Here is a 144179-nt window from a genome sequence, read left to right on the forward strand (position 1 = left end):
GTTCATTTTTCAAACCAAGATAAAGTGAGTTCAAGTAAGTACGTGAACTAAGTTCATTAAAGATATGTCGATTTTTGCTCAAGTTATCGTGTTAACGGCCATGCGGAAGGACAGACGAACGACTGTGTATAAAAACTGGGCGTGGCATCAACCGATTTCGCCCGTTTTCACAGAAAACAGTTAACATCATAAAATCTATGCCCCTACCAAATTTCAAAAGGATTGGTTATTTTTTGTTCGACTTATGGCGTTAAAAGTATCCTAGACAAATTAAATGAAAAGGGCGGAGCCACGCCCATTTTGAAATTTTCTTTTATTTTTGTATTTTTTTGCACCATATCGTTACTGGAGTTGAATGTTGACATAATTTACTTATATACTGTGAAGATATTAAATTTTTTGTTAAAATTTTACTTTAAAAAAATTTTTTTTTAAAAAGTGGGCGTGGTCCTTCTCCGATTTTTCTAATTTTTATTAGGCGTACATATAGTAATAGGAGTAACGTCCCTGCCAAATTTCATCGTGATATCTTCAACGACTGACAAATTACAGCTTGCAAAACTTATAAATTACCTTCTTTTAAAAGTGGGCGGTGCCACGCCCATTGTCCAAAATTTTACTAGTTTTCTATTCTGCGTCATAAATTCAACTTATCTACCAAGTTTCGTCGCTTTATCTGTCTTTTGTAATGAATTATCGCACTTTTTCGGTTTTTCGAAATTTTCGATATCGAAAAAGTGGGCGTGGTTATTGTCCGATATCGTTCATTTTAAATAGCGATCTGAGATGAGTGCTCAGGAACCTACATACCAAATTTCATCAAGATACCTCAAAATTTACTCAAGTTATCGTGTTAACGGACGGACGGACATGGCTCAATCAAATTTTTTTTCGATCCTGATTATTTTGATATATGGAAGTCGGTAATAGTCTAGTTGAGGGGTCGACTGCTAATACGCTACCAAAAATATCGAGAGTGGTGTCAAAAGACGCGTCTTGACATCAGTATTAATAATCTGAAGGCGGAAAATAAAAATATTAACGCGTTCAAAAGATATTAACGAAAAACCGAAAAAAGACCCGCGGGTACCTCCGAAACCGCGGGTCGGATCCATAGTATTTTTGCGCAGAACATCTTTCGGCGTTGGCGGCCTTCGGCCGCGCTTATAAAAAATAACCCTGGGCTACGCCATGCAACGTCCGGGTGTGTGGTTTAACCGTGGCTACCGCCACGGTGATGCACAATTTTTTTGGTGGGTACAAACACAACAACAACCACATGGAAATCGCCAACTTCAACTGCAAATATCTCCGGACAGAGATAAAATTTTTCTTTTCCGCCTTCAGATTATTGTTCTCGAGGTTAATACGCGTCTTTTGACACCTCTCTCGATATTTTTGGTAGCGTATTAGCAGTCGACCCCTCAACTAGACTATTACCTGGAAGTCTATATCTATCTCGATTCCTTTATATATGTACAACCAACCGTTATCCAATCAAACTTAATATACTCTGTGAGCTCTGCTCAACTGAGTATAATAAAATATGGGAGAGACAGTAATTTTTTGCCTATTCTGGACATAAACAATTTTTGAGTTGATCGCTCTTTTGATCCAGGTGTGCGACATTACCTTTGAGCCATATTCATATATTTATCCAAACTTCTCTATTTAATACCATCGTTATTAAATTTATTACAGCAAATCATGGCCTCAAAGTTATGCAAGTGCAACACTGTAAATATATGTATATTTGCAAAGACGCAATATATTGTGCTAATATTGTGTGGCTAAAGAGCGGCGACACTCGTAGGTTGTTTACGTATAAAAGATGAACTTTATTGAGCATACTAAGTACATACATATTTGAGGTACAAGTATACAAGATTATTGTAAAAGTGAGAGATATGGAATACAATAAACGTCATGAGTACGCTGCAGTCCAACCAACTAATCAGTCCAAAAAGATCTATATAAGAAAGCCTGAATTCGGATGGAACTGAATATTGTCTATATACTGAGCTGCAAAATTTCGATCAAAACCCCTAATGCCTTCAAAGAAATAAATGATCCCAGAAACCTATTTCAAACCTTTTTCAAAAAAGTATACGATCCGAGAAATGAAACGTGCAACAAAAAGTAGCGGTTTAAAAGTTGAAACCCATTTCAAAAAGTAAGCGGTTCAAGTATTGAAACTAATTCCAACAAATTTGCTGCTTTAAAAATATTAATCCTCCCAATAAAGTTACAAGTTCCAAAAAATAACCGTTTTCAAAAAAGTTCCTGTTCCAAAAAAACGAACGAATCGAAAAAATCACTCCAAAAAAAAAACATTACCAGTTTCAACGAAGTAACAGGTCTTGAAAAAGTAAAAAGTTCCTAAAAATTACCGTTTCTAAAAGGGTAGCCGGATTCGAGAAATGACTGGTTTCAAAATAAGTAACCGGTTCCGAAGAAATTATTGATTCGAAAAAATTAACTGAGCTGCAAAATTTCCATCAAAACCCCTAATGCCTTCAAAGAAATAAATGATCCCAGAAACCTGTTTCAAACCTTTTTCAAAAAAGTATACGATCCGAGAAATGAAACGTGCAACAAAAAGTAGCGGTTTAAAAGTTGAAACCCATTTCAAAAAGTAAACGGTTCAAGAATTGAAACTGATTCCAACAAATTTGCTGCTTTAAAAAAATTAATCCTCCCAATAAGTTACAAGTTCCAAAAAATAACCGTTTTCAAAAAAGTTCCGGTTCCAAAAAAACGAACGAATCGAAAAAATCACTCCAAAAAAAAACACCGGTTCCGAAGAAATTATTGATTCAAAAAAATTAACTGATTATAAGAAATATACCGGTTCCAAAAAATGGGTCCAAAAAGTTACCGGTTTCAAAAATATAACCGATTCCAAAAAATTTACCCATTCTGAAAATCGATTTCCAAGAAAGTAACCGGTTTCAAGAACAAGCAATCCCAAAAAATCCGCTTCCAAAAAGGTTATTCCCGAGAAAAATAAAATAGCCAGTTCCAAAAAAGTTACCGATTCCAAAAAATTTTTCCCATTCTGAAAATCGATTTCTAAGAAATTCTAAATAAGATTCCAAAATTTAAATCCATTTCAAAAAATAAACAGTCCAAAAATTTAAACTTGTTTCAAAAAGTTTGCCGGTTTAAAAAAATAATTCTTCCAACAAAGTTACAAGTACTAAAAAATAAGCGGTTTCAAAAAAGTAACCGGTTCCAAAAAAGTAATCAGTTCGAAAAAACTAATCTAATCCAAAAAAGTAACCGGTTCCAAAAAAATTATCGAATCTGAAAAATCGATTTCGCAGAAAGTAACCATTTCCAAAAGGTAACTCATTCCTAAAAAAATTACCGGTTCCAACGAAATAACCGATCCCAAATTGTAAGCAGTCCAAAAAAAATTACTGTTTCTAAAAAGATAGCTGGATTAGAAAAGCAAATGGGTCCAAAAAATTAACAAATTCCAAAAATGTCACCAATTCCCAAAAGGTAGCCAGTTCCAAAAAGTTATCGATTCCAAAAACGTGCCTATTCTAAAAACCGATTTCCAAGAAAGTAACCGTTTTCAAAGCGAAACGTTCCCAAAAAAATATCCGGTTCCAAAAAAGCTGGCAACCTCGCTAAATTTTTCTAAAATCAGGGTCGCCCCAGGCAATGGTTCCCATCGAGTGTATTTTTGCTGTGTAAAGCATCCCAGCAAAATTCTTCTAATTACCCGAGCAAATACTGCTCGGAGTCGGCATACAAATTTAGGGTCACTCCACAAGTTGGAAAAGAAGCTCGGTTGTTACATTCCTGACGGTGACTGCGTCTTAATAATGTTTTTAACAATATAATAACATCTTTGGGCGATATTCTTGCGAGGAGATTTAACCGACCACCTCTGCCAACTTTCTTCGTGTCACTTCGAAATTGTATCCTTGTTGCGAGATGGGACCTACTTCGAACGGTACCTGCGAGATAGATGAGCCATCGTTAATAAGTTTATCAGAAATACACACACGGCTGTCGAGGGGCGCCCTAGTTAGGAAACGCTTTTACTAAAGTATTTCGATGATGTTTTTCGGACTTGGTTTAAACCCAGAATCATTAGTATGTTAGGCGAGCGCGACTCCATTGCAGTGTGGAACCGGAGCCTATAATAAGCTTATCACTTTGATCCAACCCTGTGGAAACTGCAACTTTCCTTGGAACTATGTATATTAGAAGATATCGATGACAATTTGCGAGTGATCGCATCTATTGGATAGAGCGTAGCGCTGCTACAAGAAAAAAAGAAGATAGGTAGCTTGATCCATTGGTACCATTAAAGTTATTTGTTTGCTTAATTGCATGCGAATATTCGCAACATCTCTATTTACTTCATATGTACCTACTGGTGTATAGCTATCACGGTTGCCACTTTGATCCATTTGAACCAAAAACGGATCTTTCCAACCCCATTTGGTCCGCTGGTCCCTTTTATCCAATTTTGGTCCTTTTTAGGCTGTAATCAAGATTGTTTTCACTTTGGAAAAATGTTCAACACTGCCCACAAAATTTTCCATACCTTCATTAACCCTTATATAATTTATAATTTACCTCAATGGATTTCTTACAAAAAAATTGATATCAACAAAATCTAGCAGAACAATGGCACTTCACCTAGTAGGTAGTTTAGAAAAGTGTTGGATCTTGAAGCAAACCAATTTTCGTTAGGGTGAAACTAGCGGTTAATCAGAAAATCTTGTTTTGGTGGCTAGATATTTCGATCGTTTATCAAAAACTTTTCGTGAAAGATTTTGTCACTGTTTGAGCTTAAAAATAGTTGTTGAAAATGCACGTACATCTTAAAGTAATTGGACGGAATTGTCCACTGATGAAGACATTCTTGTATTGAAAACTAAATGAATTAATGAGACTAATTTGTTTTATATTAAATGCACTTCCCATTATTTTATGTTCAAGTTATGCGATATGCTTTGATAGGTAATGAGAATTTTTATATTTTTCTCACACAGCACAAAACAAATTGATGAGTTTTAGGAATTCCAAGGCTATTATGTTTTTCACATTGCGATGCGGCTATATTTTCTATTTTTTTGTCTGGAAGTTAATAGCATTTCTGCTATACAACCGTCAAATTCAATATCAGTTACAGAATTAAAGGTTTTTATATTTCCGATTGCGCTAAAGAGTATCTTAACCCAAAAAATATTTTAATTGGAATAAGACATATTTTTGGAAAGTGATAACTTAACAAATGCTCAACGTAGATCTGATATCAATGCTTTGTGCCAAAATATTCCCGTTGGAGAGCAGAACCCCAGAAACTTTAATAATAACATTGTTAATAATAACTAATTTCTCGTACCTCGTCAAATGGAAATTCGACCATTACTACACACTTCAAACTTTTAAGACTTTTCAATAGTAAATCTGAGGACTGTGGCTAGATTCAATTAATGTGAGTTTTGAAATGTACATTTTTCTCTAACACAAATTACATGGAAATAATGTACATTTCAAAACCCGCGCTTACTGAATCTAAGCCATAGATGGGAAAGCGTGAGGGTGCATTGGTAAACGGAAGAGTAAAGAATAAATTTAAAAAAAGTGGAGCACCAAGCTATTGGAAACAATTTTTTTTTTTTTAATTTTTGTCTTATTTTATAACAAAACTTGATACAACCGAGCCCTGAAGAAATTTAGTTTAAAAATAAAATTTGTATGTAAATAAAACAGAACTAGTTTGGCTTGCTGCACGGGTTTGCTCTAAGGTTTTTCGTTAAAACAATTATTTATATAAGACTTTCTGTTAGAATGAAAGTATGTGTACTTTACCATAACCTGAAATCAAAGATTTTACAAAGAATTCGATACATTCGTGAAGTGCCGAATTGTTTGTAAGCCAATTAAAACTTCAAAAACTTGGTCCATTTGTTTGGGATTTGGTCCTTTTTTCCGTTGAATTTTGGTCCCAAATGAAAACATGGTGTAACAACCGTGATAGCTATGTAATTGCATGTATCTAACAACTGCTAAATCAAAGATATATGTACTCTTCCCTGAGCAAAATACTTTTAACAACATTACAAAAACGGCAATTACCCACCGACGTGTGCCGTACGTACGGACGTTTGTCGTACGAAACACATTTGACCGAACCCTCAAGCCCGTAGGCATCAATGTGTGCGTCTGTGTATATGCACATAACATATTTGTGTGTATATTGTTTACAGATAAGCAATGTTGCCATTGACCATTTTGCATGCATGCTTATGGAATCATCAACTTTTTCCAATTTAATTTTTGATGTTGTAAAAGGCTGGAATTAATATTAATAAATATAAATAGATTACATATTTGTAATCTGCACTTTTACATAATTATTTCGAATTATTTTCACAATTTATTTAAACTTAAATTAGGTGTTTTTGCATAAAACTGCAACGGTCAAAAATTAGCGCACAAAAGTTTACTAGGCAACTCTGTCTAGTGAGAGATAGATCAGCTAACACTTTCTTACGGAAAAAATCAAAATTGTTTTGATTTCTACGTTCCGGGCTACGTACGTACGGGCGTTGCACGTCGGTGAGTTTTCGTTTACATTGCACACTCATAAGATGGGCCATAGATTAGATTGATACGAATCTTTTGCTTACGCTCCCATATTTTCGCTCTCACGAGGGATTTATCTTCTAGTTGTTGCTGGCAACAATCACAGATAAATCCCTCGCGCGAGCTGAAGCGGGTGCCAGAACAAAAAATGTGTCAGCCAAAACGAAAAACGTGCTAAAAATTTTGGTAAACTTTAGTTTGACCTACAACTGTAGAATAGCGTTCAAAAATTATGGGAAAAAGGATAAAAATACTTGTTTTAGAGTAAGTATTATTAGTTCGAAGGCGGATTGTAAATATTATTTCCCATTCAAAAGTTATCACTAAAAATAGGTTTTGTAAATATGAACTCCCGATGCAACCAGTCCATTTTGATCACAGAACCTGGAACGCCAGACATGTAGGATAAGCCTTATCCATTAAATAATGTTAACTATTATATCATAGGTCCGATTTACTGAAATTTCAAAAGAATATATGGTTTTCACTGCGAGTTAAATGCGTTACAATATTTGACTAATTAATTTAATCGAAATGTAAATTTTATTTAGATTTGTTTATATTTAACTCTAACTAGTCGTATTATTGTAAAATAACTTTAAGGAAATAAATATTTTACGACTATCATTTTATTAAATGATTGAAACTATAATCGCCGAATGTATGTCAAAAATCCTCATTTTCAGATCTATTCATTTTTGTTTAGAGTGGCATCATTGACAAATGTTATAAAAAATGTGCATTTTGACAGCGCTCTCTCGAAACAAAGAGTTGCAAATCCATTCATCTATGAGATAGGCCGTGTCAGCTGACAGGTTTTTGGTACGTACGTTCGTGAGTAGCTGCCGCAAAAGCATATACACAAAAGTAAGGGTATTTTGAGAATGAGAAAATTAGATTCGAATAAGTAAACAAAGGAATGCAAAATCAGTCGCATATCACCTGCATAGTGTACAAGGTACATTATGATCACCTGCGTTAAAGGTTGTATTAACTTTTTTATCATTTGAAGTGCTTTAGTGTGTAAATTTGCCGAAGTTAAATTTTTCGATATATTTAAATTTCATTAGAAGGAAATTTGATTTTAGAACAATGCGATGATGTGCAATTTAACTTGTCCTATCGCATTGAAGCTGCAGCGGCACGGCAAGTAACGTCGAAAAAATTGTTTCGTGATAATTGCTTTAATAATGTAGTAGCAATATAAAATTATATAAAATTACGTACGCTAACGAAGTAACTAAAGGCAAAACTTTATACCTAGCTATTTAAACGGGCATTCTGGAACTAGCCCGGCTGTCACGGCATCGGTTGTTTGCGTGTGGGTTTTGGTGGCCTTTACATCAGGCAGGCTGCTTTAAGGCATGCCTTCATAACTAAGAAGTTGAAGGCATTGTAGGATTGTACTTCGCCTGTCAGCTGTAGGTAAATATGTACGAAAGGAAGCTCATGGGGCTGGTAGCTTCACTGCGGATATATTTTAAGCCCTTTATCTCATTAAGGTACCTCCCACCAAGTACTATCCATTACGCTTGTAGGTGACGGGGAGAAAAAATTACTACATCTATGAAAAATAAGAAAGTGTCTATGATATGATCATAATATCTAAATGCTTTTTGTCTTATGCCAGAGCGTGCAAAAAGATTCTTGGGTCTACAGTGGGGAAAGTTAAGCGTCGTTGAGACTCAACAACGACTTTAAACGTGGTTATCTGTAGCACTTGGTTAAGGCATAAAGAGATTTGCCTGGCCAAAACCGCAATCAAGGCTTCAGCGTAGTAGATGGGAGTATTTTCCGTGGTCTCAAAATTGGCTAGAAACGCCCATCGCACCTGCTTTCTAACGACCTGATAATTTAACCGTTCAGTGGAAGCTTTTTTCATATTCAAAACGTCCAAGGAAAATAAGGATAATACCTCGTGGCGGAACAACGGCAATGTATTTGAGACATCCGCGAAAACTAAGAAAGATAGGCGCACACCCCATAAATTTTCCCTACTGCAGCGGATATAAGGTCTTACTTAGTTTCATCACGACTGGGTGGAAAGTAAAGCCATATATCCTATCCTATATCTGAAAGGGAGAAATAATATATGTAAAATCTTCTCCAAATTGCCTATCCCCACTCTGTGGAACCCTCTGCTTTCCTATGCATGACCTAGCCACCGAAGCCGTTGGCCTAAGTCGATGTACTTTCTTCATATTTGCGTAGAGCTCATAGATCTCATAATTTTTCCTCCTTCCATAAACACCGGAAAACCTTTTTCTTTAAAATTCCAAGGACTACCCCATATTCTTTCGAAACTTGTCGACAAGAAGCTAGATGACTTTAATAACATCAACATACTGCAACAGTTGTTGGATTATCGCTTCCCATGTAGCGGAGCGACTCGAGATTTTTTCCGACCAAGGGCTGTCATTTCGGCGGCCACCGTGGTGTGATGGTAGCGTGCTCCGCCTACCACACCGTATGCCCTGGGTTCAAACCCCGGGCAAAGTAACATCAAAATTTTAGAAATAATATTTTTCAATTAGAAGAAAATTTTTCTAAGCGGAGTCGCCCCTCGGCAGTGTTTGGCAAGCGCTCCGGGTGTATTTCTGCCATGAAAAGCTCTCAGTGAAAACTCATCTGCCTTGCAGATGCCGTTCGGAGTCGGCATAAAACATGTAGGTCCCGTCCGGCCAATTTGTAGGGAAAATCAAGAGGAGCACGACGCAAATTGGAAGAGAAGCTCGGCCTTAGATCTCTTCGGAGGTTATCGCGCCTTACATTTATTTATTTTTTAAGGGCTGTCATTTCAGTGTAACCCCATTTAATTCGTTGAAACTGTTACTAGAACAGTTGTAGGCTCATATAATTTGGATATGCAGCTAGAACTATCTTCTCCAGCATAAAGTTAAATAAATCGTTAGGAGGGAGTCGCCCTATTTGAAGCCTCTTTCATTTTGTGAGACCTCGGAGAGATGCTTCTTAATCCTTGCAGGGAGCTTCAAAGAAACTATGAAATTATGTACATACATACATTCATACTTATAGAGATCTGTCAACTGCATTTCTGCGCTCTCACGTCATAAAGTGTGATACACGAGGTAAAAAAATACTAAAAATTCAATTTGAAAAAAAAAAAAAAACGCCTCTACCAAGTACTCGTGAAGGTCGATGTGTAAACATTTATGTGTCTAGAAAACTAATTTTTTAAATTCACTCTTAAGTTATAGGTTTGTTATAGGCTCGTTTTTATATTACTCGTTACTTAACGGCTTGTTATCGACTCGTTCCAGATGTGCCTTCAATTTTATGTTGACGTTTTATCAGTTCCTGTTTCATAGCAAACCGAAGGTACATCAATGACAAATCCATAACACGCCATGCGATTTTTTTAACTTAACGCTGGACAAGATAATTCTAACTGCAGAACTAAACCGTGATGGCACGGTTTATGGGAGCGTACAATTACTGGCGTATGCTGATGATATTGATACTAATGGCCTGAACACGCTGTGAATTCCGCCTTCTCTAGATTGGACAAAGAGCCAAAAGGGGGTCTTGCGGTAAATAAAGACAAATCGGAATCATGGACGGTGTTGAGAGAATAAATTGATGGTTCTTGCATTGTTCGAGAGTAAAGCTCTGCGGAAGATTTATGGTCCTGTCCGTGATACCGACGGCGAGAAGCGAAGGATGTGTTATAAGAAGCCGCGTGGGCTTTACGCAGCTATCACGATAGTGCTGGGAATAAAAAGCCAAGGAACGATCTAAGTGGAGATCTGCTATTAGCTTAAAAAAATTATTTAACTTTTTAAGGTTTGTTGCTTTGTAAATTTTGCCTTTCCCCGACTTTTCTTTACTTTAGTTGTGTTGATGATTATACTAACCTTTTTTTCCACTGGAATAAAGGTTTCCGAATTGATTTTGACTGACTTTATTGTCGGATGACTCTTGGCGGAAAGAAAAAAGATGTACAATGTTTATTTTATTAAACGAATGATACATATCAAGTGAAAGCAAAAACTACGTTGCCACCACATCTTGAATGTGTTAGGGTTGCCATGCCATGAACAATACGATGATATTATTCAAGAGGTTCTGGGATTCTATTTCTAAACATCCCGGCGGCCACTGAAACATCGTTTCAGAATACAGGTAAAACTGATAGCTTCGTGATAGGGCGTGTCAATTCTCCTCGGGCTGTGCGAAGCCTAACCACGCGTAAAAGACCATCAGATCCCGGGTATGTTTCGACTACCTTACCCATAGGCCATACCGATGGCGGTGTATTAGGTTCCTTAATTAGAACGAGGTCGTTGACGGCAATGTTCGGCGAACGACGATTCCACTTGGGTCTATTTTGTAATGAGGTCAGGTATTCCCTACTCCAACGACGCCAAAAGCCTTGGTACATGTTTTGCACATGTTGCCAGTAGTCGAGCTTATTTTCGGGTATGTCCTGCAAGCTGCCTTCAGGTGCCATTGTAAGCGGTCGCCCTATGAGAAAATGGGAAGGTGATAAATAATCAATATCTGTATCAAGTGCTGCGCCGAGGGGCCTCGAGTTGATAACAGCTTCAATTTGCGTCAGAAGCGTAATTAGCTGTTCGGTTGTAAGGATAGTGCTGCCAATAACGCGACGTAGATGAAGCTTGATGGAGCGAACAGCGGACTCCCAAATTCCGCCCCAGTGAGGTGCATGAGGTGGTATATAGTTCCATCGAATATCTTCTCCTGCCAAAACTTCAGAAACTAGCTCGTTATGCACTTGCGACATCAGGACGTCGTACATTTCATTTAGTGCCCGTGAAGCGCCCAGGAAGTTTCGTCCGTTGTCACTGAAGATTTGAGTGCACTTACCCCTGCGAGATACAAAACGACAGAGGGCTGCTAAGAAGCCGTCAGTTGAAAGATCTGTTACCAGCTCTATGTGGATCGCTGAGGTGGCAAGACAAACGAATATACAGATGTATCCCTTTGATTGGCGAGCGTTTCTACTTCGATATAGTTTCATGATTATGGGTCCCGCATAATCGCAGCCCGAGTGCTGGAACGGAAAGGCCTGCTGTACACGTATTCTAGGCAGATCTGACATCAACTGCTGAGTATTTGTATTCCGTTGGAGGAAACATTTCAGGCACGCGTGGGTTATTCTTCTTATTAAGTTTCTGGCCCCCAATATCCAATATTGCTGTCGTACTATGACAAAGAGCGCTGAAACTCCCGGATGAAGATGCCGAAGGTGCTCGCTCGTCAGTAAAAGCTCAGTTACCCTAGTTCGATTTGGGAGGATGATCGGATGCTTCGCCTCCATTTCGAGGTGAGAGTTAGAGACCTCCGACCCTAAGGAGGCTATTTTCATAAAAGTATGGTGTCAGTTTTGTGATCTTTGTCCGACTACTTATACCCTGATGCTGGCGAAGTGATTCGATTTCATCCTTGAAACAGCGTTGGGCATAGCGAAAAATTTCGTTCCGGGCAGGGTTAATTTCATCGTACGTTAACTTTATGGAAGTGGAACATACCGTGCGTTTGCATATGCGGTTAATAAATCGACGAACATACGCAAGAGTTCGTAACAGTCGGTGCCAAGACGATACTCGTTCAAACAGCAAGCTAAATATATCATCCTCAGCTTCGTTTGTAGATACCATGGTAATGGCGGTAGACTTAACTTCGTTTGCAACCTCTGTGGCTGTATTTAAAAATATATTCTGCTTTTTTCTTAAAGTATTGTTGAGTTCCTTTTCGCTATGTAGCCAGTTTGGTCCCGTCCACCAGAGCTCGAAATTTATGAGTTTCTCAGCTGACATTCCTCGTGAAGCACAATCAGCTGGATTATCCTTAGATGCTACATGGTGCCAAATATCTCGGGCAACAGTGTCGAGAATTTCGCTAGTTCGGTTAGCAAAAAAGGTCTTCAGCGTTACTGGGGGCATGGAAAGCCTTGATAAAGCAATCGTGGAGTCGCACCATGCACATACTTTAACAGTCCCGTAAGGCATTGAGTCAAGAATGTTCTTGAGCAGACGCGTTAGAAGCAGAGCCCCACACAGCTCGATCCGAGGTAAGCAAATGGTCTTCAAAGGGGCTACACGAGTTTTCGCCGCTATCAGAGAGACGTTGGACTGGCCTGCTTCATTTAAGAAGCGGCAATATACCACAGCTGCGTATGCTTTGATCGAAGCATCTGAGAATGCATGGAGTTCCAATACATGTTGACTATTGGGAACGAAACGGGTGATAGTTAAATTGCATACATGGTTAATGTCTTGTTGATATGCTGCCCATAGGTTAGCTAAGTCCGTAGGTAGCGGATCATTCCATCCGAGATTTTGTAGCCAAAGAGCTTGAAACATAATCTTGAAGCGTATAACGATTGGAGACAAGAGACCTAAGGGATCGAACAATCGTGAAGCAGCTGACAGAACATCCCTTTTACTAGGCACTGATGGGATAACCATCTGTACTTGATAAGTCAATTTATCGGTCTTAGGACTCCAATGCAAACCAAGTACCTTGGTGGTTTCGTCTGACAATATCGGCTGCTGCATGGTTTCTTCTGTAGTTATTTGAGATGAATTAGATACCCACTTGCTTAATTCCAAGCCAGCACTACGAAGAAGCCGAATGAGCTCGTCTCGGATTTCAGCTAATTCTATCTCCGAAGATGCGCCTGTGAGAACATCGTCCACATAAAAGTCCTCCTGCATTATACGACTCCCCATAGGAAACTGTTCCTTGTAGTCATATGCTAGTTGCTGCAGAACTCTTACTGCCAAAAAGGGCGCACATGCCGTGCCATAGGTAATGGTGTTTAACCTATAATGCTTCAAAGGCACGTTGGGCTTTTCCCTCCATACTATCCTTTGGTAGTCGCGATGAGACTCTGATACCCATATCTGATGAAAACGAAATCTTAAACAAACTGTAAAAAGGTTACGTTGAATATTTGGGCCGGCATGTAAAACGCTATTAAGAGATACGCCCCTAATATCACCATAGGACGCATCGAAAACGACCCTTAACTTTTTCCCTATAACTGGGTGATGCGGCAGATACAAGACCTGACCATCGCCGACTATGTCATCGCATTCATTTATTTCGCGCATGTGTCCCATCGACTCATAGTCTCTTATGAATTGTATGTATTGACCTCTTAATAGCTTAGCGTCTCTCTACAGCATAGAACCTGGAAACTGCTCCTTGCAAGGTGTTCTGGAAATAAGGTGGTTGCCCCTTAAAGGGTAGGTTGACAATATACTTGCCATCCATATGACGCGATACTGTCTTTTGAAAATGTTGCTCTACAAAGGCATCATCGGAATAAGTGGATGGAGGCTGGCTGGGTTCTTCTATCTCCCAAAATGTACGGAGCGTATGATCTACATCCGTTGCTGTGATGTGCGATACCGTTGACGAAATTAAGTCCGAGGACATAATAGAAGTAACAACCCAGCCGAAGATTGTAGATACAGCGAAGTGATTGCCAACGTTATCGGCTAGTTTGTCGAAAGTGAAAACATCCCACACATGCTGAGCTCCTAACCAAATATCTACCTTTTATGAAATGTGGAAGGTGGGGTCAGCAAGTTGAATACTCTGCAACTCCGGCATTGACTTGGTGTCAATGTTTGTCGCTGGTATCTTCGTAGTTATATTACTTAACACGTGAGCAGTTGCGGCTAAGTTGCTTTCAGATACACGGGACTTTATGAATAAAGAAATACAGCCACTCGTTGTCTCAGCCTTTGAAGGGGCGATTCCGGTTACCACAATGCGAGAGGGGGACCGTGGAATGCCGAGTTTTTGTGCGCAACGTTCCGAAATGTAAGACAATTCTGAGGCCGAATCGATCAAAATTCGACACGGTATGAAATGTCCGTGAGCAGTTCGAACAGTGACTAGTGCGGTGGGCAATAGTGCTTTACGACGTTTTTTGAATGCTGATACTGCGTTACAATGAGAGCTGTCTAACGAATGGGATGGTTGTGAAACATAAGCTGAGGTAGACCAAGGCTTGGTTGGTGTAGTGGTCACCACGGGGGTCACTGAACCGGGCTGTGATTGTGTCGATACTATTAAAGTTACCTCAGTATTTGGTTCATAAGTATCAGTGTGAATCATAGTGTGGTGGCGACGGTTACAGCGTCTACACCGAAACTTTGGTGAACACGTGCTTGATGCATGTCCTACCTTTAGGCAATTAAAACATAGTGTTTTATCCTTGACGAACTGACGTCGGGCTTGAATTTGTAGGCCAGCGAACGCTGGGCACTTCGAAATTGTATTGATGCACTTTGGGTTGGTGCTGCTACCTTCAATAGAAACAAGTGCTCGTGTGGTCGGGCTCCGTGACTTGTTGCTGGATGGTGAGGTTGTCTTTCCAACAGAGGATATCTTCGAATGTGATAACTCAAGCTCCTCGCAGCGAGAGTCCAGAAATTTGAAAAAACTACTAATGGTAGGAACACTCACCTCTTTGCTTTCCTCGATCCACTTGCGTCTTGACTCTGCGTCTAATTTGCCCTCCAACCAATAAATAAGCCAGCAGTCGCGATCACCTCTTCCAATGGCATCTAACCCTCGTATGACCTCGTTCGCACCATCTGAAATTTTGCGCAAAGTTCTGACATCCTCGCAGACGGATGAAGGTAATGAGGCAAAGGCTTCAATAAATGATGCAACAATGTATCATGGTCGATCGAATCGTTCATTTAAACGTGCCCATGCTGTATCGTACGACCTGTCTGTGACTGGTATATGCGTTAGAATTTGCGCCACCTCGTCCTTTAAAAACGACTTCAAGTAGTGAAACTTCTGCGTGTTTGTGAGGTTAGGTTTCTCATGAACGGCACTAACAAATAGGTCTTTGAAAGATGGCCATGTTTTATACTGGCCCAAAAATGGAGGTATTATTATTTTTGGCAAGTCATTTTCCTTAGATGCGGCTGTATGAATGGGAGCCGTTGTAAATTGTTGTAAAAGAGAGGCCTGCTGTTCAACCAGCTTCGCAAGAGATATAGAGTGCTCCTTTGCTTCCGGTGGCTGTAACGTGTTGCGTAATGTACGAAGCCGGCCACGTGCTGCCATAACCTTGTCTTCATATATGATAAAGTCCTCATTCGGGTCTGTGTAATCTGCATCTTTGCTGAACTTATACATCGTCGTAGATATGACGGTGAATTCATCCCATAGCCCCTGTAAGCGTTCCAAACGCGATGATACATCTTCCACTGTGCATTCCGCTGGTGGCTTTTCTGCATATGCCAATGTGCGTGAAATTGAGCCTTTTAAACGTCCGCGAAGATGTACCAAATCTGCCCAATCTCTTTGCATTTTACTCAGTCAATAAATATCCGGCTCGATAGGACCAGTTTTATGTTGATGATTATACTAACCTTTGTTTCCACTGAAATAAAGGTTTCCGAATTGATTTTGACTGACTTTATTGTCGGATTACTCTTGGCGGAAAGAAAAAAGATGTACAATGTTTATTTTATTAAACGAATGATAAATATAAAGTGAAAGCAAAAACTACGTTGCCACCACATCTTGAATGTGTTAGGGTTGCCATGCCATGAACAATACGTTGATATTATTCAAGAGGTTCTGGAATTCTATTTCTAAACAAGTTGCTACTATTTTTTTCGCCACAGCTTATATGATAACTCTACACTGTGCGGCATTGTATCAAACTAAACTTGCATTATTAGAAATAGTGAAATGAGAATTAGTTACAAACTTGCATATAGTGGAAAAATATCTATACGCACAGACAGTTATAAGTTGTTGCCAAGAAAAATGTCACAACGCCTGATAACTTTGAATAAGTTCGATGACTTAATAAAACTACGCGACATTTACAAAGCCAAAGGTCAAACCCAAGTTATTGGCTATAAAACGCTTAATAACTACATTTGTTGGTTTGAAAAGGAGCCCCGACAGAAACATATTCAAATTTATACATTACCAGAAGTTTGGAAAAGTAGTGGACTTTTTTTAATTGTGGTAAGTTTAAAATTACACATTTTTGTTCTTTATAACCTTTAGAAATCTTTTTTCATTCGATATCAAAAAAGTGGGCATGGTTATCGTCCAGTTTCGCTCATTTTCAATACCTATATATTCTGGGTCTACATAAGCCCGTATATATTATGGGGAATACCTCAATATTTGCTCAAGTTATCGTGTTAACGGACGGACAGACGGACAAACGCACGGACGGACAGACTGGAAGTTCATATCTGTCTCGATTCCTTTATACCTGTACAACCAACCGTTATCCACTCAAAGTTATAATACCCTATGTACAATTAGAGCTGGGTCTAATTAACGTCGATAGTCACACGGCAGTTCCGTGGTATGGTTGTAGCGTGCTCCGCCTACCACACCAAAGATCCTGGGTTCAAGCTCCGGGAAAAGCAATATCAAAATTCTAGACGCAAAGTTTTTCAATAAGAAGAAAATTGGTCTAAGCGGAGTCACCCCTCGGCAATGATTTGGGAAGCACTCCGAGTTTGGGTATTTCTTCCATGAAGAACTTATTAGTGAAAACTCATCTGCCTTGCAGATGCCGCTCGAAGTTAGCGTAAAACATGTAGGTCCCGTCCCGCCAATTGGTGGGAAAAATTAAAAAAAACGCGATGCAAATTGGAAGAGAAGCGCGGCCTAAAATCTCTGCGGAGATTATCGCGCCTTGCATTTATTTATTTTTAATCACATAATCATTATAAGTTCCCCATCGATACTCAAGCTTAAACGAAATACAAATTTGTTTCTTGAAATATCGCACTTTGATAAAGATATTATTTGAAAAACTTTTAATTCCGGGAAGCGAACGAGGGGCCGGCTTTGGATTTCGGTACAGATACTTTTGTGACAAGCTCCTTATTTGAGAAATACTTCTTTCCGGGAAGTGGACCAGGAACAGACCACTCCCAAAAATTGTATTAACGGCGCGATTTGCTTGAAATTCGGTACACGGCTACCTTTGATAAAGATATTACTTGAGGAACTTTTTTTCGGGAATTGAACCAGGGACGGTTTTATTTTTTAATAAAATACTGATTGGTGCGATTTTCTTGGATTTGGGTACATAAGTATTTCCGTGACTAGCTCCTTATTTGAAATGGACCTGGGGCCTCAAGTCCCAGCCGGACAATGAGCGAGCTGACGAGTTTTTGTTTGAATGTTGGCCGAAAGTCATAGTCAGCTGGGCAATGGATATCACGGTACACGGTATGCTTCTAATGTGTCTTATGCTAGGAAATTTGATGAGCCGGCGGCCAGTAAATTACTACGCTCAAAATCAACTGTCTTTAAGGCAGCGTACAGAATTGGTGAGCTGAAGTTCCCGTCCTGACGGAAATGCATGCCGCAGTGAGTTTAAGTCATAAGTTTACTTCACTACAAAGGAAATTTCGAGGGTCGATGTTTTACTTATCAGGAAAACTATAGCCTTGATTAGCAGAAAGTTCTCAGTAATCTGCCAAGATGACGAACATCGTTAAGAGAAGATGATAAAAAGGCCTTAATGATTAGACACGACTGTCCCCGTTAGTAATCATGGCCCCCAATCTGAACGTAACAGGGTTATAGTAGCTTATTATATCTAGTTGGGACGGCAACCACTCAACTTTTTCTTTCCTAACTATCATTCCGTAATTTTTTGTAGGTAGCTAATATGTCCCTATAAAATATCAGCTTATCTTCTTATGTAAGGATACTAACGTACCCGGAAGAATTTCTGCTGCTTGAAAACAAGCTCCTCTCATTTCGAAAATGGTTCTTCCGCCCACCTATCACTGCTTCCTATCACCAACTTCCCTCTCTCATCACTATCTTCCTCTTTCTGTCAATCTTCAAATTCTTCCTTTTCTCATTCCGTCTTCACCATCTAACTCTCTAACTGTAACTCCCTCTCTAAATCTCACTTTCAATCTCACTCTCACTCGCACTTCCACTTCCAATTCTATTCCAACTCACATTCCCAACTCCCTCACATTTAAAATATCTCCGCCAAATATTGGATGTATGCTTCAAAAATTTGCGGTGGTATAGCGAGTTAAACTCTTTCTTAAAAGGTGGCGCGGCACTGCCTATATGAAAATTCTATACAGGTTCATATATAGGGTACATATACAAATACTATTAATGTGAGCTAAATAAACTTAAATTTATGTACGATTAAATGTTCAGTATTGTCAAAGGGCTTGGAACAGATAACTTTTCCAAACTTTTTCTAAGCTAAGGAAAATATTTGGCAAGATTAAATGTTCAGCATTGCTCAAGGGCATGGAACTGATATTTTTTCCTAACTTTTTCAAGATCAACAAGATTTTCAATATGGATAGCATTATCATAACACTTAAAAATTCTTTCTAATATAATTTTCCTTCAGGATCGCTATCAACTGATGATCGGCGCTTTGGATACTGCGGAAGCTGTAGAACAGCTCAAGCTCGCATTACCACAACTCGATTGGAGTCGCGGTTATAAAATGCCTGGAGTACCAGCTACACATCTTGAGACAATTTTAAAGATTTTAACGGAAATGGGATTAAACACAAAAACTCTCAGACTCAAAATAGTTAGGTTAGAGAGAAAACAAATTTTTCAACTGAAAGTTGTGTGAGTAAAATTTTAAATTGTTTTCGTCTTAGGGCCGTTTGCATCATCACTGGTTAACTCAGAATTTATCTGCATAATAAATAGCCTGATGAGCTGTACGAGCTTTACGCAGACATCAACATAGTCCAGCGAATTAAAACGCAGCGGCTGCGCTGGCTAGGCCATGTTATGCGAATGAAAAATGATGCTCCGGCCAAGAAAGTGTTGCTATCGGAACCCGCCTATGGAAAAAGAGGTAGAGGGCGGCCCCCACTCCGTTGGAAGGACCAGGTGGAAAACGATTTAAACTCCCTTGGTGTGACCAATTGGCGCCGGTTGGTGGAGCGAAGGAGCGACTGGCGCGCCTTGTTGGACGGCCATAACCGTTTAGACGGTAAAGCGCCCATTAAGTAAGTAAGTAAGTAGGATAAATAGCCTCTTTAAACATTTTAGTTTTCACCAACCGAGGGTAGATCACCCCAGTCAAATCGTTAATTGTGAAAATCTTTTAGAATAAATTGCAAAAATCTGTTCTGATTACCCGAAAACTAGGAAAACAGCTGACTTTTGTTTACACTTTTAGCTGGAGTCATTGGTGCCGTATGTCGTATCGCTGTAGTCATATCCCAAACTTAATCAGCTGTTTATCGTTACGACGGTGGTAAACCAAAAACCAATTGGTTGACTACGATACGGTTACGACCTTAGCGGCACCAACAATCGATTGCATCGATTCCCATAAGATTGGTCGAATCAGCTGTTATAAGGTTACCGATACGGTTACCGATAAAGCACCAATGTCTGCAGCTTTTGCCTTCGACTTAACTGTCAGTCGATATTACAGTTAACATGAATAAAACAAGAGTTTCGATAACTTATAGATAATTGGGTAGTTGAAGATAGTACAAACGGCTCTTAGTCGAAAGCGACCTCAATTTTCACAAACACAAATAACATTTTTCTTTTTAGCCCACTCCCACCAGAACTAGAATTTCGTCCGCTATCATTAAGCGATGCTCCAATTGTGAATGATATTTGGTACTCACGTCAGCACGGTAGTTTAGAATATATAAAGCGACTCATAACATACAATCAAAGTATTGGAATATATATAAAAACGACTGGGGAATTAATAGCCTGGTGTATTAGGTTAGTTCCCAAATTTGATATCTCACAGATATTCACTTAACAATAAACATATCAATTTTAGATGCAATTTGGGTCTGCTTGGTATGCTGCATGTCAAAGACGCTTATCGTGGGTATGGTTTCGCCATTGCAATTATTCATCGTTTCTGGTGTCAATTAGCCGAAGCGGGCGAAGATACGATCACAATGATAGCCGATGGTAATACCACATCTCTTGGATTATTTAATAAGCTTAATTTTAAAGAAATTGGATTCACATACATTATAAGATCAAAACGTGTTGAGAATATGGAAATGTGGTCTGATGAACTTGAATCAAAAGAATGTTAGAGTACGCTCTTATAATATGTATTATTTATATAAAATATTTTAAAAGCTATATTAGAGAATAATATCAATAAGTGAGAATAAAGTTGAAGGACACAACTTACCTTCAAACATTAAGATGGACGTATTCTTCGCGGAAACAGCAATGATAATTTTTCTCAAATGTCGTCAATTAAACTCTTCTTTTTCATTTTTTGATAGATTTGGGAATATTTCGAAATTATTATTCAGAGTTTTCTTCATTTTTTTTAATGCACGTTTTTGCAAATCTAAAAATGTTTTCTAAAAAATTCGAAAAAAATGTTACGATATATTTGGACTATTTACTTAGAGTTTTCTAAATTGTTTAGCTCCCAAAAATATTTTCGAAAAATTACGAAAATCCACAAAAAAATTTACGAATATTCCAAACTTTTTTGAGTCTGCACTTTGGTAGCTTTAAAAAACGTTTTCGAAAAAATTTTACAAAAATTTCGAACCTTTTACCAGAGTTTTCGGAATTTTTTTGAGTATGGACTTTTGTAGCTCTCAAAAATGTTTTTCAAAAAAAATGTACCTAAACTTCGAACTTTTTGCTTGCAGTTATATAAAAATTTCGAATTATTTGCAAAAAGCATTCTGAATTTTTTTTTTAATATTCACTTTTGTAACTCTCAAAAACCATTTTGTAAAAAATTCGAAAATTCAAATAAAAATTTACGAGAAGTCCGAACTTTTTACTTAGAGTTTTCTGAATTTTTTTGAGTATGCACTTTTGTAGGTCTCAAAACAGCTTCGAATATTTTTTAAAAAAATTCGATCCGTCTAATAAGAGGTTATTGAATATGCACTTGGGTAACTCTTGAAAAACTTTTTGAAGAAATCTGAAAATTAAAAAAAAACTGTCTATAATTTCAAACTTTTTACTAAGATTTTTCTGAATTTTGTGGCTATCAAAAAAGCTTTCGAAAAAACTCGAACTAAAATCGTATCTAAGAGTTTTCTGAACTTTTTTGGGTATGTACGATTTCAAAACAAATTTTACAAAAGCTTCGAACTTTTTTCTTAGAATTTTCTGAATGCACTTTTATAGCTCTCAAAAATGTTTTCGAAAAAAAATTTATAAAAATATCGACCCTTTTATCAAGAGTTTTCTGAATTTTTGAGTATGTATTTGTGTATCTCTTAAAAATCTTTGCGAAAAAATGTACATAAATTTCGAACTTTTTATTCAGAGTTTTCTTTCTATAAGGCTAAAAACCAAATACATCGTGGGCAGAATCAGCTGCTAAAACCTTTGACATCAATAAATATATTCACTACTCCGGGCAGTCAGCGAAAATGGCGGTAAAGGCACATAAAGAAGCATTTGGAGTGTGTATAAAATAAAAATAAATACTTGGCGCGATTTACTGCCAATTTGCGTCGTTTTCCTTTTACATTTCCTTTCAAATAGGTGGGACGGGACCTACATGTTTTATGCAGACTCTGAAGGGTTTTTTTCTAAATTTTTCATGTTATTTTTCCCGGGAGTTGAACCCATGACCTTCAGTGTGGTAGGTGGAGCACGCTATCACCACAACACGGCGGCCGCCTTCGAACATGTATTTACAATACAATTATCTAAGATAAGAAGAAGGACATTTCCAAGCCATTCAAAACCAAATCAGGTCTCAGACCAAGCAACTCTCTACCGCGCAAAATTCTGCCCTCTGATGTTGGAGATGATAAATCAAACAGCACGTATAAGACCAGATGATACACTATATTATAGGAGCAAAAAGCTTTTGGTTTATGCTCATACATTTCTAACATATCTGGATTGGAAGAAGAGGCAAAATATGAGGTTCTTACGTTGAACGAGGAAAGAAAGTATCACCGCATACGTACCTTGGCTCTCACCTTTAGGGATATAATTTTAAGACTGTGAAGAACTTCGCCTAACAGGGAACCATCATTTCAAATGGAGAATCTCCCTTGCTAGCAAAAGCTCCTTTGTGCTTAGTAGGTAATTGAAAATTAAAGTTCTCTCTAGACTAACATAAAATAGACCTGTATTTGGAAGCGGCCGCCGTGGTGAGATGGTAGCGTGCTCCGCCTACCACACCGAAGATCCTGTGTTCACGCCCCGGCAAAGCAACATCAAAGTTTTAGAAATATGTTTTTGACAAGCGCTCCGAGTGTATTTCTGCCATGACAAACTCTCAGTGAAAACTCATCTGCCTTGCAGATGCCGTTCGGAGTCGGCATAAAACAAGTAGGTCCCGTCCCGCCAATTTGTAGGGAAAATTTAAAGGAGCACGACGGGAATCGGAAGAGAAGCTCGGCCTAAAATCTCTTCGGAGGTTATCGCGCCTTACATTTATTTTATTTATTTGGAAGCAGGGGCCGGTACTGATAGAACTTTTTTTAGACATAATACTTGAATCGAAGTATAGATACTAGTACTCAGACTCAGTAAAAGGCACCGACGATGCTCTAAAAGCTGCTAACTTCAATCAACAAAATTTCAAAGTAGAACGAAAAAGCTTTACTGCATGACAAGTTCAAATTTATTGAAATTTTATGGAGTTAGCAGTTTTTCAAAATTTTGTTGGAGTTAGTGATTCTGGACAGTAAGCACATTAGACTGGGTCGATTTATTAACCGATATCGCGCCATCGATTTTTCGATAGGATTTGGGCTCAGGAAAAAAAGTTCCACTACGCATACCCAAAAAAAATAATTTTCGAGCCTGCGAAAAAAGAAATGCCGAAAGGGTAAACTTTTCGACCAAAACACTCCCCAAACCCCAAAAAAATATATATATTTTTTTTAAGAATTCATGAGCTTAACACCGGCTTATAATAATTGAATTTCAATTCTTATATTTTCTAAGAGAACTTGAACTGAAATACATACAAATATATAGTAAAACTAGCAGATCCGCAAACGTTCTTCTGCCCAAAATTGGCCTACCTGCATACATTTTAAAAAGCTTTTTCCGTTTAACTCTGCCCTCCCCCTCTTCACTTTTTATAGGTATGTGGGTATTATTAATCCATGTCTCTATTTCGGCTTCGCATCCATATTTATCAGTTTTGCCAGGTTGATGCGACTAAATCGAATATCACAATGAAAATTACCTTAGAGCTCTCAGCAAAAGCTTTCATTTGATATCCATATTACCCACACATTCTTGGGGTATCGAGGCCCAAGTTTTGGCCCATATCTCGAGACCCTAGTCACCCAGCGGTATAATATATTACTCTCAGCAGCTTTCTTTTGATATCCATATTGTATTAACACTGTCTAGGCGTTCACGGGCCCACGTTTTGCCCTATATCTCGAGACCCTAGTCACTCAGGGGTATGAAAATTACCCTCTACTAAAGCCCTCATCAACAGCTTTCATTTGTTATTCATATTCTGTAAACGCATTCTAGGGGTATCCTGGTCCACGTTTGAACAAAATCGACTGACGCATCTCTTCAAACACCGGCGACCAACTAACACACATTTTAGCCTTTCCTTTTATATATAGGGTATTCCATCCCATTTCGACCAATTTTGAACCCGACCCCTTTAGAATTGGCTGAAAGTTTTTCTTCTTTTTCTAGCTTACGAAAGACGTTTTTCAGAATTTTTTCAAATTTTTTCATCCAACTCAAAAAAAGTTATTAATTTTTAAAAAAGCACCGTTTTTGTTTTCAAAATGCTATAACTTTTTCAAAAATTGACCGTTTGGGAACTTTTTTTTTACTTTGTTTTTAATTGTACTTTTCGGAAAAATATTTTTCAGTTTTTCGAGATTTTTTGAATTTCGCCATTTTTTTTTCTCTCAAAAAAACTTGAATCAATTCTGCAATCATCCCCACTAATCCCGGAGTGGGCCAATATTTTTTTTTTTCATTTAATTGAAAAAAAAAACTTTAAAAATTTGTTTGTATTTTTTCCGAAAAGTACATTTAAAAATAATTTTAAAAAAAAAAAAGATCCCAAACGGTCAATTTTTGAAAAAGTTATAGCATTTTGAAAAAAAACACCATTTTTTTTTTTTAATTCATAACTTATTTTGAGTTGGACACCGTTTTTTTTATAATTTTCACACTTCACTATAATATTAAAACGAAATGCAGATATTCATTGCTTTTGAAATTCGTCTTAAAAATTACACATGGAACAATTAAACTCTCCTGAATTAAAAAAAAAATGTCTTAATACTTCTAAATCGTGGGCCCCCTCAGAAACCGCGAGTACGGGGTAACCCCCCCCCCCCCCACCCCGCCCTATCTCGGTGGGCCTGGTCATGTGCTATACTTGATATTATTCGCTATAATATTTTTTCTTGATAAGCAGGTTGTTTAATTAAACACCAAGCAATTACCCGGAAGTATATCCGCACCACCTGAAAATATGAGTCCCGCTGCGTATACGTAACATTTTATTATTACGTATAAACATTTAAAGAAAATTGCAATAAAATATTATTGCGAATATAAACTGAGATATAACCTATGCTATATTTCAAGTTAAATCAAACAACACACGGGTGCAAAACAAATTCAAAATCGGTCCAGTAGTTTAGGAGTCCATCGCGGACAGACATAGTGACACGTGATTTTTATATATAAAGTTTAGCAAACTTCTAAATAAAAATGAAAAAAAATTCAAAAGCTTAATTTTTTTTTTTAATTTTTATTTCAAATTGTATTACTTATAAACTATAAATGTTTGTAAAATTTTTCGGATATTCTTTAAACATAAATATTTATAATTATTAGGTAGTAGCTGGCATTTGCTTTACTTAAGTATTGTACGGCAAGTATATTTGTATGTAAAGTTCAATATGGCACTTTAACTTCTTTTGCTTAGTTCATTTACGTATTTAATCTGGGTTTCCTCAAAATTGAGTAAACTTTAACTTTTCCATACAATCTTCCATGTATGTTCGTATGTATATAGGTACTCATGTATATATTCTCGACTTCAATAAACTTAACTGCTCTTATACTGGCGTGGAGTTATTTTCATATTCATGTTCGTGCGTTGCTGCTGTTGTTGTTACATTTCCTGTTGCTTCCGTTTTCTTTATCTACATATAAAAGTTCGCAAAAGCATTTTTGAAGTGAATCGGATGTGCAAGCAAAAACAAAACAAATTGCAATACCATTTTTATGTTACACTTCAAAAAGTTTATTATTTGTGTGTGTATGTGTGTATGTGTAGGGGCTATGCAATGTTAGTTCGTATTTCATATTCATGCAAGTTTATTTTTATTATTATTGAATTGAAGGGAAATTGCATACATTTGATATTTGTCTAAAGTCCATTGAAATCGAAGATGTAATGTTATGATTGTTTTTTTTTTTTAATAAATACTTGAGATAATAATTATAAACATACAATATTGTAATATAGCATGCCATTATTTGGAATAAATTTATACTCTTGCCATTCTAACAGAGCATTAGTGAGAAAATTTTGAAGAGTTGACCAATCAGACGTTGTTTTGTTCTAGTTTTGGTCAATCTGCATGACCTTTAAATAGTTTTTATCTCTTAGTCACCCTTCTCTCCTCTATAACTTTGCCTCTTCCCTTTATTCCATCCTCCCTCTCCCTATCCCTTTCTCTTACTAGCTCCATTGCCATCTCCCGATCCCTCTATATTTATCTCTATATCCAGCCACCGTGGTGTGATTGTAGCGTCCTCCGCCTACCACACCGCATGCCCTGGGTTCACACCCCGGGCAAAGTAATATCACAATTTTTGAAATAAGATTTTTCAATTAGAAGAAAATTTTTCTAAGCGGGATCGCCCTCGGCAGTGTTTGGCAAGGGCTCCGAGTGTATTTCTGCCATGAAAAGCTCTCAGTGAAAGCTCATCTGCCTTGCAGATGCCGTTCGGGGTGGGCATAAAACATGTAGGTCCCGTCCGGCCAATTTGTAGGGAAAATCAAGAGGAGCAAGACGCAAATTGGAAGAGAAGCTCGGCCTAAAATCTCTTCGGAGTTTATCGCGCCTTGCATTTATTTTTTAGTCATGTATAAGACCAACTGAACCTTAATAAATTCAGCCTACGCCTCACATTTTTAGAAATTTCACGCGCCCAACGCTTTTATTTAATTGTCTGATCAACGCCCTAGATTGATTAGGAGTGTGATGACTAGCACCTAGGACCTACCTAATTATTTTCTAGCTTTTAGTATTATTATTACTTCATGTAAGTATTGTTTTCAATAAAACCGTTTAACTTAAAAATTTTTTTTTAATTATTTTATTTCATTTCCATTTCATCTTATGAGTTGTATCAATATAACTGTCGTTCCTGGCGACTTCAATGATAGGATGTGCAAGAAAGGTTTTATTGGCCGCACATTCGGAAAGTCCAGCTTCGGTTTCCCGGTAGCAGGTTAAAAGTATACATCAAAATAGCTATATGTCTCCCAATCGAAATACACATAATCAGATCGACTACATTGTGATAGACAGAGGGCATATCTCTGGTGTTTTAGACGTGCGCACGATCCGAGTGCCAACATCGGCTGTGATCAATATCGCCCACATCTGCGTGGCTAAAAGCAAGAAATCAAAAACAAAGAAGCGAAACATACTACCAATAAGTTCATAGATCTACTCTCAAATCTGTCCTCTGACAGCACTCGACGGAACGCAGGAGCAGTGGGAACATATCTCCACAGCACTTAGTATAGCCGCTGAGGAAAGAAATTTTGCTATCGGCCATGACGAAAAAAACAACTGGTATGATAATGAAAAAAAGGACGCTGTCTATAGGGCAACCCTAAGATCGAACGCAACAAAAGAAGTGTGTGAACGCTGCTGTGATTTGCCTTTTCAGGCTTAAACCCAATTGAGTAATTTGCACAGCATATTATAAAGTATAAACCAAATCCATGCAGTTAGTGCTTGATTACAAATATAAATACAATCTAAAATATCTAGGCAGTTGTTGCTTTAATGTATGCTTAAGAAATGCGAAGTGATTATTATGTAATTAACATAGCGTCATATATAAAATGACGGTTAGCAAATACTGTAACTGCATTTTTTTAAGTAAATAAACCCAGGTTTTAGTTAAAACGTGTGCACAATTTTTATAAAAACTAAAGTAGTACATTAGTGTATACATAGTATATGTATGTACATATTAGCAAGTGCAAAGTTTAATAATTAAATACTTACAACACTTTACTACTTAATAATTGTTTGATTTGATAAGAGAGATTGATACCAGATCTGATATATGTAATAGTTGTAAAGTACGTATGGGGTATTCCATCCCATTTCGACCAATTTTGAACCCGACCCCATTAAAATTGGCTGAAAGTTATTCTTCTTTTTCTAGCTTACGAAAGACGCTTTCCAGAATTTTTTCAAATTTTTTCATCCAACTCAAAAAAAGTTATGAATTTAAAAAAAAAACCCCGTTTTTGTTTTTTCAAAAATTGACCGTTTGGGATCTTTTTTTTTTAAATTTGTTTTTAAATGTACTTTTCGGAAAAAATACAAATTTTACAAAATTTTTAAGTTTTTTTTTTTTTTAATTTTTCAGTTTTTCGATATTTTTCGAATTTCGCCATCTTTTTTTTTTCTCATAAAAAACGTCAATCAATTCTGCAATCATCCCCAGTAATCCCGGAGTGGGCCGATTTTTCTATATTTTTTTTTTTATTTAATTGAAAAAAAAATTCAAAAATAAAAATTTTTATAAATTTTATTTATATAACAAAAAAATGTAAGAAAATGATTTTTAAGTATTCTTTTCTTTATATATTATGGTAATCTACGATTAAAATGGCTCGCTTTCGCTGTCCAGCAACTGCATTAGGCCGGTATACACATAATAATAAAATAATTACCATAATATATAAATAAAAGAATACTTAAAAATCATGTTCTTACATTTTTTGTTATATAAATAAAATTGATAAAAAAAATTTAATTTTTTTAAATTTTTTTTTCAATTCAATAAAAAAAATTATAAAAAAAAATCGGCCCACTCCGGGATTAGTGGGGATGATTGCAGAATTGATTGAATTTTTTTATGAGAAAAAAAATAAAATGGTGAAATTCGAAAAATCTCGAAAAACTGAAAAATTAAAAAAAAAAAACTTTAAAAATTTGTTTGTATTTTTTCTGAAAAGTACATTTAAAAACAAATTTAAAAAAAAAAAGATCCCAAACGGTCAATTTTTGAAAAAGTTATAGCATTTTGAAAACAAAAACGGTGTTTCTTTTTTAAATTCAACATTTTTTTTGAGTTGGATGAAAAAATTTGAAAAAATTCTGAAAAACGTCTTTCGTAAGCTAGAAAAAGAAGAAAAACTTTCAGCCAATTCTAAAGGGGTCGGGTTCAAAATTGGTCGAAATAGGATGGAATACCCCGTATATACAAGAAAATAACACGAAATTTACAGAACTCAAATATGACATAAAGAAAAGGAACGGTAAATCGTTTCGATATATATGCATGTTTGAGAAAGAACGTGCTAGGATGCTACCCTGGATTAATTAGGCAATTAAATAATAAAATCCTTCCTCTACGAAAAAAAAAAAAATTATGAAAACATTTGGTTTATGTGAGGCGCTTACATACCCGCCAGTTCAACCTCGACGAACAAAAATAATGTTTTATAAACCTCTCATTATATCTGTTCTGATGTAGTGCTCAGAGAGATGTTAACAGTCTGCATTTTTTACATATAAGTCACAAGAAGATGTATGGTTTATCCGGTGCTACCAACCATGTATATCAAGGTTAAAGGTGAGCTTTATGAACTTGGCACATATATTTCGATTCCCGTATTCGGTATAACCCCCGCATAAAAATGGGTGACGCCGCCAAAGCGGACGTTTTGCACCCTAGGTTTTATCACTGCAAAAGTCTGAGCTGTAGGTAGTTAAAATAATTAATCAAAGCTGCGACTATTCCAAAACTACCTACGGCTGAACTAGTTATGAACGCATGCTAAGGGTCTGAAACGTGGATAAGTTGTAATTTTGTAGGACATCACTATATTAAGGGGCAAATTATGTATAACGCAACAAGTCATTTTTTCTCGTATGAACCAAAATGTCTATCATATAAGAGTATTCATTCACTTCAGTGATAACTATAATGCTTTTATGAAACGTTTGGCATTATATAGTGGTGACTATGAAAGTAAGTAACTGCGACGCAAAGTCTCACGGCGTCATACATAATCTGGCCCTGAGCATGATTTGAAATTGTAGTCAGGGGACAGAATAAGAACTAGTACCGTCTTTGAATGTAATAGTTCTGCGCTAGCTCGAAACTACACCTTTTTCAAGTGTACTTCAGAAACTAAGAAATGTGCAGGAACGGTGAAATGTATTTTAGAATAATCATTTGTAATTCAGAAACGATAAATAGGACTTCAGAATGGTCAAATCTGATTCAGAAGTCATACAATAGAGTCCGTAAATTGTTTTTCAGAAATCATTAATTGTACTTTAGAATAGTTAAATGAACTTCAGAGACCGTACACTATTCTCAAAAAACTACTTTCTGTGCTTGAGTTGCACTTCAAGCGTTATACTTTGGTGAGTTGTATGTTTATTCTGAAACACATTTTACGGTTTCGGAAGTGCAATTTCCCGTTTCTGAAGAACAGCTGACTGTTCTGAAATCCAACACTTGTTTATTATGAAATTAATCTTGCGGATTCTGAAATACAACTGACAATTCCGAAGGACATTTTCCAGCTTATAAGCATAATCGACGATTCTAAAGTACAATTTATGTTTTCTGAAGTAGACCTGGAAAAGTTGTAGTGTGATTGGCTGCGAGGATAAGATGGAAAACACCTCAACTAACTTGGGCCATGCAGTTGAAACAAATCTTGATAATCTCAATTGGCGTTAGTTATCACGAAGTACGTGACTTGCTTCGTTTTAACTGCGTCCATTAATGATTTTCCTCAAAACATGTATGTACATACATTAGGGTGTTTCATTTTCAAACCATATTTTTTCGACTTACCAGCAAATCTTATTCGTTGTTTAAACAAATAATTATGTCCTTTAATCAGTAAATCAAACTGAATTAAATAGTCAACTCATGCAAGAGCTTAATTTTCTGTATAGATTACACTCAAAAAAATTTGGTATATGGTTCAGATCGTTTTTTTGGTATTGAAATTGTTTTATTTGAAATTGCTTGTAGGGCATACTTGAAGGCAACAAAAGTTTAAAAAAAAGCAGTGAAATAGTTAAGACATCATATTTCATATTGATAGAATCTTCTTACTGGCTTTATCAAATTAACTCTATTTGAAAATCAGTAATTCAATTGGAAAACCAGTTTTGATTATAATCTTTAATACACCTTTTTTAATTTTTAGTCCAAGTTTTATTCATATTTTATAAAAGTTTGGAATACATCGCATTAAAATGAAACACTCTATCACTATAAGTAAATAAAATACATTAAAAATATTAAAATATATATATTTTTTTAATTAAGCATTTATTAACTAGTATTTTAATTTATTTCATTCTTTCCCATTCAAAATCACATAAATTTCCTCTCTGTCTTATGAAAATACTATCTTTTCATTACACTTTTGTGTTATTACCAGGGCAACCCAAAGCGTGCATGTAAACGTTAAACCAATCAAATCTGCATGTTTTACAAAAAAATATTTGAAGTTTGATCTATTTTCGCATAATTTATCATAAATGCATATTTCTGCATATTTTGCAAAAAAAAAATGTTTTTCCTGCTTATTTCTAGCAGCCAGAGCCAAAATATGAGTTTATTTAATTTGTCAGTTAGAAAAACAAGGCAAAAGAATATAGGAAAAGTTGGAAAGTGTATGAAAAATATTTATATTCAGTTTTTATACACTGAATCCAACGTAAGTTTTTAGCCTCGTTGCCAAATTGACATATACAAGAATCTTTTGGTTTTTATATCCTTAATGAAAAACTTTGGTTCGGCTTGTGTTATGGGTTCATTTAGTTTTTAAAAAAGAAGTTGTTATCCATAAAGCCAAGAAAATTACATGGGACAAACGGCCTCCGCGGGTGTTGATGATCCGTTTTATAGTGATTATATCTGCTAGAACTTAGGCTACAAGTTCTATCATCTCTGTCAAATGATCAACTTAAGGGCTTCAAGAGTTTTAGGTTTGTATTCACATTAGCTCTGACTTAAAAAAAAAAACATAATAAGAAGTGCGGGTCGGTTAAAAAGGGTGATCTGGCCAGCCAGTGCAGACCATCAAAACAAGTTACTCAGCGACGCGGAAATGTTCCCTTCAGAAGATAGCATATTCGTAAAAAGGAAGCCAGTTTATCCATTTGTTCAGTTCAAAAATATTATACCCAAAATGACATTTGGTACCATTTGCCAAAGTTATAGCAATTTCCAATAGCGTGATTACTTTTCGTCTACGCGATGCTTTCGGAATATATATGTACATATATTGAACGGCTAATAAGGATCTTAAATGCATATTTTTAAGCTAAAATTTAGATTTTAAAAACATTTTTTATGCGCCTAAAATCAATTTTTTATTTTTGCAAATTTTTGGGTTGCCCTAGCTATTGCTACTACCATACGTAAAATCGATCATATCATCACCGAAATTAATATATAAATAACTATATCTTCATATTTAACTTTGATATTGTTCCAAAAAACTTTTTACATTACAATCACATTTCTGAATTAATCGTGATACCGTGCATACAGTATGTACTTAGTGTTGATGTTTTGAAAAATACTATCAACATTTATTTGAATACGAATCTTTTTGAATCAAATATTTCCGCAATACTTGGACATATTTCAATTTCTTTACATTTTTTTTTATCACTGAGCTTGACAGCGCAATATATAGCTTTTCCAAACCCAATTGTCAACCTCACCTATCCGCGGTGAATCCTGTTTCACTAACAAACGAGGCTCTGGCGACCCCAAGCTCCTCAAGGAACTTGGGGGTGGGGAGGGAGGGATGGCCTGAAGGTTCAATGCGGCCACATAAATAGTTGCCGAGATGGTCGGGCTAGCCCTTAATGGTGCTGTGTTACCGGAGCGTACCGGATCTGTATACGGCAAAGGACCATCACATCGATAACACTCCCCAAACCAAAGCCTTCGGGGAGTAACCTTATCGCTACAACGACAACAACAACAACAACGTAACTATGAAATCCTTTTTTTCTTAATGTGTTAAACTCTTTTAATACTCAAAATATTAAGACTAAATAAAATTTTGGAAATTTCGTAACTGCATCAAATTAACATAGACATGCAAAATGTATAATTTTAAAAGATATGTTAACTCTCGAAGCCCTAATTATAATTGCTGCATACATTATTTACTAGTCCCACATATTTGTTTTAGATCCCTTTAAGTGTGAAAGACTACTTTATACCGGCTTAGCAAAACGCAAAGAACTCATTTCATAAAGTTTTGAGAAACGGCATTCATGATATAGGGCGTTCAACAATAACATTATTTCTTATGGAGTTAACTTTTGAAAAAAATATATACGCTTTTGTTGAAATACATCCTGATATAGAGCGTTTTTGAACTAGAAAATCTGAAGGTGTGATTTTCCACGCAGACGACGTCATATGCGTATTATATATATGTATGCGTACACATATATTATGTGTATAAAAGTATGTATTATAGGAAAATGTTTGAAACCTGTACAATATGGGATATGTGATGAAATAAGCATGTTTTTTTTTTTTAACCAAACAATTATTATACACAAATGTCCCGTACCTCCCGAAAAGACGGGTACCACTGCGTAAAGGTAAAATTTTTTAATTATTTTGTATAAAAGATAATTACATACTTAAATATATTATCAAACAAGTAATACAAGCAATACTAAAATACAGTTTTGAAATATTATCTTTTGTTTTTATCACAACGGCATAGGTCTAGGTTATGTTGAACTGGCCGGTCAATAAAGTTTACCAAATTTGAACAAACGGTGTAGCACTCGCTAGGAGACAGTTCTTCGAATCACCGGAGGACAATGGAGCTTCTTTGAAAACAATGTTTCGAGCGCATCACAGAACTGAATATAAAATCAACGAAGTGGTTATAGTGGATAATGATTGATCATTAGTTAAATATAGAGCCTAATTTATTTTACAAACCGGCGCATTTACGCTTAATTAAATCATTGGGCACTCGCCATTGCAATCAATCAACCAGACAATCTTACAACGAATACAGTTACTAAATGATTTTGCAGACAATAAAGCGAATTTATCTAAGTAAACGCTAAGTTGGTATATTGATGAAAGAAATAATAAAATAATAACACTCGATACACCATGTAACGGTGTCATCGATGACCCATACATCAGAAATAATAATATTTATGCTCACAGATATTAATCCTTCTTAACTCACTTTCCTTTTAATATTTCGTTTCAGTTTTTCCATAGATTACTCAAACCATCCACTTAGTACGATCATAACTTGTGCTTTTTCCAAGAGCTTAACTCGATATTGATATATTCGAACAATTATATTGTTAGTATTTAGTTATAGAATTATTGCGCAATTTTACGTATATTTATGAGTATCTCTATTTACAATACTTAAAAAAAATATGTGCAAAGACTTTTTGAAAATAATGTGAATTGTAAATCTCCACACAATCGCGAAAGTTTAATATTAACAGCATTTTCAATATTCAAAAAGACCCAAGCTACAGTCATGTGCATTAAAACTGCAACGCGTAATAAATATGGCGCTGCACATCACTGTATGTATATACAATCGAGAATACGAAAATAGCAGTATTTTTTTATCAAATTTCGTCGATTAAATTTTTTCTTTTTATTTTCGATAATCTTAAAAAAGACTTATAAATTTTTTAATTGAAATTATACAAACCTATCTCAAAAATGTTTTAAAGAAAAAATCGACAACTCTAGAAAATTTTACGAAAGAATTCGAGCCTTTTATTAAGTTTTCTCAATTTTTTTTTAGCATACAATTTTGTAGCTCAATCAATTTTGGCCCGAAAAAGTACGAGTACAAATTTTTTTTCATATAAAAAATAAAGCGATGTACCCTCTGCATGGAAGTAACTATAAAGCACCCTTCGAAAAAAAGTTGTTAAAAATAATACGAATTTTGAGAGACTTATAACTTGTTTGTACTTTGACTAAAATAGTGCAGCAAGGACTTTTCGCGAATAGTTGCTTATTTATTTCTCGTTTCTCTATCGCAGTGATCGTCACCCCATAAGCGCTTTCACGCAATTGTTTTTGTAAAACGCTCAGGCAAGCGCACAGCACAGTCAAGCGCACCACACATCCCCGCGCGCACGAATTCTATCGTCTCGCCTACAACTGAATGTATTCTGCTGTGCCCATTAGGAACTAAACTGCTATAATTTCGTGTAAAATGACTTTTGAAGTCATATTTTTGGGTATATTTTTGGTTCAACTCTACGAAAACATTGAAGCTTTTTTTGATTTATTTAATAATAATATTAAATTTTAATTGAACGCATGTAGAAGTATTTTTAAATGCATTCAAGAAAACAATGCGATACGTTAATTTTGAAAGCTACCAAGTCCGACGGGGTTTGTGTACGTGCCATCGCCACTTCTGCTAGCTGATTGGTTGTCGCAATTTTTTTAGAAAACAAAATGAAGAATAGACATGTACTGACAAAAATTTATTTTGTCTCAATTGAACTTAAAAATTGAATATGGAATATACATATTAGTGAAAAGTTTGATGTAAGAAGATAATTTAAGATAATCACTCATTTATCTAATAAAATATAATAAATAATAGCCGTATTTTTTAAAACATGTTTTATTTAGCTTGATTCTGTGTAGCGAACAGAATTTTGTAATCGAAATTTAAGTAACTTCCCGATAAGCTACAAGCTTGAAACTTGGAACATACTTCAGGCCCCGATGACAATGCAATAATAAGAAAAAAACTCCGAGAGGTGGCGTAAGGATCGAAATATTTCAAAAAATCATATTTGTGGTCCGATTTGTTTCATATTTAGAACACATAATACATACATAAATAGAAAGCGACCTGTGAAAAAAATCGTCGCTAGGTGGCGCAAGGATCGAGATATTCAAAAAAATCCTATTTTATGAATTTTTGAAGTTTTTGCAGTATACTTTTTGTTTATTTTTGGATTCCAAAGTAGGTGTGGTCACGTTTCCATAAGAAGCTTTTGGCGATCCCTGCTCTATCGCATATTGGCTTGGCTACATACATGTAGATCTGTAGTAAGGCCATATGCTGTTCATTGCTATTTACATGTGTGTGAAATATTCTCCGCGCTCTTATCTGCTGTTTACATGTGTATAAAATAGTCTCCGTTACTTTCTATATATGTGTTTGTATATGCCTTGCTATTAATGTTGTCAAGCATTTATTTCTAGCGGCATAGTGACGTATCGAAACTGCCACAATAGATTGAGCTACAAAACTGCGTACCCAAAAAATGGAATAAACAGCAAGTGCGTGCTTTTTTTCTCGAACTTTAGATCTTATACGAATACGTTTTTGAAATTGGTTTGAAATGTTTTCTTAAATTATTGAAAACTAAAAAGAAAAGGTATTTAATTGACGAAATTTGATAAAATTTGCGACTGCTGTTTTCTAGAGCCCTGCTGTAAGTAAATGCACTTAATGTACAACGAACCTTAAGATGTTCTACTTAACATTTTTCGGTTGATTTATTCTATTTATATATTTTTTGTTAACATTTATTAGCATACCCCAATATTTATGTTATCCCGATATTTGTTATATGTTTAACTTAAATTATGCCAAGTTAATCTTCCGCAGGCTTACTTTTATTGTTAATCAAACGTTTACTCAATGATGAATCGGTTAGTTGTGTGGATGTATGAGAATTGTCCAGATTTGATGAATTCTTTGATGAATTTGGCATAAGTTTTTCTTGCGGTTTTGAATAATCTCTTACTTTGAAGCATCGAATACCGAAATGATCGCACATTTCGCAAACCTGTAAGATAAAGAAAAGATAAGGAGTAATAATTAGGAGGCTGTTTGCTATAGTTTGGTTATAGACATAAAGTACTAGGAACGGGTTCGACTTGAAGAAAAGGAAAAAGAGCAAACCCGTAATGGTAACTTTGAACCGAGAGGAACAAAATCATAATCGTTACTTAGATGTGAACAAAATAAAACCAGAACCCTAGACCAAGTGTACATATACAATGACGGCAGACACACCTATACTTCGGAGACGGGAGAATATTAAGGTAGCGATCGCTCCCAGTGACTTAAAAACAGAAATAAGTTAATAACCGAAGTTATAATCATAGAGCAGTAGATTTGTGTAAGACAAGGAAAAGTGAGTTTTTGAAATGCAAAATCTTCACTTTATGCTACATCTTTCCCCTTCCTTATGGTCACTCATGACAGTGTAGGCATGTGTGACTGTTTGTGATGCTACTCCAAGCGGTACTCTCTAGAACTTAGGACATCTTTCAGACCTTCAGATACAGAGGCGAGGACTTAATTCTCTCTGATGGTTCGAAATACCTGGGAGCCGTTCTCAAACTATAAGTTAAACTGAAGGTTTAATAGGGATCAGACTCAGTCATGGCCATCACATTCTAAATGCCTTTAAAATAGTATTGGACAACAAATGAGATCCGGAAACTTTCCGGTGAAAAGAAGGTAACTGGCATGCTGGTTAATGTTCAACGAGTTCCTTATGGCAGACGTGATAAGGTCAGGCCCCTATGAATCTCTGAACGGGATATGTAATATGCCGCCGTTCAATTTCCTTATCGATGAATAGATATTTCAGGATACCCTCAAACCTGAGGCAAAGGTATGCAAAAGTCTTCCAAGACATAACTTTTTTTCGGATAGTACAGGTGATATTTTTACTGTCAGTTTTAGAACAATACCACCGTCACTGCAGAGAGTGGCTCACGAATCTAGCAAGCCGAAAAACCTTTTCTTAAATTTGTCTGCGGGAACATCGTAATATATACAAGAAATATTGCGATGAGCTAAATGGAGGTGCATAAGTAAGGATGGTATTATGTTTTGAGATCAGTGACTGAAAACCATGTTCACTCAAATGATAACTATACAACTTTAAAATTATTTCTAAAAATTATAATAAGTTACAGATCTAACGAGCACTATTTGTCGCTAGTTCACATACGTTCCATCCACCATTTCAGATCTGTTGTGACTCAAAAAATAGGTTTCGATCACGGATCGTAAAACGTACTACGAGCCCAGATGAAAAGGATACTCCTGCCACCATGGACTTTTCCTGGGTTTTTTGTTGTTGTTGTTTTTATAACCGTAGAAACAGTCCTTCAAGATGTAGGGGAGTGCTGCATATGAACTTGGTACGCACTGGTTCTTGCAGTTCTGGTGGAATTATTATTTTTTTTTTTAATCTCCAACCTTCGGGTATGTAGATTTTAGGAGCGCCTCATGACAGGTATGGCTTACTGCCGATACCTTCTAGGTCCCTCAACCCTCTGGGGTATTAAGCGTCGGACACTGTATTATTGGCGCTCATATGGCACATCGGAATGAGATACACCCCAAACTAAACTTTCATCGGTTGTTGTTGTTGTTGTTGTAGCAGTGCTTCGCCCCACCTAACAGCTGCGACCGATCACAATTGTTCTAAATTGCTTTCATCGGTCTTCTTAGACAATTTAAAATTTGTATTTCAAGTGTTGCGGTATTATTTTAAAAGACACCTAACTGTTACACTTCACTGCTACACTCAAAAAATTTTCCCGTTTTTTAAATATTTTTTATAATTTTCTTTCACTCTATATGTAGGCATCGTCCATGCCACTCTTTGAAAGTCAATTGCGAAGTCGAATATTTTTTTAAAAATAATATCAATAACTTACAAATAGATACTCACCACCCCTTGACCATAATGCAGATGCGCTACAGTAACAAATATCGTTAACGCTTGCACAATCCAACATTCCATATCGGCGCTAATATCGGCACCCACTAATTGCTTATACCAAGGAAAGCAACAAGCACCAACACTGGCCAACAGCGGCCACATAAGTAAATTGAAACCATCACAGCGCGTATCGGACATTTGTGCAACTATCAAACGACACTATTAACAGGAACGAGGAGGGAGGCGAAAGGAAAGAAAATAATAATAATAAATATTAGATAGTAGAAAATTGCAAAATAAATACGAAAAAAAGTATTTGATATTAGGGAAAAAAATCGTTTGTCAATAAAATGAAAGGAGCCCATCATAACATTTAAATGCCAGACAACGCTGCAAGTAAATGTGGCAAAATGGCATTTAACAGAACAAATCGTTTCGAAATGCATTTCGAAATACTCATAAAAGGATATGCTGCAGTTGCGAGGTGTGGCATTACTGTCATCAACAACATGAAATCGAAGTGATTAAAGCTTTGCAAAATGGCAGTAAATGTGAATGGAATAAAGCCGATATTGCAAGCTTAAAAATTTCTGCATTACTTTTAGCAATATTGCAATTATTTTTTTTTTAACTTGTGACTTGCTCGCGGAGGAAGGTTTTAAATATTATTGCTTCGTAAAATTTTTTATAAAATTCCATGCTTATCACGAACACATACTATGTCGTATTTGATTTTCCTTTTAAAACGATTTTTATAATACGAAAATCACATGTACAGCTTAACCATAGGTCGCCTTTCAGTATACAAATCTACCAAAATATTAATGCACATTCAACCATATACATAAATACAGGGTGGCGTGGTAGTTAACAATACCGCGAGATAAACTTTTTTGTTCTCCAGTAGATTTCAAAATTGAGTTATTTGTCGTCATTATAGATAATAGAGATATGTAATAGATAAAAGATAATAGATACAAAAATAATAGATAATAGATAATAGGTAAAAATAATAGATAATAAATAATAGATAATAGGTAATATATAATAGATATTAGATAGCAGATAATAGATAATATATAATATATATATTAATATATAATATATAATAGATACATAATAGGCAATATATAATAGTAATAGGTTATTAATAAGAGATAATAGATGATAGGATAACTGAAATAAAAACTGAAATAAGAACTGGAACCAAACGCAAAGCTCCGATAGAAAAGAAAGGGATTAGAAGAGATGGTAAGGGCAAATAAGAGGAAGAATAAGAAAGTGAAAGTAAACAGCAAGAGTAACAACAAGTCTCACTATTCCCGTGGGTTCCACCCCACGTTTCTATAAAAATATGCAAAATAAATAACACAAATTTTAAAGTTGTTTTAAAGATGTGTATTTGCGAATTTAGGTACTGCTGAAACCTAGGATATACAATATTTTTTGTAAATTATTTGGAGTATAAATAAAAAGATTTTTTGATAAGCCAACTCTGGAGTAGGCTACCTATAATTGGCCATAGGTGGAACATGAGTTGGTAAGATTGACTCCTAATACAGCTAATGACTATCCTTGAGCTTTATTGATAGACATTGCGCATGCCAACTTAATAGGAAATTTGAGGCGTTTGAAATTTAAAGGCATATCTGTCGGCATTAATTGAATCCTTGGAATGAAAACTTTGTTGTTTTCGAAATTTCGCGAACAAATCATTGCTTCAATGACATTGGAAGTTTTTTGATGATAAGCCTTGTCGCATTACGTAGGCGCGGATGATCCAAATTACGAAGCATAATATTATGGATCCTTTTTAAGGATCATTAGATGAGAAGGAATTCCTGGTGGCTCTAAGGAGTTAAGAAACTCAACCGGACAATGCACAGCTTGCGATTCTTCCACGACTGTGTCAATGGATTGATAAGTAGTATCCTTTGTTTGAATTTTATATAGATAAAGATGACGTAGACAAACTGAAATTAACGAAAAATTTTAATGGCGGCAGATTACTAAACGTCCAAACGGAATAACAGCCAAACGCAGGTCTTTAGTTAAAATTTAGGCGTTAAAATAACCTAAGTTTGTACGGCAGCCATAGTTCTCAAAAATTCCATTTGTAGGGACGGTGCCACGCCTGCTTTTCCCCAATTGCACATTTTACTGGGGGTGTTAGGACTTAACGTCATATAGCTCCTTACCAATTATTATTATCCTACCATTACTACATCCAGAGATATATGCTACGGTATATTCCATTTGTATGGGAGGTGCCACGCCCCCTTCTCCTTCACCCAACATTTTCTTGGTGGTGTTAGCGATTGACCTCATATAACTCCTTACTGAATTTCAATGTTCTAGCTTGAATAACTTCAGAGTTATGCAGTATCAAAGATTCCATTTGTATGGCAGGTGCCACGCCCCTTTTATATATCGAAATTATTTTTAGCCTATGACCATCCCTGAAAGGTTTCAAGTGGGTTGTGCAAATTTGGTTGTGATCGGTCGATCCGTTTAGGACGCAACCCGACTATACCGACATACATACATAATTTGAATTTTATATACATATATAGATATCAATGAGCTGTGCTGAAACGTGGCCCTATTTGGTAGTAAAATATGTAAAATAAACCCTATCACACACCCTGTACTTTCCTTAAGTCGCAATCGAACAAAATTATTACAAATATCTCGTGTACGCTTATTCAGTATTCATTCTCAAGTACCACCCACCATTCAAACCACTCATGCACTGTACTTACCGCAATATTGGAAAACAACGTTCCAAAGAGGACGAATAATATGCGCGGCGACAGATCAATGATGTTATTACGCGAGAAAAAGCACCAAAATGTTGTAATAGCAAAAAGCCATAAAAAGGGGAAAAGAGGTCGCGCTGCTTCCATGAATGGACGCATTTTGCCGGTCTTATTTTTGTATGATCTATAAAATGGTAAGGAGAAAACGAGATATGAATAGGAGAATGGGTATGTGTGTTGTTGAAAAAGCAATTTCAGTTAGAGTTTAGTTATATGCAATTTGAAAAGAAATTCAGCAAATATACATTTTAAGTGTAATTATATTTTATTTTGCAATTTTGCAAATCCAATGAATAGTTTACTTACAAATAAATATTTTTTATGATAACAGGATGACTGCTCACAATAGGGGAACCTCCTAAGACAATCTCAAAAAATGTTGCCATTCTAAGATTTAAAAACGGTCGCGCATGCCATATTTGTGGACCAACAAGTGTTGTTAGGAATAGTACAAATGTTACACCCTGTGGAAGAGTAGGAAAGAAAAAAAGGAAAGAGAAGAAAATAGAACATAATAAGTGGCAAGTATTAGTGAGTTGATATTTATGTGCAATATTTTCTAAGATTAATTCAACCTGCTAGATTTTTAAAGAGTTTGGTATGTGTCAATAAAAACAGAGTAATCAATATGAAAAAAGTTTTCTTACTACTGCCAATTTATTAGTCACCCTGTCCTTACTCTATCCTAGATATTTATTATAACAGCAGTAAGCCAAATATCCAAAAGAAGTAAGTAAGCTATACAGTAATTATTATCGCTTACTAGAGAATATCAGATGCATACGTGCTAGGATATGGAGAAGGATGCTCTTGAGATAAATGAAATCTGTCGGCTTCTTTGACCTGAAAGGAAGCCGGTAGGAGTTGATATCCCTCGATGTTGTTATCAACTCTTATCAACTGCGCAGAAAGGTGTTTAGCCCAGGCATGCTTAACCAACGAACCGATATCATTTCGTTACAATAATTAACGTTAATAAACGAAACAAAGTCATTTCGTTTCGTTTATTAACGTTAAGAACGTCAAATAAACGAAATGATTTTGTTTCGTTTTCTGCCATATCAAAACGAAATCAAATCGTTAATTTCAAACTATGCTGGCAAAGCTGATTATGGCGGAGTCATTGAAGGTGAAAGCATTAGCCAAGCTGATTGCAACTTTTATCATGAATTTTGACAGTACGAACATTTCTCAGAGTATTTTTGACATTACCACCAACGAATTACACAAACAAATTACATGGAGTTTGTGTGTGTATGTCCGCTCGCTGTTACCACCTTACGGATTCACCATGGCTATAGCATTGCCAGCACAATTCAAACATAAAGTATCACTTTTTTGTTAACGTTTTTAACGTTAACGAAAGCTTTTCGTTTCGGTTAAAAACGAGATACAATTTATCTTGATAATTTCTTTATCGATAATATTTCGAAGTGTTTCAACGGAAACGGTGGAAATCTTTTGATAAACGATTAGCTTAACATTAAGGTGCATCCTAAAATCATTAAGGTGCATCCATGCTAAACCAGCCTTTAATGGATATCTTTAGGCTATTAATCACCATGCCAAGATAGAGAGAGAAAAGAAACCGTTCTCCACTACCACCTTATCATTCGAAATGAACATTCCTACAACACAGAACAAGCACGAATTTAATGCGACCAAAATAGAAGCCATTCAATAAGTAATATTTAGAAGCACAGCCACAAATACGGGATACTTGGCACGTGGCCTGCACAAATAAAGAATGGAGTGCTCTTTAATCGAGGAGGTAACAGCTGTGTTCGAAATGGTTTCAAAGAAAGGGTTATCCAAACTTTAAAACGCTGTACAATACCTCTCTGCAAATTGTGTTAGTACGAGAAGCAAGACTGATCAATTAATTACTTCCATAACCGCTCCCTAGATAGCTTGCCCGAGGTATGGGAATCGTATATTTCGATCCTTCTAACTGATTGCTTTGAAGCAATAGAAGCTGTCATCTATGCCCAATGTATTGAAAATCCAATTGTAAACTCTCTGCTCTCTAACCTAAAGTGGTAAATATTAAGCTGGAAACCACAACATGGTTTCCTCTCTCTACTGCAATAAGCTTTGCGTTATATACAGAATTCTCCCTCACTCAGCAGAAATGGGCTTAAAGTAGTGGGCTACGACTGGTGTCATCATCATTATAATACAGAGATCACTGAGGTAGGCTTTCGATTTAGAGGAGATTGCAGGACGAAAATTACAAGTATAAAAGTTAAAAGTTCAGTTTTTTTATAGTATCGAGTGTTAGGAGTGCTAACGGCAGTGCAGATAGTAGCAACTAGCGCAGATAAGAATGCATTCAAAAGAGTTCTACAGAAAATGTGGGATATGGGGTCAGACTCTATGGCACAGAGGTGCAAGACGGTTATTAAATCAATAAGAAGCACTGCTCGGTGGAATTCATTTGAGGTGAGCTACATGAATAGCGGTCTAGGACAAGTTGAGCTATCTATCTGTGATCACAAGGGCAATTAGATCCTAACATTCATAAAATTTAGCCGTACTAAGGCATATGATATTTTATTAGACCACTCTCGATAATGACTCCAATATCGTAATAAGAACGCATACAGACCGTGTAGCAGTCTTTCTGACATGAAACGATTGAAAAATAGGGTTCTCCCTAGGAGATTCCATATCTCAGTTGTTACGTTTAGTTCATCAACTATTTGTGGAGTGGAAATTTTTTTATTCGCAACATTGTCGGCCGCGTCCACATCTATGATTCTTCTGAGTTGAGCGAGTAAGCTTCAATCCGAGATTTTCGATTTTCAGAAGCCACGTAAAGCATTACAGGACACAAATGCACAGCTTTTCCAGCTCTTCCAGCGAGCGAGTCCAGTAGAGTTTGCAAGGTGACTCTTATCCATTCTTAAGTTTATTAAAAGAAGTATATTCAAATTATATACGGTTTTCATCGGACACTGGTCAAATGTGAGTTAGGAAATGAATGGAGCACATACTGTGAAGCTGTTCAGCGCGCTGTCGGATCGGACGGAAAAACCTCTCGAAAACCCATCTTCGATGGCTTCCTAGTCCTCAACTTTGTAGAGTTGGTAGAGCTCAGCAATGGAATGGATAAACTCAGATGAGACTTACACCGGTAGTTTTAAAAATTTTTCAGTGTTTTACAATTTTTTCGTTGGTTAATTTACGAGTAGTCATGCCAAAAATATTGCTAATTTGAGTCAGAGGGGACTCGCCACGAACGCGGCTAAATATGTTATCGTTTTAATGTCAACGTTGCTAAAATAATACTCGATTGCCTAAAGTCATTCAAAACTTAATTTTATTCATTTCAAAATTTAACTCGAAGCCTACTAAAAACAAATTAAATGCATTTTCCATTCTTCATACATCGCAATTCGTTTGCAATTCAAAATTATAAAAACACAATTTTCATTATCTTCTACATACCCAAATAAGGATACAGAATAGTTTTCACATTTAATATATTCAATGCCCCCAGCAATGGCATTTAGCCACAATCATAATATTAAGTATACTTATACCGATTTTTATTTTGTCATTCAAACTTACCCACATCGTAAAATCATAGCCCCAAGGCAGGAACATAACACCGGTGTTGTATTTTTCGACATGCGTCAAATAAAAATTCAGCAGAACATTCCATATAACGAAAAACATATGAATTGGGGGCAACTCATCTGTGCCAAATAGTGAAAACATATAAATTGGTATCAGCACAGCCGAATAGGAATCCAAACCGTGATCGAATAGCTCACCAAGTGGGCTACTAGTGCCGGTACGTCGCGCCTGCTTACCATCCATGCCATCTGCATACGTAGGAGGGGAAAGAGGAGATAAAATTTAATAACAAAACTACAGAAAGAGGCTAACGCTATAAAGTATGCAATGAGAGTGATAAATATGTTTGTATGTTTGATGAATTCGCTGCACTCAATACGAAACTTTACGTCATTGCCAAATAGCCGGATATATTGAAGTGAGCAATACGTAAACAATTTCATAATTAGGGGTGGTAATTGCAGTTGATTTTCATACCGAAAGATAATAGCGTATTTTTAAACAAATTTTATACTGAACTACATACGTACCCAGAACATGTTTCTAAATGCACACTTTCCGAACATCCTAGAAATGGCAGTGGAAGGAAGAGGAAAGGCGCATTAAAAAGCACCTGTTATGATTACTGACAAATTCTTGGCAAACAAAAAGCTTCTCACTGCATATATCAGCGGTTGCATAGGCCAAAGCGCGGTTTTCGGCACGAAGACGAGCAGTAAATAACATAAACTGATCAAACATTTCTGTCCAATAAGACTCCATGCTTGAAAATAACTTAGAGATTATTACTGCACATGGCCCAAACGAAAGACTGGAAAGAAAAGACCGATCTCGACTTTGGATAGATCCTCTGGAGGTCCAAGTGAGCCGAGGCCGAGGTCTTGTTTTGATAAAACCTGGACAGTCAAGCATAAAGTCTCTGGATGTATCCACCTCATCATCCTCCAAACAGCTGCACTAGAAAGAATCTTCGAGTATATTAAGACATGCCGTATATAAACCTAACGAACAATGAACGTTGAGAACCCCAATCACCATAAACAGATGAGCAATAGGGAAACTAACAACTTAGACATACCACCAGCTATCCATTTTCTACCGGAGGTTCATTAGTATCATCGAAGACCACAGGTGACCAACAGAACTCCAAATTCTTAACATCCGCTTCAATTTCAACTGGCAATTTAGCTCGGGATCCATATTATTCTAATCGTAAATTGACTCAATCAGCCCTAAGTGAGATAAATACTGCCTATATTCCAAGACACTTTCCCAAGCAGCGCATATAACACAGCTATCACCTGCTTCTCTGTTTGGAGCTTTCGAGGTAGTTGCTTTCTTGCTATTGGGATTTCTCTGTTTTCATTCTTGGACGTGTATGTATTGTCAATACCTCATTATCCTGAAAATGGAGCCTTTTATCATCCAAAAATGAGACACATCTTCTTCAGACTATCGCAGTGTCTACGTTTCATTCCATCTCTTCTCTTACTACTAGCAGTATCGAGGGATTCTCGCTGCAAAGCTCTTTCTTTCACCTATTTCTTCTGACTCGCGGACACATACCAAACACACTATTTTTAACGCTGATATTTACCATAGTTAGGCTCTCCTATTCCCTCTGCTCCGGAGCTTTTTCCACCTTTCGTCTGTGTTCGGACTTGCCTGCCATCATTAACTTTGCAGCCCAATTATCACATGTTCTTTTCCACATTCTTTGCCGTTGACTAGCCCGGTTGTATTAGGTTAAGATGCGGAGAATGGGAAAACGTTTTTTTATTCCAAAGAAAGAAGTTTGTTGTAAGATCTCAAGTTTTTCACCAGTTATTTTATGGCCAACGGATAGATGGCCATGCAAATACCAATACACTGAATACTTTCCTGGATTGTATTTGATTTATGAAATCCCTTCTCGAATTTCTTAGAACGGGGACGGTGCATTTTTTTTTTCAGTAAAAAATATAGTCTTGTAATATGCCCAGATCCTAAAAACTCTACATAAAATTTCATGAAATCCGTTGGTTTTCTGTGAAAGTGCAACAAACCAGAAATCTACTGTGGCGAATTTTAAGAAACCCTCAATAAATATGCACTTTCTGTTATAGTTCGAATTGCTGAATAGTCGAAAAAATAGCTCAAGTATTCAGTATAAAAAATGCTCTCTATTTTCAACACTACAATGGTAGTAGCATTTCACAATTAAATTCCTCGCGTATTTCACTTACAAGGTTTTAAATTCAAATTGATTGACTGTTTCTAAGGTTTTATACTCGCAGCTCTTCGTTCACCTATTACTTCTAAAGTCTACACTTTTCACGAACAGCCTTCTCGAATACTTGCTTATTTATTTCTTGTTTCTGTGTCTCATAGCATCTTATTTATTTCTCTTTTCCGTCTTGTATATACATACATATATGTGTGTATATGCCTGAGTAATATGCGCTCTTTATTACTGTTTACATCTCTTCATCTGATATTCACTGTTGCCGTGCGTGTATATGTGAGTAATATGCGCTATACATCTCCGCATCTTAAACTCTCTGTTGCTTCTATGCATATGGCTGTGGCCGTTTTCCATTTCATACGGTTTCCCTACTGCTATTGTCGTCCAGCATTTATTACAAGCGAAATGTCAATACACTAGCGAATTTGTATTATAAGCAAAAAAAATTTGTAACACGTGGCGTATGAGTAACATTACTAAAATTCTTAGTTGCATTTTAAATGACAAAACGAAAATAATAATGTCATCTCTAAAAGCAAAACTAAAATCGTGCAAAAACAACCTATTTTACCTGAGTTCCACTGGCATATTTTATATACATACGTTTGTTTGTCTGTGTAAGTGTTTGTATGTGTGTGTATGTTTTTTATGCCGCCTAAAGCTATAGCATAGCCAAAACAGCTCAACCAATGTCACAAAACTTACCTAAATTGTAATAGAGTAAAATATTAATGGCCGCCATTGACCAAACCCAGCGCGGTACGGTGTGTTCTGCCATATTTGCACCCTGAAAATCCCAATCGTAATATGCAATTAAAATGAAATTGACCACGGTCAACAGGAAGCCGATGAATGTGATGAGATTTGGTGCGAGCCATTTTGGTAGGAACTGTAATAAAATATATTACTTAAACATGAAAACAGAGTACATTTTGTTAACTATTCATTGTACATATGTATATGTGTGTATGTATGTATGTATGTATGTATGTATATGTGCATGTACAATTAAAATACTACTAGTTGGAGATTTTACATTTGTACTGTTATTCGAAAATAACTATTTGTACAACATGAAAATAAATCCAGAGTGGGCATCCGTTCGTATTTAGATGTGTTAGTACATTAAACTGATTTAAAAAAAGAAATTCTTCTAAGCAGTCTGACAAATTTTTGGCTTTTGCCGAAGACCTCACACCTGTTATGAATGGAGCAGAATACTAATGTGTAGAAATTTCAAAATTCATAAAATCTGAACAATCAATTGTATGGCATATATATTATTATTATTTATTAAAAAGATTAGGAACTTACGTTAAACCTCTTATATGAACAATCATTGGGTGGAATACAATTATATATATATATGACCGATCTCGAAAATTATTTCAGACAACAATGTATGCCTCTTAAAATCAGGAATAAACGACAAAAACCCTGTTTTCCGAAAAATCGGTTGTAATGCGCATACCTTGCTATAGTGGTCCGCCCCGGCAGGTTTCGATAAATTATCAATCGCACACCCTAATATACCAGCTCAAGATACCTCAAATATTGAATGACTAATTTGCGTTCCAGCAGAGAGCCGGACAAACAGACTGACGAACATGGCTAAATCAACTCAGCTCGTCATCCTGATCATCAGTATACTTATTGGTAGGTCTATTTATTCTCCTTTAAGGACTCAAATTTTTGCCACTCGTGACAAACTTAATATAACATTTAATTTTCATGAAAGGTATAAAAAGTGTTGTTGAAGCGTTAGATTTTTTATGAAAGCGTAAAACATTATTTAAATGGACAAAATGTTTGGCAAAAAAATAAAAAATTATTAAAGGTATCGCCAGATAGTTGTTTTATTCTGACAGAGCCTGACAGTTCGAACCTTGGCACCGATAATCACATGCGATTCAATTTCGTATTTGTCCTTAGAAGTCTAAAATAATCAGCACATATTTAGGATGGATAAAGTGACCGACACAGGAAAGCCAAATCGAACCTAGAGTCAATACCGAAGCCTAAACGAAACTAACAGCAAAGCCGACAGCGTAACCTGAACCGGGACCTTAACCGAAACTCATATCATAAATGACATGGAATGTGAAATCGGCAAGGGAAATATTATACTTAAGGCCCTCATATCAAACATTTTAATTTATGAATTCAATATCGATAGAATTTTACTAACAAAACACAGTCATATCCGTACGTCCGTTCGTCCATCGGTAAGACCTATAACCCCTAAATCAGACTTCTCTGCTTCACATACGAAGAAGCGCTAGTCAAAAGATAGTTTGTTTGGATCTGTACTAATATCACAGTCATATGGCCTTAGCTAGAAATAAGAAGGAAGAAAGTGTAAGGGGCCCTGACTGTAGCACATTTTTAATGGCTAAAGAAAGAGAAAGAGATACTATTGAGTATGTGTGTATTCAGACTATATGTGACTTCATAGGACTAGTTGATTTTTTGTTTTGGGCAGCCAAGGCTATCTGTTTTTACTCGCCATTCAGTATTCTGAGTTCGGATGAACATTCTCATAAAGCATTTTGGAATAATTGTTGGTAGAATGAAGACCGGGTTTCGAATTCGGTGACTGCTTTGCGCCTTTGTGAATTGCTGAAGGATAAAGTGTAGCTAAGAGCTATTACGAGATCCCCGAGAGGAGGATTGCTATCACCATTTCGTGTAAGCTACAGTAATCCGGCAGGCTGTAGGATCTGTTTATTTCCGGATCAGAACAGTATACCGCACACCCAACTCCTTTCACTACTTTTTGGGGTTAATTTTATTTAACTAAGGAAATATGTCGATAAGAAGGCAACATTATTTTTCTTTGATACCACAGAGAAGTCCTATGGGTGCAGCCATCGTAAGCCAAGAAGATTTTACCTAATGATGGTAAAGTCTCTGCTGTTAGCAACAAAAGCAAAACTGAACTTGATACTCACCTATACACTAACAACGGCTGGAATGTATTTGTATATGTGGTCTTAAGGCTGTGATAGTATTCATCAAGCACATATGCATGATGAGTCGAAAACACCTTAAGACATTTTAATTAGTTACTGCTATCCCAGGTCTAATACGGTGAGTTAATCTGCAATGTGACTACTTAATTCAGGGTATCGCAGCACTAAGCGGCAATCAGACTGCACTCAATACATTACCTTTATGTGAGACTAAATCCCAACCAGTATTAGAATGTGTGGAAGAGCTAAACGGGCTATTAGCCCCCTCCCATTGGCGAATCGTTATCGGTTCTGTGACATAGCGGAAGAGACTGCTGATCACATTATTCTCGAGTGCGATGTTTGGTACGGAAAGGAGAGATATATCCTAGCTCATCTTAGAGCATAAGCAAATATACAAAGCCTCTTCAATTAATTTCTGGAATGTATTCTATTTCCAAGCACAGGCTTACATTTACCAGCTCAAAAAAGGTAATAACAGGCTTTCGTCGACGAATGTTCTTAATCCTTAACGTAATTGTTTTAGAATACTGATATTCAAAAGATTTTGATCAAATTTATATAAATAATCAGAATTCACGGCCGATGAAATTAACATGCTGTTAATAGGCCTTCTATTATGCAAGTCCAATTTTTGCAATCAGTCTAATTTACGTAGATGTATGAAAACAAGTGCAAAACTACTTTCCTTCAACACAGACTTTGCTTAGGGAATTGCCGCAATTTTTAGGTTCCAGTGCGGTGCAACGGATGCCAAAAACTGGCAAAAGTAAGGACATTTTAAATAGTAATGAGTCTTATGTTTACAAATACACATATACCCAAAAACCAAAGTGCTTATTAAATTTTTATAAGCGAAGGCACACATATACATACGTATTCACTCGTAGGTATGCATGTATTTAGCTACAGCGCACATATTCACATGTGCATACAACACTTTTCAAACACAAAGATAACTGCAGTCAAAAGGATTTTTTTTTTAACTTTAAACAAATGTACCCTCACTTAGTCCTTTCACAACTTACCTGTACACACCAATTCCAAAAAGGATGCATAACATAGACGCTGATGTAGCCGGTGTCGATGCAACTGTACTGCAAAAAAGAATATAAAAAACAACAAAAACCAATGAATAAAAAATATATGAAATTGTTGTTTTTTGATATAGAAAAAAAGAATTCATAAGGTGGGAATAAAATCGCTTGCAAAAGCTGAAAAATAAATATAAATCAAAGTTGTTGGTACAAAATCAAGCGAGTTTGTGCTGGTATTAGTAATAGCGGCAAAGATAAAGGTGGCAGAGCTGGCGCGCATTTCAATTAATTTTCAAACAAATCTATGTGGAATCTTGTAGTATGTTTTTATTTTTTCTTTATTTTTTGTAATTGAATTTTATGATGCTTACTCAGATTCAATATCCGCAATACTACAAGCAAATACTTGACATTCAAAGAGATGAGTACTCGCGCATTTTATGAATCATTTCGTTGCATACTTTTAGGGCCAAAACGGATTGCATAACTCATTAATTATGCACAATAAGTATTTTTTTGATCTGTTGGCATCTTTCTGGGGGATTCTTGAATATAAGCGCAAGTGTACTCACTACTCTACACACGTAGAGTTAATATGAGGGATATCAAAGCAAAGAAGGGAAATAAGGAAAGGAAAAGAAAGGAAAGGAAAAGAAAGAAAGGAAAGGAGAGGAAAGGTAAGGAAAGGAAAGGAAAGGAAAGGAAAGGAAAGGAAAGGAAAGGAAAGGAAAGGAAAGGAAAGGAAAATAAAAGAAAGGAAAAGAAAGAAAGGAAAGGAAAGGAAAGGAAAGGAAAGGAAAGGAAAGGAAAGGAAAGGAAAGGAAAGGAGAGGAAAGGAAGGAAAGGAAAGGAAAGGAAAGGAAAGGAAAGGAAAGGAAAGGAAAGGAAAGGAAAGGAAAGGAAAGGAAAGGAAAGGAAAGTAAAGGAGAGGAAAGGAAAGGAAGGGAAAGAAAGAAAAGTAAAGAATAGTAAAGTAAGCGAAGGAAAAGAAAGGAAAGGAAGATGGATTATCGACATGGTGTATACGAACTATCGGTTTGTTATCGAAATATTATAAATTTATCACCGTTGGCAAAAAGTAGCAATGAGGTATCGATTTTTTAACGAGTTATCACTTAGTTAGCGATTTATTATTCAAAAGTTAACGATTATTTGTCGAAAAGTTGTCTATATGCCATCAAAAAGTCATTAAAAATTATTATCGGAAAGTTATATACTTGTTATCGGAGTGTGGCAAGTTTTTTATCGGCGTTTTATCGATTTACAATAAAAAAATATACTATTTATCCATTTTCTGTCAGAAAGTTTTTATCAAAAACTATGGAAATATTATATATAAAATTATCGATATGCTGTGGTAAAAATATCGATTTTTTATCGAAAATACATCTATTCGTCATTAAAAAGTTATCAATTTATTTTAGAAAAGGTATTCTTAGGCCTAATATACATATACTCGCTGTTAGTTCTGATTTCTGAGGCCTTAGTATATTGGCGAAAGATTATCTTGCATTGAAGGAAAACAAGATTTAAGGCTTTCTGTCGCTACCTTGCATATCAATGTTGGCGGATATAATCCGACACTATAATTGAAATGAAATGTAAAGTCCTCCCTTGACGACGAAAAACAAACTCTATAAATCTCTCACCGTACATGTCCTGATATAAGTACACTGAAAGAAATGGCGCTACGCTGAAAGAAATGGTGCTAGTAAAATCAACAAATCGGTTCTGTTGTTCTTGACTTAACGGAGATTCGGTGAAATTTGTCGAATGATGGTTAATTCGACCGAGTTCTTTGTCAAGCGAACAAATTAGTTTAGTCATTTCAACAGAAGAGAAATTGTCGCTCTTAAGTTAAGAAAATTCTGTAAAATTGACAGATTCCAAATTAATCTAACAGATTTTTTTGTTAACACAACTGATATCACCGGTCATTTCAACAGCGCTCAACAGTCAATACAGTAGCAAATTTCAAAGAAGATTTTACGCTCACTGCGCTCTCTACTTTGTACTTATGTATGCTGTGTACTATATGTATACACATTAGGGTGCGCCTTATTTTTTGACTTTGAACTATGGGGCATAACACCCCCCCAAAAGTTGCATTAGAGTATAATATTATGTTCTACAAAAAATTTTGGCGATTGGATAATGGGAAGACGTGGCGCAACGAGGGTTAAGTTTGTAAGATTCATCAAAATTTTTTTAAAATCACAATATCTTCAGTACTATTGAACCGATTTTAAAAACTTTTTTTGCATTGGATAGGTAATTGAATTGCCTTTCATTTGAGGTACCACTGCTGTGGGTGCAAAACCGCGTATGTGCACAATTTCAAATTTTATTTTAAAAACAACCCTGGGCTACGCCATGCCAAGTCCTTCTGCGTAGTACAATAATAAACTGTTCGAAACTCTAAGCTTTAAGTGGAACTTCGTTTCCAGTTTGCTGCTATCTATTTTACCCATGTCTCTCTCAACATCTCTAGCCGTATGGATATATGTTTTAAGCCTAGCACTTAAATACCATGTTGTTATCCAGTGCCGGCTTGTAGAATCTCTACTTGATACTGGATTTACTGAGTGCTGTCTCACCAAACCAATTTCATAACTTGGCTAACCTAATGCTCTCAATTAGTGTCTATTATCATGAGGAAGGCATAACAGGCATGACCTGCTACGCAAGGCCCAATCCAATCATCTAAGTGGCTAATGATGATGAATGGAAAATCTGATAAATTGGTTCTTTTAAAATACTTCTGTGAGGCGTCATAAACTAAGCCTATCTTAAGCGCGCTTTAGCATTAATCATATTCACTTCACTCGTAAGTAAGAGTATCCCAGCAAAAACTTGTGCTATTAATACGAGTAGAAAGTGGACTGCCATTGATCTTTTTTGTCTATTGGATACATTTGGAATTAGCCAGTTTGAAATTTATGTAGCCAATATAAAACAGGTAAGGACGGGACTGTCTTCGGCTGTGCCGAAGACTTCATACCTTTCATGAATGGGGCTGAACAATAATCTTATGCCGTTCGTAATCTCCGAATAATCGGATGTATAAGATAAGAAATATATAATGAACAGATCTACATACCTAAACGATTTTTAAGATAAATATAAAATAAAAAATATGTAGGTACTTTGTGTGAGGATGGAAAGTTTCAGGTTTTTGGTGGTCTGCGTGTAAAAACTATGACTAAGAATCAGGTATTTCAACAATATATGACGTAAACGTAACTATTTGATGAAATTTGAAGAATTTTGAAAGCTTCTAGCCGTAAAAAAGGGGCAAAAAAATACAGTTTATATAGGGTATATAATATATATACCACCGATCTCTATGATTTTTTTAGACAACAATATATGCTATATACGTAAACATTTTGTGAAATTTGAAGCTTCTAGCTGTTAAAACGGGGCAGAAATTGCGCAAAGTTTCTTATCTGAACAATCGGTTGTATGAGATATATACTATGTATAATACCGATCTCAATGATTTTTTCAGACATCAATATATGCTATACACGTAAGCATTTGGTGAAATTTGAAGCTTCTAGCTGTTAAAATGGGGCCGAAATCGTAAAAAAAATATATATATACTATATATACCATCATATATATATTATACATATCACCGATCTCTTTTTTGACACAACAATACATACTATATGCGTAAGCAATCGGTGAAATTTGAAGCTTATAACTGTTAAAATGGGGTAGAAATTGCGAAAAGTTTCTTATCTGAACAATCGGTTGTATGAGATATATACTATATATACAACCGATCTCTATGATTTTTTCAGACAACAATATATGCTATATACGTAAGCAATCGGTGAAATTTGAAGCTTATAGCTGTTAAAATGGGGTAGAAATTGCGAAAAGTTTCTTATCTGAATAATCGGTTGTATAAGATATATACTATATATACAACTGATCTCTATGATTTTTTCAGACAACAATATATGCTATATACGTAAATATTCGGTGAAATTTGAAGCTTCTAGCTGTTAAAATGGGGCTAAAATTTGCGAATATATATATATATATATATACTATATATATATACTATATATACCACCATATATATACTATATATACCACCGATCTTTATGATTTTTTCAGACAACAATATATGCTATATACGTAAGCATTCGTTGAAATTTGAAGCCTCTAGCTCTTAAAATAGGGCAGTAATTACGAAAAGTTCCTTATCTGAACAATCGGTTGTGGGGGATATATACTATATATACGACCGATCTCATAAATTTTTTCAGGCAACAATATGTGCAATATACGAAAGTATATGGTGAAGTTTGAAGCTTCAATCTGTTAAATTGGGTAAGATATTACAAAAATCCTCTTTTTCTGAAAAATCGGTTGTATGGAGGATATATGCTATAGTGGTCCGATCCAGTCGGTTCCGACAAATGTCTAATCGGACACCCAAATACACCCGCTCACCAAATTTTATCAAGATATCTCAAAAATTGAGGGACTAGTTTGCATACAAACAGACAGACGGACAGACGGACATGGCTAAATCAACTCAGCTCTTCAACCTGATTATTTCGGTATAATGGTGGGTCTATCTATTTTCCTTTAAGGACTTACAATTTTCGGTTTCGTGACGAAATTAATATACCATTTCATTTTCATGAAAGGTATAAAAATAGGTAGGTACTTTGTGTGAGGATGCAAAGCTTCACGTTTTTGTGGTCTGCATGTAAAAACTATGACTACGAATCACGTATTTTAAAAATATATGACGTAAGCGTAACTATTTGATGGAAGTTGATGAATTTTGAAGCTTCTAGCCGTAAAAAAGGGGCAAAAATGACAGTTTATATGAAGTATATAATATATATACCACCGATCTCTATGATTTTTTCAGACAACAATATATGCTATATACGTAAGCATTTGGTGAAATTTGAAGCTTCTAGCTGTTAAAACGGGGCAGAAATTGCGCAAAGTTTCTTATCTGAACAATCGGTTGTATGAGATATATACTATGTATACCACCGATCTCAATGATTTTTTCAGACATCAATATATGCTATATACGTAAGCATTCGCTGAAATTTGAACCCTCTAGCTCTTAAAATAGGGCAGTAATTACGAAAAGTTTCTTATCTGAACAATCGGTTGTGGGGGATATATGCTATATATACGACCGATCTCATCAATTTTTTCAGGCAACAATATGTGCAATATACGAAAGTATATGGTGAAGTTTGAAGCTTCAATCTGTTAAATTGAGTAAGATATTACAAAAATCCTCTTTTTCTGAAAAATCGGTTGTATGGGGGATATATGCTATAGGGGTCCGATCCGGCCGGTTCCGACAAATGTCTAATCGGACACCCAAATACACCCGCTCACCAAATTTTATCAAGATATCTCAAAAATTGAGGGACTATTTTGCATACAAACAGACAGACGGACATACGGACAGACGGACATGGCTAAATCAACTCAGCTCTTCAACCTGATTATTTCGGTATACTTAATGGTGGGTCTATCTATTTTTCTTTAAGGACTTATAATTTTGGGTTCGTGACGAAATTAATATACCATTTCATTTTCATGAAAGATATAAAAAAAACAATGACAATAGTAGCAACAAAATGGGTAAAAAAGAATTTTTATTTTATTAAAGTTGAAAAAATTATAAAACCCGTAAGACATGGATATAAATAGGACTTATCCGACAGCACTTAAAGGAGAGATTGATACTACCCGTTCAGGCAAAAACAATTAAAATTGGTCTCTCCATAGGACATGCTCAAACAAAAGGGATCACTGCAACCCATAAAAAGGTCTCATAACTGGCTATAATGGCATATTCCTTTGCGACTTATCGCCGAATCATCATAGACGAATTGTATTTTTGCAGGGTAGCTCATCATTTGTTTATCTTTATGTGGTCAATGACATTCGCCAACAATTGTATGAGCGTTTAATCAGCACACACGAGCGCTTTGAAGAATAAATGTATGCATGTATGTAAGAGCGGCCGTCAAATGTGAGCGTTATCACTTTGACTATTCATTCGTTGATTTGTTGACAAGCTCTATGTTTATTCTACTTTTATAAATATGAATCTAAAAACTTGTGTACACTTAAAAGTGTAAATATGAGGGGAAAAATAGAATAATACAAAGGTTCGCTTGACATTAAGTCGATCACTTCAAAAAATATAAAAAGTGTTTCGAAACAACAATAAAAACAAATTACAAACGATATACAATTTACGATATTGACACTTGTGTAAATAGAACTGCCCCATTGCAGCCTATTTGTGTTAATGCCTGTGTGTATATTTTTAACACACGAATGTAGCTAACAATATCTACTTCTCTCCATTTACTCATTCATCCATCAAGCCTTTGACATTTTGATAAGTGTAATTTGATTGTTATATTTTCATTCATGCAAAGTTTACTATGAAGCAATATAAATTTAATTGCGCATTGTTGTTGTTTGTTGTTTTACTGTATGTTAAATACTTGTTAGTTTATTATCGCTTTTATTTAGCTATATGCATGCATACATACATACATTTGTTTTTTATACCCAGCTGCAAGGCCGTAGAGAGAAAATCCAGGACGGGTACTAAACAATTTACGGGCCCCCTTATAAAAAAATCCACTGATACATTTGATTAACTTGAATTAATGACGTCTCATTCATGAATCATTATTGATGGATTACATCAAAAAAAATTTTTGCCACATCAACTAAATGATTTTTGGACTAAGAGTTGACAATAAAATAAACACAGAATATTTACTATTTATACTATTTTATTGTAACGTAGAAATAAAATTCTCTTTTAATAGCCACATATTGTTTCAAATAATATTTTCTAGTTATTTGGTAAAATTTTTTAACATTTCTGATAAATTTAATGATGATTATAAATTTTAATTATTCAATATAGAAAGTTTGGATATCAAGGAGTGGCTTTACCTGCTTTTTTCGCTGCAAACTTTTTATAATATGTAAGTAATATCAAAATTAACTGTCTTGCCAAAGCGTATTGAACACAAAGCATGGGAAGTCCAGAAACTCGCTCTTGAGATGAACAGGATCTATGAAAGTTTTTGATTCTTAAAAGGACGCTGAAGGAACGTTCTGCACTAGCTACAGTGACAGGTATAGTGCAAAAGATACGTAAAGCAACACAAATGTTGGGGAAAATCGAATACAGATTTTGAACATATGTAGATGGCACCGTGGTGTGATGGTAGCGTGCTCCGCCTACCACACCGTATGCCCTGGGTTCACACCCTGGGCAAAGCAACGTCAAAATTTAAAAAATAAGGTTTTTCAATTAGAAGAAAAATTTTCTAAGCGGGGTCGCCCCTTGGCAGTGTATAGCAAGCGCTCCGGGTGTATTTCTGCCATGAAAAGCTCTATATGGAAACTCATCTGCCTTGCAGATGCCGTTCGGAGTCGGCATAAAAGGATGGATGTCAAGTTGACACCATATATACGGATTTTTCCAAGGCTTTTGACACAGTTTCGCACAAATTACTTCTGTGGAAACTTGAAAATATGGGCTTTCACTCAAGCTTTCTGTCGTGGCTGAAGTCCTATTTGGAAAATAGGATATCTTTTGTTGAAATCGAGAGAACTAAGTCTTATGAATTCTCAGCAACTTCGGGTGTACCACAAGGTAGCATCCTTGGTCCTATTTTGTTCTTAATGTTTATTAATGATGTTGGCTCATGCATAAACTATTCGAATTATTTGCTTTATGCTGACGACTTAAAACTCTTTCGGAGAATCTCCTGTACTTCTGATGCATTGCGTCTGCAAGAAGATCTGAATGCTATAAATAATTGGGTCTGCCAAAATAATCTGCGACTCAATATTAGCAAATGCTAACACATGACGTATACTAAGTCTATGAATGTGGTTTCATTCGCGTACTCAATTTCAAATGTAACTCTTGCGTCAATTAATGAGTTTCGCGATCTTGGCGTAATTTTTGACTCATCTTTTACTTTTTCTAATCATGTAAACTTTCTCATACCAAAGGCTTATACCAACTTAGCTTTCTTGCGACGATATGCCAAGGATTTCAAGGACCCATATACCAGGAAAATCTTATACAATGCCTTAGTGCGTTCCAAGTTAGAGTATGCATCAGTCATCTGGAATCCCATATACTCCTCACACTCTTTAAGAATTGAAAGAATTCAGCGCAAGTTCATACGATTTGCTCTTCAACCTCTGCACTTTGTTAATCTCCTGCCACCCTACAATGCAAGATGCATGCTTATCAATGTCTTGCCACTTGAAGTTAGACGTCTTGTTGAAAACGTAATGTTTATTTTTGACATAATATCCGGTGCCATTGACTGCTCAAAACTACTTGGGCAGTTGACTTTCAATGTCCCTAACAGAGCTCTCCGCTTTCATAGTACATTCCGCGTTGAAGAGCTGCGTTCGAATTACTTCAGTTTCGCACCTCTTCTAAGAGGTCTTGTAGAATTTAATCGCCTATCCAGAAGCATTGACCTGGACTTTGCCATGCCAAGGCATGCATTGAGTCCTATTACTTATCTCAGTAAAACTTACTTAAAATTGTTAAACTAGTACTAAGTTAACCTGTAATCTAGTCAGTAAGGTTGTTACCATTTGACTTAATAAAGATATGAAATGAAATGAAATGAAAATATGTAGGTCCCGTCCGACCAATTTGTAGGGAAAATCAAGAGGAGCACGACGCACATTGGAGAGAAGCTCGGCCTTAGATCTCTTCGGAGGTTATCGCGCCTTACATTTATTTTTATTTATTTAGATGGCATTTAGCAATTCCAATGGTGACAGACCTTTATCAAAATTTGCTTCGTAAATGTGTTTCAAGTGAATTATTTCGCATTCTAATCTTTGAGAAATGTCCGACTTGTATTTTTTCACCAATTTTGCTGCGCTCGCCCGAACCGTAGTTTCATCCATGTCTTCAAATTGCCACAAAAAGGAAAACGTCTCGCTGAAATTTCCCATAGCTGCAAATCGTTCAGTAATGCCAGTGATTACCGAATCAACGATCACCAAGAATGTATTGTTTTTAAAATCAGACTCTGAATCATCCTTAATCATTTCATTTAAATTATCTTCAGAACGTCTTTTGGGTTTTCTCTTTCGAATGTCCGGAAACTTTGACGAGATGTTCAATTGAATAGCAACTGTTTTGCATTCGGTTAAAATTGTTTCCCAAACAAATCAGCTAATAAGGCATCTAGATGTCGGACCTTAACATCTATGGTGGCGTCTCTAGCTTGGAGGACCACGTTTCTTTCATTAATGGTAGTCAGTATTTTGAACCAAGTTGAGATCAGCGATTTTCTGACCAGTTTTTGGTTACAATTCTCGAAAGCCAAAAACCGTTCTTGAATTGTAAAATTTGTTGCTTTCGAATTGAAATGGAGTTAGCTCAAAAAAAACGTAGTCAACGTGACTAGCACCGGGCATAGCATCAACGAAAATAGCAAAATACTTGGCTTTCTTGCCTTGATCTAATATAGTTTCCCTCACGTGCTGTGCACACATTTCTATAAACTCGTTCTGAATGTCTGGGGAAAGGTAGTGATCTTGTAAACGTTTGAGCTGCCGTTGTGAAATCCTAATTTTCTCCAAATGATCTCTAAGTATCGGATCATAATGGCTTATGAGATCTTAGATGCCCAAAATGTCGATTGTTTCATTCACCAAGATATACTTAGTCCTTTGAAAGCTAGGCCTCTTTCACCCAAAAATAAAATAGTGTCCAAAATTTTATACAAAATTTCTTTCCACTTTTCAGTTTCAGTGATTAGCTGGTCATTTATAAGTGTATCAATTGTAGCCTCCTTTTGAATTAGATTTTGTAAAGATCGCCATTGAATATAACATTTAATGTGATCTTGAGTATTTTCGTGTGATGGCAGTTTATCGTATAGCTTCTTCCATACCTGGAATTCCGAATATCCGCACAACAAACTTTAGGTCGATTTAAAGTATTGGGGCTTAACAGACGACATGGCAGGCAATAAAAAGCATCGCTATTGGCATTCCACACCAACTAGTCACGCTCCACTTTCTCTCCATTTGGCAAGATTCTGTTTAACAACGAGGTAGGAAATGCCTCGTCATCACAATCACGTTGAAAAATAACAGGACACTTTTGATGACCTCGACGAATTATTTTGTTGACTTCTTCAGATCGAAAAAACTCATTATTCACGGTACCGATATCGAAGTCGTGTAAATAATCTGGACTTTGATACAGAGTTGGTGGTATTGTTGGAAGACTTTTTGAAGATGAACCTTCATCAGTGTCACCACGAAAACTTTACGATGTCGGATTCTATTAAATATACATTTTTGTTTGATGTTTTTCTTGTCTCCTCAGGCCCAGGCAAAAAATAATTATCAATATTCGTCGCTTTTGAAATTCGGCTTAAAATTTGCACATGGAACAACTAAAGACTCTCCTGAATTAAAAAAAAATGCCATGGTACCTCTAATTCGCGGGCCCCCTGCGAAACCCCGGGCCCGGGGGAATCCTCCCATTACCCCCCCCCCCCCCTCTCGTGGGCCTGCCCAGCTGTACTTGTAAACAAGGTATTATAACTTTGATTGGATAACGGATGGTTGTACAGGTATAAAGGGAAATCGAGATAGATATAGACTTCCATATATCAAAATCATCAGGATCGAAAAAAAATTTGATCTAGCCATGCCGTCCGTCTGTCCGTTAACACGATAACTTGAGTAAATATTGGGATATCTTCACCATATTGAAAATGAGCGATATCGGATGATAACCACGCCCACTTTTTATATATATAACATTTTGGAAAACACAAAAAACCTGATTAATTAGTAAATAATACACCTAGAATGTTGAAATTTGACGTGTGGACTGAGATTCTGGATAAAAATTACAAAAAAATTTTAGATGGGCGTGGCACCGCCCACTCGTGATAAAATCAATCGTAACAAAATGAAAGCTTTGAAGAAAAATTAACGAAATCGGTTAAGGACCACGCCTACTTTTATATAAAAGATTTTTAAAAGGGACGTGGACGAATAGAATAAGCTATATCTTTGCAAATAAGAGCTTTATATCAATGGTGTTTCATTTCCCAAGTGGATTTATAGCAACAGATAGGAAAAACTTCAAATTTCTAAAAATGGGCTTTTACGACTAAGCAATTTTCTATGTTTCGGGTGCCATACCTCGAAGAAAAATTTGTTCAGAATAGAACCATATGTATTATTGCGCACCCTTGTAACACTATTAAGCACACAAAACAAACAACAACAGCATTTCAAGTGTACAGCTGGGTATGTAATGTTCGGTTTCACTCGATTGTTAGTGACGGGTTATAGTGAAAGTCCTGCTTTTATTACACAAAAACGCTGTTTATTTTTATATAAACAAATTTCTTTCTACGCAACATTTGTAGATTTCAGATGAATTAGGTGAATAGTGAAAATATTGATTGCAATTCAAATAACACGGCGTATCAATGATCTTATATTCACCAGCATCAAAGTATAGACAGTAAGCAAAACAAAATTGAGGAAAAGAGCACCGCTTTATGCATTTTGAAATATCTGAGGTTTTCGAAAATGTATTGAAGCAAAGAGGTTTATTATTTCATGATATTTTTCAATTTTTCAAATCAAAGGTACTTCCAAAGAACCCACAGATTCAAGAGATCATTAACAAGCAAATCGACGAGCTGATAGACAAAGATTGTATCGAACCATCAAGCATCTCACACAGAACACCAATAGTTTTGGCAAAGAAGAAGAATGGTAAATGGAGACTCTGCGTGTATGGGGGCCAGTGCCGGGTACTTACCAGACACATACCCGTTTCCACGTAGTCTACACATCTTGGTCAAATTGAAATCTTTGACCGGGCACTGCAGGAAGGCGATATTGAAATTTCTCAACTCATTATAATGGTTTTGAAGCCAGGTAAGCTTACAGATGATAATTCCAAATATCAAAATGCTACCTTGCAAGTTTGGGTACGGTACGTGGTAATCGAGAATGTAAGCGAACGGTAAAAAATAAGTGTAAGCGTAATATTCAGAAGTGGTTTGATGTATGTGGGAATCCATAATGTATATGAGAGGTAGGCGGAAAAGCAAAGAAAAAGGGAAAAAAAGAGGAGGAAATTGCCGAGCACAAGCAACTCACTATCCATCAGCTTTCCTCGTCGACTCCTTTTCACGAGCTTGGCAGCCAAACGTGTTTAAATACAATCGAAGGAAAAGGCCGATGAGTTGACAAAGGAGAATGCAGCACTCGATGAATCGACGGCAGACTTCCCAATCTGTTTGCAAAAATCAAAAGCAGACAGAAGGTACATATAATAATTCAAGCGGAACGGTGTGGATAGAAGAGCGAGGCGGCAAAACGTCTAAGATCATGAATAAATCTTACGAAATAAGACGCACAAAGGCTTACAATGGACAAACTAACTGGAAGAAGCCTTTGAGCACGTTTTGTGTTCCTGCCCTACTCTCGCGAAGTCCAGGCGGAGGAGGAAGAGGGTGGCCCGCACTTCGCTGGAAGGACCAGGTGGTGAAATAGTCGGCTGTACGGTCTATGAACTTTGTTTTTTCTAATTTAATCGTTTTCTATGTATAATAATTTAATATAATATAACTTCTAAAATACATATTTTAAAAAAATAATAAACTTGGTCTTGAAGACAACAAATTAATATAATAATTAATTATTTACAGACCAGTAAAACCAAACAGAACATTAATTTCGCTAAATAAATAATAATTACGATCCCTAAACTTGGCGAATTTTCCTTCACTATACATTAAATATTCAACGTGCCATCACACATTTTTGATATACTTTCACTTTGTATACACACATATGTATATAAGCCGTTAATAGCAATTTAACTTACCTTGTAACGTTCGAAACCCTTCAGATGGGTATCCGTTAAATATTTAATACCAAACATGCTTTTCCGATTCCACACACCCAGTCGAGGCAAAATTTATTGCAGGAAACGGTAGATAAATGTTTGTCTAAAGATGTCGCTTTTGCTGCGTTTATATTGCAACAGCAAGTAAATTGAAAGTGTGTCAGTATATGCACTTTTTTATTTTAATTACTTCGTTGATAAGTAGGAATATTTAAAATTTCTTTTATTTAATTTTCGTTTGCGTTTTTTGCGAATTGTGCTTCATTAAACTGAAATTTAAATTAATTAATTTTTTCACTGAAGGCAGGTGTAGTTATTTTTATGTTTTTTTTTTTATATGTATGTGTTATTTATGTATAGGGTAGGTATGTATGTAGGTGCACGAGGGTTTTAAACAAATTCAGAAAAACGCAGCTACAAAACCATTAACGTGGATGGATGAAAGTTACCACGCCACTGCACAATTTCCACTCATTAATTAAACTAGCGCATTTTTCTTTAATTTTCAATCGAACACACAGAAATTCGTTAACACTATCATGTTTGACATGTTGTTAAATTTATGCAGATTAATACAGTGCTTCCCATAATAATGTGGTAAGGATTTATTGGAACATTCTGCAAGTTTTTTCATTAAATTTGGCAAAAAAAAAAAACACCAAATGTGTGCAAATAAAAACAGCAATTTCACAAAAATGTACTATAATTTCAAAAAAATATCTGAGTTTCTGATGAAACAACATGATATACCCCCGCTGCGTGATCTCAAAGATACATTAAGCAGAACTTCAAAGCAAAATGTAAACGCATTTTAAACATGTAAGAATATGTTTAATGTTTGCTTAGCGAAGGAAACAATACCAGCAATCTATAGGCACCAACTACCAAAGTTTGCCAAAAGCTTCGCATAGCGAAACAGATATAGACCTTTTAAACTGCTTGACTCCGCCGGTAAAGTTCTCGTTAGAGTCGTTTATAATCGCCTTGAAATTACTATCTAAGAAGTAAAACTGGTTTGGGTTTAGAAAAGCGTGATACACCTTTGGCAAAGCAAACACGCCTAAATACGTGCCTAAAGAGGCCATTCATGGCACCCAATATTCTAAGCACTTCCAATTGACGAAAAGTTTTGAATATACTGGATCCTAGGTTAGGTTAGGTTAAGTTAAGTTTTTTTTTTCCTTAGGTCTCTACACGCTAGCCGCGCTTCGAGAAAATGTATTATTTCTTTTCTTGTATCTATTCATGTACATAACTTGAATTTAAAATTATTATAACTTAATATATACATGCTTGTGAGTATAGTTGATGATATGATTTTATGAAACAATACTGTCTGCAACTGGATACAGACGTGAGTTTAAATTTCAGGTATTTAACTTAGCATACAGTGTTGAATATTTGTTATTGCAATGAATTAAAGATTTTTAGTGTACTAAATATATTACTAATAAATTTCTTGAAAGACTCGATCAATTCTTGATTCCGTGAAATATCTATTATGTGAAATATCTATTATGTTGAACGGTTGGGTTGTATGTTGAGCTCCTTGCAAAGAGTTTCATGAATTCTTCTCGCATTCTGGTACCTGGGACACGAGTAGATTAAGTGACTAATTGACCGTGCTTTTCCTTCGTTGCATGCACATAAGTCTGTATCAATAATATGGAAGCGATCCAAGAAGGCTTTGCAGAACCTGTGACCAGTTAAGCACTGCGTCATTTCGAATGAAATTCCAAATCTTTCAATGTATATCTCTGCTTCTTTTGGCGACTGGAAGAACATTTTTGTGGTACTGCCTGTCGATTCATCTGTGTATTCACGACGCCATGCTTCTTGCGTTTCTTGTTGTATAATTGCTTAAGTATAGCTTATTATATTGGAAACTTTTTGTAAACAGGACTTGTAGTCAGATCTGCCGCTTCCTTGGCTGCTTTATCTGCTTGCTCATTTCCGTCGATACCAGTATGAGCTTTTACCCAAGAGAAATTAATTTGGTTTTTTTGACGTAGAAAGAACAACCGCTTATGTATTGACGGTATTAATGGCGTCGTACTGCTTCTATTTTTGATAGCTTCAAGACATGATTGGCTATCGATAAAAATGTGTAGGTTTTGTGTTGCCAAGTACCTTTGAGCCCAGAATAGCGCAGAATCGATCGCGTACGTTTCAGCTTGGAACACGCTGCATACATTGTGAAGCTTAAATATTTCTTTTTCAGAAGTTCCATCTGGATGGATGATAATAAAGGCCGATCCGCATTCTCCCGTTTCTAGTTTGCTTCCGTCTGTAAAGATCTGTGTGGTATGATGTGCTATTAAGCTATCAATTTCGACCTGTCTACTGATTTTGCTATATTCAATGGTTTGCCGATCGGCTGGGTGTAGCAAGTCTTTCGGATGTATATCTCTATCTCAATCAACTTCTACTGGTAACCCAGGTTTTCCGCCTTGTTTTCTGACCTCGTATACTTTGCTTATTTCTGCAACTTTAAGATGGAGTGGCGTGAACGCAGCTAGTGCTAGTGCAGAAGTTGCGGACATAGTGTGAAAGCCACGTATCGCTCTTATAGCAAAACTTCTTTGAAAAGATCGGAGAAGCTTACGGACACAGTAGTAGTTAGTTGCTCCTCCCCAGACACTTGATGCGTAAGTAATCACGGGCTCGACAACTTGTCTGTATATTATCGCAACATTTTCGGCATGAATTCCCCATGTAGGTCTCACATATTGGCATATATTATTAAAAATTCGTTGCGTTTTTCCAATGATATAGCGTGGATGGCTGATAAAATTTAAATTGTTATCTATTATAACTCCGAGAAGTTTTATAGAATCTACGAACGGCAAGTTAGTTCCATTTAAGTAAATTTTTGCTGTTCTTGATTTTTGTGTAAGCGCTATTGCCTTCGTTTTATCATCACCAAATTGTGGTTTGACATCGTTTCCCCATTGATGTATTTGGCATAAAGCAGCATTAGCTATACATTCGAGCTCCGCGCGTGTTTTTGCGGCCACGGTAAGGAGCACATCATCGGCAAATGCTTGAATTTGGCATCCATTTGGTAGTGGCATGGTAAATAGGCTATCTAAAATTATGTTCCAAAATGTAGGGCCACATATGGAACCTTGGATACACCCTTTTGACATTGATTTTTTGGCAGTGGCAGTTAGGTTAGCTTAGGTTAGGTTAGTTTAGGTTAGGTTAGGTTATGTTAGGTTCAAGTGGCTGTCGTCCACATCGGAGCGCCACACTTAGGCCTTTATAGGCCCATTGTGAAACCACACGGATTTGTTCCTACTCTATTAACCAACCACTTTGTTGAGTTTGTGAAGCTAACTAAGTGTCGTGTATTGCCCTCAGCTATATCAGTCAAATCTACGAGAAACATATTGCCGATAAAACGTTGCCATCTTCTACCGAGGGCTGGACATTCACAGAGTAGATGCCTAACAGTTTCAGGCTCTTCTTCGTTGCCGCAGCTTCTACACTAAGCATTAAATGGAGCACCAATCCTTTCCGCATGCGGTCCAATATAAACATGACCAGTGAGAAGACCTACAACTAAGGAAATATCCCTCTTACGGGGGGTGAGAAGCTCTCGCGATCTCTTCTCATTCCATTCCGGTCATGTGAGTTTTGCCGTGTGGCATCTATCATGATGCTTCCACCTGGCTCACGCTTCCACCAGTACAGCCTCTTTGTGGAGAGCGGCAAACCCAACATCTTCCAGGATGGCGAAAGTGGAAGGGAGGTACCCCATCTTGCAAGCTCATCTGCCATCTCATTACCTGGTATGCCCCTTATGTCCCGGAACCAATACCATATGCAGAGTAAACTGTTTAGCCATCACGTTAAGTGATCTGCGACAGCCTACTAAAATTTCAGAGATTGTTGTGACGGAGTCAAGGGCTTTCAGTGCTGCTTCACTGTCTGAGAAAATATAAATGTGCTTCTGAGAGACTGCGCTCTGCCTAAGGTAGTCCACAGCGTCTTGTACGGCCGCAAGCTCGGCCTAAAATAAGCTACAGTGATCCGGAAGGTGAAACGGTCTTTGTATGTCCAATCGTTTCGAATATACACTCCCTCCTGTGTACATCTGAATGCTGTTAGTGGGCCAATCAGGGTATTCACCCACTGATCCCTCTCGGGGATTAATATCTCGTATCCCTTGTTACAGTTGGTATGTGGTTTGCAGAAATCTGTTCATTCTGATATGCAGAATCTGTCGAGAATTTCAGTATGGTTGCAGTGAGACCATGTGGTCAGCTTCCTCGTCCTAATAGCTGCACATGCTGCATATTTTATGCCTATTATGGGTAGTAGTTTCAGTATTACATTCATAGCCTCCGTTGCCGTTGTGCGGATGGCAGCGCTTATGTATAGTAGTTCTGGATCATATACATGTACATTCTTTGAAGTTCGGCTTCTAGAATACTAAAAACCAGCTTGCACGGAAGAGTTTCATATTGCAGGCGGGGTTCAACAAAGATCCATGCTATGTCTACTCCTCGGGTACATAATGAACTACTGAGTATCACGGCTTAAAGTGTGCTAAGAGGCGTAACAACTTTTCCGGTTCGCGGATGATATATCACTGATGATTGCTGCCAAGTAATTTAGTAAAATGAGCGAAAGAAACAACACAAGAATAGCCAGAATCAAAAACAAAATACACATAAATTAACCAAACTGATCGGAAATTACCGTTAAATACAAAAACATAGTTTTTCTAACACTGATTACAACTTTAGCAACAAACGGCAGGAGTCATTGCTCATATTAGTCAGGAAGACTGTGGTCAATTATCTGGGAACTAAGACTAAGAATATGATATTCAAGCGGTTGTGTAGCATAGCCTATTTAAGAGGTTCGTAAAGTCATTTAAAGCTTCTTGATCCCCCAATTTTCGACCTCCCGAGTCATATTTATTTAGCAGGCGTGCCTCTAGCGACCTCAAGTTCGTCACGGAAGAAGGCCGAAGGGCTGACATAGACAGTTTGGAAACGTACCGCATTTGTATCCGGCAGAGTTTCATCACCATCGATAAAACTCCCCATAAACTTGGAGAATATAAAATATGGCAACAAAAAGGTATTCTAAGCCGCTTTCAAAAATAAAAAAGCAAATACGGCACCAATTACTTGTAGGCATTGTTAACATCTCAGATACGGGAGCTCTGAAAACAACCCCACGGCTGCACTGTATGCCATTCTGCACATTTCACCTGTAGACCTGTTGGCAAAAAACATAGCGTTAACAACTGCAACGATGCTCGAGGCAGCCCCCAGCGGGTCAGGGGATCAGAATATACCCGCGGTAGGTATGCCTGTCGTAAGAGGCGACTAAAATACCAGACTCAAGGGGCTGTGTAGGGCAACCCTTCAGGTTGCCAGCGCAATATATAGCTTCTCCAAACCCAATTGTTAACCTCACCTATCCGCGTCGAATCCGGTTTCACTAACAGACGAGGCTCTGGCGACCCCAAACTCCTCATGGAACTTTGGGGCGGGGAGGGAGCTAATGGCCTGAAGATTTAATGTGGCCACATAAATCGTTCCCGAGATGGTCGGGCTAGCACCTGAATGGTGCTGTGTTACCGGAGCGTACCGCATCTGTATCCGGCAAAGGACCATAACACTCCCCAAAGCCTTCGGGGAGCAACCTTATCGCTACAACAACAACATGCTCGAGGCAGCTTGAGCGCAGACCATACGGTCATAGTCATATAGCGTGATCAATACAAGGCGAAGAGATTGATTCCGTATCTGCTCTTTGAAGGGGCTCTTAGAGTCACAATAGATGTGGACTCCGCGTTTTGGCATCACATACATTTAAATAAGGCTTGGTCAGTGACAGCAGATGTAGGAAGTGCGTTGTCGTTTTCTCGTAGATCAATTTCTTTTTTCGCAAGAATTAACACAGCTCAGTAGCATTAAGGCCCACTTGCACAACGGCACGTTATCTTTTTAACTCAGAGTTAATTTGAAAATATTTTAAAAAATTTATGAATTTAACCCCTCGTGTCAGGTTAAATCGGAGTTAAAAATATATTTTTCCATTCTGCAAATGGGCCTTAATATACAAAAGATATCTAAAAAACGTCTGTGCGGTCCTTGTCATATAATTGTGTCAAGCACTGTTTATTATAAAAACTGTTCGCACATTTTTAACTTTTTAACTTTTCTCACTGTTTTTGTTGTTGTTTTGTTATGGCTCGCAGTACTACTGTATTAATTATATATTTCTTTTATTTTTATTAAAATGTTCGTTGTTGTTATTGTACTGTGTGTATAGTAAACGCATCTGCTTTTATGGCCGATTTTATTGTAAGAAGTCAGAGAAAGAAAAGTAAAACTTTTTTTTTCATTTCATGGCATGTCACAGCCGTGCATCATTAACCGTTCTGTTCATGAATAATTTTTCTTTTTAGTTCGCATGGCTGGGTACACGGGTACCACAAGGCAGTTCATACATGAGAACTACTAATGGTACCTGGGTATCCCAGCCATGAGAACTAGTAATAAAAAACTAATTTTAGTAATAAAAAACTAAATTATTAAAAAATCATCTTTATGAAAGTATTGCGACAAATATTAGTGACACTAAGTTGTACTCACATCACTAATCTGACACTAAGTAAATAAAGCCACAACAATAAAGCAAGCAGGCACTTGTATCTACATCAGGGCCATTCAAAACTGAAAGTGCACCTGTATTAGTGAGAGCACAATCGTGCGGGTAAATTGATTTTTCATGTAGTCGCTTACTGGCAAGCAACGAGCTAACAACAAATATATGTATCGCGCATAATTTTTCATACATATTTTGATACCGATCAGCCGATACCCATTACCGATGTTGCTACGCCAAGTGCCAAGCGACGACTAACTCAATTAACGAAGGCAGAGCGAATCATATGCGTGTGAATTGAGAGGGCACAATTGTGCTATGAAATGAATAGCCCTGATCTACATAAACGAATCAATCATTATGTCTACACATATGTACGTACACGCAGCGGAGAGAGGCGCACAAACACATGCATATATCTGAGATACTCCCGAAAGTACGCAATCATCGATGAAAGTATCACTCACATATACACGCGCATATGAGAAGCTATAACGTGCATCTGTAATTATAGCTGGTGAGTTTATAGCTGATAAACAAATAGTAAACTATAGAAACGCTTAGAAATATGCAAACGAGGAAACCGAAGAGTATAAAAGCCGCGCCAGCTAAGGTATGGCAGTCTAATAAAGTAGTGTAATAAAGTCCATTTTACATTATTGTAATATTGAAGTTATTCAACAGTTTAGTGACTACTAATAAAAAACTAATTTATTAAAAAAATCATCTTTATGAAATTATATTTGAAAAAATTTTCTCTCCTTTTTGTAGAAAACTTATTCCCATACGATGCCACACAATTTTAACTCGTTTCTATTCGGCATATTCTCTGTGCTTCTTTCATTTACTTTAATTAAAGATTTTTTCAATTTTCGATGCCTTAAAGCAAAAGATATAAATATATTACTTAAAGGTTACATATAAGGCAAAGCTAACCGGCTACTACCGGTGGTCATCTCGCCCTCCCACCCCCTACATCCATGAGGAACTTGGGGTCTCCAGAGCCTCGGCTGTTAAAGAAACAGAATTCGCCACGTGGAGGTTGACAATTGGGTTGGAGAAGCTATAAATTGCACTGGTAACCCATTTAAAGGGTTGCACTTCGCAACCCCTTCAATCAATTTCGTATTTTAGTCGCCTCTTACGACAGGCATACCTGCCGCGGGTATATGCTAAGCCCCTAACCCGCTGGGGGTCGGATGTCAATTTAAATCAAATAGGTCAAATATATTTTAAAGTGTTAAAGTGTTTATGCTTTTACACGACGAGTGTCGCAGTATACACTTATCTCCCAAATTATTTATAACTTGTTTCCTGTTATTTACAAATATTTTAAGCTATGCAGAATTTTTATTAGCTTTGAGATGATAAGAAACTAAAGTCACTTAAGATTACTTTACAGATTATTATTTCGATTTTGTGACGTTTAACAAATAGAAAGATTACAAGGCAATTGTGAGCCATTGCCCAAACTGTCGCTCTCATTAACAGAAATCGTTAGAAGATCTGTCATATGAAGTATCAGCTAGTTTTAACGGTAGATGGTGAAAACATTTTATTTATACAATCAAATATTTTTGGAAGCTCATTCAGCTTACTTTTTTATTTTAAGGCCCGGTTTTTCAGAAGTTGGTTAAACTAAGCTTAAACGAAGTTTGCTTAAACTCTAGTCAAATTTAAACTCGCTTAAATTACTCAACAGTTTTTCAGTCACAGTTTAAGGCCGGCTTTGGGGTTGCTTTTTTTGTCGGCAACATTGGTTTTTTATTATCTAGATAATTTGTAGATACGGCAACAGGTGGATTTTGTTTACCTAACAAACTTGGAAAAAAAATTCTTCAGCGAAATATATATCTAGTTCCGGAGGTGATAATCAACATCATTATTTATTTATTTTTAAACCAGATAGTTCTCGAGTCCAACTTCATTCTCCCATCAATCTTTGAAAAATTTTGTAAAATTAAGAGTTTTCGAGTTGATCTCCAACTTCATTAATATTTTCAATTATTATCCAAATTGCGAGAGATTTTGAGAAATATAAATTTCTAAAATTAATATTCAACACTCCGGTTTATATCCTACATTGGATATCGAGTTGAGGTGGAGTTGAGAAAAAAAATCTCTAACGTAGCTGTTTATTAGAAGCAATAAATTCCTGGTTCACAGCAGTAATGAAGCGTAATTAATCAAAAATATTTTATATATATTTTATATTATTTTCGTCAAAATACTGTAGTATGGAATTTTACATTTGAGTCCAGTTAGAGAACCACAAGTTGTTAATTAAATTTTTTCAACTTAAGTAGTAGCATTTTTTGCTTTATAAAAAATCCCTCTTTTGCTGAGTACGCTATGATTCTCGAGTTAGACACTGTTTGGAAACAACTCTTGAAATTTTAGAAGTATGCCTAGTTATCAACATGAGCTCTAATGGTACTCAAGCCATTAAATGTTGGGTATATTCCACGTCATTTCGAACGAATGCAAATAACTGGTAGGTTAACTAGAGTTTAACCCTGCCAGATCGGCCTCTTAAGTTCAGCTTAAACTTCAGTTAAAGTAGACTGAAAAACTGCAGAATAAGTTTAAGCGTAGTTTAACTGACAAACTGTGTTGAACTTGTACTGAAAAACTGGCCTAAGTATTTTGAGATTAGAGACCAAAATAAATAGTGCCTAAGATGCTAATTGAACAGAAAATATATGAAATATATGCTGTCATTCTTGTAAAACGCCCAAAAACTTGTAATCAAAGGACCAAACTATTTTTCTATAGAACGGACCTGCGTGAAATTGGATTCCAATGTATGTTGCTATTTTATGCGAATCTAAATTACTTATACTACTTATTATTGAACTAAGCTTTATATTACTATTTATTTATATAGCATTTGAAACTTAATTTTCATCGCTCTGCTATAAATATCATAAAACACATATTTGATTTATTTACAATTAATAGGGCTGGGTAAATTTGTGTGAAATGATTTTTTTTTTTTGTGACAGTTCTAAAAAATACAACCGCTCCTTCTCAAGGTGTACTTCGGAAACCGTACTTTTACTTTAGAAACCGTAAAATTGATTTCAGAATAAACCAGGGACGGAAAATAATAATTTTTTTTCGGAGTCGAAAAGGCCCAGATCAAAAAATTGTCCTAGGTGAAAATGTTTGAGTTCTCAGGTATCCCTATAGCAATATCATGTCGAATCATGTATTCTTTTTATTTTTTCCATAAAAGTCCACATATAAAAGTAAAATCTGTATTTTTATTTTTTGAGTCCGATAGAACTAGTTAAACTCGGACTTTTAAAACAAATGTCCTGAAATAAAAGTTAAATCCGGACTTTTATTTTTTAAGGCCAATATAAAAGTCCGGCTTGATAACAAAGAAACGGCTTCTCCGCACTAAAATTTTTTTTATTTCGGATAAGCCGTTTCTTCGTTATCAAGCCGGACTTTTATTTATTTTATTTTAAAAAATCCGAGTTTAACTAGTTCTATCGGACTCAGCTAATAAATATCGGAAAATAATTTGTATCTCGATCCAAATATATTAAAAGTACAAAATTAATAGTTTTGCAAGGAATTATATTATAAAAGGAATAACAGTTTCCGTCCCTGGAATAAACACTTGTTTGTCAGAAGCTGTAAAATATTTTTCAGAATAGTAAATTTTACTTTTTCTAAACAATATTCTACGGTTTCTTAAGTACATTTGAAAAAGTTATAGCGCTCTTAAGCTTATCTCAAGTCTCTGGAATTAAAAGAAAGCCAGTTTTTTCCATCGGTATCTCGAAAACTCTTTGAGATGTGGAAATTTGTTTTCCTTTCCTGGTGTTCTTTTTGAACCCAGAGCTCACAGAGTATATTAACTTTGATTGGATAACCGTTGGTTGTACAGGTATAAAGGAATCGAGATAGATATAGACTTCCATATATCAAAATCATCAGTATCGAAAAAAAAAATTTGATTGAGCCATGTCCGTCCGTCCGTCCGCCCGTTAACACGATACCTTGAGTAAATTTTGAGGTATATTGATGTAATTTGGTATGTAGGTTCCGGGCATTCATCTCAGATCGCTATTTAAAATGAACGAAATCGGACTATAACCACGCCCACTTTTTTGATATCGAAAATTTCGAAAAATCTAAAAAGTGCGATAATTCATTACCAAAGATGGATAAAGCGATGAAACTTGGTAGGTGAGTTGAACTTATGACACAGAATAGAAAATTAGTAATATTTTGGACAATGGGCGTCGCACCGCCCACTTTAAAAAGAAGGTAATTTAGAAGTTTTGCATGCTGTAATTTGGCAGTCGTTGAAGATATCATGATGAAATTTGGCAGGAACGTTACTCCTATTACTATATGTATGCCACTCCCAATTTAAAAAAAAAAATTTATTAAACTCAAATTTAAAAAAAAAAGTTTATATCTTTACCGTATATAAGTAAATTATGTCAACATTCAACTCCAGTAATGATATGGTGCAACAAAATACAAAAGTGGCTCCGCCCTTTTTCATTTAATTTGTCTAGGATACTTTTAATGCCGTAAGTCGAACAAAAATTTACCAATCCTTGTGAAATTTGGTAGGGACTTAGATTCTAGGACGGTAACTGTTTTCTGTGAAAAAGGGCGAAATCGGTTGAAGCCACGCCCAGTTTTTATACACAGACGACCGTACGTCCTTCCGCTCGGCCGTTAACATGATAACTGGAACAAAAATCGATATATCTTTACTAAACTTTAATTAAACTTAGTTCACGTACTTATCTGACCCCACTTTATCTTGGTATAAAAAATGGCCCAAATCTGACTATGACCACTCTCAACTCTTCGATATCGAAAATTACGAAAAATGAAAAAAATGCCATAATTCAATACCAAATTCGAAAAAAGGGATGAAACATGGTAATTGGATTGGTTTATTGACGCAAAATATAACTTTAGAGAAAACTTTGTAAAATGGGTGTGACACCTACCATATTAAGTAGAAGAAAATGAAATAGTTCTGCAGGGCGAAATCAAAAGCCCTTGGAATCTTGGCAGGAATACTGCTCGTGGTATTAAATACATAAATAAATTAGCGGTACCCGACAGATGATATTCTGAATCACCCTGGACCACATTTTGGTCGATATCTTGAAAACGCCTTCACATATACAACTAAGGTCCACTCCCTTTTAAAATACTCATTAACGTCTTTCATTTGATACCCAATATCGTACATACGCATTCTAGAGTCACCCCTGGTCCACCTTTATGGCTATATCTCGAAAAGGCGTCCACCTATAGAACTAAGGTCCACTCCCTTTTAAAATACTCATTAACACCTTTCATTTGATACCCATATTGTACAAACAAATTCTAGAGTCACCCCTGGTCCACCTTTATGGCAATATCTCGAAAAGGCGTCCACCCATAGAACTAAGGCCCACTCCCTTTTAAAATACACACTAACACCTTTCGGTTGACCCCTTATCGTACAAACAAATTCTAGAGTCACCCCTGGTCCACCTTTATGGCGATATCTCGAAAAGGCGTCCACCTATAGAACTAAGGTCCACTCCCTTTTAAAATACTCATTAACACCTTTCATTTGATACCCATATTGTACAAATTCTAGAGTCACCCCTGGTCCACCTTTATGGCGATATCTCGAAAAGGCGTCCACCTATAGAACTAAGGTCCACTCTCTTTTAAAATACTCATTAACACCTTTAATTTGATACCAATATCGCACAAACAAATTCTAGAGTCACCCCTGGTCCACCTTTATGGCGATATCTCGAAAAGGCGTCCACCCATAGAACTAAGGCCCACTCACTTTTAAAATACTCATTAACACCTTTCGTTTGATACCCATATTGTACAAACGCATTCTAGAGTCACCCCTGGTCCACCTTTATGGCGATATCTCGAAAAGACGTCCACCTATAGAACTAAGGTCCACTCCCTTTTAAAATACTCATTAACACCTTTCGTTTGATGCCCATATCGCACAAACAAATTCTAGAGTCACCCCTGGTCCACCTTTATGGCGATATCTCGAAAAGGCGTCCACCTATAGAACTAAGGCCCACTCCCTTCTAAAATACTCATTAACACCTTTCATTTGATACCCATATTGTACAAACAAATTCTAGAGTCACCCCTGGTCCACCTTTATGGCGATATCTCGAAAAGGCGTCCACCCATAGAACTAAGGCCCACTCCCTTTTAAAATACTCATTAACACCTTTCTTTTGATAGCCATATCGTACAACCAAATTCTAGAGTCACCCCTGGTCCACCTTTATGGCGATATCTCGAAAAGGGGTCCACCCATAGAACTAAGGCCCACTCCCTTTTAAAATACTCATTAACACCTTTCGTTTGACACCCATATTGTATAAACGCATTCTAGGGTCACCCCTGGTCCACCTTTATGGCCATATCTCGAAAAGGTGTCCACCTATAGAACTATGGCCCACTCTCTCTTAAAATACTCTTTAATACCTTCCATTTGATACACATGTCATACAAACACATTCCAGGGTTACCCTAGGTTCATTTTCCTACATGGTGATTTTCCCTTATTTTGTCTCCATAGCTCTCAACTGAGTATGTAATGTTCGGTTACACCCGAACTTAGCCTTCCTTACTTGTTTTTATTTAGCCCACATATAGGAATAGGAGTAATGCTCTTGCCAAATTTCATCATGATATCTTCAACGACTGCCAAATTACAGTTTGCAAAACTTTCAAATTACCTTCTTTTCGTGAGATGAGTGCCCAGGAACCTACATACCAAATTTCATTAAGATACCTCAAAATTTACTCAAGTTATCGTGTTTACGGACGGACGGACATGGCTAAATAAATTTCTTTTTTCGCCCAGATCATTTTGATATATAGAAGTCTATATCTATCTCGATTAGTTTATGCCGTTACGGATTACCATTATGCGAACAAAGTTAATATACTCTGTGAGCTCTGCTCAGCTGAGTATAAAAATGTACTGCACTGAAAAGATAGGATTGTGAAAGAAATGTATTAAATCGTTCGTCCTTTTTATTCGCCATCACTGTTCTTAATATGAAATATGAATTTCATATGCAAAATCGTATGGAACAACAACAACGTTTGGCAGCAATAGCAGATGAGAGTAACATATCTACCAGAACAGCCCTAAAAAACCTGCAATGTCGGCTGAGCATTTCACATGGTGCATTCATATATGTATAGCTGATGCATATGCGATAATACTCACCAAAATATGGTGTAAAAGATAATAATAAAATAATAAACATGATGTTAGCTCCGCTTGGCACAATGATTGATAAGTTTTCCCCCACCGGGTTAGGGGGATTTGAATATACCCGCGGTAGGTATGCCTGTCGTAAGAGGCGACAAAAATACCAAATTGATTCAAGGGGTTGCTAGCGTAATATATAGCTTCTCCAACCCAATTGTCAACCTCACCTACCCGTGGCGAATCCTGTTTCATCAACAGCCGAGGCTCTGGCGACCCAAAGTTCCTGAAGGAACTAGGGGGTGGGGAGGGCGGTATGGCCTAGATGGTTTAATATGGTCATAAGTCGTTCTCGGGAAGGTCGGGCTAGTACCCTAATGGTGCTTTATTACCGGAACGTACCGGATCTATATCCAGCAAAGGACCATCAAGATCGACAACACTCCCCAAAGCTTTCGGGGAGTGTCTTTATCGTTAATACAACATTGTTAAGTCTTTTAATAAAATAACGAAAGCGTTCGATACGGCTTTCCTGCCACTCGAATTGCTGACTCTTAAAAGCCCCCTTATTCCTTTCGCTGTCTCTTCCAGCCGCCTAGAGCCTCTTGCTCTTCATAAAGGGTGACGCAGCAACGTTTTCGCGCGGAAAAGGTGTTCTCATTGAGCTTGCACCTTTTGGTGGATTGGGTCAACCAATACTATCTAATGCTGGATAAATTATACTGCCAAAATGATTTTTTACGCTCTCTGCTTCGTATCCTTCTACATTGCTTTTCTCTGTTTGGACCTTCCTGCCAGTTTCAAAAGAAGCTCATAGATTTTCTGCTACGTTTGCTCCATTTTTCATCTGTTCTGGCTTGTGATTTTCTTAATCGTATGAATGAATACCTGCCCGACAATGCGGGTTCAGCGATCAAGTGTAAAATTTAGAAAATAAAAGCCCGTCCGCCACAGCAGCGCCCTTTGTAATTGTATGTAGGGTAAAGCCCTCAGTACTTCCCGTCGCGACCACGAATTGGGAAGACCGCTAAAATACCACCGGTAAGCATAATATTTTACGGAGACGTGAGATTGTGCTGTTGAGAAAAAAAAATATTGGTAAGTAAAGCGCCAAATACACGACACGAACATTTCCGCGTACATTCCCGTTATGTCATGTTTCTGCGACCTTTTGCGCAAACTGTTCGTGCGTGTATGGCGAAATAGCTCATAATCGTAGTAATTTCTGAACGGAACAGACGTGCGCGGAAAAGTAAAATGGACAATAAAAAATTTCTGAGTTAATTTATTGAAATGTATAAATCTTTGCCATCATTGTGGCAAGTAAAAAGCAAAGATTATTGTAATAGAATTAAAAAGAATAATGATTATGCGACTTTAATCGAAAAATTAAAAGAAGTAGATCCTGATGCCACAAAGGATACAGTTATTGCTGCAGCACAATTATTGTCCATACTCATCGCTGTCTGAAAGAGAACTAATGTTCGGCCAAAAGTTCGTATGGTGTATGGCCAAAGCTGCGAACAAGATTGCGGAATATTCGCGGAAATGTTCGTGTCGTGTATTTGGCGCTTAACGGACAGACTCTTGTAGGTACATATACAGTCATTCTCTGCAGGCGAACACGCGAGCACAAAACAGCAGCAACAAACAAATTTACGACTACAATGCTTCCCTAAGTGCACATGCACTTAAATACTGTGCGTATAGCCCTCGTCATATCATATTGAGAGATAAACATTTAGTATCTTTTTTTTTTTGTCGCGATGCGGATTTAAATTTATAGATTAAATTAATATGTTTTACTCTGAAGTTTAATTCACTATTAACAAAAATGAAATTAAATAATTTGAATTTTCAATTCAACAAAAAAACAAATTGTTATTCACTATCGATTTTTCCACTTTTGCTTGTTTTGTTGTAACCTTTTCAACTGCAAAGGTCACTTTCATCACTTTCAATTGCCAAATTTTAATTAATAGTTTGCCAGTTAGTTAACAACTCTTTTGCTCGTCTTCCCTATCAAACAGCAAAGAATAAATTCATCCACATTAACCGTACCGGCTTTAGCATGGCGGGACGATACAAGGTGGCAGCATGGGACAGCTGATTATGAACTTTTTTTATTTCATTTGATACATCAACTCCCGGCGCAGTACGATTTTGACATTTGTCCATTGAATTTACAAAAATAAAGTACATGAAATTTTTATTTATGTTTGTTGGTATGTAGCCATGCTGCCACCTTGTATCGTTCCGCCATGGGCTTTAGGAAGAATAATAAACTTTTAACACAAAGTTTGTAAACACAGGAGAGACCAAAATGTGAGCCTCGTCGATGTCAAGTACGGAAGGATAGTAATTTGACATTTGACGTTCGGTACAAAAGCAACGTTTACTCGCACAATATCAATAGACACTTAAATCGAGAGAAAAAGAGGATGAGGACGATGCAACTACAACAACAAACTCATCCTCCAATATTTACTATGCGGTACAAGAAACCGACATTTACTGCTCGCGGCTTTGTTCAAGACTGACTAATAAATTTTTCTCAGACACAAAGCAAAGTAAAAGTAAAAAAGCAAAATCAAAAAGTAATAAAACAAGAAGAAGCATCAACAACAACAGCAGCAAATAAATTCTGGAGTACGTACCTACATATGTATCTCTGTTTCGTTGGCCTCCACGTACAAGCAGCCGAGGCGCATCACGCGATATGCCGTACCTATATGTTGAACTTTTGTTGTGCCATAAGCTTTGCACAGTGGGTAATTTAATGGCGTGTAAAAAAGTTCGAGCGCCTTGATGTTGTGGTAGCTACCGTTCGGAGTCGGCATAAAACATGTCGGTCCCGTTCCACCAATTTGTAGGAGAACTTAATCATGAGCACGACGCAAATGTGAAGACAAGCTCAGCCTATATCTTCTCGGAGGTGAATCGCGTTAACTCGAGAGCTAACCTACGGATAAGATGCTATTTACCTCTTCTTATCAATTTCCTGCTTTTCAATTAAATCTGGCTTGAAATCTGATAAGAAAGGAATGACGATGTTATATTGAAGCGTGCCAAATTGAAAGCCAACAAGTAATTTGTTGTATTTGCTTTGTGTGGTTAATGGTGTTGTAAGGCTGCGTTATTAGGCCTTTAGGAAAAGTGGGCGTGTCTTTAACCAATTTGGATTATCTTCTCTCTTTATAATTTGGCAAGAAAAGTGTCTCTGACAAATTTCAATGTAATATCTCTAACGGCTTTTCATTTACGGGTTGTTAAACTTTCAAATTTTCTTCTAACGCCCATATTCCAAAATTTTCGGAAATTTGTGTATTGTGTCATTGAAACCAATCTTCATACCAAATTTCATTAGCTTAGCGGTATTCGTTTTTGAATTATCTCATTTTTTCCATTTTTCTAAATTTTCAATATCGAAAAAGTGGGCGTGGTTATCGTCCGGTTTTGCTCATTTTCTATAGCAATCCATTCTGGGTCCAGATAAGCCCGCAAATAACTGACTTGCAGAGCTCAATTTGAATTTATCAAAATAAGAATTTACTTGTTAATTACCTACTAAGTCGAAAGTAGAATTATTTCTCAACTGTCAGATGGTTGTCAGATAAACGAGGTCGCCTAGTGCCTCCAACAATAACATGAATACCGTGACGCAACTTCACTGACTCTTCTTCTGAAATACTTCTTTGTGTCTTCCTTCAACATCAAATCTATGCGCTTCTTTTTCCAGTTAAGATTAACTAGGAGGTAATGTAGGTCAATAATAGTATACAGTCGGTGGTAGATTTGCCAAGCTTGAAGCCGTACTGATAAAGTGCAATCAGTCGGCCTATGTGGGCTTGAGTCAAACAATACGCTGAATTGAATGTCAATTGCGATACTATTTAAGAATACCGATTTTACGATATTGCTCAGTTTAAAGGATCTTCTTTCTCATAGATTGGGAAAGGTTTACTTTAATTTCTATAGCCAGGCATGCACGTAAGTGCTGTTCGGCTTCGGTCAACCGATTAATCGGCAATATTATTATTATTATTATTATTATTTTATTTATTACGGCCAAAAAAGCCTAATTCATTGTATAGTACAATTTACAAAATTCATAATTGTTTCTTAAAACTATTTCATTAAAAAGAAATGAGTATATTCATTATTTAACTAGTATTAAATATTTAAATTTTTACAATATAGAAATAGTTGTTCTTTAAACTTAACAACGTTTTCACAGTCTTTTATCTCTGCTGGTAGTTCATTATACATTTTATAGCCTACGTATTCAAAGGTCTTTTTTTAGAACTCGGTTCTTACTTTGGGCAGTCTTAAATTTCTGCTACTCCTAGTTCCATAGTTATGGATCTCATGATTGTACTGTATCATATCACTCAGATAATTTGGTAACATTCCCTGTGTTATGTAATGTATAAACTTCAAAGAGTAATAACAGATTAATTGTTGTTGTTGTTGTTTTTCACGATTCACATATAAACATGAGCAAAACAAACTATTTGGGCGAATGCAATAACATAAGACAACTGTCTATCAGTGAATATAATTAAACCTAATTAAATATTTTTTTTTTTTTTCATTGGGCCAAGTAAGAATTTTAATAATATTTTTATTGGAGCTTTTCGGCCGGGGTTTTTTCCTTCTTAATAAAACAACGTTTTATTTAAACATCCTACGCGTTTCGACGCAATTTTTGCGTCTTCATCAGGGATTTTTTTAATTATCCGTTTATTACAAAAACGAAAAACAACTACATTAATACTTGCTATTTTGAACATTTTTTTAGAATTTAACAAATTTGACTTACAATTTTTTGTACATTAACACTAATAATTTTTTTTGTTAAATAACAATTAAAATATAGAACATACACATCTATAAATACATCATTGATACACTGTACACCCTTTGCTTTCACCAGTCAAAAATCTACTGAGATTGCACTAGTATAGGCGCAGTTTATGCAGTCAACAGCGTCTCTATAATTTACTGTTCTCGCAATGTTTTGTTGTATGCGCAATCCTTCTATCGTCATTCTTCTTCTAATTTTGTTCTCCACATCCAGTATCTTTACATTGTCAAAATCAGCTGTGAGGTTTTGATCAGTTTTTGGCATCTAGTTTGTGTTCGTTTAACCTCGTTCTTATCTCCCTTTTCGTTGTACCGATGTAAACTTTATCACAGTTTTTGCCTTCTTTGTCCATGCATGGGATTTCATAAATCACGTTGCGTAGTTGTTCCTTTTTCATTTTGTCTTTGGTTTTTGTGTAAATGCTTTAAATTGTGTGATTTGGTTTGTATGCATAGCTTATGTTGTTGGTTTTGATAATTTTGTGCAAGGTGTTGTTGTCTGTTAGGCTTGGTATATATGTGACTACTGTGTATATTCTTCTGTTGCTATCATATGTTGTTGTTGTTGCGGTATTACTCTTTTTATGTTTTGTGTTATTTTCGGCCGCGGACATTAGAGCATCTATTATTTTATTAGGGTACCCATTTTTTTTGTAAGTATTGTTTTAGTGATTTTCTTATTTTCTTTTATGAACTCCTGTTCGCTCAAGGAGTTAACTTTATCTATAAAGTTAATAATGTTGTTCTTTTTTTGATTCCAAGGGTGGTTAAATTGGTAATTGATCATTCTTGATGAAGCTACAGCTTTTTTATACCAATTCGTTTTTATTTTATTGTCTATGTTGTGGATTTCCATATTTAGGAATGTAAGTTTATTACATTTTTCCGTTTCCAAAGTAAATTTTAATTTATTATGTTGTCCATTAAATATTCTTAAAATTTCACCTACGTCCTTAACCTTAACAATGGCGATAATATCATCTACATACTTCGTTATGTATTTGATGCTTATGTCGTTGGATTTTAGCTCTATGATGCTATCGTCAATGATCTTGTCTAGGACTATGTCGGCTATTGTTGGTGATAATGGATTGCCCATTGGCATCCCATAAATCTGCTGATAGTATTTGTTGTCGTATACAAAATAATTATTTTCCCTGAGGCAGAATTCAAGAATCTTGAGGAATTGGGTTTTTGTGATTTTTGTGTGGTTTTTAAGGATAGGCCATTGTTGTAATATTGTGTTAATAGCCAGATGGATAGGTATATTAGTGAACAGGGATATCACATCTAGTGATATGAGTATTTCATCGTCGGCAATGTGTATATCTTTTATGGCTTGTTTTAGTTGGATTGAATTTCTAATATTATATTTTTCCGAGACCACGTTTTTTAAAATCTGACCTATGAATTTTGATAATTTCGAACAGGGAACATTTACTGATGATGATATTGGGCGGAGTGGTGTGTGCTCCTTATGAACTTTTGGAAGGCCATAAAGGCGTGGGGCTGTGGCTGCTGTGCATGTTAAATATCTTTTTTGTTTTTCGTCGATGATGTGGGTTTTGTATATTTCATTGACTATTTTGGAAACGGAAAAATGTAATAAACTTACATTCCTAGATATGGAAATCCACAACATAGACAATAAATTATCGATAAGGCTCATATTTGGAACACATAATACATACAATAATAGAAAGAGACCTATGAAAAAATCGCCGCTAGGTGGGGCAAGGATCGGAAATAATGAAAAGAATCATATTTGTGGTCCGATTTGGCTCATATTTGGAACACATAATACATACATGAATAGAAAGCGGCCTGTGATGTACGAGCCAAATCGGGCATCATAGGCCAACAAATATTACATACAGTCCGGTAGAAGTGACATCAAAATATTTTGTAGTTCGAGGAGGGACAAGCATACGTGGCGCAAAGTCGAGGGAAGTCTTTGGAAGGATTATACATTGAGGACCTAGATTGTAACAAATTGTCAGGAAAGAGTCCGTGTAATAATGAGTCAGTAAATGAACTAAATAGAATGAGAAATAATAGCCAATTAAATAAAGACTAAAAACTTGAAAATAAAATAATTTAAAAAAAATAAATTTTAAGCTAAACGGTTTTATTGAAAACAATACTTAGATGAATTAATAATAATACTAAAAGCTAGAAAATAATTAGGTAGGACCTAGGTACTTGTCATCACAGTGCTCGTCAATCTAGAGCGTTGATCAGACAATTAGATAAAAGCGTTGGGCGCGTAAATTTCTAAAAATGTGAGGCATATATGTATATACATATGCACTTAAACTTTATATGGACTGCCATGGGCATAAACTTATCTACACTTATGAAATTGTTGCGCAGAAAAGTTTTAAAGTTTAAAGTTTATCATATATTATACATTCAGTTGCTAATGAAATGTGTCTCTTCATTTCATTTCTACACTATTCTACTGAAAAGTGTGCGTGTCCACGATTAATTGCAATCAATTCAGGTATAGGTTATACAATATGATCAACAAAGGTTAGTGTCTCCGCTATTAAGCACAACCCGTTTTGTAGCGAGCTATTTAGCCACAGATGGGGCTCCAAAAAATGTTTTAAGTGGTGATAAGCGTTTTTTAACTCGCAAATGTAGATGATTATATATGTAAAAAAAAAAAAAAACACGGCTAATATTAGAACTTAATATTTTGTGTTCCTAGCTTCCCCCCTCTGACAGTCATGGATATAAGTCATGGGTACTTAAAATATATTAAAATTTCTTTTATAAAAAATCAGAACTTTGTTGCAAGCGAACTAAGAAATCTCCGTCAGTTATTTTTAATTTTTTCCTCACCATTTCAACTGTTCCGCCCACTGTGCGCTGGCTGGCACAACAAAAGCTATAAAGCCGGTTGATTTAAAACATTTTATTTTGCTTGTAGTTTTGTTCTTATTGGGATTATTTTTAGTATTTTTATACTCAGCTGAGCAGAGCTCACAGAGTATATTAACTTTGTTCGCATAACGGTAATCCGTAACGACATAAACTAATCGAGATAGATATAGACTTCTATATATCAAAATGATCTGGTGGAAAAAAGAAATTCATTTAGCCATGTCCGTCCGTCCGTCCGTCCGTCCGTGTGTCCGTCCGTCTGTAAACACGATAACTTGAGTAAATTTTGAGGTATCTTGATGAAATTTGGTATGTAGGTTCCTGGGCGCTCATTTCAGATCGCTATTTAAAACGAATGAAATCGGACTACAACCACGCCCACTTTTTCGATATCGAAAATTTCGAAAAACCGTAAAAGTCCGATAATTCATTACCAAAGACGGATAGAGCGATGAAACTTGGTAGGTGCGTTGAGCTTATGACGCAAAATAGAAAATTAGAAACATTTTGGACAATGGGCGTAGCACCGCCCACTTTTAAAAGAAGGTAATTTAAGAGTTTTGCAAGCGGTAATTTGGCATGATGAAATTTGGTAAGCACGTTACTCCTATTACTATATGTGTGTTAAATAAAAATTAGCGAAATCGGATGACGAACACGCCCACTATAAAAAAAAAAATTTTTTTAAGTCAAATTTTAACAAAAAATTTAATATCTTTACATTATAAAAGTAAATTATGTCAACATTCAACTCCAGTAATGATATGGTGCAACAAAATACAAAGATAAAAGAAAATTTCAAAATGGGCGTAACTCCGCCCTTTTTAATTTAATTCGTCTAGAATACTTTTAATGCCATAAGTCGAAAAAAATTTACCAATCCTTGTGAAATTTGGTAGGGACATAGATTCTATGACGATAACTGTTTTCTGTGAAAATGGGCGAAATCGGTTGAAGCCACGCCCAGTTTTTATACACAGTCGACCGTCTGTCCCTCCGCTCGGCCGTTAACACGATAACTTGCGCAAAAAACGATATATTCTAACTAAACTTAGTTCACGTACTTATCTGAAGTCACTTTATCTTGGTATAAAATATGGCCGATATCCGACTATGACCACGCCCACTTTTCCGATATCGAAAATTACGAAAAATGAAAAAAATGCCATAATTCTGTACTAAATATGAAAAAAGGGATGAAACATGGTAATTGGATTGGTTTATTCACGCAAAATATAACTTTAGGAAAAACTTTGTAAAATGGGTGTGACACCTACCATATTAAGTAGAAGAAAATGAAAAAGTTCTGCAGAGCGAAATCAAAAGCCCTTGGAATCTTGGCAGGAATACTGTTCGTGGTATTACATGCATATATAAATAAATTAGCGGTACCCGACAGAAGATGTTCTAGGTCACCCTGGTCCACATTTTGGTCGATATCTCGAAAACGCCTTCACATATACAACTAAGGCCTACTCCCTTTTAAAACCGTCATTAATACTTTTAATTTGATACCCATATCGTACAAACACATTCTAGAGTCACCCCCGGTCCACCTTTATGGCCATATCTCGAAAAGGCGTCCACCTATAGAACTAAGGCCCACTACGTTTTAAATAATCATTAACACCTTTCATTTGATACACATGTCATACAAACACATTCCAGGGTTACCCTAGGTTCATTTTGCTAAATGGTGATTTTCCCTTATTTTGTTTCCAAAGCTCTCAGCTGAGTATGTAATGTTCGGTTACACCCGAACTTAGCCTTCCTTACTTTTTTTTTATCTACATATAATCATATAATACGTATATATGCAGACTTATCTGCTTTTATATTTACGAATGTATTAATATTTATTTATTTATATTGATTGTTTATTAATTTTTTGCTTTCTTAACGCCGATTACTTGCTTCCACTGACATTTTGCTTTGCTTTAATTCAAACATATTTGGTTTTTATCCGCCCCCTTAAATTATAAACAGGTACACACCCCAACAACTGTATAATATTCATGCTATACTGTTGACCCCTCGCCTGTTCCCCTTTGTTGTTCTTAGTGTCTTCGTTGCTTTTCAAGGTAACCAATTTTTCTGTTTTGTTGCTCTCAAATTTAAACAATTTTGCTCTCTTTCACATGATTTCCACGTTTTGGGGTTGCTACAATACGGTAGTTTACTTTGCAAGCTTAGTTGCAGGTACATACATACGTCTCCAGTAGGGATGTAACATACTTTCGATTCCAAATGCGATACGTCGGATATTCTGATTGATTTGAATTTTCAAGTACAGTTTTAGTTGCTTGGAATCGGATATATAACGAGAGACGCTTAGTATAATATTGAATGAAAAAGAAAGTTTGTTTCGCCCATTCAGTTTCCTGGCGAGTCATAACACCAATCTCAACCAATGATTAAAGACACTTTTATTATTATTCGACATCCTCTTCAATCTCAATGATGCACATACCTAGTAACAATGATTAGTTTCAAAACTGACACCATTGAATATACATATCCTTGGTTAGGAGCCATAAGGCAGACTTGGTTAATTTTGTGAGAAGGTCTCTCAATATTTGTGATGTTTGCTCTTCTTTCAAGATTTGCTAACATGGTATATCTCATGTGCCTGCTTCCACCTCCAGTTTCGATTTCGATTCCGGTTGCGGTGTCGGTAAACACATTTCCATCACATCTCTAGTATGTAAGCTGAGGGAAAAATATTTACAAGTAGAATCGCCATTTGAAAAGAAAAATCTCATCAATGAAAATGTTTTTGAATATTTATGTTTTTCGTGTTTTTATTATTATTATTTTTTTTTAATATTTTTTTTATGTGTAACCGGTATTAGTGTAAAAGATTGCTCTTCTCAGTAGAGGTTATCATATGAAGGAGGATGCTAAAAATGTGCATATGTATAGAAATAAGTAAATATATGTGTATTAGCACATTGTCGCATCTTGTAAATCACACTCAAATACAAAAGGTCGAGCACTTAAACCCAGCAGTTGAAATCACGCAAACCAGTCCTCCGATAAGTAAATATATAATTAGGGCCATGTAAGGCTAACAAGTCCGTTATACAACAGAAATAGGTCCGTAATCTGTCGAGCGGCGACCCCGTACAGAAAAACATGTTTCTGAACTTTTGATGTGTATTTGTCCGTGCCTTGAACCCAGTTCCTTCCGTTAGCGTGACTATATTTTCTTTGTGCCGTATCTGCTGTAATATTTATGTTCGCTTCATCAGTGGACCATGTAGACAACCTCAAGCGAAAACTATGTATATGCTCTGTGAGATGCAGCTCTAAAGTCACTCCTGAAATAGAGCTTTATCTAGGGAGGTATGTAGGTATAATGGCTGCGATCCAGGTCGCCCAAGTAGCTAATCAAAAGCCATTTTCATGCTATAGGACTCGTATGTACCTACTGAATGCTAACTTGCATTTATACTACAAATAGTATGGATTTGTTTAGACTAGATCAAGTTGAACTGGCTGGTCCGTGAGGACCTCACATAAACTGAATGAATCCGTAGTATTACACCAGAAGTTTGTTCAACGACCAAACTGAAAACCCCTATTAAAAACTAGGACCTATGTTACAAAATAACTACGTCCTTTTGCAAAAACTAGAAGCTTTCAAGGGACCTATGCCACTTGCTGCTTCCAGATCTGACAACTGTATCGCTCCTAATAATTGTAGTCTAAGCATGGTAAGCGCAGGGCGCGAACACAAAACTTTCCCGATCTTTCAAACGAGTTGATTATAAAATCAAGAATATTTTTCTAATAAATAATAGTTTAAAAAACTAAAAAAACACGCTGTTATAGCAAAACGAACTAAAAAATAGAAAATAATTTTCAATTAAAAAGAGTTTATATAACAGTAGTAGAAGGTCAAACAATCGTTTATAGTTAATCACCTCAAAATAAAATTATAATAAAATTTCAGTTATTAACAGAATAATTTAATTCACAGTAAAAAGCGTGGTTTTCTTATTTGGTCTCTTTTTAGTTCATTAAGTTACGAAACAAATTAACTCTGCAAGAACTTATATTTCATGCATTCATTTTAAAGTTTTATTGAAACTCAAATTCTTCGTGTGATTCATCATGACTATCAAGAAAGGTATGCAGAAAAATAGTACCATCCCATAGCACAGCAATCTTACACTAGTCACGCATTATACGTACAACATGAGTACAAGTTGTGTTTAGATTCAAACTAAGTACTTCTGTATGTAAAACTTTAAATTTATGTGCTGTGACTTATCATCATTGGCAATATACTTATTACTTACACTTGTTGTTGTCTTTCAGTAAGTTGTTCTTAAGCCATATTTTTTCATTGAATATTTACTAGAATAAGCAAATTATAAAATATATACGTGTTTTAATTGAATTCAATTCTATGTAAATTAGGCTTTTTAGTCTTGCGTCGCAATGCTTAATCTATTTTTATTTGAAAAAAAAAAAAAATCAAATGAGGTGTTAAATGAGCTAAATTATCAGCTAATATAAAAATACATATAGATCAAGGGTAAACAGTAAATAGAACCCTATATGTGGTTCCTCAACAACTGGCTGAGGCTCAAGCGTGAGTGAAGCGGGGTGTAAGTGTTGAATCCTCGATGCTAGCATAATATTTTCGCACTACACTCGAGGTTAGCATCATAACTCTAACATGAACACTACGTGGGGTTTCCCTTTGCCTTTTTCAAAACCCTACTCACAACTAACATCGGGACTCCAACATGAATGCATCCTTATGGATTAGGCAGAGAAAAGCCAACTGGAGGACAAGGTAATCTATCAAACCAAATACCAACTACGCCTTTTTGGTACGATGGAACCGAAACTTCATGAAAAGCGTGGGAATGAATTACAAGAGAACTTTTCTACAATGCCTGTTGATTCCTTTTTATAAGCGTTCAAGTTGAAGTATTATCGGTGTTCTAAAACAATGGACTATGTAGGGAAGAGTAGGTAGAGAGGCGATAGTTCTAACGTTCCAATATGGGCGCAACTGATTTCCAAGGCTTTGACAAGCCCTAAAACTAAATCAGTTATGAAAGTTAAGGCTGCATAACAATTGGGCGAAAGTGGGCACTGAATAGGCATACCTTATCCGGCCACTTATTATATTACCTCCTCCTTCCTACGCCTTCCTATTAGTCATAAATTTAGTGTATATTTTGTTCAGTCGACTCTTGAAAGCATTCATTGGCTGGGGAGGGACAAGGTATCTGCATTTGATCTATTTTAATTTGTTGTTATCCGACAGGATGGACAGTGGATGTAAGCGGATCGATTTTCGGAGATCCCTTGTCTGGAGAAAACCAGTCTCGGCGATATTCTATTTTTAGTGCAATTTTTCGTTCCCCAACTAATGGTCGAGACAGAGCTGGCGATAACTTAGTGGTTCGAAATTTTAAGTTGTTTCGCTCCGTCGACATTAAAAAATCGAGGTACTCTAAGTGGATTCAACTATTGATTCCATAAATCTCAGAAGATGTCTATACTGATTGTGGAAACGGAACTTTAGTCAGATTTTTTTAACATGGATGTGTGACTTTACCTCTTGTTAACATATGAATGATGATATTTTTCAACTAACCTACCATCAATAAAATGAGGCATACGTATTTTGGATTCGATTTTTTAAAGTAAAAACGCTCCTAGAGGTCTTTGCGACACAGACATGTGAATACCAGCGGGTTAGGGGGCTTAGTATATACCGGCGGCAGGCACCCCAAGCGACTAAAATACCACATTTATTCAAGGTGTTGTGTAGCGCAACCCTTTCAAGTGGTTGCCAGCGCAATATATACATAGTTATCCAACCCAATTGTCAAACTCACCTACCGGTGGCGATACAGGATTTAACAGCCGAGGTTCTGGTGAACCCAAGTTCCACATGGAGCTAGGGGGTGGGAGGTCATACCAAATAGTTCCCGAGATGGTCGTGCTAGTACCTTAATCGTGCTTGTTACCGGAACGTACCGGATCTGCATCCGACAAAGGATCATCAACATCGATAACACTCCCTCCAAAGCTTTCGGGGAGTATCCTTATCGCTACAAAACAACAACAAATAAAAAAGTTTTCTCAAGTTGATTAAACCGAGGAACGGAAACTATGAAGAAAAGAAACATGCAAGGTCATCAGAAACATTCATAAAAATCGTCGGGCAACTGTGCCAGAGATTTCCCGGTAAATACCGTTCTTAAAAACAAATACTCTGAACTCGCAGTTGAGGAAATCAACCCCACCAAGAATAAGCGCTTTACTTTAGCTGAACTTCGATCTAAATACTGTAATAGGATTAACTCTTACTTCTCCGACATGCCCAATATATGTCCCTCTTGTAACGTTTCCCAACATGACACCAAGCGTAATTGCACTTGCAATATGGATGTCACCAACGCCTCTAACACCCTGTTGAAATAGCAAATTTCCATGGACTTCGATTAGAGAATATTTATGACACTTTGTGAGTAGTCGAATCTATTGGATGGGGCGATGTACTGCTACAACAACAACCATCGAATAATAGCGAGAGATAGAAACTTCCTAAAATTAGAAAAAACTACACCGTCTCTCAAGCCTGTTAAAAAGTCTACATATACGTATATAATGTCGCAGTAAAACATTCGCAGGATACGCCAGAATTATCATACAATTAAAAATCTTTTCTCCATTTTTTAATTTCTGTATATTGAGGACTGAATAATTTCCTTGATGGCAAATTCTTGCATTTAGTGAAACTTATCTATATTTCACAGTTCTAATACCATTTCTCCTTTTAATCATTTGCCCGTTTGTCATGGTGAAGTGTTTGTTCCATGTCTCTGGGCACTTTGGAGAACAAAGAACATGATACCGACGCTTCGATTTGTGAGTTGTTTTTTCTGCACTGCTTACTTCCTCGCTTTACTTCAAAACGCATTTTTTTACATTCTCCAAACGGTTTTATGCTCACGAAAAAGTAAATTGCGTTTTTTCCGCTTCATATTTTTGCCACTTTCCTCTATTTTGAAGATTTGTTGCGTTTCTATAGTTTGACAGACTCTTCGTATTAATGGCCCTTTTTTTATACTCAGCGTGCTTTGCACACAGAGAATATTAACTTTGATTGGATAACGGTTGGTTGTACAGGTATAAAGGAATCGAGATAGATATAGACTTCCATATATCAAAATTATCAGTATCGAAAAAAAATTTGATTGAGCCATGTCCGTCCGTCCGTCCGTCTGCCCGTTAACACGATAACTTGAGTAAATTTTGAGGTATTTTGATGAAATTTGGTATGTAGGTTCTTGGGCACTCATCTCAGATCGCTATTTAAAATGAACGATATCAGACTATAACCACGCCCACTTTTTCGATATCGAAAATTTCGAAAAACCGAAAAAGTGCGATAATTCATTACCAAAGACGGATAAAGCGATGAAACTTGGTAGGTGCGTTGACCTTATGACGCAATAGGCGTGTCACCGATCACTTTTAAAAGAAGGTAATTTAAAAGTTTTGCAAGCTGTAATTTGGCAGTTTATGAAGATATCATGATGAAATTTGGCAGGAACGTTACTCCTATTACTGTATATGTGCTAAATAAAAATTAGCAAAATCGGATGAAGAACACGCCCACTTAAAAAAAAATTTTTTAAATCAAATTTTAACAAAAAATTGAATATCTTTACAGTATATAAGTAAATTATGTCAACATTCAACTCCAGTAATGATATGGTGCAACAAAATACATAAATAAAAGAAAATTTCAAAATGGGCATGGCTCCGCCCTTTTTCATTTAATTTGTCTAGAATACTTTTAATGCCATAAGTCGAACTAAAATTTACAATCCTTGTGAAATTTGGTAGGGGCATAGATTCTATGACGATAACTGTTTTCTGTGAAAATGGGCGAAATCGGTTGAAGCCACGCCCAGTTTGCATACACAGTCGACCATCTGTCCTTCCGCTCGGCCGTTAACACGATAACTTGAGCACAAATCGATATATCGTTACTAAACTTAGTTCACGTACTTATCTTAACTCACTTTATCTTGGTATAAAAAATAGTAGAAATCCGACTATGACCACGCCCACTTTTTCGATATCGAAAATTACAAAAAATTAAAAAAATGCCATAATTATTTACCAAATACAAAAAAGGGATGAAACATGGTAATTGCATTGGTTTATTGACGTAAAATATAACTTTAGAAAAAAACTTTGTAAAACGGGTGTGACACTTACCATATTAAGTAGAAGAAAATGAAAAAGTTCTGCAGGGCGAAATCAAAAGCCCTTGGAATCTTGGCAGGAATGCTGTTCTTGGTATTACATATATAAATAAATTAGCGGTACCCGACAGATGATGTTCTGGGTCACCCGGGTGCACATTTTGGTCGATATCTCGAAAACGCCTTCACATATACAACTAAGGGCCACTCCCTTTCAAACCCCTCATTAATACCTTTAATTTGATACCCATATCGTACAAACACATTCTAGAGTCACCCCTGGTCCACCTTTATGGCCATATCTCGAAACGCACGTCCACCTATAGAACTAAGGGTCACTCGATTTTAAATAACCATTAACACCTTTCATTTGATATCCATATCGTACAAACGCATTCTAGAGTCACCCCTGGTCCACCTTTATGGCGATATCTCGAAAAGGCGTCCACCTACAGAACTATGGCCACTCCCTTTTAAAATACCCTTTAATACCATCCATTTGATACCCATGTCATACAAACACATTCCAGGGTTACCCTAGGTTCATTTTCCTACATGGTGATTTTCCCTTATTTTGTCTCCAAAGCTCTCAGCTGAGTATGTAAGGTTCGGTTACACCCGAACTTAGCCTTCCTTACTTGTTTTCTTTCGCTATGGTGCTATAAATGCAAGCAAACTTTGGAAATGTCTCCTCGTTGTGTCTGCTACTTTGATTTAGCGCTCGAACGCTTTACCACGCAACGCTTGCCACAGCTTCATCCTCATTTGTGGCCAACACAAATACCTGCATATATATGTAGGCTCCTGCAAAGCTTTGAGGAGCACATTAAGTGTGTGGCTGTTGGTGTCAATGATGTTAGCTATGCGCTGAACGATGGGCTCTCATGAATTCTCAGTAAGTGATAAATGATTTTTAACGATGCTTCCATCTACATAGCTCGCCTATTTCTTCGTCACCGTACATATTCGTTGCGCTTTTGTCGAATTCAATGCTTCTCGAAGTGCTCTTTGTGAACGACACACACACATACATACACACAATTTTTTGTTATGCTCCTTCGATTCAGTCGACTTTTTTGGCGCCTTTTCCTTGTTCATTCATTGTTGTTGTTTATTTTTGCATCAAAATGAAAAGAAATTCGCCTGAATAATTGCTCGAGGACATGAAGAGCATATTGTTGTTGTTGCTATGGTTACAGCGTTGTTGGTGTGCATTTGGTTAAAGCAAAAAAGCTGGAAAGCTAGTCAGACCTGACAAATAAATTGTTGTTGTAGTGAAGGCAGTGAGTGTCATGGTGTTATGTGTTTGTTCGTTTTATCTATTATCCTTTGTCTTTTAAGAGCCAGGATATGGGACATGTGTCTAATGATAGGCGCAATATGAAACAAAAAATTTGGTGAAAAACTAAATTTTGATGTTTTTATACTGATAGTTTTTTTTTTCAGAGGAGAAAGCATTGTAAGCCTTAAAGTCAGTGTGGGACTTTAACCAGTACTAAAACTCCTACCGTCTAAGTACCATTTCCCCCCGGTAGTACCGTCCGGTATTCGGTCAGGAGGTGGGTTGAGCGCTAGGCTCTACGTCCGTTGTGGTCATATTGGAAAACTTTCTCAGTCGCACGGCGTTGGATAAGCTGGGGCGGAAACCAGTTAATGCATTCGCCGGTTTCGTCCCGCCCTTACTTACTAACCATATAATTTCTACTTTATTACTTCAACCGCTGCTGGAACGGTTGGAGAGATCTTGTTTCCAATTCGTACCTCCACGTTTACTATTTGATTTCTTCCTTGCATATTTCGCTGTTGGAAAGGCCATGTTTCCAATCCTGCGTTTTGTATCTTGTATCTCTTTATGGTGCTTGGTCCCCGGTGTCGCGGCGCAGCCTTTTCAGGCTTCTTAGCCACTTCATGACGTCTGCGATGACGACGTACACCCTGCCGCATATATGCCTTCACTTTGAGAGTGAAATCTTCCCCAAATATGCTACGTAGTCTCCATCTATATTTTTGGGACCTTGGGTACTCAAAAAATACATAGAAAACATATTCTGTTACTTTACCCCCACAATGGTCGCGTATGTTATTCTCATCGTGTTTGGAATGGCGGAGATACTCCTGGAAGCATCGACGTCCGGTTAGGAACTGGGTAGGGTATACACTGAAAGAAATGGTGCTAGTAAAATCAACAAATCTGTTCTGTTGTTATTGACTTAACGGAGATTCGGTGCAATTGATCGAATTACGGTTAATTCGAACGAGTTCCTTGTCAAGCGAACAAATTAGTTTAGTCATTTCAACAGAACAGAAATTGTCGCTCTTAAGTTTACAAAATTTTGTAAAATTGACAGATTCCTAATCAATCTAACTGATTTTTCTGTTAACACAACTGATCTCACTGGTAATTTAAACAGCGATCAACAGTCAATACTTGAGCAAATTTCAAAGAGAATTTTACGCTCACTGCGCTCTCTACTTTGTACTTATGACGATGGTGCCACTTGTTAAAAAAAAAACACCAAAGTAAGAAAACCACCAAATCGAAAAAACACACAAAATGGGAAAACAACAAAAAACAAGTTTTTCAGTTATCACTACAAAACGAAAAACCCTTTTTTGAATTTACTGGGCAAAAAATTATGAGATACCGGGACTCTTATTTATCGGGTACAATTTTGCAACTTCTCGTCCAAGCGAAATGCAAAATTGCGCCCTCTTGTTGCAAAAGTTTTGTTTGAACGAACAGGATTTTTCCAAAGTTAGTAACATTTTGTTCAAGGTTTTACGAATTTTCACTCACGCGAACGTATCTAATAAGATAATAAAAAAACATCCTTTTTTAATGTTGATGTTTCCGACAAAATAAAAGTTTGAGTTGTTTTGGAATCGTTTCAACTTAAAGTGTTGCGAAAATTAAACTTGCCGAATTACATGTAAAGTTACTCCAGTGGTTGAGATCGGGATCATTCGGAACTTTAGCGTTGCTACCCAACGATTCTCTAAGTAGTTATATCTACGTCACCGTTAGTTTAGTTTATTATATGTGGTATCACAACGGACCGTCATGTTGTCCAAGTGAGCTTCCTCTATCAGGGAAACTACCACCCAACCTAACCTAACCTAACCTACTCCAGTGGTGAATTACCTTCCTGCGATTTGATTATTTACTTTTCTATAACTTACTAGTTCTCTATTTAAAATGTTATGTCAAACATTTATACTAAAAGTTTTGTTCGAAACAATCAAGTGTGGCAACTACATGCGAAAAAGAAATTGAGAATGAGCTGAGCTGCAACTGAAAGAATTGAGAAACAGTTTTGTGACTACTATTTTCATTTCTATTTGCAAAGCCAAGTTCAAAACTGTAAATTAAATAAATTATAAAACATAAAATTTGGTGAAAGTGCGTTTAATAAAACAAAATATTAAAGTGTATAATGTTTAATGTGTGCCAGCATATTTGATGTAAGCCCAATTGACGTTCTGTTAGTAAGTGCCTGCGTGGTGTGATTGTAGCCTGCTCCGCCTGCCACACCGTATTCCCTGGGTTCGCACCCCGGGCAAAGCAACATCAAAATTTTAGAAATAAGGTTTTTTCATTAGAAGACAATTTTTCTAAGCGGAGTCGCCCCTCGGCAGTGTTCGGCAAGCACGCCGAATGTATTTCTGCCATGAAAAGCTCTCAGTGAAAACTCATCTGCCTCGCAGATGCCGTTCGGAGTAGCCATAAAACAAGTAGGTCCCGTCCCGCCAATTTGTAGGTAAAATTATAAAGGACCACGACGCAAATTGGAAGAGAAGCTCGGCCTTAGATCTCTTCGGAGGTTATCGCGCCTTACATTTATTTTTTCAAACGGTCAATTACGAATCAACGATATGTGCGCAGTTGATTCAACATCTTGTTGCGATGGATAAAAATTGACAAAAATTTCGGTTGAATTGACCCGTATTTCGGTTGATTTTACTAGCCTTTTTCTTTCAGTGTAGAAATTCACTTTGCCCTGCTTTCTTGACAGCCAGTGTTTCAAGACAGGAATGCAACAGCGACCCTTTTCCGAATTATTCCATTTCATCTAACTTCGGGGCGTGTAGTTTCCTCTTTGGAAATAATCGCTGCCCCATTTTACAATATGTCTACCGGATACATTTCCACCATAGCTGCTTTGTCGTAAACCGTTTTGAAAGCATTACATACTCGGAGCGCGCACAGACGGTATGTCGATTTTACGGCGCTGAAATATGACAGGTACTCTGGTGCCAAACTGGAGCAACATAGAGTATTTGGATTTTTACGACGTGTGCAAGTAATTGGCGTCATCTTTGCTTTGGTCATCTTGCATTTAATATTATCCTCGATAAAGGCATTACGGGTTTTGATGCCTTTTCGTTAGCATAGTCGAGATGGGCTTTCAATATGTTGCTTACGGAACTTATCTACTTTCTCCTTTAATTGACAATTAAAGCAAAGTACGAGCATTCCTAACATTCATCCGAAAAAGTCTGACTCTATACTGAGACCAACCAACATAGCTATTGCGAGAACTTGTGATTCAAATATCTATTCATACTATTCTTTGTTCGCTCTTTGTCTGACACTCATCTTCATGGCGCTTCATCAACACATTCTAACATATATAGAACATCATTAAATATTAATGAGATAAATTCTGCTCCTGTATCTAAAGCGGTGGTCAACAGCATTGGTCGCGCTAAAGCTAGTACCTATGCTTCTTCTTTAGTTAAAAATAATAATAACAATGACACGCACAACAAAACTGCAAACAATACTACATTAAAAACCAATAACACAAAGCATGCTGTTGAGTCACAGTATGTTGATGAGGGTAATAAAGGCAAACGTACAGGTGTTAGCAAACGTCGTAAGAAGTCGACCACAGTGGGTTCGTCAGCTGCATCTACATCAACTTCTGCATCTACATCAACTTCAACATCAATTTCTGCTTCGACAGTGGGCTCATCACCTGCATCTACGTCAACTTCTGCATCCACATCAACATCTATTTCTGCTTCGACAGTTTCCGTGGTGCAACCTGTTGGTCCTAGGGAGGTGACTGCCGTTCCGCCTCGCAGAGCAATTTTTGTTTCTCGGTTGCATGCTTCATTGACTGTCGATGATATTTCAAATTATATATGCTCTAAACTTAATATTAATAATTCTAGTGTTGAAGTTTTCAAATTTAACTTTAAATATGAAAGGGAAATTTCATCTTTTAAAATAACTGTGCCACACCTTTATGTTGATAGTGTTCTTGACAGTTCTTTTTGGCCGGAGCATTCTGTGGTGCATTTGTACAAGAGAAATACCAATATAGTGCCAAAAAACTCTATTACCTTCACCGCGGGTACAGCAAAAAAGTAGTCACCGACTCACTCTCTATAGTCGTTCATTACCAAAATGTTCGTGGTTTACGATCTAAATTAAATACCTTTTTTCTTAACAGTTTCGCTTTTACAGCGCAGGTTGTTGCTTTCACCGAGACCTGGTTAAAACCTGACAATTTTAACGCTGAGCTTTTTTCAAGTAACTACGTCGTTTACCGGCGTGATCGTATATCTAGAGCAGGCGGTGTTCTTATTGCTGTGGACTCAAGTCTTTCATCCGAGTTGCTGTTGTCGGACAACGCATTTGATATTGAGTTTATAGCAGTAAAGATTTCAATGCGATGTTTTAACTTATATATTTGTTGCTCATATATTCCGCCCCGGTCGGATATGTATGTTTACAATTGCCATAATTTAGCTATTCGAAACTTGTACTCTCAGTTGCGAGACAAAGATCGCTTAGTCGTTCTTGGTGATTTCAACTTACCCTCGGTAAATTGGATTAGCTTGAGCGACTCAAACACTTTGACTCCCACCTGTCAGCATGATTTCGTTAAGACTATTTTAGATACATCTCTCGTACAGATCAACAATGTTTTAAATTGTAAAAACAAGATTCTTGACCTGGTATTTGTGGATGAATCAGTGGGTATTGCTCTCAATCGTATTTCTCCTTTATCTTTTCCAGAAGATCCCTTACATCCTACGCTTGAAATAGAAATTGATATTATTCAGCCTCCTATGGAGCTGTGCTTTACAAAATTAAAATCTCGATCCCGCTCAAGATGTTTTTATAAGGCGGACTTCATAAAACTCAACGAATTGATTGCTACTCATGACTGGTCAGATCTTTATTCGAGTAAGGAAGTCAACTCAGCGACTTCATTATTTTACGGTATTTTTGATGGCTTCTTTGAAAGCTGTGTCCCCCTTCGATGTGTTAGTGCTGGAACAAGTAAACCACCTTGGTTCACAAGACAACTTATTAGACTCAATAATGTTAAATCTAGGCTTTATAAACGTTTCAAGAGATCAGGATCGTCTGCCGATTTTTCTAAATATTCGGTTGCTCGTTGCAACTTTTATTGTCTAAACCAACAATTTTATAAATTGTACTTAAGCAGTTGTAAATTTCAATTTTTCAACAATCCGAAAAGATTTTACAGTTTTGTTAATTCCAAGAGGAAAACATCTGGTTTTCCAGCTACTTTTTCTTTTGGTTGCAAGAATGCTAGTTCTGATAATGATATTGCGGAATTATTTGCAGAATTCTTCAGGTCGACCTACTCATCTAAACGTTTTCAACCCGGTCAACATTCCTACAACTTGGAAAGTTTTAATTGCATTCCTAATCCAGTAATTGATAAGAATACTGTTCTTCAGAGCCTTCTCGGTTTGAAACCGATTTTTTCTCCGGGTCCAGATGGTGTTCCTAGTTGTGTACTCAAATACTGTGCAGTTAACTTATCTGAGCCGATACATAAATTATTCCAATTATCTGTGGAATCTGCCACTTTTCCATTGATTTGGAAGAAATCATTTATTATACCTTTACACAAAAAAGGTAGTAGGTCTAGTATCGAGAACTATAGAGGTATAGCTAAGCTTTCAGCTATTCCCAAAACATTTGAGCGAATAATTACATGTCAACTTCAACACATGTGTAGCTCCATATTATCGCCCTGCCAGCATGGGTTTGTGCCGCGTAGATCAACTACTACCAACTTGCTAGAGTTTACTTCTTTTGTAATGGATGGATTTTTAAACAATAGGCAAACGGATGTGATCTATACCGACTTCAGTAAAGCGTTTGACTCTGTCAATCATGAGCTTTTAGTTTACAAACTTGATTTACTTGGATTTCCAAAGCATTTGCTTGCATGGCTCGAAAGCTATCTCGCGAATCGGACTCAACAAGTTTTGTTTAAAAACAGCTTTTCTAGGTTGTTTGATGTAACGTCTGGTGTGCCTCAGGGTAGTCATTTGGGTCCGTTACTTTTTACCTTGTTTATAAATGACTTACCACAAACTCTCATACATTACCGAACTCTTATGTATGCAGATGATGTTAAACTTTGTTACTCATACTTGCCTTCGGAGTCTTCCCGTGTGGAGTTTCTTCAGGCAGACTTGGACTCATTTCAATGTTGGTGTACTGCAAATTTACTAGTTTTGAATTGCTCGAAGTGTAAACTAATGACATTTCACCGAGTGAAGCCAAGTTTGACATCGTATACGTTAAATAGCACGCCTTTGGAGCGTATATCTGTCGTAAGTGATCTAGGCGTTCTTTTTGATCCTAAACTGACTTTTAATACGCATATCTCATCAATGGTAAGCAAAGCAACGGGTATACTCGGTTTTGTGAAGCGATGGGCTAAGGAGTTTAATGATCCGTATCTGACTAAGACCCTCTACACATCGTTGGTACGACCAATCTTAGAGTATTGTTCGTGTGTCTGGTGCCCAGGGTATCAAAACTTTATAAAGCGTATTGAGTCAGTACAGAAGCAATTCATTATATTTGCACTACGTGGTCTTAACTGGGATTCTAGTGTGCATTTGCCACCATATAGAAATAGGCTTCTCCTTATAAATCTCCCAACTTTAGAAAATTGAAGAACTTTACTCGGGGTAATGTTCATTCACAAGCTCATTATGGGCGAGATCGACTCATCTGATCTTGTTAGTCGACTAAATTTTGCTGTTCCTGGTAGAACGTCCAGGCACTTTGTGCCTTTTTATTTACCACTTTGCCGGCAAAATTTTGCCAAAAATAATCCACTGCGAAGTTGGTGTTCCCACTACAACAACTTGTATAACTGCATCAGTTTTGAATGTTCGTTTTCCGAGTTGCATAATTCAATACTGTCACGTCTGGCCTGATATTTTGTACTTTCTTTCCTATGTATGGTTGAATTTAAATATTTTTAATTATAACATTAATTTTATGTTTTATATATCTTAGTAGTCGACCGCATTGTGTCTGTGTCGACTTTAATCCAAATAAATTAAATTAAATTAAATTAAAACTATTGACTGTGCAACCTTCACCCCAGTCATTCCCCCGGGAGAGGAAAGGTGAAGAGGACTCATCTATGGCATGGGACCGGTTAACTTGTTAACGTATGGGTCGAAGTTGGACGGAAAGCTTGGTGAGGGGGTCTTTTTTCAAGAGCTAAATGTTAGTCGCAAGTTCAAGTAGGCTGATCACTGCAGCGTCTTCCAAGGAGAAGTTACTGCGATTAAGGTTGCGGTGGACAAAATGATATCCAGTGCTACCACGGCTATGGAATTTAAGAGCTACTCTGATAGCCAAGCGGCTATCAAGGCCTTGAGCTCAACTACAGTGCGATCGAGGGTGGTCTGGGAGTGCCTGACCTCGTTTGCGATTGCATCGAACTATTTTATGATCAAGATTATCTGGGTCCAGGCCATAGAGATATCCGGGGCAACTGTTAGCGAATCTCTTCGCATCGGTACAACTGAACCGGATGAAGATGGCTGTAGGGATTTCGGGATTCCGCTGGCCACCTGTGGTTTGCTCCTGCATAGATAGGCCTCGAATTAGCTCAGCAAGCATTGGGCGGACACTACCTCTTGCAGGGTAGCAAGACGTTTCTGACGGAAGTGGATGGCAGGAGGACTGCCGAAATAATTGGGTTCACTAATCATTTATCAAAGGTCATTGGGGTTTGGACACGGCACAGTCAAATGGGAATCCATGCGGTAAGTCTCAATTTACTGGAAACCCTATCCTGCTGTAGCTGTATAAAGGACGATGAGGTGGAATGATCCAATCACTTTGTGCTTGATTGGTCAGCTGCTGCCAGAACTAAGGGAAACAATTTCGGTGGCGACTCACTTGATTTATCTAAGTTTGAGATCGGTCTTATCCGAAACTATATCGGTACTACACAACGATTTTCTAAGTATCTATAGCAACATCACCCTTATTTTATTAAACGTTTTATTTAGCTTAACTTGACAGGGTGGCTGGCTGGCCGGCACGAATTTTGTAATTGAAATTTAACTAACTTCCCGATAAGATACAAGCTTTAAACTTGGAATATAGTTCAGAACAAAAAACACAAAAAAAAAAAAAAAAAAAAAAAAAAACAAGGAAAGTTAGACGTCGATTACAAGGCAATAATAAGAAAAAATCGCCGCTAGGTGGCGCAAGGATCGAGATATTCAAAAAAGTCGTATTTGTGAACCGATTTGGGCCATATTTGGAACAAATAATATTGTGATGAATACTAGCAACGCTAAGAGGTACTGTCATCTCAGCCGATACTAACAAGTGACTTGTATGCACATCAACAAATGAATCATTCAGCCTTATTGTAAACTTCGCGTGAACGCAATTCCCAATAGAAAAATTCCCACATTTGTTCTGTTCTCATTGTGAACTTCACATGTGAAAAATTTCCCATTTTCGAAAAATTACCCTAACCGTCAACAAATTTTTTTCCACGTGAATGTATAGAATTTGTTCGCAAAACTGAAAGTGGGGAACAACACTCAATAAAATGTAAGGATTGTTTATTGCTTATTAAACTTAGTTAACAATTATTTTATATCACATTAGGTCTATAAACAAAACTCAGTTGACTTTCTTGGTAAGCACTATGGCCGAAAATCCTGAAATAGGAAAGGGCTTCCAAAAAAAAATAAAGATAAAGTGCTGGCTTTTTGGAAGAAATTGAACAATTCCCTCAATAGCATGGGCCCACCATCAAAATCAATCTCCGAATGGAAAAAGGTGACTATCAATGCAATGTGGCTATGGAATGTGCCATAATTTATATAGCCATTGCTTACAGGTTTGGATTGATCAAAAACGATACGTACGAAACAAGGCTGTCGAAAATACCAAAAATAGGAAAAAGACCGGTGGAGGACCTTGCAAGCAACATGTTTTTTCTGTATTAGAACAGTAAATTTTGGATATAACTGCGTCAGTAGCAGCTGCGGAAGGTGTCGAAGATGGCAAGCCTTTTGGTTTGAATGCAACGAAATCAACTGGTAAGCAACGTGAAAATAACAGTAGTGATGAAGACAACAGCTCTAGTGAGGACTCTGAAGTGGAACTTAGTTGCATGGACAATAGCTTGGACGAAAATAGTACCGAAACTGCCGGTGACACGCAAAGGGAAAGTGCTTTGCCTGCACAAAAAACCAACCAGCAAACTCGCAAAAAAATTAACCCTTCGGAGCTATTAAACATTGAACTAGATGTTCAAAAAGAAATGAATTACAACGTCAGAAAGGGCTTGGAATTCCAGAGTCATCACTATACTGAATTAGAAGGCCACTTAAAGGAATTAAACCAAGGCCTCGAAAATTTCCAAAATATTCAAAACAGTTTACTAAAGGAAACAAAACGCCACAATTCGGAAATTGAACGGCTCAGAAAAATTGAAGTTGACCGTAAACTCATACTTATAAACAGCCAAATCGAGGTTCAAAATTTGAAAATACTAGCTGCAAAGAAAAGCTTAGGCATTAATTAGAATGTTTCGAACGTTTTTGTAAAAAAAAATGAATTTTATGTTCTTTATTTTTTCAAATTGGTAAAGCAACAGACATTAGTAATTTGAGCTGCTTTCTTAGGCGAATAATGTAGCTCCCTGGCTCCTAGTACACACCTCAATCTATATTTTAAGACGCCATTGGTCCTTTCCACAATGTTACGTCCACGCGCATGAACCTCATTAAATTTACTTCTGTGGAGCCCTCTTCCGCTGATCCGTGGGGTGTTAGCAACCAAGGCTCCAGTGGATATCCAGCGTCACCTATGAACAAAATTTGGATTTTGGGACATACAGATTTCATTAAAATTTTACCTAGCAGCCAAACATTTCTAGTGCCTAGCAAGTAATCCTGCTCCATTGAAACCCTCAATTCACTTGTATTCCAAATTAATGAGTCATGGCAGGCTCCAGCGTGTGTAGCATCGACGTATCTTATTGCCATTTTGTTATCACATACCTGCAGATAAAATTATTAACATACGTAAAAGCATACACAAATTTTACCAATCTACCAGCAAACCATTCATACTATAGTAACCCTTTCTGTTATAATATAAGTATTTATTATTCCTAGGGCCTATAATTCTAACGTGTGTGCCATCTATGCAGCCAATAATGCCTGGGATATTAAATTGTTGATGAAAATCCAAAGCAATTTCACGCATTTCGTCTTTAGTAGGCCATTTTATCCACTGATTGCAAAGGCACTCCCAAAAACATTCAATACTTCAGACAAGACGTGGCTAAAACTTGACTGCGATAAGCCAACAACCACTTGCCTCCCTACTCATTTTTTGTATGCTCCTTCACCAAAAAATCTTAGAGCAGCTGAAAGCTTTACGACTGTGTCTATTGCAAAACGTTTACGTGCCACTGGCAGACAACTGTGCAATACAACCAACAAATATTTTAACGCCGGCTTATTTATTCTATACAATTGGTGAAAGCTATGTATAAATAGTTAAAACGCGATTATTTATTTGGTTTACGAGTATAATTATTTGCATGTTTACCTTGCATTGGGTAATTCAAGGGGATTACACTTGTCGCGTAATATCCTCCTGGACACTCGTTCAGCCAATTGCTGACTGGTATTAGTTTCTTCTTCAATTAAACAAAGACGCAAGTAAGCACTAATCATTACAATTTTAATATTTAACGCAAAAATAAAAATGTTTGACTACACAACAGCAATTTTTTCTGCAAAAGTTTGTAAACAAAACATGAGTGATGTTCACAATAGCATATTCGCAATTCGAATATAAGGATTGATTCACATGAAATTAACGATACGAATTTTTTGTTCTGGGGAAATAAAAAATTCATGGGATTGATTTATTCACATGAAGTTTACAATAAGGCTGATTATGTCTACCCATATGTCCATACAAGCAGCAGAGAGAAAACATACAAACACATGCATATATCTGAGATGCTCCCAAAAGTAGGCAATGGTTTGTGCAAGTATCGCTCACATGAGAAAGCTATACACGTGCATCTCCCACTTAGCATTTAGGTGATTCAATTTTGAATTTCCCTACATAATACAATTTGATTACACTTTCACTAATGAGTAATCGTACAATTGAACAAAAGAAATAATCAAATGTAAATACCTTTGATAATCAAAAAATGAAAGTCATTTTTCGATCATTTTTTGGAATAATTTTTGAAGTCCTTTGATGATTAAATTTTAATATTTCATAAAAATCAACAACAAGAATAATCAAATATTCTTACCTTTCGATGAACAAAAACTGAATATAGATTTTCAATCATATTTTGGAATCATATTTGAATCAAATGTGTTTACTTTAGGTGATCAAAAATTTATAATCATTTTTCATTCACCTTTCTGAATCTTTTATGAATATCTTTGTTGACTGAATAATGAATTTTATACTTGTTGAAATTTTACTTTTCATTAAAAATTTAATTTTTGTGACATACACATATTTTTTCAATCATGAAGCTAAGAAAAAATATGTAAAAATTTTATTACTTATGCAAAAGATATTCTTCAAGACAAAAATAATGTAATGCTGCTCGTGAACGAAGATTTCCCCAACCATTCCTCCCCTTCAGCTTCCCAGAAAATACATAATGATTGGACAATACATAAGTTGTGAGCTATTTGAACCCCAGGTAAGTGAAACTATCTTGACATACCTGGATACGGCTTCAACATCTCGCATCGTATCCGTATTTTAAGGTGCAGACGATAATGCTGATGTTGGATGTTGTAGTCGAAGGTGTAATCCGTCAAGTTTGTTTGCGAGTTAGCTGGGGTTCGAATAGCTCACTTTCGCATGCTTTCATCCCCTGATGAAATAAGATTATTATGTAGTATCCTATTTTGAATGAGATATGAAGAATAAATACATTAAAATGGCATTCAAAAATCTCAACCAAAACGATTGAAATATATTCACGAATATGATCAGAAAATGACTGTGAAAAGCAGTCAAATATTACTCTAAAACTATTAAAGCTCAATTTTACAATGATATCAAATATAAATAAAAAGCGTTTCGAAATAGGAATCATAAATGATAATTCAAGAATAACCACATTTATGGTACATTTTTCTCCCGACGATACGTTAATTTTCGAACAGAAAATGCTTTTAAATTTGAACGTTTTTAATCATCTTGGGGTATGATATTTAAATATTTTTTGATAAAAATTTTCAAAAAATGCTGGCTGGGCTGTAGTTATAATTTTATAGCAGATAACTAACTAGTAAATTCTAGAAATGTAAGCGCCTAGAAGTATGCGAACGAGAAATCACAGAGTATAAAAGGCAGCAACAGTAGAGGCACGACAATCATTTTGATTTAAGTCGCTATCTGGCGAGCAATAAAAGTGTTATTGTGAAGTACTTTAATAAATGCCATTTTGCATTATTGAAAAATGGAGTTATTTATTCAACAGTTTAGTGATTCGAACGTTAGCAGAAGGTTGCAAATAAGAGGATTTGCTGTAAATTCGTTACAATATGAATAGAAAACGGCATGTGAAAAAAATCGCCGCTAGATGGCGCAAGGATCGAGATATTTAAAAAAGTTGTATTTTTTGTCCGATTTGGTCCATATTTGGAACAAATAACACATACATGAATAGAAAAGGACCTATGATGTCCGATTTGGCACCTATTTGGAACAAATATTATATACAGTCCAGTAGAAGTGGCATCAGCATATTTTGGAGTTCGAGGAGGGACAAGCATACCTGGAGCAGAGTCGAGTAAAATCTTTGCAAGGATTATGTATTGAGGACTTAGATTGTAGCAAATTGTCAGTCACTAAATGAACTAAATAGAATAAGAAATAATAGGCAATTAAATAAAGACTAGAAACTTGAAAATAAAATAATTTAAAAAATTATTGAAAACACTATTGGTTTTATTGAAAACAATACTTACATGAAGTAATAATAATACTAAAAGCTAGAAAATAATTAGGTAAGTCCTAGGTACTAGGACACTCCTCATCAATTTAGGGCGTTTATCAGATAATTAAATAAAAGCGTTGGACGCGTCAAATTTCTATTGATAGTCATATATAAGACCAACTGAACCCCAATCAGGTTATGCTACGCCTCACGCTTTTATTTAATTGTCTGAACAACGCCCTAGATTGATGAAGAGTGCGATAACTAGTACCTAGGACCTACCTAATTATTTTCTAGCTTTTAGTATTATTATTACTTCATGTTAGTATTGTTTTCAATAAAACCGTTTAACTTAAAAAAAAATTTTTTATTATTTTATTGTATGTGATATCACAACGGACCTTCATGTTGTCCAAGTGAGCTTCCCCTATTAGGGCAGCTACCACCTACACTAACCCAACCTAACACTATTGACTCATTTAGTCTATGTGAGGTGCTCACAGATCGCCCAGCTCAACCTAGACTTACTCCTTTAGGAGAAAAGTTGCTACATTTGAAGCTCACCATACACATTTTGTTGCAGCAAATACATACATACATAGAACTCCCTCCTCTTAACAGTCATGTAATTCGTGTACTCTCTCAAACAAATTTACAAAAAAATGGCTGGTTCATATGAAAAATTGCTTACTTTCTCACCTAAACAAGGACAGCCAAATGTTGAGGTGTGAAAATTCAAACTGAATCGTTTATGGTTACGTATGACCAGTAAAGACCTCTAAAATTTATTACAAATGCATCTACCTTAAGTGCAGCAGAAGAGAAAGTGGAATACTAATGATTAATGGCTGCGACAATAACGTTTTTCATGATATATTTTTAGGTCATTTATATAGATATTGAGGTGTTGCGGGCCGTTCGATAAATATACAACAATGACAGAGTCGCTTTGGTGCGGTTAATTCTTACAGAGGACTTATTTCTGCGAGTTCTTCGTATGCAGAATTGAGTAGATTCGCACTCAAAAAAAATTGCTAACGTATATCATGTTCTACAGAAAATTCTGATTTGATATTTGTTGAATCGGAATGTTGATTTTCTAGCCTAATGCATATACCATTGTAATGCCATAAGCAGTATTTATCCCTTTCTGTGGATTTATCCACTGAGGCCGTTTTCACCGTCTTCAGTTAATCACTTATTTATGTACAAGTTATCGAAGTGCTCGTTAACATGGATCTAACTGAAGCATCGACTGTCAGTTATGTGTAAGGCAAAATAGTAAACAAAAGTTAGCTGTTTTGCTGCTCTTCGAATATTCACAAAGGATTTTTGCGATTTGTTCTACAAAATAACTACAACTCTCGATTTAACTGGGGGTTAGTCACCCTGTGCAGGTGTCACAAAAAGAGCTGAGAAAGTCACATTTTTCCAGTTTATAGAGTTTTTGCTCGCATAGGCCATTGGTATATCTACCAAATAATATTTTTTGGAAGGATGTGGGTAGACAGCTTATCTCCTCTAAAAATCGGAATGCCATCAGGCGTACAATGGCTGCATAGGTTTAGCGTCCTAATTTTTAAGAAAATCTCTACTAGTGTCTTGCTTAGGCCATCGGTATACCTACTAAATAATTTTCTGGAAGGATGTGGGCAGTCGAACTCATCCTGGTCAGCTTAAATAAATAAAAAAAAATAAATGTAAGGCGCGATAACCTCCGAAGAGATATAAGGCCGAGCTTCTCTTCCAATTTGCGTCGTGCTCCTCTTGATTTTCCCTAAAAATTGGCCGGACGAGACCTACATGCTTAATGCCGACTCCGAACGGCATCTGCAAGGCAGATGAGTTTTCAGCGCTTGCCAAACACTGCCGAGGGGCGACCCCGCTTAGAAAAATTTTCTTCTAATTAAAAACCTTATTTCTAAAATTTTGATGTTGCTTTGCCCGGGGTGTGAACCCAGCGCATACGGTGTGGTAGGCGGAGCACGCTATCATCACACCACGGTGGCCGCCAGCCTTAGCGCAGCTTACCTGCTCTAAAAAAAGCGTACAATAGCCCTAGAGATTTAGTATCCTTCTTTGTTGGAAAATCTCTACTGGTCATGCCTTCACAACATCAAAGCAAGTTCGCTACTTTCTTTACTTTTGTCCCACCAGAGCAGTTTCCTATATATAATAATTGCCATATATTCGGCTTTGTCCTTGTCCTTGATCCCTAATCTTTCATTTGAAGACAAATAACTAATATTTTTTTATGAGAGAATGACACTTTAAGGAGCTCCCGTGTTTACAAATGTAAGTGCGAGCAGGTTGGATGAATTCTATAGATTACGCGTCGATTCGCTGGTTTATTAAGGGCGATGTGAACGTTTTCAGAATTACATTATTATAGGCCCTTGCAATGCCAAAGAATACTAACAGGGTGTTATCTTTATGGTCAAATAACCAATAAATTACAGCTATAAGAAGTGCACAGCTATTTCTCTCCTTATAACGATATCCGAACAATATGAATCATCACTAATTGGGGTCGCCAAAATCTAGTCCACTACACAAGCAGGATTTGCCATGGGTAGGCAGGATTGACAATTTGGGATAGAGACATTATAAATTGCGCTTGCAATCCCTTCGAAATGGTTGCACTACACAACCCCTCGATCCATTTCATATATAATCTATAAAACCGTGGCTTGATTAATGCAGCGAGGAGTTGCAGTTGGGCCTGGAAAATACGGTTCTGGTACACTCGGGCCAGTCTAGCATCCTCGCATCAGTGATTTCCTTCACCAGCGGAACTGAAGGTGGCACCCTGCTAATTTTAGTAGTAGGTACGTCCGGGCATTTACGGTAATTTAATAGTGTCCGCCTGGCAACCTCATTAACTCCAAATTTGTAAGGCTAATTGTGTCACCCTCGTATAGTTTATCACGCGGCGCATTGCGAAATAAAAAGTTGCAGGTGAGTTGTGAGCGAGCGTACTTGAGTAGTATAACTATTTAAAATGGTATAAGAAGCATTTTTTTAAATCCAATACTATTAGCTAAGAGTTTTTTATTAAATTAGTTTCACATTAAAATTAAAAACTTAGATAATTTAATTTAGTCTTAATTTATAAATCTAGATGTTGCTGTTGCTTGTAAGCCCTCAGCGCGTAATCGCTGCAGTAATGGCCGATAGATGTCAGGTGTGAAAGGCAGGCAAACACCACGTTCTTGTATTTCACCTGCAAAATGAAATGAATGAATGTGATAAATAGAATAAGATGCAAAAAAGTGCTCAAACTACCATCCAAGATCATTTTAGCCGCAATTGCCGCGGGCTTCCCAACAGTCTGTGCCATAGCCGAATGACCACCAGGTTCACCATAGACAATAAAATTAATGCCACGCTCTTCGCGTCTACCATCTTGCCAACGTATGCCTACCTCATGCCGCAGCACGACCAAATCACGTTCATGAGGCTCTAAAATAGAACAGCGGAATTACTTAGAAGTGCAATAAAAGGCACACCAAATAGCTCGGAGATTGTTAAAACCCTATCTCGAACCTATATGTATCATCATTTCCAACTCGAACTTACCAAAAGCCAGCCGCTTCGCCAAATAAGCAGTCAATGTATCCAAAGGTGTATTCATCTTCTCCACTATCGTTTCTTCTAACAATCCCAAACTCTCCAAACCATCAGCATTTCCAATGCGTTCAATCAATTTTTGTTTTAAATTTTCATAGAAAATACTAGCATCCGACATACCCAACATATTTACGACCAATTGGCGCCATGTTACATCTGGTCCACTTGGATGTAGCATAGGATGTGGCTCGGGATCTATTAAACCGAGCAATTGCATTGGTTGTACACATTCGGAGAAACCCTTATAACGTATGGTGCCACGCAGCAATGTATGCACATCCCTGCCCAAACCATAGAGCTCAGCATATTTTGTAGAATCACGATTGGGGAAACCTTCAAACGCAAAACCTGGCAAGAAATCCAAACTACGCGGATTGGACATCAAATCGCCACCACCTGATATCTCGACAATTTGTCCTTTACTCAAATACTTAGCCGCAGACAATGTGTTCAATAGTACACCACGTGGCGACCAAGAGAATTTATAGCGCAAAGCATTGTCGGAATGTTCTGGCGCAGGCAAGCCACCACAGAAACTCACAAAGGATTCGATTACACCACCTTTGTCTTTAACTTCATCAATACATTCCAACGCTAGCAAATGATCAATACCTGGATCCAGTCCAACTTCATTCATAATTGTTACACCATTGCGACGCGCTTCCTCATGCAACTCTTTGATCTCATCGCTCAAATAACTTGCTGTGACCATATGCGTCTTCTCGGCTACACAACATTTCGCCACTGTACCATGTAGACTATAGGGAAGTAGAGAGATCACAACATCTGCTTTGGCGCATAATTCTTCTAAATGTCCCGTACTTTCAGTAACATCCAAATAGACGCTATCTACTCCATTATATACCTTAGCGAGTCGATCGGCTTCCTCTTTGAGTGCAGAGCAAACAGTAATGGAGATTTGCTCATCACGCACTAGCCATTCAACCAAGGGTGCTGAAACCATGCCAGCACCAAGTACGAGTACTTCCTTGTCTGAATCTGGACGTCCTTCCATTTTGTGGCGTGAGCGGTAGCTGTTTGGAAAAAGTCGATGAAAACCATTAATCAAACTATGATCTCTAGATTACCAATGTGCACGGTCTTACCTGCTATTTTCACGCAATTCTTGTATATACTGAAAGTTCTCTGTCAGTTTTCCATTGCTTGCAATTATGGCCTGAAAATTTTAGAATTGTTTTTAGTCGCATTAGTGATAAAACTTTATTCGGAGCTCTCGAGCTCAAAATGTTGCAGTGTTTATAAAGAAAATTTTCACTTTAGGAGAAAACTTATTACGTGCATATGTGGTCCTTATCACAAGAGCTCTGACTAGCATTTAGCGAGTCCAACTCATAAGATTACTTTATCAACATTTTATTTGCTAATTTTAGCTGGTCAAGATTAAAACACGTATAAGATAAGAGGCCAGGTCGATAACAATGTGTGTTTCCTTATCGGAATAGTGCTTTGCTCCTCAGAAGATTAGGTTTCCGCTTTAAAGAAAGAAATAACTGGCTAGGATTGCAAAGAATAGTGGCTAGCTCTGTTCTATATACCTCTATCACTGGCACGATTACTATAGATTACTTATTTCTTAAGCTTTGATTTAATTTTAGAATCTAGGACCCTTTGGATCAAGTGATCCACTGCGAACCGAAAAATACCCTTTCCTATTAAAAGATGTTGGAAAGCGGAGGACTTCTAAGAAATTCCGCATTTCAATCACATCGATATGAATAGGGCTACCGAAAGCATCAAGCGACAGAGTCTACGCTGTTCAAGCTTGAGACAGGAATTAAATTAGGCCCAGCAAAACGCCAAATATTTGCCAAATGTTGTTCTATAACATAAGTTTCGATACCTAATTGGGGTTTTTCGTTTGGTCGAAAAAAACAATTCTGGTACTGTGGACAAACTCAGTCGATGTGAGGTCTGACATGCACCACCAATTCAACATAACCTTACCTTTGCAAAGCAAGAAATTGCCGGTTACAGCGATTGCGGGAAAAAAAATTGTCTACTTACTATTCCAAAAACAAAATACAATTTTTCAATTACAGAAAAAAAAATAACAATTATTACAAAAAAATTATTGTTCTGGCCTTGAGCTCATTTCGAACCTTGAATCATTTATCAATAGGCCGATAAAACAAAAACAATTGGGAAACAGCACAGATATTTTCTCATATAGACATGAAGGTGTCCAGACTCTTTATTTATTCACCGGCCAGTTTAAACCTAACCCAACCTTCGCTATTCAGTGAAATAAAGGAGAAATTTCCGCCTACATAGAGTGCCGGAAATAGGACATATATCTTCTTTTATGTACAAGAAGTTGCCCAGACTCTCGGTTTCGTAAGGATAATATGGCCAAACCCATATCGACGAAGCGTCTCTTTAATTTGGTTGCCGAGAAATCATAGAGCTAGCTTTGCGAGAATCGCCTCTTGATGTCGCTGGAGCGCTTTGGTTGTTGTTGTTGTTGTAGCAGTGCTTCGCCCCACCTAACAGCCGCGACCGATCACAAATTTTAATCAATATCCTCTAACGGGAATCCAAGGAAACTTGCCGTTTCAACAGGGGTGGACCATAATGAAAGGGGTGCTAGAGGCGTTGGTTCCACATTACAGTTAAAGACATGGTTGTGTCATTTGGGGACACATTGCAAGCGGGGCATACATTTTGAATGTCGGGGTTAATTTTGGATAGGTAAGAGTTTAACCTGTTACAGTATCCAGAACGAAGTTGAGCTAGAGTGACTCGCGTTTCCCTGGGGAGTATGCGTTCCTCTTCCGCAAACTTTGGGTACTGTTCTTTGAGTACTGGATTCACCGGAAAATTCCTGGCATAAGTCTGACGCCTGCTTGTGGAGCTCACCAAGGGCTTTCTTTTGCTTCATACGGCTAAGGTCTCAGGTGCCGTATTTCCTCAAAATGCTTACGGAGATTACTCCTTAAGCCCCTAGGCGGTGTTGGCTCATCAATCAGATGTCTGTTGGGATGCCCAGTTTTCTGGGTATTCAACAGGAACTGTTTGGTTAGCATCTCATTTCTCTCCCTTACGGGGAGTATTCTCCCTGATTATGGAGATGGTGTTTTGGGGACATAAGAAGACAGCCCGTGGCGATTCTGAGAGCAGTACTTTAGCAGGCCTGTAGCTTCATCCAGTGGGTAGTTTTTAGGCTTGGCGACCATATAGGGGACGCGTAGCACGCAATCGGCTGGTCAATTGCTTTGTATGTGGTAATGAGCGTTTCTTTGTCTTTTCCCCAAGTACTGCCAGCAAGAGATTTGAGGATTTTATTACGGCTCTGGATTTTCGGAACAATTGCGGCTGCGTGCTCACCAAAATATAGATCCTGATCAAACGTCACACCCAAGATTTTGGGGTGTAGGAGAGTCGGTAGCGTAGTGCCATCGACGTGGATGTTCAAAATGGCCGACATTCGGGACGTCCAAGTTGTATAAGGTCGCGGAGGATTTAGTCGGTGATAATTCCAGGTTTCGCGAAGCGGAAAAACTGGAGAGATCAGGGAGATAGCCGCTTATTCTGTTGCAAAGCTCATCGATCTGTGGGCCTGGGCCGGTGGCCATTATTGTGCAGTCATCGGCGTAGGAAACGATATTTACTCCTTCTGGTGGCGAAGGTAGCTTAGATATGTAGAAATTAAACAAAAATGGGGATAGGACACCACCCTGTGGCACCCCTTGTTTAATTCTTCTTGGTTTTGATGTTTCATTTCTAAATTGCACCGATGCCCGCCGACCACCTAGATAATTTGCGGTCAACCTTTTAAGACATGGTGGAAGGGTAGACCCTTCCAGGTCTTGCAGTAACGTGCCATGGTTGACCGTATCAAAAGCTTTTGATAGGTCTAGCGCAACGAGTACTGTTCTATGGTGGGGGTTTTGATTTAAACCGCAATTTATCTGGGTGTTGATGGCATTTGCGCGGTGGTGGTGCTATGGAGTTTTCTGAAGCCATGCTGATGACAGGCTAGCTGCAAATTTGCTTTGAAGTAGGGGAGCAATATGGCTTCAAGCGTCTTGGCTACTGGCGATAGGAGAGATATCGGGCGATACGACTCTCCTATGTTAGCTGGTTTCCCAGGCTTTAGTAGCGGGACCACCTTGGCCATTTTCCATTTTTCGGGTATGAGAAAGGTGGAAAGAGACAGGTTGAAGACATGTGCTAAATACTTGAAACCCTCTTTCCCTAGGCTTTTAAGCATCGGCATGGCTATGCCGTCTGGGCCCACTGCTTTGGATGGTTTAGCATGACCGATGGCAACCTCAACCTCTTTGACGGTGATGGCAATTGGTGACGCGCTGAATTTATGTGCGTGTCTGTTGGCCCTCCGTCTATCTTTGTCGACCGTATAATGCATTATATATTGTCGGCAGAAAGCGCTCGCGCATTTTTTCGCATCCGACAGCACTTTATCGCCAAAGGCGATGAAAACTTTGTCATTGTGCCTAGACGGATTCGATAGGGATTTTACGGTGGACCAAAGTTAACTTACACCGGCAGAGAGGTTACAACCTCTTACGTGCTCCTCCCATGTCGCCCGCTTGTGTTCATCTACAAGCAATCTGATGCGTTGGTTTATATCCCTTATTTGGGGATCGCCGGGATCGAGCTGTCTTATAAGGTCACGTTCTCTCGCTAAATTTGCGGCCTCCGCCGGGAAGTGGGGCCGAATTTCGGAAATTCTACAGGCGGGAATGAAACGTGCCGAGACGGATTCAATGACCTTGCGGAAAGCACGGTCCCCTTGGCGGGCATCAGTCGGGATAGGGAGGGCAGCAAAGTGGTTGTCTGTAAAGGATTTGTATTCGTCCCACTTTCCTCTTTTAAAGTTTATGAAAGAGCGTTTTCTGTGACGATGAAGTCGGCGGTACGCTCGAGCGAAATAAGTATAGGCAGGTGGTCAGATGCCAATGTTACCATCGGCTGCCAGTTGACGCAGTTTACGAGTTCTGCGCTCACGATTGAAATATCCGGCGAACTGTGACAGCTTCCTACCATACGTGTGGGGGCGTCTCCGTTTATTGTGCAGAATGTCGTTTCTTCTATTTGATCCGCCAACATCTCACCCCTGCTGTCCGCCCACAAGTTTGAATGCCATAGATCGTGATGGGCATTGAAATCGCCTAAGAAAATGCGTGAGTAAGGCGCTAATATTAGGGCGGTATCCACTGGGGCAACAGGTGGCAGGAGGGATGTTGATGTTGATGATTTCTAGGTTTGCATCGCCTGACCGGACAGATAAGCCTTGACGCTCTAAGACACTGTCCCTGCGGTCGATGTCGGGATCAAATATATGATATTGCACAGAGTGGTGTATGATAAACGCGAGCCGCCTCCATTTCCGCTCTCGCGATCTTTTCTGTGGACATTACACCCAGAACAGGTCTGCAGTGCAGATCTTGCAGTTACTTTATTCTCTTGAATAGCAGCAATGCGGATGTTGTGCCGCTTCATGAAATCGACTATCTCCGTGATCTTCCCAGTTAATCCATTGCAGTTTAACTGCAGAAGTCTGAAGTGCATAGGGGAAGACGTCGCCACTCTGGAAGTAAGTGACGGGTGACTACGCCTGGGTTGTGGAAGGCTAGGACGCAACTGCTGTTGTGGCCCTGGGACTGGACGTCATTTGGTAAGCATTGGGGCACCCGGTGTATTTGGGTATGCGGCCTGGCAACATGACGCAATGAAACCCATCGAGTGGTTGCCATCGCGGAGACCAGAACATCTAGGAAAGTGGCACCGTCTATGGCAGGCGCTGCATTGGGCGGATGTCGCAATCATATATATTCTGTGCTGGCAAACGGTGCAAAGGGAGGTGGGGACTAAGAGTATGTTTTCCTGACCTACACAATTGCTGGCGGAAAAGAGGGGGGAGAAGGCAGGGGCTGATGCTCGGCATTGTTCCCGACTCTACTACGGAGATTGTAGGTAGGAGCAGCCGTAAGAGTTGGTGGCGCCGTCGGGCGCGAGCAACAGCGGGTACTTGTTGTGGCTTGCTGAGCAGCGGGGCTGCTGGGAGGCAGTGGGGGCGCTAAGGCGCAGACTACGGGACGTCCTAGGCCGTAAACAGCAAGGAGCCACAAAAGATTTATAGAAGTTACGTGGACGTCTGGTTTTGGGATCTAGCCCAGAACAACCTGTCCGATGCAACCATCCCTTACACGAGACACACTGACAAGAGTATGACCGTCCTAAAAAGATTCTTTTCCGGCAAATGCAGCAAAACCATTTCTCAGGACCGGGGTCAGGAGACGGACCCGGATTGGGTTCGATACCTTCCCGGAGCAAGAGAATATGGAGCAGTCCCGCTGAAAGGAGCTGCTGGGAGGATGACAATTTGTGGGAGGGCGCCACAAATTAAATGGGGTTACACTTAAATGGCAGTCCTTGGTCGGGACAACTCCCGAGTCGCTCCGGTACATAGAACCGACGGCTTTGGGAACCGGAGCACTTTGGTCGTGTCTCTTTGTTATGTAGATCAGTAGCTAACGGAGAGACTCACTTGTAATTCTAAATGTAAATAATTTTGACCCAAGCTATAATTACCTAGAGACACGCTGCGTGATGACGATGAACTTTTGAATAGGTCTGATCTCAGAGATCCGAGTAAAACGAAATACTTTCGCCTAGCTCTAAAAAAAAACTGGACAGACAACCATGGAGTGACTCTTTGCAGCTGCAGCGGAAAAGTTTTGAAAATTGCCGCATTGACTCCCATTGGACAGTCACCGGTCAGAATCACAAATATACTGAATAAATTAGTCTCAGTGCACACAATTAATTCAGCAGAGCGGCTTTCTTCCGCTATCTTCGCTGCCCTACAAGAGTATCTGCTTAGTTGACAGTGCATATATGTAAAAGAGATAACTACAGGTGGCCCGGGTAATTCAGAATTACCTACAGCTCACCAAGCCCTGTTCAATTGTATCCATTCGGACTAAGAGATCTGCTTGACAGTTGCCTGGGATATTGCTATGACCCGAAACCCAGATTATATTAATCTCAAAATAATGCCAAGCGAGATCAGGCACTCCTAGAACAACGATCGCACTACAGTTGAGAATAGCGTCTTGTTTTCCACTTGGCCATCCGAGTAGATGTTAAATTCCATATCCTCAGTAGTAGTAGATAACATTCTATGACCCGTGTTCTTAATCACACCGCCTCCAGCTTGACAGACACTACAGTAGGTCCTTTGGCAACCTTCCCTTCCAGTTTTGCCTAATTGGCCCACTGTTCCAGTTGGACCTCCTTGTCCCATTCTATTCTCGAGGGATGAAGGAGTTTAAGTCCACACAGGTACGGATTTCTCGATATCCTGGCTGGGATAAAGTCGAAATTGGTATGAGTTCTGGAGTGCCTAAAATCAAAGAGCTTAAATCCTCTTATCATGAAGTCTGAGCAGTGTCCGATCCGCAGCTGCTAATAATATATAGAATCGCATGCAATTCTGTACAGTTTTTAGAAACGAGTGGTTTTCAAACGAAAGCCATTCCTAAGATGAAACGAAACTAACACGCCGGTCTAACCCGTGTAATATCAGGAGAAGTAGGGTTGCGAGCCCGTGAGATATCTTTATGTTAACACTCGCAGTGAGAGTCGGATAGTGTATATATTTGTGATTTTCCACTCACTTCGTTGCCCTGCTATGCAGCCATTTACAATAAAAATATCTAGCTAAGGGCTAAATTGCTAGGCAGGGAACGCTCCAAGTCTTAGTTCTTTAGGTGTGACACTTGAACCACAAAATTAGGTAACTATACTTCCTGAAAAACCAATTAATAAACAATCGTTCTTCCCTTAGTACTTACAGACTTAATGGGATATGAAAAAACCTCCTCCTCTAATGGCTTCTTTGCATCACTTTTAATGATGTCATCCACAAATGGACTAAGCAATTCACCAAAGTAATCGGTTGATTCTCGCGGCAACTGTGTAGGCATATTATCAATTGAGCACACTAGTACACCAGGGCCCTTGAAGCTCTTCATATCCTTATTACGATCCGCATCATACAAGCAGAAGGGTGTATCAATAGTAGTACATTCGTTCATGAACTCAATGGAACCGCCTGGATCAGCAGAGATATCGCAAATAGCTAACATACGATGCGGTAGTGTGGGGCTTCCCTTACTCGTGGGTAGCCATGGTGTATTCGCAGGGCGTAGTAAATTTTTAGCATCTGGTATACTAATAAGCTTCGGACTACCCACAGCCCAATATATGCCATTGATTATAACCGAAGCGTATGGAGCAACTTTAGAACTAAACGTAGAGATGTAACGTTCGGGGAATTCATCATATTCACGTGCATCAAAGCCGCCACCTTCGCGACGCTCCAAATGATCGGTGCGACTTACTTCACAGCCATACAGTTTGTTTTGACCTTTATAAATATTAATTAAGAAATTAAGTATTGGTTTATTTTTCCCCTCTCTCACTACTTACTTCCATGTTCAGCTACTTTACGCAGCATTTCAGGTGGGACATATTCAATTGGTAATTCTTGGAATACTTCTTGTGCACCTTGCGATACATTGCCTGAACCAGTGAATACAAAGGTCAATGGTCCAATCGATTTGGGCATCATACCCAATGAAATTTCATAGCCACAATCTCTTATTGCCTGTCTCGCCATTGATGAATTACGGTAATTATGTGCCGGACCTATATGCATAAAGGGTGTGTGATGCCCCAAAGCCAACAGACGTAATCCGATTCCATGTAGTATATTTACCATACCAGCAACACCAGCATATTTACCAAATGCAACTTGACGTGCACCACGTTCGTCGACTATGCGTTCATAATCAATCAGACGGATTTTCTGTGTGAATAAATCAGAGTTGGTGACAAGTTAATTATAATACCGTTATTACATTGGAATCTTTGATGTAGACACAAATATTTAATATGCAATAATGAAAGTTTCCACACATACATATAAGTGGAAGATATGTCTGCATTAGGCCGGATCGATTTGTGGGGAGGCAAAAAAACCGCCCATTGCTCTGTGAAAATCATATTCTAGGGATCAAAATAAGAAACTTTGCCGAAGGAACCATACCTCTAAAAGGAATTCTGATCCCTTTGGGTCGTAGGGGCAAATCCCACTTTGAAATTCCTATGGTTTTTCTTTTTGGAGTTTATTTTTCTCTTTAGAAATTTATTTAGTCAGAACATACGTAAATGAAAAAATGAATTTAACTTAGTAATAGAAAAGAAATTAAAAAAAATTATTAAAAATTAGCGTTTTTGCAACCCCCTTTTAAAACCAAGGCATCACTGTGATGCATTTGCATGTCGTAAACATAGCTGTGTGGGTTTTTTTATTCAACCGTTTTAAAAAATGAAGTTATCACTGTGACACAATTGCAGATCGTAAAATTGCTTGTGTTGTTTTTTTAAACCACCACAAGACACAGCAGGTAGAATTGAAATTGCCCCTACCCAAAAGTTCGAGCCAAAGGGGGGGGGGGGGACATCAGAATTCGTTTTAGAGGTATGGTTTCTTCGGCAAAGTTTCTTATTTTGATCCCTAGAATACGATTTTCACAGAGCAATAAGCGATTTTTACATCGACCCGCCCTAGTCTGCATATAACCATTCTTACAAGGGTAGTTCAATAAGTACCAGTAGATCTGAGATCTTTACGTGAGTTTGCTATTTAAAGATGCTCAGTTAGACGGTTGTTATCTCTAGTTTTCTTTGGTTGACTCTTAACCGCCTTTTCAACTATAGCCAAGTTCAGTAGAGGACGCCGACATCCATGCGCATTTTGCAGTAACTGTACTTTGCTAGTAACGCTAAGTGAGAGCAAGACTTTACACTAATCTAATGTTTCTTAGTCCACTCCATGTCTGAAAAGTGTTGATGGCGGAATAAAGTCAGCTGATTGCTACGTTTATTTAACACTATACCAGAAAATGATGGTCTCAAACTTGTAATTGCTAAGAGGGACGTAGCTGGCCAAGATACAAACAAGCTGACTTCCTGTTCAATAACAGCATACTCGTTGTCTTGTCCTCATATATTCGATAGACCTAACTTTTTTGGACTCGTTACTCAGTTCTGAGATTGCAGATTTTAATTGTTAAGGCGATTTTATGAAAATAAACCTATACTCCAACTCCCTTCTGCAGTATCGAGAAGACTGATGTCGGCAGTCGTTTTGTCTTAAGTCTCGCATGATCCAAATCGGCTCGGAAAATATAACTTAGGCACATATAGATTGGCGACTCCTTTACCTGCTTCGTTTCCAAACAGAATGGAGTCAGTGTAGTCTGCATGTAAAGAAGAGAGCGACAAAAGCTTCCACGGCACTGTCTTCGTGTAAAAGAATGCTAGGATGTACGTGAGGAGTAAATGCCTCAGTTTGTTATTGTCTATCATTACAGAGATTGTGAAGCATATCATGTGCTACATATAGCCTTATAAAACCGGAGAACACTGAATAACCAAAGCGGTTATGCAGATTATCAATGATTGGTACAGCGGCACTGTACGCTGTTTTGGACATCGCAACTATAGATGGCCTAGTGGCCAAGAACATGGCACTAACTAATGAAATTATATTGAAAGAGGCGTGGAACATTCAGTGTAAGCTGTACGCCCGAGGTAGTGTAGTGTAATCTAGCATTGAGCGGACATACTACGTGCTCCCGTGCGTTCTATTGGTATCCCAGAGCCACTAAAAAGGATGGGATAGGTGGGTCAAAGGTGCAGAGAATTATCGCAGCCCAGTGCTTTCCTATCGTCGGAAAGACAGACTGTCTTAAGGCACTTGAGGTATGAAGCACGACAACAATATTAATTCATGAAAGCAAAACTTCTCGTAATCAATTGGGTCTTTACAACACTATCGCAACGTGCCAGGTACCCGAGCGAAGGCTTTGAGGGTAATTCAAGGGTTGGCAAGCATGGCTAGTTATACCACTTCTGCTGAAATTCATAGTAAGAAAAAGTCCTCTAAAAGTTTCATGACAATCATCCGTTGATTTCCCGCAAATAGCGATAATTCACAGGCTTTTTTGGCTATTTTTATCTAACTCATTCAACTTGAAAAGAAGTGTCAGCAAAGAGTTAATTTGAATTGTGCTGTCCTCGCATAGATTGAATTGCCTTAGTTTTTCCCAGCGCATGTATAAATTGATCGGCCCTCGTAACCGTTATGTCTAATTATTTTGTAAAAGCTTTAATGATTATAAATCGCATGCATAATTACTCACCTTTTCCAGCACTGCATCCAACAGTGGCATATTCGATTCCTGTGCCTTGATGGTATGCGAGAAGAAACAATATGTTTTACCAGGTATAAGAGCATCAACGGGCACTTGTTTAACACCAAATATAACAGAAGCCTCGCTGATATCCTCTTGAACTGTGGCTCCGGAATGTAAGTAAACCTATAAAAGGAGAAAACAAAAATTATAACTGCTTGTAATTTTTTGAAATACTTGTAGAAGGCATGCACTGCAAGACAACATACAAGTTGTAAATCGTACGTATTATAGTATAAACAAGTAAGGAAGTAAGGAAGACTAAGTTCGGGTGTAAGCGAACATTACATAATCACCTGCCAAATCACAGCTGACAATACTTTTAAATTACCTTCTTTTAAAAGTGGGCAATGCCACGCCCATAGTCCAAAATTTTACTAATTTTCTATTCTGCGTCATAAGATCAACCCACCTACCAAGTTTCAACTCTTTATCAGTCTTTGGTAATGAATTATCGGACATTTTCGGTATTTCGAAATTTTCGACATCGAAAAAGTGGGCGTGAACTTACATACCAAATTTCCTTATACGGACAGACGGACAGACGGACGGACGGACATGGCTAAATGAATTTCTTTTTTCGCCTAGATCTTTTTGATATATAGAAGTCTATATCTTTTTATAGTTTTTGCCGTTACGGGGTACCGTTATGGGAACAAAATTAATATACTCTGTGCGCTCTGCTCAGCTGAGTATAAAAACAGTTTACTAAGAGAAAACAGTTTACTAAGAGTTTCCAATAGACCCACAAAATCTGCAAGGCTAAGACCTCCTGTTTCATAGGTTGAATCTTGCGTATATTAGCCTATAACTATATTTCTGTTAAGCAGACTCGTGAATCCTATATGTAGCTCGAGGTGCACATTCTTCACACGGCAGGCGGATTGTTCTGGCACCAAAAGGTTCTGGCACCAAATGACTGCCGACATCCGTAAGAATCTACCTGTCTCGTTTCCTTCCAGTCTCATGCACCTTCTCTCACCGCTTCTCATTTTCAAATTGTATGGCCTTATTCCTCTTGCATTCCCAACCCTTCTCCCTGTGCTCTACTGTCGATGTGCCTTATATGAAATTTGTATATTTTAATAATATGCAGACTGAAAGATTAACTTACTAATACCAAGACGCATTGTTATATTGCTACATGTTGGTCTCGATTTGAGGTTGAAAAGGTTTGTTACACATGTGTCCTAACGAAGATTTGTATACTCAGTTGAGCATAGCTCACAGAGTATATTAACTTTGATTGGATAACGGTTGGTTGTACATGTATAAAGGAATCGAGATAGATATAGACTTCCATATACCAAAATCATCAGTATCGAAAAAAAGGTTGATTGGGCCATGTCCGTCCGTCCGTCCGTCTGTCCGTTAACACGATAACTTGAGTAAAGTTTGAGGTATCTTGATGAAATTTGGTATTTAGGTTCCTGGGCACTCATCTCAGATCGCTATTTAAAATGGACGATATCGGCCTATAACCACGCCCACTTTTTCGATATCGAAAATTTCGAAAAACCGAAAAAGTGAGATAATTCATTACCAAAGACGGATGAAGCGATGAACTTATGACGCAGAATAGAAAATTAGTAAAACTTTGGACAATGGGCGTGGCACCGCCCACTTTTAAAAGAAGGTAATTTAAAAGTTTTGCAAGCTGTAATTTGGCAGTGCTTGAAGATATCTTGATGAAATTTGGCAGGAACGTTACTCTTATTACTATATGTATGCTTAATAAAAATTAGCAAAATCGGAGAACGAGCACGCCCACTTTAAAAAGAAAAAATTTTGAAGTCAAATTTTAACAAAAAAATTAATATCTTTATAGTATATAAGTAAATTATGTCAGCATTCAACTCGAGTAATGATATGGTTCAACAAAATACAAAAATAAAAGAAAATTTCAAAATGGGGTGTCTCCGTCCTTTTTAATTTAATTCGTCTAGAATACTTTTAATGCCATAAGTCGAACAAAAATTTACCAATCCTTGTGAAATTTGGTAGGGGCATAGATTCTGTGACTATAACTGTTTCCTGTGAAAATGGGCAAAATCGGTTGAAGCCACGCCCAGTTTTTATACACAGTCGACCGCCTGTCCTTCCGCTTGGCCATTAACACGATAACTTGCGCAAAATACGATATATCTTTCCTAAACTCAGTTCACGCACTTATCTTAACTCACTTTGTATTGGTATAAAAAATTCTCGAAATCCGACTATGACCACGCCCACTTTTACGATATCGAAAATTTCGAAAAATGAAAAAAATGCCATAATTCTATACCAAATACGAAAAAAGGGATGAAACATGGTTCTGGGGCACCCTGGTCCATATTTTGGTCGATATCTCGAAAACGCATTCACATATACAACTAAGGATCACTCCCTTTTAAAATACTCATTAACACCTTTCATTTGATACCCATATCGTACAAACACATTCTAGAGTCACCCCTGGTCCACCTTTATGGCGATATCTCGAAAAGGCGCCCACTCATAGAACTAAGGCCCACTCACTTTTAAAATACTCATTAACACCTTTCATTTGATACCCATATCGTACAAACACATTCTAGAGTCACCCCTGGCCCACCTTTATGGCGATATCTCGAAAAGGCTTCCACCTATAGAACTATGGCCGACTCCCTTCTAAAATACTCCTTAATACCTTCCATTTAATACCCATGTCATATAAACACATTCCACGGTTACCCTAGGTTCATTTTCCTACATAGTGCTTTCCCCTTATTCTGTCTCCAAAGCTCTCAACTGAGTATGTAATGTTCGGTTACACCCGAACTTAGCCTTCCTTACTTGTTTCTAAATATATTAATTATTACAATCTTCTTGCTTCTCTGGAAGGTTCAACTGTTTATGGCGACGGATAATTGATAAACAACTTTTATTCTCCTCAAAATAAGAGACATACGCACTATTTTCCACTGTATTAACTAGTTTATAACTTTTGTTTGTAATTATTATTATTATTATTTTTCACTATTTGTTATTTTTTTGCTCCCCATGAACTGATATCTTATCTCGATTGACGTCGATTATTGTTTTCGAAGAATGACGACGTAAATCTCCAAAAAATTATTTCAGGTGAATTGGCGACAAATCATGATACATACTTACTAAAAAAGTACTATTAAATAAATAAATAAATGACCGGCATTATAACCTCTGAAGAGATTTTAGGCCGAGCTTCTCTTCCAATTTGCGTCGTGGTCCTTTTTAATTTTTCTTACAAATTTGTGGGATGGGCCTTCTTGTTTTATGCCGACTCCGAACGGCATCTGCAAGGCAGATGGGTTTTCATTGAGAGCTTTTCATGGCAGAAATACACTCGGAATGCTTGCCAAACATGGCCGAGGGGCGTTCGCACTTAGAAAAATTGTCTTCTAATTGAAAACCATTTTTTCTAAAATGTTGATGTTGCTTTTCCCGGGGCGTGAACCCAGGATCTTCGGTGTGGTGTGCGGAACACGCTACCATCACACCACGGTGGCACTAGTAGATTTTTAAATAATCTAGTAAATAAGAAGTAAAAAATGTTTTTTAGTTAGCTACTCACCTGCATGGGGTAGGCTCGTCGATTCGATGGCTGTACTATAACTTTGACACCTTTTTTCACTAATTTTTGAACATGTGACGGACCAAAAGGTGCACGCCTCTCCCATACGGATTGATCCTCTCGTCGTATGGCAATAACTTTGCCTTGCTGGAAATAAAATATTAAGTAGGTATTGAAACAGATTATTTTTTGTTGTGGAATTTTTGTATATTAAGGGGCAGTTTATGTATGACGCCGTGACACTTTGCACGCAGTCACTCAAATTCACAGTTTACTGTCACTCACTGGAGTGAATGAATACTCTTATATGATAGAAATTTTGGCTCACACGAAAAAATAACTTGTTGCGTTATACATAATTTACCCCTAAGTTAAAGTCCTTTGGGACTGGTAAATGAACGTTTTCTATAAAGAACGAATAAATGCTTCTTAAATAAGTGAACGATTCTCTGAGCCTAATGCGAACATCCAACATCAATAAACTGCTGAGTGCAAGGATTTCAATCACATAGCTTGGCGGTCAACACTTATGGGCCAAATGGAAAGAGCACATTAAAAACTGCAACCGCAACCACTGGTGCGGGGATGTTATATTCAACTCTGAACTCCGTGTCGAGCCCGCTACAAAAAAAAGTATGAAATAATTATCATTTTATCACTTTATGCATGCAAAAGAATGCGGAGGTATACGTGGGGCTTATCGCCCTCTTTTTCTCATTGGGTTTTTACATCGATTGTAAGCCCTATTCTATACTATGGAGTTCTTGTTTGGTGAAAAGCCACACAAAAAACAGCATACCTCAAAAAATTAGAGGGGGTGTGCAGACTATCGATGCTTAGCATTACGGGAGCCATGAAAACAACCCCGACGGCTGCACTGTATGCCATTCTGCACATTCCACTTGTAGACCTGGTAGCAAAGAACATAGCATTAACAACTGCAACCAGTGTCGGTGCCTCGGGGCAGCTTGGGCGCCGACCATATGGCCATAGTAGTATAGCGTCATCAATCACAAGAAGAACAGACTACCTCATTCCCTATCAGCGCTTCGAGGGAGATCTTAAGGCCACAAAAGAGGTGGACGGTTGGCGAAAGAGTGCGCAAATGGCAGACATGTGTACACAGATGGTTCCAAAGTAGTGGAAGGAGTAGGGTCTGCGGTATACTATGCTTATCCGGAAGTAAGCAGATCCTACAGGCTGCCGGATTACTGTAGCGTTTTCCAAGCGGAAATAGTAGCCGTAACCAAATCGGTAGAAACCCCTGAAGAGAATAACTTAAGCTGCAACCGTTTAGTAGTCAAGCAGCAATTAAGGCAATAATCTCGCATAGCACAGCATCTAAATGCGTGTTAGAGTTTAAGCAGTCCCTGGAAAGAATCGGGACAGGGAGAAGCATACATCTATATTGGGTCCCAAGGCATATGGGAATAGATGGGAATGAAAAAGCGGATGAACTAGCTAAACAGAGCGCATCCCTTGAAGCTTGCTCCGTTGACGTCCCAATTAGACTTGACGAGATTAAGCGAAGGCGAGAGGTGCACATGACCGACCAACCAGGAAAGGCGTGGGTTCAAGCGCGGGGCTGTAAAGTGTCGAAGATTATGTGTAGATCTTACAACCTTAGACTAACAAATTTGCTTCTATAATTAAAAAGAGAGGACTGTAGAATCATGACGGTTATTTGCCTTAAAAGTAGTATTGGTCAGTGATACAGATGTAGGAAGTGCGAGTTGGAGAAGGAAACGATCGGGCACAGCTAGCTGGTGTAAGACTCCAGTTATTAGGAGTGATACAGTTGTCAGATCTAGAAGTAGCAAGTGGCTTAAGTCCTAGAAAGCTTCTAGTATTTGGAAAGAGGACGGAGTTATTTTATAACATAAGTCCTAGTTTTTGATAGGATTTTTCAGTTTGGTCGTTAAAATAAATTTCTGGTAACAATACGAACTCAATCAGTCTATGTGAGGTCCTCATGGACCGGCTAGTTCAACCTACCCTAACCTATCATTTTTGGCTATAGATTTTTGTTGGACCCGAAAAATGTGCCTAATGCGAGGCACAAACTTCACAATCGCTGAGGCTTCACAAGACATCAGAAATGCTGTGAGCTGATGTTATAGCTAGGCTCGTGTTTTAGCAACTTGGCGATGAAGGTTTTTGCTACCTTAAGCTCAAGTTTTCAATATGTTACTGGCCTTCCTGGAAAATAGGAACAGGCATGGATCTGCTACTACTAAAACGTGTGTAACCTGCCAACCCAGGATATTCATATCGTGTTATATATATTTCCTTTGAACTTACGTTTGAAACTGCCTTTTTTCCATGATACAACAGCTGAGCATTTACGTCGATGGCATGACACTTCCGACTGTCGGCCACTCAACCGTCTTGGGCGCGGCGTAACAAAGTAAACTAATTTTTTTTAGTTAACTTACTATGATTTCAAAAAAAAAAATTAGACTACTAAGGGCTGTTTCCTGAGGTACATTTTAATGTGTATGGGTTCGACAAAAAAATTTTCAAAAAAATCGTGTTTATAGGGCCGATAAATGTTAAAGTTCACATGAGAAAACGTTCCTTAGTCATTTGGCTGTCACGCAAAATTTTTATATGTCGCTCAGCAGGTATGTTACTTGCTGGAAGCACTTTGGGGAAAGGTAAGGAAGCGTTGCTATGGCAGGCAGACGCATGCGCCGTGAACTTACTTTTTAGAGACAAATACACAATATTTGCAGAGGAGCCTCCCAGGGGCTTAAGAGGTCATCTCCGTAAGCATTATAATGAAATACAATACCTGAGAATACAACCGTATGAAGAAAAAAACACAAGCAGGTCTTAAGTGATATCCACAAACAGGCGTCGGACCGCTATGCCAGAAATTGTCCGGCAAATCCAGTTCTTAAAGAAAAATACCCAGAACTCGCAGTAGAGGAACGCACTCTCCCTAGGGATACGCGCGTCACTCTAGCTCAACTTCGATAAGGATACTGTAATTGGTTAAACTCTTACCCATCCAGAATTAACCCCGACATACAAAATGTATATCCTGCTTGCAATGTGAGGACATGACAACAACCATCTCTTCATTTGCAATGTGGAACCAACGCCTCTAACACCTCTCTCACTATAGCCCACCGCTGTTGAAACTGCAAGTTTCTTTGAACTCCCGTTACAGGATATTGATGACAATTTATGAAAGCGATAGGTTCGCAGTAATGGCTTCATGACTACATCCGACCATGTGCTAATCGGATGCAGGCACACTTGTACCAATGGCGCGTAAATCTAAGCCATAAGGGGGGCAATAGGATATCAAAATGTTAAAAGTAGCAGTTCAAAGCACTTCGACGTGAACAGAATTAAAACTAGTACCATATCTTAATGCGATAGTTCTGTACTAGTTCGAAACTAGTGCAATTCGCAGCTGCAATGTCAAAACTTTGGTTCAGCCCAACAACAGCGACAGGAATGTCCCCATCGGTGATCTGTGGGATGAAACCAACGCATCTTAAGAAAAACAAGTAAGGAAGGTTAAGTTCGGGTGTAACCGAACATTACATACTCAGTTGAGAGCTATGGTTACAACATAAGGGAAAATAACCATGTAGGAAAATGAACCGAGGGAAACCCTGGAATGTGTTTGTATGACATTTGTATCAAATGAAAGGCATTAAAGAGTATTTTATGACGGAGTGGGTCATAGTTCTATAGGTGGACGCCATTTATGGATATAGCCATAAAGGTGGACCAGGGGTGACTCTAGAATGTGTTTGTATGATATGGGTATCAAATTAAAAGTATTAATGAGGGTTTTAAAAGGGAGTGGTGGTTGTTGTATAGGTGGTCGCCTTTTCGAGATATCGCCATAAAGGTGGACCAGGGGTGACTCTAGAATGCGTTTGTACGATATGAGTATCAAATGAAAGGCGTTAATGAGTATTTTAAAAGGGAGTAATAATTAGTTCCATAGGTGGACGCCTTTTCGAGATATCGCCATAAAGGTGGACCAGGGGTGACCCTAGAATTTGTTTGTACAATATGGGTATCAAAAGAAAGGTGTTAATGAGTATTTTAAAAGGGAGTAATCGTTAGTTCCATAGGTGGACGCCGTTTCGAGATATCGCCACATAGGTGGACCAGGGGTGACCCTAGAATTTCTTTGTACAATATGGGCATCAAACGAAAGGCGTTAATGAGTATTTTAAAAGGGAGTGGGCCTTGGTTCTATAGGTGGACCCCGTTTCGAAATATCGCCATAAAGGTGGACCAGGGGTGACTCTAGAATGTGTTTGTACGATATGGGTATCAAATTAAAGGTATTAATGAGGGTTTTAAAAGGAAGTGGTGGTTGTTGAAATTATTTTTTTTTTGGATTTATCGGCAACTGAGTTCGATAAAATGCAATCGATATTTTATTCATCTATTTTTTCAACTGTCAATAACTTTGTCAAAAATTAACCGATTCTCATAAGTTTTTCTTTGAAATGTTGGTTATTACTTTTAATTTTATATAAATTTATAAACAATAGCATATAGTTAAAAAAAAAATATTTTTTTGTTTAGTATTTAGTAAAAATTTTGTCTTTCTTTCAAAAATTATTATTTCAAAAAACGGTTATATTTTTTTGTTTAAACTTTTTTTATATCGAGTGAACAGTTTATATTTCAACTTGGTATATATCTATTAGCCAAAACTCGTTGTTTTTGAAATATGAATTTGTGAATATTAAACTTTTTTTCGCCATATATTGATGCAATACATATCATCATAAAGGGCGATCAATGCCAAGTGCTTAAAATTAATTAAAATATCACATTTATTATTGAAAACATTCATTTGTTATTATTTTTCAGAATTACAGTGATTTTGTAACAGGACATGGCAAAGGCTCTTGTGACGGTATTGGAGGTTTAGTGAAATATTTTGCCATATTCTGAAAAATAACAACAAATGAATGTTTTCAATAATAAATGTGATATTTTAACTAATTTTAAGCATTTGGCATTGATTGGCCTTTATGCTGATATGTATTGCATCAATATATGGCGAAAAAAAAAGTTTAATATTCACAAATTGAAGTTGAAATACAAACTTTTCAGTCGATATAGAAAAAGTTTAAACAAAAAAATAACCGTTTTTTGAAATATTAGTTTTTGTAAAAAAGTCATATATTTTTACTAAATACTAAAAAAATAGTTTTTTTTAACTATATGCTATTTTTTATAAATTTATATAAAATTAAAAGTAATAACGAGCATTTCAAAGAAAAAATCATCAGAATCGGTTAATTTTTGACAGCGCAATTGTATGCTGTTAAGCATTGCATCAGTAATGGGAAAAAATGTTTAATATTCAAAAACTCATATCTCTAAAACAACGAGTTTTGGCTAATAGAAATTTGACCAAGTTCATATATGGGGTGTTCACTCAATATAGAAAAAGTTTAAACAAAAAAAATAACCTTTTTTGAGAAATAAATTTTTGAAAAAAGCCATAAATTTTTGCTAAATAGATACTAAAAAAAAAAAATTTAACTATATTTAATTTATATAAAAGTAAATGTAATAACAAATATTTCAAAGTAAAAATCATGAGAATCGGTTAATTTTTGACAAAGTTATTGACAGTTGAAAAAACATGTGAATAAAATATCGATTGCATTTTATCGAATTCAATTGCCGATCAATCCGAAAAAAAAATTTTTTTAGGCAAAAAAACACGTGTTTCATTATTTTGACCAAAGAACAACATATTAAAATTTCATCGAAATCAAAAATCATATCCTGCGCGGACCGGGTATCTTGAAATGGAATGAGCCTCTTTAAAATTTCATCCCGAGAGTCGAGTTTATTTTGAGCTAGATATTTATTACTCGTCCTCGCAAAAGGCTGGACAGCTGCGCATAGAACGACTGAAAGATTCCAACTCGTCATCCTCCATTCAGTTAAGACAGCTGAGGTTGTCTAGTACCGAGCACTTAACTCCCTAAAACTTTTATCTACAGTGATTTTTTTTTTTTTTTTGTAAATCATTCGGTCTGATCAATTCTGTATGATATTTTGACACCTGTTTTACAAAAAAAGGCGAAAACTATGAAGATAATTTTTGTTTCCTTCTACAACATAGAGATATTCCCAAGGTAGTTCACAAATACATATATTATTTTTTGAAATAAACACAAAATCTAATTTATCACTTACATGGCGCCATCTGTTGAAAGATTTTGTAGTAGCCTCCTTGATTGTTATCAAACTACTTTTTGTTGCTATAGCTGTTGCTGTTGTCACTGGTAGCGTAGCACGAGACTGCAATAAACGCATCATTCTTATACTAACTAGAATTAGTAAATACAATAAAGGAGGATCGAACTAAGAAAATTATTTATTTCTTTTTTATTTTTGTTTTAATTGTTTTTTATTATAATTTCGTTTTAATTATTGTTCTTCTTTAACAGCACCAACACACTTATTATTTCAGTTCATATCACTTTTAATTCACAACAAATACAAATCGAAAGGCAAACTCTCTTTAGTTTATTCTTTCCGATTTCTTTCGATCCGTTTCTTTTGAAAGTTTAAATCATTCTAATCACTATTGCAGTCGAGCCCCTATTAGTCACTCAGTCAACGACTAAAATTTTTTGTACAAAATCTTAAATGTCCGAAAAAAAAACATCATAAATACTTATATACATACATGCATTGAAATTTAAAGAAATTGCTCCTGATGCACTCGATACTGATAAGACGATATTCGATTATCAATGAAGGCTAATAGCGGGCATATGTTTCTACATACATATACATACGTACATATGTACATATCGCTCATTTACTTCAATAGTGTCATAACTCAAAAAACACAATTTTCCAGGAGAGTCATTCAAAGATTTTAACTGCCATATGTTGCGCATATAAAGGCACATTTTCATTTTTATAGCACGTGGTAAATTTTTAACTGGTCACAAAGATTTTTTTATACAACATAGATCATGATATTGGGTACGTTTATATGTATTAACTCAAAAGTCGTGTTTTTTGAGTTATGACACTATTGAAGTAAATGAGCGATATGTATTTTTGCATTAGGCTATACCTTAGTTAGTTAGATTTCCCTATCTAGTAAACGTAAATAATCAAATTGTCTTTGTTTACTAGCGCATTGTGGTATTCCTATCAGCAACTAAGCCTAAAGCGGCAATTACCCACCGACGTGTGCCGTACGTACGGACGTTTGTCGTACGAAACACGTTTGACCGAACCCTCAAGCCCGTAGGAATAAATGTGTGCGTCTGTGTACATGTACATAACATATTTGTGTGTGTATTGTTTACAGATAAGCACTGTTGCCATTGACCATTTTGCATGCATGCTTATGGAAACATCAACTTTTTCCAATTAAATTTTTGATGTTGTAAAAGGCTCGAATTAATATTAAATAAATATAAATAGATTACATATTTATAATCTGCACTTTTACATAATTATTTCGAACTATTTTCACAATTTTTCAAACTTTAATTAGGTGTTTTTGCATAAAATTGCAAACGGTCAAAAATTAGAGCTCAAAAGTTTACTAGGCAAATCTGTCTAGTGAGAGAGCGATCAGCTGACACGTTCTTACGGAAAAAATCAAAATTGTTTTGTTTTCTACGTTCCGGGCTACGTACGTACGGGCGTTGCACGTCGGTGAGTTTACATTGCACACTCATAAGATAGGTCGTGTCAGCTGACACGTTTTTGGTACGTACGTTCGTGAGTAACTGCCGCATAACTGCCGCATAAAGCTATCGACCGGGATCCCTGCTTTTATCAGCAGCATTTCTGCAAAATTCAGATCACGCAGATTAATAAACTTTGCTCTATAGTAAACGTAGATCTATTTGATGTCTCTTTAACTTGCGCTCATTTGGTGTCACCAGTTAAATCTATAGCCACCCTAGATAAGACTTCAACAGTGTAAAAGAGAGACTGATTGTGAGCCACTTCAAAACCTAAGGTGTGACATTTCATAGTAAACGCACCCTGGTTGCACAAGTAACAGCGAAGGCCCCCTAAAGAAGTGAAACAACATAGAGCGCTCAACTCACTTAATGAAAGAGCTTGAGGAGTGAGTAAGGAGGCATCGGTCATCCGACACTACGATACGTGTCGCCAAGATGGAATTTGCAAGTTCGCTGATATACCCCACTCTGGGTTTTCCTTTGAAGTTTTCTTCTGACGACAGAACACCCTATACACAGACAGGGACATCACCCTATACACAGTGCATGCTTAGCTATTATCAGTCGTATCAAGGTAAATAAGGAGACAGTTTCGAAAGCAGCTCGACGTCTTCAAACAAGACATGCCAACGTGAATCGACCTTAAACCAGAAGGTCTCAGTACCACAGTTTACCGCATTCATATCACCTAAAAAGCTGTTCATAGTCATAACTGTTCGCTGAATCTTGGGAAGTATTTTACGGTTGCAATAAATTAATAAATACTTGGTGTAATTTACCTCCGGGAAGATTTAGGCGGAACATCCTTTCTGATTTGCGTTGTGCTCCTTTTTGATTTTTTCTACAAATCGGCGGGAAACGGACCTACATGTTTTATGCCGTTTCCGAACGGCATCAGCAAGGCAGATGAATTTTCACTGAGAAGCTTTCCATGCAGAAATTTACTCCGAGTGTTTGCCACACCAAGGCCGAGAGACGACCCCACATAGAAAAACCTTTTTCCAATTGAAACTTATTTTTCTAAATTTTTGATGTTGCCTGCCCTGGACTTGAACCCAGCACTTTCGGTGTGGTAGGCGGACCAAAAACGGCAGCCGCTATGATCCGGCGGAGTGCCGCCCCAAGAACGCCGTAATCATTCCCATTTGCAACTTAAAAAACTTATAAACGCTTCAAAAATCCACTGGAACACATTTTTCACACAACTACTCTTTGAAAGAGTTTTTATCGAAGTTTGAGCTTTAAGGAGATGGTACCAATGATACCTACCTTCACGCTTTAAAACACGATTATTTACAACAAAAAATCCACACCTTTCTGGGGACCACTTTTTCGTGGCTCCATTTAAATAAAGTGCACACTAGTGTATGTACATATTTAATATAAGATAAGCAGTTTGCAAAAAAATAATCATAGAGCAGGAGTCCTTAACCAGCCTTGATAATATTTTTTTTCCAAACAAAAAAAGTCGAATCACCTATTTTTAAAACGAGTTTTAAAATTCAATTAAAGTTTAGTAGATTTTCCAACAAACAAAAAATTTCGTGGCGCGTTTTAACTTCGAGGGAATTAAGGCCGATATTCTCTCCCAATTTGCATCGTGGTCCTATTTCATTTTTCCTACAAATTGGATGGACGGAACCTATATATATGTTTTATGCCGACTCCAAACGGCAGCTGCAAGGCAGATGAATTTTCACTGAGAAGCTTTTCTGGCAGAAACACATTCGGAACAACCCCGCTTTGAAAAATTTAATTCCTATTTCAGAAAATTTTTTCTAAACTCTTGATGTTGCTTTGCCCGGGACTTGAACCCAAGAACTTAGATGTGGTAAACGGAGCATGCTACCTCCACACCACGATGATCACCTGACTAGAGTTTAACCCTACAATAAATGAACCATTCCGTGACACTAGGACCTTGGGTACAGCAGGAATGCACCTGGCGGTCAGTCTTACCGCACCACCAATTTGGTTGTTGTTTTTGTTGTTGTAGCGATAAGGTTTCTCCCCGAAGGCTTTGGGGAGTGTTATGGATATGAAGGTCCTTTGCCGGATACAGATCTGGTACGCTCCGGTAACACAGCACCATTAAGGTGCTAGCTCGACCATCTTGGGTACGATTTATGTGGCCACATTAAACCTTCAGGCCATCCCTCCCTCCCCACCCCAAGTTCCATGAGGAGCTTGGGATCGCCAGAGCCTCGTCTGTGAGTGAAACAGGATTCGCCGCGGATAGGTGAGGTTGACAATTGGGTTTGGAGAAGCTATATATTGCGCTGGCAACCTGAAGGGTTGCGCTACACAGCCTCTTGAATCTGGTAATTTATTCGCCGCTTACGACCCCCTACCACGGGTATATTCTGACCCCCGGACCCAACTTGGTCTTTGGTGACTATTCAGAGTACATTCTTGAAATTAATTCCAAGCTGAAAATTTCCGTATTTGCGTCCATCGACTTATCCTAAAAATTAAGTGTGAGCAAAGAAGTGTCTAGCAGTACCGTTTTCGTTCAGCGCAGGCGCATACGATCTCAATGTTAGTCATTTGGCTTCAGTAGTGGCAATGTCTGCTGCTACCGTTTTGTCTAAGAGTGTTCTTAGAAAGCAGTAGAGCGAGTGGATAGTCCAATTCAATTACGGCACTCAACTCTTAACATAGCGCCGTCGAATGCAGTCTTAAGTATACGTCACATAGTATTTCCCTAAACAAATGGAAACATGCTCATACGCATCTCAAAGATAACGTATTGTGGAAGTTTCCATATCTTTGAAAAAGTTTCCACACTTATACAACAACAAGTGCATCCAGCTGTTTGAGATATTGTGGTCGCATCAGCTGCTTTGGAGCGGCATTTCATTGAGGCCATGCGACGAACGCATGTTGCATGCGCCAACTGAAATGATAATATTGGAAGAACGTGATTTAAAAATAGAACAAAGATAATTTTATTTTAATTATAATTGCCAACGTCTCTCGAGAGGAGTGAAAACTGGATTTCTAGACTTGCTATCAGTCGAAAAATAAATTATGTTAGTTTCGATTGTAAAACAATAATGTATTTTAAATTAATTTATTGTTGTTGTAGCAACACGTCACCCGACCTAACAGACACGCTTATTTTGAAAATGGCGTGAAGATCGAAGAAGAGTTGCTTCATCCGGCATGGGAAAAGGTGGTACACATCCTGCATGAACTTCCTAGGACATAAATTGTGTGGATCAGGATTGAATGGACATTATCAGATCAGACCTTTACGACCAAACATTAAAAAATACCCAAGATAAGAGAATAGACACGTACCATATTTTTGTTGACTTTAAACAAGCTTTTGGCAGCGCGAATGAAGGTGCTTTTTACTGCTATATCTGAGTCGAGTTCTCCACAAACTCCGGCAGCGGCGCACGGACAGTTCTGCTGCTCCCTTTTGCCTCTCTCCCCGCGTTTGCTTCTCTCCTCCAAACGATTGTATCTGCAGCTATGCTCCAATTTATGATCGCGGTGCCAGGACAGGAGCGACAAGATGTCCCTCTACTCCTTTGACGTATAGCCTGGCACCGCCTGTATGTTTCCTCTTCCCTTGGTATATTCGTTACTACCCCGCTGTTGTGTATTGCCCCTATTACGGTATACAACTCAACTTAGTTGGGTTGTAATTAAAACAACTCAACTTTCAGACAACTCAACTCCTGTTTGGTATTACGAATTACAACTTATTTCAGTTGAAGTTGAATTGGTGCTGCCAACCTAAGAAAGTGATGATTTGACAGATAATTGAACAGGTGATCAATTTGTGGCAGGGTGCGGAGAACGCTCAAAATACGATCTCTTAAACAACTTATCGCTCAATTAAAATTGAGTGCTTGACATTTCTCGCGAGTGAGAAATCGAATTTGCCTACGAATGAATAAACAATCTCTCACAAGATACAACAATTTTCACAAACTAATACGAGCGACAAAACTTCTTTTCAAGCGTGGTGATTCGATTTTTCGGTATCGATCGTTATTTGCGAGCGTCCACTGCAAAACTCAAATATTTTCTCGTTTTAAAAAGATCGATCGCGCGATCGATCGCGATCGTTCGTTTGAAAATCAATATGATGTTGTAAAATAAACAATCTTTTAAATAATGGTGATGCAATATATTTGAGTTTTCCCTTGATAAGTTGAATGAAAAGAATATATTTTTTTTTTATAATATGTGAATTTGAATTAATTAATTTTTAGATAAATTGTAAATAAATTAAAAATTTTTTTTTAAATGTTCTCATACATTAAGCCATAAAGGGTTATCCCCTCTTAACACAAAGTTACTATTTTTGTAATAAGCATTTAACAAAACTGAACAATTTACTTGAATTTATTTCTAATTTATATATATTGCGATCGTCTAGAGAAGGTCCCAAGTACATACAAAATTATCAGTAATGAGAAATTATACAAATGCATATACATATGTACATTGGATGAGTGTTGTTATAATGAAAAAGTTTTTCAAGGCATCTAAAAATATAGCCGTATAAAATTCCAAATTTTTATTTGTTGTTTTATGTTCAGAAGAGTCTCATACAGACCTTATTTTTTTCTATACAAATATAAAAAGTGTGGGTTAGTCCCGGGCAAAGCAATATCAAAAAAAGTTTTCTCAATTATACCTACATAGTTAGTTAGGGTAGTTTCGCAAACAATCTGAGCGTATTTCTGCGATGAAAAACTTAGACCCTGGGCCAATCACATGAAAAAGTAAAATTTTGACAAACCGAAGGACAATTTTGATAGCTATCGTGGTGAATACGAACGTCAGAATTTTCCCTAGCCAACGAGCCAATGAGGCTAGGTAAAATATTGATAATCGCTAGGTAAAATTTGACAATTACTTTTGTGTGGTCGTGCATATATTTTGTTTCAGAAACATACGAAAAGTAGAAATGCATGTCTTTGTGGATTAGCACATCTAAATCGAAAATTTTTCACCAAAATGGAAAATTTTTACACTTCATTTTTCCATTGAGTAAAATGTTATCGATTGGCACACAGTCTTATCAGCGAAAATTCATCTGCTATGCAGATCCCGTTCGGAGTCCCGCCAATTTATAGGTAAAATTGAAAAGAAGCACGACGCAAATTGGAAGAGAAGCTCAATATAAATCTTCTCGGAGGTAAATCGAGCCAGGTATTTATTTTTTTCGCTATTCGGATGTCCTGAACTATTTTTCACTATATGAAAAGTAAAATAAAATTTGTTTGGCACACCCTAATATAAATAATCCTCTCTCAACGGAAACTTGACTTGACGGAACAGCTAAAATGACGTCAGCCAGCTTATACAAATCCTTTTCTTTTGTGGGCAGATTTTTCCAATAATCAAGTATATCAGCCGCAAAAGGCTTCCTTTCGCCGTATGCTAAATTATCGAGCTTTTGGCGGATACTATCATTGCTTTCAGTTGTCAGTCAAAACCTGGTCATGATGTTAAACTCCTCTTCTAGAATACTGTAGGGATCATTAAGCAAACCTAGCGCAGTATCTTCTGTCTCATTTCTTTCGTTAGGCGAATTGCATTCTCCATTCCAGGAATTAAGGATTGCGTTTGTTCGTAATATATGCACCTGAGGAAATGACAATTTTTCACACAAAAGCACATAGTTAAGTTTTTTACACATACCACTGCACTTTTCTTCTGCTCACCAGTCATATACGGTGAATCTAAGAAGTTAAATCTTGGATCGAGGTATATACCAGCAAGGAATGCGTCGTTGTTCATCAATATTTCTTTTCTCTTTTCCGTAGATTCTAACAGTTTGGCAGCAAAAGCATTTCCAGTCATTCCTTTTAATTTGACTTCACATATTAGCCAATCTCTGCAGAAATCACCAATGATGTATTGCTCAGTGTGAAGTTGCTTTGTACATTGCGCCATTGGTTTGAATGCATCGACAAAGCTTTCTACAAAGCTCCAATCAATTTCAGTATCAATAGGAAACTCGATCTCGTTCCTATTTATGTGATCTTTTAAACTCAACAGGGACTCCATAATTTGGTTGAGTTCCAGCGGGTGATGTTGTCCAGAGGTGGCATACGTATGTCCACAGTGTTACGACCACGCCTAATGCTCGCCCTTAGGAGTTTCACAATTTTTCTTCAAATTTTCCTTGCATATGCATGAAGGGATCATGAGCTGCAAGTTGAATTGTATGCGCAGCACATCTAACTATGGCCAGCACTGAATTTAAGCGATCGTGTACTGATTCGCAGTCGTCATCCTCGTTTTCTGAAGCAACCTCCAACTCAACATTTTGCAAATTTGACATTTCCTGCTGGAGAAGTTGGGAGGCTTTTATCATGTTTCTCCCGTTGTCTGATGTAGTTGAATAAATTTATGTCAGTTCAATTTGATATTCCCGTAGGCATTTTAATATTTACTCTTTTAAGAAATGTGCCGTATGCCTCTTTTTCAGTTGTATCATACCAATAGTGTTTATCACAATTTTAAAATCTTTGATGTATTGAATATTTATACCCAATATACTTTTTCCCATTCTTGTGGCAATATAAATCTTTAAACATAACCTTTTCTTGGAAAAAGTTTAGTTTCAAAATATTTTTTATGTTATCTGCGATAAGGTTCACGTGTTCAACGATATTTTTGGAATTCAAATTTAAGTAAAACTTTTTTTCATAGGGTGCAATAATTTGCTTAAAATATAGTTCGTCGTCGAAAATTCGAAAGGGTATGTTTTTTTACAGTTACCAGTTATAGTGTTAACTATTTTGTACTCTTTACTTTAATTTTTAAAATAATTTTTAATTGAGTTTTCGTGTTAACTTAAAATATTTGAATAACTTCAAAAAATGAAAATTCTAATTAGTTGGAAAATATTTAAACTCAAAAATAAATAACATAATATTTTTAAAAAATAAAATAAATATTTGGCTTATTACCAAATATATTAATTTATATTTGGTGGTTAACCAAATATTTAAATATTTATTTTTTAATTTTGAATTTAGAAAATATTTAACTTTATTTTTTTAAAAGATGTTTTTTTGATACCTCCAATATTTTCATTTTGAAATATTATACAAAATAAAATGATTTAAAAATAATTTATAAAAACAAAGTATATATAACTAAAGTAGATAACCTTATATTTACTCCCCCTCCAGTGAAACGAAAATTTTATTTTTTAAATATTAATTTACAGTGTATATTACTTACTGCAACAATTTTGTGTTGTAGTTTGAGAAACATTTGAATTGTGTGTTAACTGCGTTAAAAGTTTATGTTAGTATTGATGTAAGTACCCAATCTTTTGATTATTTGATGTACTTGATAACTGATTTTTAGTTGTTGTTATTGTTTACTTGTTGTATTAATATTTTATGATATTAATATTTGGTTGTGTTATTTCTATGTTGTTTGAGAAATATTGTTTTTTATGGTGATGTGATTGAAGAACCTAGGATGAGGTAGATTGTAACTGTGTGTGCACAATTAGTCAAAAATTAAAACTTGTATTATGCAGAATATATGTTCAATATATAATTGTACTCCGCATAATGTATGTCCAAGTTGTTGATAAGGAATGAAAAGTTAATTGTTTGAGGGTGAAATTGTCATTGATTTATATTATGTTAGTGAGCATAAATTGAGTTATTTATATGATTTTAATTTCAATATGAAAGAATTGATATGAAAGAATTATTTTAAGAAATCTTTTGAGATTTTTTAAAATTGATTACAGTAATTAGTTTAATTTAAAAAGTTTAAAGTTGTTTGTTATTTTTAATTGGAAATGAGATTGGTAAAATATGAATTTGAGTTTATATGTCTGTTGCTGTAAATTTACTTACATGTGTAAATGATATATATTTTTGAACTGGAGGAAAAGTATATATAATTAAAATATATTTAATGTAATTATAAAGTAGAACAATCTAATAATTAAGCTATTTTATTATTTTATTATTTTTATCTAAAGTTATAGAATCAATTAGAAATATATATATTTTTGTAGATGATAAATTCATAAAAAGCAAATGGTTGACTAGTAGTGAAATTATTGATCTTTCATTGGTTTTGTTTTTAAAACTGCACCATTTAATACTTTAATCACTGATGTCAATCTTAAATTGTTGTTTATAAGTATGTAAAATTGCTCTTTGATATAGAATGAAATATGTTGTTGTTTGTTTTAGTGATTGTAGTTAACGTTAACCCTTCATTCGAATTGGTTTTTTGAAATATACTTCTTGTTAATTCAATATAAACAATGCGTTGATTGATTAAAAATTATAGTGGTTGTTAAACGAATTTTTAGAACTGGATTTTCGGTAAGATGTAAACTTTCTGCGTTATTAATATTTGTTTATTTTCCTTTAATTTCTTTCTTTCATTTTGATGCTTGATATAAATTTATTGTACTGTAGGAATTTCCAGATTGTGTGCAGGATCGTTGGTGGGATCGCCATTTATATTTGGTGGTTAACCAAATATTTAAATATTTATTTTTTAATTTTGAATTTAGAAAATATTTTTTTTTTATTTTGTTTTTTTTAACGATTTTTTTTTGATACTTCCAATATTATACAAAATAAAATGATTTAAAAATAATTTATAAAAACAAAGTATATATAACTAAAGTAGATAACCTTATACCAGTCCAACACAACATTTTATAAACTCTGTTTTATTTAATTTTAAACGATTTGAGTCCTTACTTGCACTTGTGGATGGTTCCACTTCACCAAAGCTATGTTTATGTATGGTCTCGTAGTGTCTTTTAATGTTTCCTAATATATGCCCTTTAAGCTCTTTTTCGCATAAAAGGCATTTTGACAAATTGGTATCTTTATTAAAGGCCACAAGTTTTGCCTTGTCAATATTCGACGTTTTCCCCATTTTTTTTTATTAATATAATACTAATAAGATTAAAAGCAATCTACCACGTATATATAACTTTTTTTTTCGACTGCTTAAACTCAACTTTTTGCATTCGCACCGTAGGAAGAACAATCGCGATTGCTCAAAAATTCGATCTCTCACGATAAATGCTAAGTTCAACGAATGTTCGTTAAAATATTTTTCGTAGTTGAGAGATCGCAGGCAATAATTTTGTGTATACACATCGAAAACGAACGAGCGTATAAAGCGATCGATCGCGGCGGAAAGGCTGCTGTGAAAAGTTTTTAATCTAGTCTCTCAAACACGAAAAAGGTATACATATATTGTTTTGCAATCGTTCGTCCTTATAAGTATTTATCGCGAGAAATCGCGAACGTACAATGAGATAATACGAGAAAATCATGTTTTTGAGCAATCGCGATCGAATTTTTGCGCACCCTGATTTGCGGCGAAAATTTAAGCATTTGCAAAAGTGATTTTGTTATTACAAGATATTATATAATATGAAATCTATTTTATAATGGCGAAAATGTTGGTGATTAACATGTCGCGAATACGGAAAACATTCGCGTGATCATTCCAATCCCTTGGAACTTCCTAGGAGCAAGTAAGAAAATGTTTAAGTGACAAATGATGAGCTTCAAATGAAGTTACTTTCAGATTTGAAATGAAGCTTTTTGCTCATTACTAAACAAAATTAAG

General features: G+C 36.9%; 3 protein-coding genes across 12 annotated transcripts; 1 reads left to right on the forward strand and 2 right to left on the reverse strand.

Moving 5' to 3' along the window:
- The first annotated feature begins 7586 nt into the window (after positions 1 to 7586).
- Positions 7587 to 20810, forward strand: LOC137240880 (uncharacterized). 2 transcript variants are annotated; one of them, XM_067767803.1, is made up of 5 exons: positions 7587 to 7602; positions 16266 to 16617; positions 19010 to 19239; positions 20188 to 20367; positions 20429 to 20810. In XM_067767803.1, the coding sequence occupies exons 2-5, from the start codon at positions 16333 to 16335 to the stop codon at positions 20694 to 20696; spliced, it is 963 nt and encodes a 320-aa protein (XP_067623904.1). In that variant the 5' UTR covers positions 7587 to 7602; positions 16266 to 16332; the 3' UTR covers positions 20697 to 20810. The 2 variants fall into 2 exon arrangements, with proteins under 2 accessions (XP_067623904.1, XP_067623905.1); XM_067767804.1 differs by lacking the exon at positions 7587 to 7602 and having other exon boundaries at positions 19010 to 19203.
- A 4527-nt stretch (positions 20811 to 25337) lies between these two features.
- On the reverse strand, positions 25338 to 80590 carry LOC137240881 (ethanolaminephosphotransferase 1). Of its 9 annotated transcripts, XM_067767812.1 has the most exons (10): positions 80379 to 80584; positions 64166 to 64455; positions 51208 to 51276; positions 47913 to 48096; positions 44975 to 45231; positions 41708 to 41865; positions 41345 to 41525; positions 38592 to 38801; positions 36642 to 36683; positions 25338 to 25745 (listed from the first exon to the last, which is right to left on the reverse strand). In XM_067767812.1, exons 2-10 carry the CDS (start codon positions 64220 to 64222, stop codon positions 25659 to 25661), a joined length of 1245 nt encoding a protein of 414 aa, XP_067623913.1. In that variant the 5' UTR covers positions 64223 to 64455; positions 80379 to 80584; the 3' UTR covers positions 25338 to 25658. The 9 variants fall into 9 exon arrangements, with proteins under 9 accessions (XP_067623913.1, XP_067623910.1, XP_067623912.1 ...); XM_067767809.1 differs by lacking the exon at positions 25338 to 25745 and having other exon boundaries at positions 30992 to 36683; positions 80548 to 80590; XM_067767811.1 differs by lacking the exon at positions 25338 to 25745 and having other exon boundaries at positions 30992 to 36683; positions 80569 to 80589.
- Positions 80591 to 111349: 30759 nt separating this feature from the next.
- On the reverse strand, positions 111350 to 133403 carry LKRSDH (lysine ketoglutarate reductase/saccharopine dehydrogenase). Its single transcript, XM_067769996.1, has 9 exons — positions 133048 to 133403; positions 126847 to 126993; positions 123222 to 123398; positions 120442 to 120820; positions 119805 to 120379; positions 113070 to 113140; positions 111913 to 112997; positions 111619 to 111795; positions 111350 to 111556 (listed from the first exon to the last, which is right to left on the reverse strand). Exons 1-9 carry the CDS (start codon positions 133168 to 133170, stop codon positions 111438 to 111440), a joined length of 2853 nt encoding a protein of 950 aa, XP_067626097.1. The 5' UTR covers positions 133171 to 133403; the 3' UTR covers positions 111350 to 111437.
- Between the last annotated feature and the right edge of the window lie 10776 nt (positions 133404 to 144179).

Source organism: Eurosta solidaginis, chromosome 2, assembly GCF_040869045.1.
Source record: "Eurosta solidaginis isolate ZX-2024a chromosome 2, ASM4086904v1, whole genome shotgun sequence".
NCBI classification, from domain to species: Eukaryota; Metazoa; Arthropoda; class Insecta; order Diptera; family Tephritidae; genus Eurosta; species Eurosta solidaginis.

Excerpts from the sequence above, each read along its gene's own strand:
- LKRSDH (XM_067769996.1), bottom strand. The coding sequence starts at position 133,170 with ATGATGCGTTTATTGCAGTCTCGTGCTACGCTACCAGTGACAACAGCA. Across the intron at positions 120,380-120,441 it reads TAAAGTAGCTGAACATGGAA|GTCAAAACAAACTGTATGGC; the intron begins GTAAGTAGTGAG and ends ATATTTATAAAG. Across the intron at positions 112,998-113,069 it reads GAATTGCGTGAAAATAGCAG|CTACCGCTCACGCCACAAAA; the intron begins GTAAGACCGTGC and ends TTTTCCAAACAG.
- LOC137240881 (XM_067767809.1), bottom strand. The coding sequence starts at position 64,222 with ATGTTTGGTATTAAATATTTAACGGATACCCATCTGAAGGGTTTCGAA. Across the intron at positions 51,277-64,165 it reads AGGGTTTCGAACGTTACAAG|TACAGTTGCATCGACACCGG; the intron begins GTAAGTTAAATT and ends TCTTTTTTGCAG. Across the intron at positions 41,526-41,707 it reads ATCATAAAAAATATTTATTT|ATCATACAAAAATAAGACCG; the intron begins GTAAGTAAACTA and ends ACCATTTTATAG.
- LOC137240880 (XM_067767803.1), top strand. The coding sequence starts at position 16,333 with ATGAGAATTAGTTACAAACTTGCATATAGTGGAAAAATATCTATACGC. Across the intron at positions 16,618-19,009 it reads GTGGACTTTTTTTAATTGTG|GATCGCTATCAACTGATGAT; the intron begins GTAAGTTTAAAA and ends ATTTTCCTTCAG. Across the intron at positions 19,240-20,187 it reads ATTTTTCAACTGAAAGTTGT|CCCACTCCCACCAGAACTAG; the intron begins GTGAGTAAAATT and ends TTTTCTTTTTAG.